This window comes from Procambarus clarkii, chromosome 50 (genome assembly GCF_040958095.1).
Source record: "Procambarus clarkii isolate CNS0578487 chromosome 50, FALCON_Pclarkii_2.0, whole genome shotgun sequence".
Lineage (NCBI taxonomy): Eukaryota > Metazoa > Arthropoda > Malacostraca > Decapoda > Cambaridae > Procambarus > Procambarus clarkii.
The window spans coordinates 18,381,892-18,510,318 of record NC_091199.1 but is presented as its reverse complement, the minus strand read 5'-3'; the positions used below and the strand labels follow the sequence as shown (position 1 = coordinate 18,510,318).

At 44.3% G+C, this 128,427-nt stretch overlaps 1 protein-coding gene and 32 non-coding genes across 34 annotated transcripts; 25 read left to right on the top strand and 8 right to left on the bottom strand.

Moving 5' to 3' along the window:
• Positions 1 to 11,454: 11,454 nt before the first annotated feature.
• Positions 11,455 to 11,527, bottom strand: TRNAA-AGC (transfer RNA alanine (anticodon AGC)). The gene has a single exon. It is a non-coding gene; the product is annotated as a tRNA-Ala (tRNA).
• A 7-nt stretch (positions 11,528 to 11,534) lies between these two features.
• Positions 11,535 to 11,606, bottom strand: TRNAA-UGC (transfer RNA alanine (anticodon UGC)). Its single transcript has one exon. It is a non-coding gene; the product is annotated as a tRNA-Ala (tRNA).
• Positions 11,607 to 14,538: 2,932 nt separating this feature from the next.
• Positions 14,539 to 14,611, bottom strand: TRNAA-AGC (transfer RNA alanine (anticodon AGC)). Its single transcript has one exon. It is a non-coding gene; the product is annotated as a tRNA-Ala (tRNA).
• Positions 14,612 to 14,618: 7 nt separating this feature from the next.
• Positions 14,619 to 14,690, bottom strand: TRNAA-UGC (transfer RNA alanine (anticodon UGC)). Its single transcript has one exon. It is a non-coding gene; the product is annotated as a tRNA-Ala (tRNA).
• Positions 14,691 to 17,622: 2,932 nt separating this feature from the next.
• TRNAA-AGC (transfer RNA alanine (anticodon AGC)) lies at positions 17,623 to 17,695 on the bottom strand. Its single transcript has one exon. It is a non-coding gene; the product is annotated as a tRNA-Ala (tRNA).
• A 7-nt stretch (positions 17,696 to 17,702) lies between these two features.
• TRNAA-UGC (transfer RNA alanine (anticodon UGC)) lies at positions 17,703 to 17,774 on the bottom strand. Its single transcript has one exon. It is a non-coding gene; the product is annotated as a tRNA-Ala (tRNA).
• Positions 17,775 to 20,410: 2,636 nt separating this feature from the next.
• TRNAA-AGC (transfer RNA alanine (anticodon AGC)) lies at positions 20,411 to 20,483 on the bottom strand. Its single transcript has one exon. It is a non-coding gene; the product is annotated as a tRNA-Ala (tRNA).
• Positions 20,484 to 20,490: 7 nt separating this feature from the next.
• Positions 20,491 to 20,562, bottom strand: TRNAA-UGC (transfer RNA alanine (anticodon UGC)). Its single transcript has one exon. It is a non-coding gene; the product is annotated as a tRNA-Ala (tRNA).
• Positions 20,563 to 28,628: 8,066 nt separating this feature from the next.
• Positions 28,629 to 28,700, top strand: TRNAA-UGC (transfer RNA alanine (anticodon UGC)). Its single transcript has one exon. It is a non-coding gene; the product is annotated as a tRNA-Ala (tRNA).
• Positions 28,701 to 31,263: 2,563 nt separating this feature from the next.
• Positions 31,264 to 31,335, top strand: TRNAA-UGC (transfer RNA alanine (anticodon UGC)). The gene has a single exon. It is a non-coding gene; the product is annotated as a tRNA-Ala (tRNA).
• Positions 31,336 to 31,342: 7 nt separating this feature from the next.
• Positions 31,343 to 31,415, top strand: TRNAA-AGC (transfer RNA alanine (anticodon AGC)). Its single transcript has one exon. It is a non-coding gene; the product is annotated as a tRNA-Ala (tRNA).
• An 11,939-nt stretch (positions 31,416 to 43,354) lies between these two features.
• TRNAA-UGC (transfer RNA alanine (anticodon UGC)) lies at positions 43,355 to 43,426 on the top strand. The gene has a single exon. It is a non-coding gene; the product is annotated as a tRNA-Ala (tRNA).
• A 7-nt stretch (positions 43,427 to 43,433) lies between these two features.
• On the top strand, positions 43,434 to 43,506 carry TRNAA-AGC (transfer RNA alanine (anticodon AGC)). The gene has a single exon. It is a non-coding gene; the product is annotated as a tRNA-Ala (tRNA).
• A 12,805-nt stretch (positions 43,507 to 56,311) lies between these two features.
• On the top strand, positions 56,312 to 56,383 carry TRNAA-UGC (transfer RNA alanine (anticodon UGC)). The gene has a single exon. It is a non-coding gene; the product is annotated as a tRNA-Ala (tRNA).
• Positions 56,384 to 59,109: 2,726 nt separating this feature from the next.
• On the top strand, positions 59,110 to 59,181 carry TRNAA-UGC (transfer RNA alanine (anticodon UGC)). Its single transcript has one exon. It is a non-coding gene; the product is annotated as a tRNA-Ala (tRNA).
• Positions 59,182 to 59,187: 6 nt separating this feature from the next.
• On the top strand, positions 59,188 to 59,260 carry TRNAA-AGC (transfer RNA alanine (anticodon AGC)). Its single transcript has one exon. It is a non-coding gene; the product is annotated as a tRNA-Ala (tRNA).
• Positions 59,261 to 62,539: 3,279 nt separating this feature from the next.
• On the top strand, positions 62,540 to 62,611 carry TRNAA-UGC (transfer RNA alanine (anticodon UGC)). The gene has a single exon. It is a non-coding gene; the product is annotated as a tRNA-Ala (tRNA).
• A 3,024-nt stretch (positions 62,612 to 65,635) lies between these two features.
• Positions 65,636 to 65,708, top strand: TRNAA-UGC (transfer RNA alanine (anticodon UGC)). Its single transcript has one exon. It is a non-coding gene; the product is annotated as a tRNA-Ala (tRNA).
• Positions 65,709 to 65,715: 7 nt separating this feature from the next.
• On the top strand, positions 65,716 to 65,788 carry TRNAA-AGC (transfer RNA alanine (anticodon AGC)). The gene has a single exon. It is a non-coding gene; the product is annotated as a tRNA-Ala (tRNA).
• Positions 65,789 to 68,720: 2,932 nt separating this feature from the next.
• TRNAA-UGC (transfer RNA alanine (anticodon UGC)) lies at positions 68,721 to 68,792 on the top strand. Its single transcript has one exon. It is a non-coding gene; the product is annotated as a tRNA-Ala (tRNA).
• Positions 68,793 to 68,799: 7 nt separating this feature from the next.
• TRNAA-AGC (transfer RNA alanine (anticodon AGC)) lies at positions 68,800 to 68,872 on the top strand. The gene has a single exon. It is a non-coding gene; the product is annotated as a tRNA-Ala (tRNA).
• A 2,863-nt stretch (positions 68,873 to 71,735) lies between these two features.
• TRNAA-UGC (transfer RNA alanine (anticodon UGC)) lies at positions 71,736 to 71,807 on the top strand. The gene has a single exon. It is a non-coding gene; the product is annotated as a tRNA-Ala (tRNA).
• Positions 71,808 to 71,814: 7 nt separating this feature from the next.
• TRNAA-AGC (transfer RNA alanine (anticodon AGC)) lies at positions 71,815 to 71,887 on the top strand. Its single transcript has one exon. It is a non-coding gene; the product is annotated as a tRNA-Ala (tRNA).
• Positions 71,888 to 74,820: 2,933 nt separating this feature from the next.
• TRNAA-UGC (transfer RNA alanine (anticodon UGC)) lies at positions 74,821 to 74,892 on the top strand. Its single transcript has one exon. It is a non-coding gene; the product is annotated as a tRNA-Ala (tRNA).
• A 7-nt stretch (positions 74,893 to 74,899) lies between these two features.
• Positions 74,900 to 74,972, top strand: TRNAA-AGC (transfer RNA alanine (anticodon AGC)). Its single transcript has one exon. It is a non-coding gene; the product is annotated as a tRNA-Ala (tRNA).
• Positions 74,973 to 77,905: 2,933 nt separating this feature from the next.
• Positions 77,906 to 77,977, top strand: TRNAA-UGC (transfer RNA alanine (anticodon UGC)). The gene has a single exon. It is a non-coding gene; the product is annotated as a tRNA-Ala (tRNA).
• Positions 77,978 to 77,984: 7 nt separating this feature from the next.
• TRNAA-AGC (transfer RNA alanine (anticodon AGC)) lies at positions 77,985 to 78,057 on the top strand. The gene has a single exon. It is a non-coding gene; the product is annotated as a tRNA-Ala (tRNA).
• Positions 78,058 to 80,991: 2,934 nt separating this feature from the next.
• On the top strand, positions 80,992 to 81,063 carry TRNAA-UGC (transfer RNA alanine (anticodon UGC)). Its single transcript has one exon. It is a non-coding gene; the product is annotated as a tRNA-Ala (tRNA).
• Positions 81,064 to 81,070: 7 nt separating this feature from the next.
• TRNAA-AGC (transfer RNA alanine (anticodon AGC)) lies at positions 81,071 to 81,143 on the top strand. Its single transcript has one exon. It is a non-coding gene; the product is annotated as a tRNA-Ala (tRNA).
• Positions 81,144 to 84,012: 2,869 nt separating this feature from the next.
• On the top strand, positions 84,013 to 84,084 carry TRNAA-UGC (transfer RNA alanine (anticodon UGC)). Its single transcript has one exon. It is a non-coding gene; the product is annotated as a tRNA-Ala (tRNA).
• A 7-nt stretch (positions 84,085 to 84,091) lies between these two features.
• TRNAA-AGC (transfer RNA alanine (anticodon AGC)) lies at positions 84,092 to 84,164 on the top strand. The gene has a single exon. It is a non-coding gene; the product is annotated as a tRNA-Ala (tRNA).
• A 4,137-nt stretch (positions 84,165 to 88,301) lies between these two features.
• On the top strand, positions 88,302 to 88,373 carry TRNAA-UGC (transfer RNA alanine (anticodon UGC)). The gene has a single exon. It is a non-coding gene; the product is annotated as a tRNA-Ala (tRNA).
• A 6,655-nt stretch (positions 88,374 to 95,028) lies between these two features.
• LOC138351518 (uncharacterized) lies at positions 95,029 to 98,094 on the top strand. 2 transcript variants are annotated; one of them, XM_069303329.1, is made up of 5 exons: positions 95,029 to 95,143; positions 96,009 to 96,050; positions 97,366 to 97,449; positions 97,529 to 97,822; positions 97,900 to 98,094. In XM_069303329.1, exons 2-5 carry the CDS (start codon positions 96,009 to 96,011, stop codon positions 98,011 to 98,013), a joined length of 534 nt encoding a protein of 177 aa, XP_069159430.1. In that variant the 5' UTR covers positions 95,029 to 95,143; the 3' UTR covers positions 98,014 to 98,094. The 2 variants fall into 2 exon arrangements, with proteins under 2 accessions (XP_069159430.1, XP_069159431.1); XM_069303330.1 differs by lacking the exon at positions 97,366 to 97,449 and having other exon boundaries at positions 95,047 to 95,143.
• Positions 98,095 to 128,427: the final 30,333 nt, after the last annotated feature.

Genomic DNA, 128,427 nt, shown 5'->3' with positions numbered 1-128,427 from the left:
CGCTCATGGATGGATAATGTGGTCAAGATTTTAGAGAAAATGGACATGAAATGGACCATTAAAAACAAAGGGGAAGATAGACCATATCAACTCTTTCGACAGCCTCCTCCATGGGAAGAATCGAATCTAAAGATAATCATTGAAAGATTACCAGTTAAAAAATCAGCATGTGACCCACAGAGGCTCAAGGAAGTAATAGAGCAACAAATGGAAACTATCTCTAGACCCACAACGACTCACATCTTCACAGACGGATCAGTTGATCAAGAAAAAGGTTCTGCTGGGGCAGCAGTTTACACTACCAACCATGAAGCTTACTGGAGCATGAATAGTGGGTGCTCAACATTGTAAACAGAATTATATGCCCTGAAGGAGGCAATAAACTATACAATTGAGAATAATTTACATGATGTCATCATTCATACAGACTCTAAATCTTCGCTCCAGGCATTGTTATCCAGTCAGCACAGAGATAATATACCTCTCCTCACAGAAATTCAACATATAGGAAAAGATGCCCATAATCGAGGGCTGTCAATCACCCAAAATTGGATACCAAGTCACATTGGCATAGATGGTAATGAAAAGGCAGACTCACTAGCAAAAACTGCCACTGCTCTACCTGTTGTACAGATTCAAATACCTCCAAGTTTCTCACAGATAAAGGAGCAAGTCAAGAAGAAAATATTCGCAACTATCAAAAGTCGCCACAGAGCCAAAGTAGCGGAAGGAAGATCCACTGCGATACGGTACGAACAAGCCACTGGTTACTCCTCTTTCAAGCCTGGCAAAAAGTTTTCCAGAGACATTGCAGTAACCATACACAGACTCAGACTTGGTTACAAGTGATGCTGGGAGGTAATGAACCCAATAGTTAAAGAGTGTCACATCTGGGGACCAGAAGCAGAGGCGCCACTATTGCACTCCTTACTGGAATGTGAAGCTACTGAAGCCCTGCGCATCAAACTCAACATTAATCCAACGACAGCAGCTGCATTAGATGCACATTCCACCGCGACTACAATGATTAGAAAAGCTGTTGAGGAATGGGACTCATTAGTGAGCATTCTGCATCTACATCCGCCACCAAGATAATGTTAATAAAACAAGATTAAAACCAGTGCACTAAAACAGAAGCGATAAATAAGCAAGGAAAAAGGAGAAGTCCTCTCCTACATTTTAACTTAGACCCAAATATCACAGGAAAAAGGTTATCATGTATAACCAAACTCAATTACGGGCTCACCATAGCCCGTGCTACATGGACACTTCGTCCTGAGTAGCTAAATCTTTAACAACAACAACTTAAGCTCTAGACAGGACGGGAGAGACATCTACCGCCAACACACCACAAGGAGCAGTGTGGTCACAATGCGACCCAAACGTCTTAAGGTCAGAGCTACTCCACTTGACGGTCATGCTATCGGAAGAAGCAATACTTTAAAGGTCCTGAAGGACGTAACTGGCCTCAAACCCGCTGACATTAGTCAGGAAGGTGAAGATATCGTGCTCTACTTTTCATGTGACAAGGAGCTAGAAAAACTCCTCACTAACGATGCCTTTCTTCGCAAAGAGTACTACCTACATCCTCACTCCCCACGTCAGTTCCTGGCCGGAAGAACTGTTTTTACCAGCAGGACTAGCCGGTGGATCGCTGAGCGACCTCAACATCATATCATAAACAATATCGAGGACGAAAATCCAAACCTGTCGGTATTCAACCTAGAGTTCTGCAACATCGACAAAACATCAATGAAGATTACGTTCACCACCATAGCTGCGGCCACCCAGGCTGCCACACAAGGATTCTACTGCTTCGGCCTAAAAATACCACCCCACCAAATAAAAAAGGAACGATACCAAGATATCCAGCAGTGCTTTAAGTGCTACGAGCTCTCCCACCCGACCAACAAGTGTCAGCACCCTGTCCAGAGGTGCAGCCTGTGCGCACTGGACCATCACTACTCCATATGCAAGGCAACAGTCCATCACTGCTTGCTCTGTGATGGCAATCACCCCGCAATTTCCTACCGCTGCCCCCGCAGACAGGAAAGCATCAAGGCCCAGGTTGAAGCCAAAAGAAACAACTCATCTACCTCCTCGACCAGAGCCCCAAGCGTTCAACTCATCACCACTAGTCGACCAGAAGAATTTCCGGTCCTACCAACATGTGGCTCCTCCCAGCAGGCGACACAGCCTTCTCATTGTGGACCCAAGGTCCCACAGGCTCCTTCACAGCTCCTTGCATCACGTGCAGGCATTATCCCTGGTCTTCTTAAACTAGCGGAAAGGCTTGCAGGACCAGACAACCAGCGCTTTGTCAGTGAACTAAACGCATTATACATAGACAATGGCCTGGCTCCCATCATAGCCACTAGCGTAAATCTCACTGCCTCCTCTACCACTCCGGAGACTACCACCAGGACGACCAGGTGGTCAACTTCAACACCGACTCCAGAACCGCCCATGAACCGGGCGACACAAACAGAGGTAATTCCTTCTCCAGCTCCCAACACTCCTACCATCACTATCTCAGCAGCCGCGCTAGCAGACGTGCTGTCTACAAACGATAACAGCACCACCAGCGCTCCTGAAATAGCTACAGCCACCAATCAACGACACCTAAACCTACCTAAGGCTGCGAGCGAAAGACAAAAACGCCCACTACGGAGGTTACGGACTCCTCAGACGAGGAAATTATAGTAGGAGCTCCACCCTCGCATCGCAAATACGACACCTACACGGTTCAAGACTTCCTCATGGAGGCCACGTCACCAAACTCTAACGGCAGCACTGCTCAGCCAAAGTCGCAGGCAAAGAAAAAACCGAAAACCTAGAGGTCTACACTAACCCCACCAGCTCCATAACTGGTATAGCCAGCCCTCCAGGCTGAAAACCATCATGAAGACCCCCATCCATCGCCACATCTCTAGTATCAGCCACTGATACAGATAATGGCTCCAAAGAGCCTCCACTTACGGGCTCATCATAGCCCGTGCTACTGGAACTTATCGTTCTGAGTAGCGAATCTTAAACAACAACAACAACATTAAGCTCTATTCAGTTATAGTTGTGTGTGTGTGTGTAAACTAAAGTCTTTGAATATATATATATATATATATATATATATATATATATATATATATATATATATATATATATATATATATATATATATATATATATATATATATATATATATATATATATTTCTGATAGGCATTTCTGTTCAGTATGAGTTCTTTGCTTTGCTATTTATTTTATTGTAACGTCTCTTTCTTTTAGATCTTACGATGAATAAAGTGGTATTCGAAACGTCATTGTTTTTACTTAAAAGTAAAGAGCTTTTACAAGATGTTTGTTTTATCTCTGGTTTTCCTTTTTATTTAGAAAATAAGATTCCCGAAGGAAACATCTATCATAAATATTGATATATTTATATTTACACAAGAAGGTACATTGGTTTGTGGGAGTAAATAACATTGATTTTATACATTCTTGTAAAGCCACTAACACGCATAGCGTTTCGGGCAAGTCCTTAACCTAACAGATAATTATACGTAGGTAATTTATAGGAAAATTTGAATAATAATAATGGGTACATTGTGGTAAAATTGGAAAAATATTAATAAGTACATTGTAGGAAAATTTGAAGAATAGTAATAGGTACATTGTGGCATAATATAAATAGTACGTACATTGTAGCAAAATTTGCATTCGACATAACATCTATGATATACGTTGATAGCAGCGATTACAATGGTGAAGTTGTATGTCTTAGGCACATATATTGGGGTATTGGGTAGCACATGATACAGTGCGAGCTTGAAACATTAGTTAGGAAACCGAGGATAAAATTAAGTAGTGTTTTGGTTTTACTTTTGAAATTCCATAGAATAGGTCTCCTTATTTGCATAAGAACATAAGAACAAATGCAACTGCAGAAGGCCTATTGGCCCATACGAGGCAGCTCCTATTTATAACCACCCAATCCCACTCATATACTTGTCCAACCCGCGCTTGAAACAATCGAGGGACCCCACCTCCAGCACGTTACGCGGTAATTGGTTCCACAAATCAACAACCCTGTTACTGAACCAGTATTTACCCAAGTCTTTCCTAAATCTAAACTTATCCAATTTATACCCATTGTTTCGTGTTCTGTCTTGTGTTGATACTTTTAATACCCTATTAATATCCCCTTTGTTATGTCCATTCACCCACTTGTAAACCTCTATCATGTCACCCCTAACTCTTCGCCTTTCCAGTGAATGCAACTTAAGCTTTGTTAATCTTTCTTCATATGAAAGATTTCTAATTTGGGGAATTAACTTAGTCATCCTACGCTGGACACGTTCAAGTGAATTTATATCCATTTTATAATATGGCGACCAAAACTGAACTGCATAATCTAAATGGGGCCTAACTAGAGCAAGATATAGCTTGAGAACCACACCAGGTGTCTTGTTACTAACGCTGCGATTAATAAATCCAAGTGTCCGATTTGCCTTATTACGAACATTTATGCATTGATCCTTTTGTTTTAAATTCTTACTAATCATAACTCCCAGATCCCTTTCGCAATCCGACTTCGCAATCTCAACACCACCATAGTGTTCGCACAGGTTTAGTTTGACTCGCCGGATATCAAAGATATATTTATTCCTGGTTTGGTGATCATGGGTTCTGTAACATCTGTCCTGGAAGTGTTTCAGATCAGGATTAGCAACTAGGAACTAGGTTTTGAACATGTAAACAGCACAAGAGAATGTGTGGAATGAGTTTCTGTTTAGCATGTTTAGGGATTTAATCAGGAGGGGGGGGGGGGGGGGCATGTGTGTTGTTTGAAGACAGAGTTTGTTATTCTTCTGATAGCATATTCATGCTGAGTGATGACGGGCTAAATGTAATTTCCAGTTGTTAAACCCCATTCACAGATACCGTATGCAAGATAAAGATAGATTAGAGCGTAGTATAATGAGAGGAGATCAAAGTTAGGAATATAATATCTGGTTTTAGAAAGTAAACGTACCGTTGTCAACAATGGTAAAGTTGAAAATGGTGGTGGAGGCAGCAATGGTAACGTTGAAAATGGGGATAAAGGTAGCAATGGTAACGTTGCTAATGGGGGTAAAGGCAGCAATGGTAACGTTTTAAAAAGGGTAAAGGCAGCGATGGTAACGTTAATAATGGGGTATAGACAGCGATGGTAACGTTGATAATGGGGGGTAGAGGCAGCAATGGAAACATTGATAATGGTGATAGAGGCAACAAGGTAACGTTGATAATGGTGGTGGAGGCAGCAATGGTAACGTTAAAAAGAGGGTAGAGGCAGCAATGGTAACGTTGATAATGGGGGTAGAGACGTTATATCTAATGACGTATAATGGGTTATAATTCCCCAAATTAGAAATCTTTCATATGAAGAAAGATTAACAAAGCTTAAGTTGCATTCACTGGAAAGGCGAAGAGTTAGGGGTGACATGATAGAGGTTTACAAGTGGGTGAATGGACATAACAAAGGGGATATTAATAGGGTATTAAAAGTATCAACACAAGACAGAACACGAAACAATGGGTATAAATTTGATAAGTTTAGATTTAGGAAAGACTTGGGTAAATACTGGTTCAGTAACAGGGTTGTTGATTTGTGGAACCAATTGCCGCGTAACATTGTGGAGGTGGGGTCCCTCGATTGTTTCAAGCATGGGTTGGACATGTATATGAGTGGGATTGGGTGGTTATAAATAGGAGCTGCCTCGTATGGGCCAATAGGCCTTCTGCAGTTGCCTTTGTTCTTATGTTCTTATGTAGAAACATCGACGATAACGTTGATAATGGGGGTAGAGGCAGGAATGGTAACATTGATAATAGGGGTTGAAGCAGCAATAGTAACGTTGATAATGAGGGTAGAGGCAACATTTATAACGATAATAGGGGTAGAGGCAGCACTGGTAACGTTGATAATGGGGGGTAAAGGCAACAATGGTAACGTTGATAAGGTGGGGTAGAGGCAGCAATGTAACGATGATAATGGAGGTAGTGCTGATAATGGTGACAAACAATTTAGATAATGGTGTTTATGAGATCAATTATAATAATTGGAATCTATCGTATGTTGGAGAGATTGATGGTGGGTTATTGAAAAGTGTTGATGAACACAAAAAAGCAACAACACAATTTAATAGTAATAACGCCATTGCTAACCATTGTTGGGATTTTAACCATCGGATGGATTTTAATAATAGTAGAATTGAATACAACTGCTCAAAAATTAAAAAAGAGGCGTTTAATAGGAGGAGTTATTACAGATTATGTAGAGACAGTATAAGGCAATAAATCTTTTAACAAAGTAAATTCAACTAACCGTAAAATTATTTTTAAGGAAGCAAAACTAACTAATCTCTTTAATCCGCATTACCACAGACTAACTTGTGATGTCCTGAGTAGGGATAATGATTCTGCGGACCCCTGCCAACACTTCCGGAAATCAGGATAATTGAGCATTTTTGCGAAACTTCGATGTCCTTTGGTAGCATAATGAGTGTCTTGGGAGCTTAGTTAAACCCTTTGGAGCATAATGAGTCTCTGGGGAGCATAATGAGTCGCTGGGAGCATAATGAGTCTCTGGGGAGCATAACGAGTCGCTGGGAGCATAATGAGTCTCAGGGGAGCATAATGAGTCGCTGGGGAGCATAATGAGTCTCTGGGGAGCATAATGAGTCTCTGGGGAGCATAATAAGTCGCTGGGGAGCATAATGAGTCCCTGGGGAGCATAATGAGTCCCCTGTGGATCTCATTTCCCATATAATGAGTGCCTGGGAAGCATAATCACAACGACGTCTGGTGATGGAAGCCAAGTGAGGCGCTCTGTCCAATACAAACGCCAGCTCCAATTATGAGATACGCTCGGTCTATTCGTGCCCTAATTAACTCTTGGGTTTCTTGATCTTCATCAATCGATCAACTTGGTACACATTTAAGAATCATGATAGGCCATGCTACTTGGAACTTTTTGTTCTGTGTAGCTGAATCTAAAACATCTTGTTCATTACAGGTTATTCGTGACTGTGCCACCTCTTGCGTGGCTTAATCTCTATCACTCAATCAGTCTTGTTCAGAACACTGTATACAGCACCTTGAGAAAAGATGTAGGGTTCATGCGAAAATTATTTTTTTAATACATTTATTGTAATGTTAATGTAGCTCTTAAAATATATTTGAGCATCATAATCATTAGTTGTTCAGGAGATAGGTCACTCAGGATTTTTCATATTTCATTAATTCTCTCATCAGTTTCCACTGATGAAGAATTAGCTAAGACCTACAATGACCCATAAAAGACTAAGCGATTTGAGCCAACTGGACGTCGACAATAGTCTTCTCAAATTCATACACTTTGATGAGTTGGTTTTACAGATGCTAAGAGTAGAAAATAAGACTTTCTGTAGATATTGTAGTGCACTCCATGCCTACATGTAGTCAAGTTATTGTAGTGCGCTCCATGCCTGCATGTAGTCAAGTTATTGTAGTGCACTCCATGCCTGCATGTAGTCAAGTTATTGTAGTGCGCTCCATGCCTGCATGTAGTCAAGTTATTGTAGTGCGCTCCATGCCTGCATGTAGTCAAGTTATTGTAGTGCACTCCATGCCTGCATGTAGTCAAGTTATTGTAGTGCGCTCCATGCCTACATGTAGTCAAGTTATTGTAGTGCGCTCCATGCCTGCATGTAGTCAAGTTATTGTAGTGCACTCCATGCCTGCATGTAGTCAAGTTATTGTAGTGCACTTCATGCCTGCATGTAGTCAAGTTATTGTAGTGCGCTCCATGCCTGCATGTAGTCAAGTTATACTTAGTCAATAAAACCAAGAACAATAAAATCAGGCAGTTGGCTTCTTCAATACATAAGGATTTTTCTCGAGCACATGCGGTTTATAAACATTGTAGTTTACTTCTTGTATCTGTCATGTAATTTAATTTCTATGTTGAGAGCCCCGAATTTCAAGTACTTCAGTGGCCCCCCTAACGTCTAAAGCCAACGCAATCATATCGTGCTAACTCCAACCTAACCTACTCGGCCCTGAGACAAAGGGGGACAGGGGACTCTAGAGAGTGTGGTGCTCTGAAACAGAGGTGGAGTCTACAGAGCGTTTTAATGAGGGGTAGAGGCAGCAATTGTAATGTTGATAATAGGGGTAGAGGCACCACCGGTAGCGTTACTAATGGGGTATAGGCTGCAATAGTAACGTTGATAATGGGGTTAGAGGCAGTAGTGGGAGCGTTGATAATGGAGGTAGAGTCAGGAACGGTAACGTTTATAATAGGAGTAGAGGCACCAATGGAAGCGTTAATAATGGGGTAGTGGCAGCAATGGTAACGTTAATAATGGGGGGTAGAGGCAGCTGTGGTAGCGTTGATAATGGGGTAGAGGCAGCTGTGGTAGCGTTGATAATGGGGGGTATTGGCAGCAATGGTAACGTTTATAATGGGGGTAGAGGCAGCAATGTAACTTTGATAATGGCAACAATAATAATAACAATATAGATAATGGTGTTTATGAGATCAGTTATAATAATTGGAATCTATCGTATGTTGGAGAGATTGGTGGTGGGTTATTGAAAAGTGTTGATGAAAACAAAAAAGCAACAACACATTTAAATAGTAATAACGCCATTGCTAACCATTGTTGGGATTTTAACCATCGGATGGATTTTAATAATAGTAGAATTGTATACAACTGCTCAAATATCATAGAGAGGCGCCCAATAGGAGGAGTTATTACAGATTATGTAGAGACAGTATAAGGCAATATTCTTTTAACAAAGTAAATTCGACTAACTGTAAAATTATTTTTAAGGAAGCAAAACTAACTAATCTCTTTAATCCGCATTAGCACAGACTAATTTGTGGTGTCCTGAGTAGGGATAATGATTCCGCGGACCCCTGCCCACACTTCCCGGAAATCAGGATAATTGAGCATTTTTGCGAAACTTCGATGTCCCCTGGTAGCATAATGAGTGTCTGGGGAGCTTAGTGAATCCCTTGGGAGCATAATGAGTCGCTGGGGAGCATAATGAATGTCTGGGGAGGTTAGTGAATCCCTTGGGAGCATAATGAGTCGCTGGGGAGCATAATGAGTGTCTGGGGAGCTTAGTGAATCCCTTGGGAGCATAGCGAGTCGCTGGGGAGTATAATAAGTTCCTGGGGAGCATAATGAGTCCCTGGGGAGTATAATGAGTTTCTGGGTAGCATAATGAGTCCCTGGGGAGTATAATGAGTTCCTGGGAAGCATGCAGACTACAAACCTCCATGTAGTCAAGTTATTGTAGAGCTCTCCATGCCTGTATGTAGTCAAGATATTGTAGAGCTCTCCATGTCTGCATGTAGTCAAGTTATTGTAGAGCTCTCCATGCCTGTATGTAGTCAAGATATTGTAGAGCTCTCCATGCCTGTATGTAGTCAAGATATTGTAGAGCTCTCCATGCCTGTATGTAGTCAAGATATTGTAGAGCTCTCCATGCCTGTATGTAGTCAAGATATTGTAGAGCTCTCCATGCCTGTATGTAGTCAAGATATTGTAGAGCTCTCCATGCCTGTATGTAGTCAAGATATTGTAGAGCTCTCCATGCCTGTATGTAGTCAAGATATTGTAGTGCTCTCTATGCCTGCATGTAGTCAAGTTATTGTAGTGCTTTCTATGCTTGCATGTTCTCAAGTTATTGTAGTGCTCTCCATGCCTGTATGTAGTCAAGATATACTACGTCAATACAACCGGGAACACAAAAATCAGGCAATTGGCTTCTTCAATACATAACGTATTTTTTCTTCGACATATTCCGTTTATAAAGATTGAAACTTACGTTTTGTATATGTCATGTAATTTAAATTCTGTGTATGAGAGCCCCGAATTTGAAGTACTCCAGGGTCCTCTAACGTCTAAAGCCAGCCCAACCAGCTCGGGCTTGCTCCAACCTTCTCTGCACTGTGACAGAGGTGGACTCTACAGTGTGTGGTGCTCTGAAGACAGAGGTGGACTCTAAGAGTGTGGTGCTCTGAGGACAGAGCAAACCCGGTTAGGCTGTCAGGGACTAGACTTGGCGAGCTCTAATTGGCTGCTGAAGCTGTTTATGTGACGAAGGTCTTGCTTAGTTGATCTTAGACGGGGTATTTGTGACCGGTAGGGGCTACAGTATTCTAGTATTGCTTGACTGGCATCTGGTACCTGGAACCTACTGGGACAGTTTGGGTGACTTACTGGTGCAAGCTACGACCTGCTGGAGTCTGCTGAAGTAGTGGTCTGGTTACCAGGACGACGTGAAGACGACTGCGCTCACCTTCCTCCAGACCTGTTGTTTTGGGTCCCAATGTGGGTCTCTGCGCAGGGAAAGTGCGCCAAGTTGCTGGTCACATGTGAATGGCTGAAGAGGACCACGTCACTGAGATATGCAAGATGATTGGCTCTTGGTGACCAACATGCAAGGTGATTGGTTGGAGGGGAGAAACGTCATAGGCATGGACTAATGTGATTGGCTGAGGAAATGGAATCAGGGTGCCTAGAGTGCGGTTTTTATTTCATTTGAAGTTTGCACTTTTCACATTATTAGTCTTTTTTCTAAATTTACCCTTTACATCGTGTTTTATTTTTTATGATTCCATATATTTTGCTATGTTTTTGTTCTCATGTTTTTGCTGCCTTTGTTATTCTTCTACCCATTATTGTTGTAGTAGTTTGTGTTCTCCTGCCGAGTCTTTCTTTTATTTTGTCCTTATTGATTTCCGTATGATTTTTCTGATTCATTATTCTTGTTCCTGCTCTCAAAATTTAGTTGGAAGATAAGAAGAGTTTAAGACAGACACTAAGAGAGATAGAATGAGAGAGAGAGAGAGAGAGAGAGAGAGAGAGAGAGAGAGAGAGAGAGAGAGAGAGAGAGAGAGAGAGAGAGAGAGAGAGAGAGAGAGAGAGAGAGAGAGAAGAGAGAAGGGGAGAGAAAGCAATGAGAGGAGTTTAAGAGAAGAGAAAGTCAAAGAGGAGTCAAAGAGAAAAAGAGCAGACAAAAGAAAGAAAGAAAAACAGACAGACAGACAGACATATATAAAACACTTTAGAAAAACAAATAAAATTCGATGTATTATTCCTTATACTTACACAATCACAAAATATTTACAAACAACTTGTAGATTACGAGTTAAACACGAGTTAGGATGAGAGCTCGACCCTCCATTGTGTGAGCATTGCAGCACTCAACATTACGGCACTGTAGTTAATGTTTGAGTGGTCATGAAGTAAATAACAATGTTGCAAGCATTGCAAGATCATCCTGCAGACAAAATATGCACTATATACAGTCAACAGTTTGATTAAAGATGTTTTGTGATCTCTGACGTGATCCCTGGGCAAGAAAAACCAAGGTAATATCTAGCTATAATTAGTTATAAGTTAATATATAAAACCCTGGAGATGCGGGGTATCGATCCCCGTACCTCTCACATGCTAAGCGAGCGCTCTACCACTTGAGCTACATCCCCAAAGGGCTGGAGGTGCCGGGGATCGAACCCGGGGCCTTTCACATGCAAAGCGAACGCTCTACCACTGAGCTACACCCCCTTATGTTCTGCTAAGTTACACATCAAGAATTTATCCTTCGTCAGGAACATTTCTAAATACAATTGTCCTTGATGTTTAGATCCTTGGTTCCGCCTGTTACGCTTATGAAGTTCAACTGCAAGCTTCCCCAGACTTTAAGCTCTGGATTTAATCTGTCTCCTTAATATGAAGTCACTACATGTGACTTTTTGGGATAATTTAAAAGTAAGTTGGGCTATTAATGTTAAGAAAATAATGATTATTTATGTTTTTATAATGTAATGTGTACAAATGAAAGCTGCGTCCGTCAGCCTGATTGACTAGACCACTTACCACAGGAGGCTTGGTCGGATACAGGCCTCCTGGGGACGGTGATCCCAGGAACCTTCGAAAGAAAAAGTAATCGCTAGGCAAGGTAATCCTCCCAAGGGGCCATAGTTTTCCCCACCTAATTGTCATTAATACGTCATATCGAAAGCAACAGCTTGTTCCACAAATCATCAATAACTGGAGAAGGTTATTTAGAAAATTACGTATTGATAAATGATGATTAAAAACCCCTTACAGTTAATACCTTTGTCAGGAACACGATGGTTGGCAAGGAGCGGTAGTGTACACTCGCATAAAAAGCTATGACTTGTTTAGATCTGAAACCTACATTTATGGGCTGCATAAAACGTCCACCAGACTGTGCGACACAGTGGTTGCAAGGATCAGGTTGGGTTACCGATATCTGTAGCAGGTGACTACAGGTGACGGATCTTCCAATCCTGAGCACTTTAGGTGCAAACTCTGTGAGCAGGAACTGCGGCCAGATCTCCCGCACTACATCACCCAATACCCAGTTAATAGACCTATCAGACCCGTGAGCATGAGGTACCTAGAGCTTTGCAATTACTTTATTCACTCTCGTGTTCGTGAAGATATCCTCATATTGCACCCAAAATTTAACAGTGCAGGCTACTAAACATATGGCCCTATGACTGACCATCCTGCGAAATGAGGGACCTTTATTATCAGTGCTACCTTATTCACTCCTATGTTGATGATATCCTCGTAATGCACCCGGAGTCTGTTAGTGAAGACTGCTTATCACGTGCCTCTGTATGACTAACCATCCTGTGTGATGGGGATTTTTTAGCATCACGTAGCTAGGTTTATGACACATTCTACTCCCCTTCATATAGTTTAGGGTTGCTGCACAAATGCAGATGTATCTAATATTTTAATTAAAAAAAGTGGAAAGCAATTGTTAAATAAAGAGGATTCTTTAACAACTCCATACCATATCGCTTCTTGTTGTGATAAATATGTTTCATGACAAGTATTTTCAATGTGCTCTGATCCCAACAATAAGCTATATTTCACATTTTTCAAACCAATCCTAAATGATTTTGAGAGCACGAATTTACTTCGTCAGAAAGATGAAGCAAGTTAGTTTAGCCTTCACACTGACTTAGAAAACGTCCCTCTTGGAATGCTCAGAAGAATCGTGCATCTTCATCATGCAAAGCTTCATGTTAATTTGGACTACAATTCCAAATATCTGCACCTGGAGAAAGTTGACTTTTGTTACGAATTTTCAATACTTCTGGCAATTAACCGACAAAACAATTTTATAACCCAGAAAAAGTTTAAAAATATTCAAGAAGAATGCCATAATTTTTTAATGGACGCTTGCAAAGAGCTTCTTTCTTGTATTTTAAGTAAACCTGAAACTTTCAAAAAGGTGGAAAATCTATCACCAAGCATATGCATTAGCCACTCACGGCCACCATTTCAGAACTTCCAATAGTACTAGCTGACCAATCTAAGGTTGATCATTGACTGGTCCAACATGTATTAGGGACAAATTTAGTGGCCCAGGAGCTGAACACTGACCACACAACACCATGTACACCAACACAAATCCATGGGGTTACGGAATACAGTGGCCCAGGAGCTGAACATTGACATACACCAACCATGTACACTAACACCCATCCATGGGGTTACGGGTTACTTGGGCCCAGGACCTGAAACCTGACCACACCCACCATGTACACCAACACCCATCGATGGAGTAATAGGTTACTGTGGCCCAGGAACTGAATACTGACAACACCCACCATGTACACCAGCACCCTTCCATGGGGTTACAGATTTCATTGGCCCAGGAGCTGAACACTGACAACACCCACCATGTACACCAACAATCTTCCATGAGGTTACAGATTACAGCGGCCCAGGAGCTGAACACTGACCACACCCACCATGTACACTAACACGCTTCCATGGGGTGACAGGTTATAGAGGCCCAGGAGCTGAACTCTGACCACATCCACCATGTACACCAACACCCTTCCATGAGGTTACAGGTTACAGTGGCCCAGGAGCTGAACACTGACCACACCCACCATGTACACCAACACCATTCCATGGGATTACAGGTTACAGTGGCCAAGGAGCTGAACACTGACCACACCCACCATGTACACCAACACTCATCCATGGAGTTGCAGGTTACAGTCGCCCCAGGAGCTGAAAAAGCAATGCTGTTAACAAGCTACAGCATTGATGAATTAGTTGCAAAGTTTGTTAAGATATACAGGAACACAATGGACTCGGGCACTTAAACTCTAGATCGTTTGCTAAATACATTTCTGATAAGATTGGTGACTTATCACAATGTCTTACACTTATCAGTCACTGGTAAGTCTAGGATGAGAGCTCGACCCTCCATTGTGTGAGCATTACAGCACTGAACATTACAGCACTGTAGTTAATGTTTGAGTGGTCATGAAGTAAATAACAATGTTGCAAGCAGTGCAAGATCATCCTGCAGACAAAATATGCACTATATACAGTCAACAGTTTGTTTAAAGATGTTTTGTAATCTCTGACGTGATCCCTGGGCAAGAAAAACCAAGGTAATATCTAGCTAAAATTAGTTATAACTTAATATATAAAACCCTGGAGATGCGGGGTATCGATCCCCGTACCTCTCACATGCTAAGCGAGCGCTCTACCACTTGAGCTACATCCCCAAAGGGCTGGAGGTGCCGGGGATCGAACCCGGGGCCTCTCACATGCAAAGCAAACGCTCTACCACTGAGCTACACCCCCTTATGGTCTGCTAAGTTACACATCAAGAATTTATCCTTCGTCAGGAACATTTCTAAATACAATTGTCCTTGATGTTTAGATCCTTGGTTCCGCCTGTTACGCTTATGAAGTTCAACTGCAAGCTTCCCCAGACTTTAAGCTCTGGATTTAATCTCTCTCCTTAATGAAAAGTCACTACATGCGTCTTTTTGGGATAATTTAAAAGTAAGTTGGGCTATTAATGTTAAGAAAATAATGATTATTTATGTTTTTATAATGTAATGTGTACAAATGAAAGCTGCATCCGTCAGCCTGATTGACTAGACCACTTACCACAGGAGGCTTGGTCGGATACAGGCCTCCTGGGGACGGTGATCCCAGGAACCTTCGAAAGAAAAAGTAATCGCAAGGCAAGGTAATCCTCCCAAGGGGCCATAGTTTTCCCCACCTAATTGTCATTAATACGTCATATCGAAAGCAACACCTTGTTCCACAAATCATCAATAACTGGAGAAGATTTTTTAGAAAATTACGTATTGATAAATGACGATTAAAAACCCCTTACAGATAATACCTTTGTCAGGAACACGATGGTTGGCAAGGAGCGGTAGTGTACACTTGCATAAAAAGCTTTGATTTGTTTAGATCTGAAACCTACATTTATGGGCTGCATAAAACGTCCACCAGACTGTGCGACACAGTGGTTGCAAGGATCAGGTTGGGTTACCGATATCTGTTGCAGGTGACTACAGGTGACGGATCTTCCAATCCTGAGCACTTTAGGTGCAAACTCTGTGAGCAGGAACTGCGGCCAGATCCCCCACACTACATCACCCAATGCCCAGTTAATAGACCTATCAGACCCGTGGGCATGAGGTACCTAGAGCTTTGCAATTACTTTATTCACTCTCGTGTTCGTGAAGATATCCTCATATTGCACCCAAAATTTAACAGTGCAGGCTACTAAACATATGTCCCTATGACTAACTATCCTGCGAAATGAGGGACCTTTAGTATCAGTGCTACCTTATTCACTCCTATGTTGATGATATCCTCATAATGCACCCGGAGTCTGTTAGTGAAGACTGCTTATCACGTGCCTCTGTATGACTAACCATCCTGTGTGATGGGGATCTTTTAGCATCACGTAGCTAGGTTTATGACACATTCTACTCCCCTTCATATGGTTTAGGGTTGCTGCACAAATGCAGATGCATCTAATATTTTAATTAAAAAAAGTGGAAAGCAATTGTTAAATAAAGAGGTTTCTTTAACAACTCCATACCATATCGCTTCTTCTTGTGATAAATATGTTGCATGACAAGTATTTTCAATGTGCTCTGATCCCAACAATAAGTTATATTTCACATTTTTCAAACCAATCCTAAATGATTTTGTGAGCATGAATTTACTTCGTCAGAAAGATGAAGCAAGTTAGTTTAGCCTTCACACTGACTTAAAAAACGTCCCTCTTGGAATGCTCAGAAGAATCGTGCATCTTCATCATGCAAAGCTTCATATTAATTTGGATTACAATTCCATATATCTGCACCTGGAGAAAGTTGACTTTTGTTACGAATTTTCAATACTTCTGGCAATTAACCGACAAAACAATTTTATAACCAAGAAAAAGTTTAAAAATATTCAAGAAGGATGTCATAATTTTTTAATGGACGCTTGCAAAGAGCTTCTTTCTTGTATTTTAAGTAAACCTGAAACTTTCAAAAAGGTGGAAAATCTATCACCAAGCATATGCATTAGCCACTCACGGCCACCATTTCAGAACTTCCAATAGTATTAGCTGACCAATCTAAGGTTGATCATTGAATGGTCTAACATGTATTAGGGACAAATTCAGTGACCCAGGAGCTGAACACTGACCACACAACACCATGTACACCAACACAAATCCATGGGATTACGGGTTACAGTGGCCCAGGAGCTGAACATTGACATACACAAACCATGTACACTAACACCCATCCATGGGGTTACGGGTTACTTGGGCCCAGGACCTGAAACCTGACCACACCCACCATGTACACCAACACCCATCGATGAAGTTATAGGTTACTGTGGCCCAGGAACTGAATACTGACAACACCCACCATGTACACCAGCACCCTTCCATGGGGTTACAGATTTCAGTGGCCCAGGAGCTGAACACTGACAACACCCACCATGTACACCAACAATCTTCCATGGGGTTACAGATTACAGCGGCCCAGGAGCTGAACACTGACCACACCCACAATGTACACTAACACGCTTCCATGGGGTGACAGGTTATAGAGGCCCAGGAGCTGAACACTGACCACATCCACCATGTACACCAACACCCTTCCATGAGGTTACAGGTTGCAGTGACCCAGGAGCTGAACACTGACCTCACCCACCATGTACACCAACACCATTCCATGGGATTACAGGTTACAGTGGCCAAGGAGCTGAACACTGACCACACCCACCATGTACACCAACACTCATCCATGGAGTTGCAGGTTACAGTCGCCCCAGGAGCTGAAAAAGCAATGCTGTTAACAAGCTACAGCATTGATGAATTAGTTGCAAAGTTTGTTAAGATATACAGGAACACAATGGACTCGGGCACTTAAACTCTAGATCGTTTGCTAAATACATTTCTGATAAGATTGGTGACTTATCACAATGTCTTACACTTATCAGTCACTGGTAAGTCTAGGATGAGAGCTCGACCCTCCATTGTGTGAGCATTACAGCACTGAACATTACAGCACTGTAGTTAATGTTTGAGTGGTCATGAAGTAAATAACAATGTTGCAAGCAGTGCAAGATCATCCTGCAGACAAAATATGCACTATATACAGTCAACAGTTTGATTAAAGATGTTTTGTGATCTCTGACGTGATCCCTGGGCAAGAAAAAACAAGGTAATATCTAGCTATAATTAGTTATAAGTTAATATATAAAACCCTGGAGATGCGGGGTATCGATCCCCGTACCTCTCACATGCTAAGCGAGCGCTCTACCAATTGAGCTACATCCCCAAAGGGCTGGAGGTGCCGGGGATCGAACCAGGGGCCTTTCACATGCAAAGCGAATGCTCTACCACTGAGCTACACCCCCTTATGGTCTGCTAAGTTACACATCAAGAATTTATCCTTCATCTGGAACATTTCTAAATACAATTGTCCTTGATGTTTAGATCCTTGGTTCCGCCTGTTACAAATATGAAGTTCAACTGCAAGCTTCCCCAGACTTTAAGCTCTGGATTTAATCTCTCTCCTTAATGAAAAGTCACTACATGCGACTTTTTGGGATAATTTAGAAGTAAGTTGGGCTATTAATGTTAAGAAAATAATGATTATTTATGTTTTTATAATGTAATGGGTACAAATGAAAGCTGCGTCCGTCAGCCTGATTGACTAGACCACTTACCACTGGAGGCTTGGTCGGATACAGGCCTTCTGGGGACGGTGATCCCAGGAACATTCGAAAGAAAAAGTAATCGCAAGGCAAGGTAATCCTCCCAAGGGGCCATAGTTTTCCCCACCTAATTGTCATTAATACGTCATATCGAAAGCAAAGGTTTGTTCCACAAATCATCAATAACTGGAGAAGGTTATTTAGAAAATTACGTATTGATAAATGACGATTAAAAACCCCTTACAGTTAATACCTTTGTCAGGAACACGATGGTTGGCAAGGAGCGGTAGTGTACACTAGCATAAAAAGCTATGATTTGTTTAGATCTGAAACCTACATTTATGGGCTGCATAAAACGTCCACCAGACTGTGCGGCACAGTGGTTGCAAGGATCAGGTTGGGTTACCGTTATCTGTGGCAGGTGACGGATCTTCCAATCCTGAGTACTTTAGGTGCAAACTCTGTGAGCAGGAACTGCGGCCAGATCTCCCACACTACATCACCCAATGCCCAGTTAATAGACCTATCAGACCCGTGGGCATGAGGTACCTAGAGCGTTGTACCTACTTTATTCACTCTCGCGTTCGTGAAGATATCCTCATATTGCACCCAAAATTTAACAGTGCAAGCTACTAAACATATGACCCTATGACTAACCATCCTGCGAAATGAGGGACCTTTAGTATCAGTGCTACCTTATTCACTCCTATGTTGATGATATCCTCATAATGCACCCGGAGTCTGTTAGTGAAGACTGCTTATCACGTGCCTCTTTATGACTAACCATCCTGTGTGATGGGAATTTTTTAGCATCACGTAGCTAGCTTTGTGACACATTCTACTCCCCTTCATATAGTTTAGGGTTGCTGCACAAATGCAGATTTACCTAATATTTTAATTAAAAAAAGTGTAAAGCGATTGTTAAATCAATGGGATTCCTTAACAACTCCATACCATATCGCTTCTTCTTCTTGTGATAAATATGTTGCATGACAAGTATTTTCAATGTGCTCTGATCCCAACAATAAGCTATATTTCACATTTTTCAAACCAATCCTAAATGATTTTGAAAGCATGAATTTACTTCGTTAGAAAGATGAAGCAATTTAGTTTAGCCTTCACACTGACTTAGAAAACTTCCCTTGTGGAATGCTCAGAAGAATCGTGCATCTTCATCATGCAAAGCTTCATGTTAATTTGGACCACAATTCCAAATATCTGCACCTGGAGAAAGTTGACTTTTGTTACGAATTTTCAATACTTCTGGCAATTAACCGACAAAACAATTTTATAACCCAGAAAAAGTTTCAAAATATTCAAGAAGGATGCCATAATTTTTTAATGGACGCTTGCAAAGAGCTTCTTTCTTGTATTTTAAGTAAACCTGAAACTTTCAAAAAGGTGGAAAATCTGTCACCTAGCATATGCATTAGCCACTCACGGCCACCATTTCAGAACTTCCAATAGTACTAGCTGACCAATCTAAGGTTGATCACTGACTGGTTCAACATGTATTAGAGACAAATTCAGTGGCCCAGGAGCTGAACACTGACCACACAACACCATGTACACCAACACGCTTCCATGGGGTGACAGGTTATAGAGGCCCAGGAGCTGAACACTGACCACACCCACCATGTACACCAACACCCATCAATGGAGTAACAGGTTACAGTGGCCCAGGAACTGAATACTGACCACACCCACCATGTACACCGACACCCTTCCATGAGGTTACAGGTTACAGTGGCCAAGGAGCTGAACACTGACCACACCCACCATGTACACCAACACCATTCCATGGGATTACAGGTTACAGTGGCTAAGGAGCTGAACACTGACCACACCCACCATGTACACCAACACCCATCCATGGAGTTGCGGGTTACAGTCGCCCCAGAAGCTGAAAAACCAATGCTGTTAACAAGCTACAGCATCGATGAATTAGTTGCAAAGTTTGTTAAGATATACAGGAACACAATGGACTCGGGCACTTAAACTCTAGATCGTTTGCTAAATACATTTCTGATAAGATTGGTGACTTATCACAATGTCTTACACTTATCAGTCACTTGTAAGTCTAGGATGAGAGCTTGACCCTCCATTGTGTGAGTATTACAGCACTGAACATTACAGCACTGTAGTTAATGTTTGAGTGGTCATGAAGTAAATAACAATGTTACAAGCAGTGCAAGATCATCCTGCAGACAAAATATGCACTATATACAGTGAACAGTTTGGTTAAAGATGTTTTGTGATCTCTGACGTGATCCCTGGGCAAGAAAAACCAAGGTAATATCTAGCTATAATTAGTTATAAGTTAATATATAAAACCCTGGAGATGCGGGGTATCGATCCCCGTACCTCTCACATGCTAAGCGAGCGCTCTACCACTTGAGCTACATCCCCAAAGGGCTGGAGGTGCCGGGGATCGAACCCGGGGCCTTTCACATGCAAAGCGAACACTCTACCACTGAGCTACACCCCCTTATGGTCTGTTAAGTTTCACATCAAGAATTTATCCTTCGTCAGGAACATTTCTAAATACAATTGTCCTTGATGTTTAGATCCTTGGTTCCGCCTGTTACAAATATGAAGTTCAACTGCAAGCTTCCTTAGACTTTAAGCTCTGGATTTAATCTCTCTCCTTAATGAAAAGTCACTACATGCGACTTTTTGGGATAATTTAAAAGTAAGTTGGACTATTAATGTTAAGAAAATAATGATTATTTATGTTTTTATAATGTAATGTGTACAAATGAAAGCTGCGTCCGTCAGCCTGATTGACTAGACCACTTACCACAGGAGGCTTGGTCGGATACAGGCCTCCTGGGGACGGTGATCCCAGGAACCTTCGAAAGAAAAATTAATCGCAAGGCAAGGTAATCCTCCCAAGGGGCCATAGTTTTTTCCACCTAATTGTCATTAATACGTCATATCGAATGCAACAGCTTGTTCCACAAATCATCAATAACTGGAGAAGGTTATTTAGAAAATTACGTATTGATAAATGACGATTAAAAACCCCTTACAGTTAATACCTTTGTCAGGAACACGATGGTTGGCAAGGAGCGGTAGTGTACACTAGCATAAAAAGCTATGATTTGTTTAGATCTGAAACCTACATTTATGGGCTGCATAAAACGTCCACCAGACTGTGCGGCACAGTGGTTGCAAGGATCAGGTTGGGTTACCGTTATCTGTGGCAGGTGACGGATCTTCCAATCCTGAGTACTTTAGGTGCAAACTCTGTGAGCAGGAACTGCGGCCAGATCTCCCACACTTCATCACCCAATGCCCAGTTAATAGACCTATCAGACCCGTGGGCATGAGGTACCTAGAGTGTTACGGACCCGAGCCCAACGTCCGAGCACGGAGCAGTGACGACCGCGCCATCTGTGGGTCAGCTCCTGAAACCCCCTCCAAATGGACGGCGCCATCAAGTGAGGACAGGAAATACCAGCCACAAGGGCTAGTTTCCCGTCCTGATCAGCCCATAACACAGCCGCTGCTGACCTCTGGTGAGGTGGAGCTTAGACAGCAACGCCATCTAGGGAGTGGATAGGTGGGCGTTTGGGTCTGAGCCGGTAAGTGACGTGCCCTAGTGTGTCTCTATTATTGATGACGTGTCTGATTACAGAGTCGACCTGGAACTGCTGTAATGGAAGTTGGATCAGTCTACCCAAGGCAGTCGTCTTGTCTCTAAGCGTTTGCTGCAGCAGCTGTGAGTCGTCCCCCGGATGAACACTGTGGTGTTACCCTGCCTGTGAAGTGGCAGTTGAGGGATTGTAGTACCCGGGACTGACTGGTGGAGACGCTTAACCACTGGGGTGTTGTGGCGAGGAGAGTGGTCTGTGGGATCACACGAGGCTCCTGACTAGGGTTCGCGACCTTAGTATCGATCGTGGAGTGGCCTAACCAGCGTCGCTGATTGGAACCTGCCAGCTACCAGCTGGACTTGTGGTTGAAGGCCTCCACGACGGTGCCCCCAGTGGAACTGTGATTTGGCTGGCCGGTGGCCAGGGTAGACTCAAGAGGATCGAAGGATTCATAGTGAGGCAACCAGAGCACCAAGAGCTTAGCATCGTGAGCACCGTGAACGTCTAGAGTCTTCAGAAGAAGACATTGTTGTACATTCTAGTGTTTATACCCCTCCCCCCGTGTAATCTTTTATATAGTATTGATGGTGATGGTGATAAATACATTATTAAGTTTTTGCCTTTATTTCCCTTCCCCTTTAATTTACTTGCGTTACGGATCACATCCCTTGAAAGCCACTACTAGCTTGGGGCCGGATACCCAAACTCTACTTACATCAGAGAAAGAACCCGGTTGCGACCCGAGAGGTCCGTAACATAATTGGCTTCCCCAGCGGGATCCGACCCCTTGTCAAGTATGTTTGACAGGGGTGGTGAAGTGGCGTAATCCCTGTAAATAATTCCCCCTGTGTGTGACTATTAGGACGTTATACGTCCTGTGCGGTGCTCGGAGTGACTAAGTGCAATATTGTGTAGTGCGGTGTTCAGTGATTCAGTGCAATATTGTAGAGCGAAGTGCTCGCTACGATTAAGTGCAATATTGTGTAGTGCGGTGTTCAGTGATTCAGTGCAATATTGTAGAGCGAAGTGCTCGCTGTGATTAAGTGCAATATTGTGTAGTGCGGTGCTCAGTGATTCAGTGCAATATTGTAGAGCGAGGTGCTCGCTGTGATTAAGTGCAATATTGTGTAGCGCGGTGCCCGGTGTAATTACGTGCAATATTGGCAAGTGAGGTGCTAGGTGCGATAAAGTGCAATATTGACGTAGAACAGTGCTCGGTGCATAAAGTGCTAGCGTGAAAGCGGTGTGTTAAGTGCTAAGTGTTCCATCTGTGACAATGGCAGAAAAAGCGACCATCGACGATCTGGACGATGTTCAGGCTTTTCTGAACAGGGAGGATTGTCTTGCCAGATTGAAATATCTGGGCAAACAGGAACTCGTACTGGTGAGTGCCTACCTGGAGATCAAGATCCGTGCCAGTGATTCCCATGTGGAGATCTTGTCCAAGGTTCACCGGTATTTGATGGCCGAAGAAAAACAGGAAGGCGAGACACATAGTATAAAAGGTGACGAGATAGCTTCCACTGAAAGGGAAGGTAAGAGCAGTGACGTCGAAAGTGATGAAAGTGAACTAAATATAAGTTTACTTACTGTGAAAATGTGTGAACTAGAGATCCATCGTGAAATAGAATGGAAAAAGCTAGAAATCGCTACAGAGAGAGAGGAGAAAGCTAGAGAGAGAGAAGATAAGAAATTAGAAATGGAAAGAGAGAGACAAGAAATGGAAAGAGCGAGACAAGAAATGGAAAGAGAGAGATTAGGAAAAGAATTAGAGATGAGGCGTTTAGAATTAGAACGAGAAGAAAGAAGAGAAGAGCAGAGAAACGAGAGAGAGAAGAACGAGAAAGAGAAAGAGAAGAGCGAGAAAGAGAAGAGAAAAGAGAGAGAGAAGAACGAGAAAGAGAAAGAGAAGAACGAGAAAAAGAACGAGACAGGCAAGAACGACGGGACAGAGAGGAAAGAGAGAGACAACATGAGCTAGAAGTATTGCGGTTAGGCGGTGGTCGGAGGCAAACGACGGACACAAGTATTTTCGATCCGGTGAGGAACATCAAAATGGTCCCAAAAATCAATGAGAAAGAAGTGTCGAAGTTCTTCGCAGCCTTCGAGAAAGTCGCTGCCTCTTTGGAGTGGCCAAGGGAGAATTGGGCCATCATGATACAGTCAGTCTTGCCTGGGAAGGCCCAAATCGCCTACTCCACGTTGTCCCTTGACGACTCTGGCGATTATGACCAGGTGAAGAAGGTCGTGCTCATGGCGTACCAATTGGTACCTGAGGCGTACAGGCAAAAGTTCAGGAACCTGAAAAAGACCTCAGAGCACACTTTCACCGAATTCGCCGCAATCAAGGAGCTACTTTTCCAGGAATGGTGTACCTCTCGGAAGGTGGAGACCAAAGAAGACCTCGAGCAGCTCGTACTGTTAGAGGACTTCAAGGATTGTTTGTCTGGAGACCTGAAGACGTACTTAGAGGAACAGCAGGTGGAGACCTTAAGTGCGGCAGCCACCATGGCTGAGGAATACATCCTGACGCATAGGCCTTCTGCTAAGTACGTCTCGAGGAATTACCCACGCCGGTTTGACAAACCTCATCAGGAAGAGGAGAGACCCGTCCCACGAAGCGCTGAGAAGACGCCTCCAAGCAGCCCTCGAAGGACTAGTCCTAACAGTCCGAAACACCGGAGTCCGAGGAGGAATATGGTGTGCTGGACTTGTGGGCAGAAAGGGCATGTAGCTGCTATGTGCCGAGGCAGAAGAGGTAGCGGCCCACGTAGGGAGGTGATGTTAGTGAGCTGTGTGACGCCACCAGAGGGAACCCCGTCCCTGATGACTAGTCAGGAAGAATCCAGATTGTTTTCCCCTCACACTTCAAGCGGGTATGTATCGAGTGGTCATACTGGTAGATCTGTTGGAGTGCTCAGAGACAGTGGAGCAGCCCAGTCCCTGATCGTGAGTAGCTTGTTACCCGAGGGAGTGAGTGTGGATAGGAGACAAAAGGTTGTCCTAGTCGGGTTTCCTAGGACGCAGTACATCGCCCCCTTAATGCCGGTACATCTCGACTCGCCTTACTTCAGTGGCACATGTGCGTTGGCAGTAGTCGATACCCTACCTCTAGCTGGGATTGACGTGATACTAGCCAACGACCTGGTAACCGATTGGAGCAGCAATCATCCCAAGATTGTGGACGAGTCAGCTGGAACAGCAAGGTCTGAAGTAACAACAGGCGTTGGTAATGTCCAGGTACAGACAGACCCGGAACTAAATAATATGTTTAATTTCTCCTCTACCCGACAGATCGAGAGCATTCTAGCAGAGTCTCCTGAACCGTTTCCCGACAAGAAGCATGAGGTTATGATGGCAGAAGCGACTGAGTGAGAAGAGAGGTCTCGTGTACAAGCACCCTCGGATATCAACGAGTCTGGAGCCAAGGCAGATGAGTACTTGCGGTATGGCAAGGCACAGCGTTCTTTGAACCGGCCAGAGATTCCCCAGACGTCGGATGTATGTGAGGTATGTGCGAAGGTTTTAGTGCCCTCTTTGGTCCAAACCAGGCTAATGGATGTAGCTGGCTATGGATATTACAGGCTCAGGAAGCTTACACCTCGGTTGACCGTATGTTTCTTAGCGGTAGTTTGTTTTATTCTCGTGTGTGCTCTCAGTAAGGACCAGTGGACTACCCGACAGATGATGGCTCCCTTGAACATCGTGAAAAGACCCCAGGGATTGGAGACGCGCACTATGAGTAGTGCAGTCGAAGAAGGGACCTGGAAGGTGATGGTTGATACAGGAGGTACGAGATGTGATATTATGAGTGATTGTTTCTGACAGATTGACACCCCCCGCGTGACGGCTGAGCCTGGGTTCAGCGTTATGCGGAACGTTGGTCGACCTGACGGTGGCAGAGCGAATGCCATCCTCGATGTACGAACAGCCCTGTTGGGACTAGGTGTGAACCTAGTAGAGGCATATGCAGTAAGTATTGACTTGCCCACTGTCGCTGTCGCTCTAAATTATCAGACCCCTGTATTCCAGGTTCCCGTCTCCCTGAAGGACTACCGGACCGGTACTAGAAATGCCGTCTGTAACCAGCCATCAACGGTGCCACGACACAGGGAGGTGTCGATTCACCCCAGATCGTGTCTACACCAATCCTTACTCGAGAGAGGTGAGATTATGCTCCGGATTAACATCTCGGTAGAGATGTGGAAAAGTACATCAGGCAGGTCATTGCCTTACATCTGCAAGTTTCCTTTGTGCGAGAGTTCCCCAGTAGGACCGTTCTGTGGACAAGACCGCCTCGCCACTCCAGTTTATAGTGTACGTGAGTCCATTTGGAGTTGAATCCGCGTACTAATTTGGTTTGTGTTTTTCTATATAGAAACCCAAACCAAATTCTTTTTGGTGGGGAGGTGTTACGGACCCGAGCCCAACGTCCGAGCACGGAGCAGTGACGACCGCGCCATCTGTGGGTCAGCTCCCGAAACCCCCTCCAAATGGACGGCACCATCAAGTGAGGACAGGAAATACCAGCCACAAAGGCTAGTTTCCCGTCCTGATCAGCCCATAACACAGCCGCTGCTGACCTCTGGTGAGGTGGAGCTTAGACAGCAACGCCATCTAGGGAGTGGATAGGTGGGCGTTTGGGTCTGAGCCGGTAAGTGATAACTACAGTGCTGTAATGTTCAGTGCTGTAATGCTCACACAATGGAGGGTCAAGCTCTCATCCTAGACTTACCAGTGACTGATAAGTGTAAGACATTGTGATAAGTCACCAATCTTATCAGAAATGTATTTAGCAAACGATCTAGAGTTTAAGTGCCCGAGTCCATTGTGTTCCTGTATATCTTAACAAACTTTGCAACTAATTCATCAATGCTGTAGCTTGTTAACAGCATTGCTTTTTCAGCTCCTGGGGCGACTGTAACCTACAACTCCATGGATGGGTGTTGGTGTACATGGTGGGTGTGGTCAATGTTCAGCTCCTTGGCCACTGTAACCTGTAATCCCATGGAATGGTGTTGGTGTACATGGTGGGTGTGGTCAGTGTTCAGCTCCTTGGCCACTGTAACCTGTAACCTCATGGAAGGGTGTTGGTGTACATGGTGGGTGTGGTCAGTATTCAGTTCCTGGGCCACTGTAACCTGTTACTCCATCGATGGGTGTTGGTGTACATGGTGGTCAGCTAGTACTATTGGAAGTTCTGAAATGGTGGCCGTGAGTGGCTAATGCATATGCTAGGTGACAGATTTTCCACCTTTTTGAAAGTTTCAGGTTTACTTAAAATACAAGAAAGAAGCTCTTTGCAAGCGTCTATTAAAAAATTATGGCATCCTTCTTGAATATTTTGAAACTTTTTCTGGGTTATAAAATTGTTTTGTCGGTTAATTGCCAGAAGTATTGAAAATTCGTAACAAAAGTCAACTTTCTCCAGGTGCAGATATTTGGAATTGTAGTCCAAATTAACATGAAGCTTTGCATGATGAAGATGCACGATTCTTCTGAGCATTCCACAAGGGAAGTTTTCTAAGTCAGTTTGAAGGCTAAACTAACTTGCTTCATCTTTCTGACGAAGTAAATTCATGCTTTCAAAATCATTTAGGATTGGTTTGAAAAATGTGAAATATAGCTTATTGTTGGGATCAGAGCACATTGAAAATACTTGTCATGCAACATATTTATCACAAGAAGAAGAAGCGATATGGTATGGAGTTGTTAAGGAATCCCACTGATTTAACAATCGCTTTACACTTTTTTTAATTAAAATATTAGGTACATCTGCATTTGTGCAGCAACTCTAAACTATATGAAGGGGAGTAGAATGTGTCATAAAGCTAGCTACGTGATGCTAAAAAATTCCCATCACACAGGATGGTTAGTCATAAAGAGGCACGTGATAAGCAGTCTTCACTAACAGACTCCGGGTGCATTATGAGGATATCATCAACATAGGAGTGAATAAGGTAGCACTGATACTAAAAGTCCCTCATTTCGCAGGATGGTTAGTCATAGGGTCATATGTTTAGTAGCTTGCACTGTTAAATTTTGGGTGCAATATGAGGATATCTTCATGAACACGAGAGTGAATAAAGTAATTGCAAAGCTCTAGGTACCTCATGCCCACGGGTCTGATAGGTCTATTAACTGGGCATTGGGTGATGTAGTGTGGGAGATCTAGCCGCAGTTCCTGCTCACAGAGTTTGCACCTAAAGTACTCAGGATTGGAAGATCCGTCACCTGCCACAGATAACGGTAACCCAACCTGATCCTTGCAACCACTGTGCCGCACAGTCTGGTGGACGTTTTATGCAGCCCATAAATGTAGGTTTCAGATCTAAACAAATCATAGCTTTTTATACTAGTGTACACTACCGCTCCTTGCCAACCATCGTGTTCCTGACAAAGGTATTAACTGTAAGGGGTTTTTAATCGTCATTTATCAATACGTAATTTTCTAAATAACCTTCTCCAGTTATTGATGATTTGTGGAACAAGCTGTTGCTTTCGATATGACGTATTAATGACAATTAGGTGGGGAAAACTATGGCCCCTTGGGAGGATTACCTTGCCTTGCGATTACTTTTTCTTTCGAAGGTTCCTGGGATCACCGTCCCCAGGAGGCCTGTATCCGACCAAGCCTCCTGTGGTAAGTGGTCTACTCAATCAGTCTGACGGACGCAGCTTTCATTTGTACACATTACATTATAAAAACATAAATAATCATTATTTTCTTAACATTAATAGCCCAACTTACTTTTAAATTATCCCAAAAAGTCGCATGTAGTGACTTTTCATTAAGGAGAGAGATTAAATCCAGAGCTTAAAGTCTGGGGAAGCTTGCAGTTGAACTTCATATTTGTAACAGGCGGAACCAAGGATCTAAACATCAAGGACAATTGTATTTAGAAATGTTCCTGACGAAGGATAAATTCTTGATGTGTAACTTAGCAGACTATAAGGGGGTGTAGCTCAGTGGTAGAGCGTTCGCTTTGCATGTGAAAGGCCCCGGGTTCGATCCCTGGCACCTCCAGCCCTTTGGGGATGTAGCTCAAGTGGTAGACCGCTCGCTTAGCATGTGAGAGGTACGGGGATCGATACCCCGCATCTCCAGGGTTTTATATATTAACTTATAACTAATTATAGCTAGATATTACCTTGGTTTTTCTTGCCCAGGGATCACGTCAGAGATCACAAAACATCTTTAATCAAACTGTTCACTGTATATAGTGCATATTTTGTCTGCAGGATGATCTTGCACTGCTTGCAACATTGTTATTTACTTCATGACCACTCAAACATTAACTACAGTGCTGTAATGTTCAGTGCTGTAATGCTCACACAATGGAGGGTCAAGCTCTCATCCTAGACTTACCAGTGACTGATAAGAGTAAGACATTGTGATAAGTCACCAATCTTATCAGAAATGTATTTAGCAAACGATCTAGAGTTTAAGTGCCCGAGTCCATTGTGTTCCTGTATATCTTAACAAACTTTGCAACTAATTCATCAATGCTGTAGCTTGTTAACAGCATTGCTTTTTCAGCTCCTGGGGCGACTGTAACCTGCAACTCCATGGATGGGTGTTGGTGTACATGGTGGGTGTGGTCAGTGTTCAGCTCCTTGGCCACTGTAACCTGTAATCCCATGGAATGGTGTTGGTGTACATGGTGGGTGTGGTCAGTGTTCAGCTCCTTGGCCACTGTAACCTGTAACCTCATGGAAGGGTGTTGGTGTACATGGTGGGTGTGGTCAGTATTCAGTTCCTGGGCCACTGTAACCTGTTACTCCATCGATGGGTGTTGGTGTACATGGTGGTCAGCTAGTACTATTGGAAGTTCTGAAATGGTGGCCGTGAGTGGCTAATGCATATGCTAGGTGACAGATTTTCCACCTTTTTGAAAGTTTCAGGTTTACTTAAAATACAAGAAAGAAGCTCTTTGCAAGCGTCTATTAAAAAATTATGGCATCCTTCTTGAATATTTTTAAACTTTTTCTGGGTTATAAAATTGTTTTGTCGGTTAATTGCTAGAAGTATTGAAAATTCGTAACAAAAGTCAACTTTCTCCAGGTGCAGATATTTGGAATTGTAGTCCAAATTAACATGAAGCTTTGCATGATGAAGGTGCACGATTCTTCTGAGCATTCCACAAGGGAAGTTTTCTAAATCAGTGTGAAGGCTAAACTAACTTGCTTCATCTTTCTGACGAAGTAAATTCATGATTTCAAAATCATTTAGGATTGGTTTGAAAAATGTGAAATATAGCTTATTGTTGGGATCAGAGCACATTGAAAATACTTGTCATGCAACATATTTATCACAAGAAGAAGAAGCGATATGGTATGGAGTTGTTAAGGAATCCCACTGATTTAACAATCGCTTTACACTTTTTTTAATTAAAATATTAGGTACATCTGCATTTGTGCAGCAACCCTAAACTATATGAAGGGGAGTAGAATGTGTCACAAAGCTAGCTACGTGATGCTAAAAAATTCCCATCACACAGGATGGTTAGTCATAAAGTGGCACGTGATAAGCAGTCTTCACTAACAGACTCCGGGTGCATTATGAGGATATCATCAACATAGGAGTGAATAAGGTAGCACTGATACTAAAGGTCCCTCATTTCGCAGGATGGTTAGTCATAGGGTCATATGTTTAGTAGCTTGCACTGTTAAATTTTGTGTGCAATATGAGGATATCTTCATGAACACGAGAGTGAATAAAGTAATTGCAAAGCTCTAGGTACCTCATGCCCACGGGTCTGATAGGTCTATTAACTGGGCATTGGGTGATGTAGTGTGGGAGATCTGGCCGCAGTTCCTGCTCACAGAGTTTGCACCTAAAGTACTCAGGATTGGAAGATCCGTCACCTGCCACAGATAACGGTAACCCAACCTGATCCTTGCAACCACTGTGCCGCACAGTCTAGTGGACGTTTTATGCAGCCCATAAATGTAGGTTTCAGATCTAAACAAATCATAGCTTTTTATACTAGTGTACACTACCGCTCCTTGCCAACCATCGTGTTCCTGACAAAGGTATTAACTGTAAGGGGTTTTTAATCGTCATTTATCAATACGTAATTTTCTAAATAACCTTCTCCAGTTATTGATGATATGTGGAACAAGCTGTTGCTTTCGATATGACGTATTAATGACAATTAGGTGGGGGAAAACTATGGCCCCTTGGGAGGATTACCTTGCCTTGCGATTACTTTTTCTTTCGAAGGTTCCTGGGATCACCGTCCCCAGGAGGCCTGTATCCGACCAAGCCTCCTGTGGTAAGTGGTCTACTCAATCAGTCTGACGGACGCAGCTTTCATTTGTACACATTACATTATAAAAACATAAATAATCATTATTTTCTTAACATTAATAGCCCAACTTACTTTTAAATTATCCCAAAAAGTCGCATGTAGTGCCTTTTCATTAAGGAGAGAGATTAAATCCAGAGCTTAAAGTCTGGGGAAGCTTGCAGTTGAACTTCATATTTGCAACAGGCGGAACCAAGGATCTAAACATCAAGGACAATTGTATTTAGAAATGTTCCTGACGAAGGATAAATTCTTGATGTGTAACTTAGCAGACTATAAGGGGGTGTAGCTCAGTGGTAGAGCGTTCGCTTTGCATGTGAAAGGCCCCGGGTTCGATCCCCGGCACCTCCAGCCCTTTGGGGATGTAGCTCAAGTGGTAGAGCGCTCGCTTAGCATGTGAGAGGTACGGGGATCGATACCCCGCATCTCCAGGGTTTTATATATTAACTTATAACTAATTATAGCTAGATATTACCTTGGTTTTTCTTGCCCAGGGATCACGTCAGAGATCACAAAACATCTTTAATCAAACTGTTCACTGTATATAGTGCATATTTTGTCTGCAGGATGATCTTGCACTGCTTGCAACATTGTTATTTACTTCATGACCACTCAAACATTAACTACAGTGCTGTAATGTTCAGTGCTGTAATGCTCACACTGTGGGAAATTTTTACCCACCATATCTAATAATCATCTAAGAAATGTATAATTTCTATATCATATCTAAATCATATCAAAATCATATCTAAATCGTATCAAATCATATTTGAATCATTAAAGATTCATTATAGCTTGATCCTGGATGACAATGGCACCATGAACACGTACGCAACAGGGGCCCTTTTGATGCCTACGTGACTTTGTACATGATTTCTCAAGGATCCAGAAGCTTCTAGAAGGACTTCTTAATTAAAAAACTATTGGAACATTGATTCAACATCCGGTAGGATTAAAAATCAAATCCTTAATAAGAATCAGTGGTACTTACAAATACTACTTATAATCTTTAAATCTTATATCTAATTATATTATAATCACATCTTATCTTAATCATAAGTCTAGACTGTAAAAATAATCAATCAATATTCATTGAAAGTTACCTCTCAAGGGAGAGGGAGGAGCATGGCAGGGCGATGGGGGGAGTGAAGGGCCCACCAACAAAGCCCAGCGGCACTCCGCGTTTGTTTACGAATGAGTGAACAAGTGACTGATCCTTAGCAAACATTACCAGCTCAAGGACACCTTATCTAATATTTTTTATCGCCAGTGAATACTCTCTAGAACTGGGGGAGTACCTGGACAATATCTACAAGGAAAATCCGTGAACATTCACATAAAATAGAGTGTATAGTGGAGATCAGTGACACGGTTTCCTCCACCTTCATTCATAAACTTTTATCTCGAATCATTCTTCTGCAACTGCAGGATAATCACGTAGCAACGCTACCAGATCATCATACAGCAACGCTGTAGCAAAATATCGTGCCTAAACTCAACAAGAGAGAGTTAATCAGTCTGGCAAACTTGTCAGACAGGCACCCCGACTGGCAGAGAAGTATATTGAGGGTTATTTGGTGTATGATTGGCCAATTGTATGCTTGTGTAACTTTAATATCCTATAAATCTGTCTGTTGGTTAAAAAGCGAGGCTAAGCCTCACATTTCAGTAAGTTTATTAAAATTGTAGTGTAGCTGTGAATCTTATCCAAGCACTGAACCTCATGAGTGTCCATTCTGTCAGAAAAGAATTCAGCCTCAATAAGTAAAAACCTCACAAGTGTCCACAGTCTTGGAAGAGATTCAGTCAAGCTAACTGTATAAAGTGAATATGTCTGCATATATATTTGAATATATAAATTAAGTTATCAATTGCTTGCTTAGTTATTTTTAAGTTATCATATAAGTTCATTTAATTGAATATAATTTCTAGTACTAAGTTAATAGTATTAAGACTACATTTAAGGTCATTTATTTATACTTTTACAATTTAATTTGTTGTTTATAGTATAAGTACATATTGGCTGTTAAGTTATGGTACTAGGTTAGACTATGTATGTTTAAATCTCTGATTTAAACAGAGCCAGTGTTCAGTCAGATAACTGAATTTATTAAATCTTATCCTTGTATAAAATACAAGCTGATGTGAGATCCCTGTCTACAGGTGGATTGGAACTTCTATCAACAAGTCATTCACTCCACCTGTCCCTTACAGCCCACAATCTGTCATTAGGAAAAGAGGAATTAGGATTTACAACCCTAGCTAGAGATTTTAGTTGAATTAATTTGCAGACAGTTAATTTTTAATTTAGTTCAGTACAAGTCCCTGGTAGTCTCCTCTTATATCAATCCCAGCAGGTTTTTCCCACATTAATGGTCCTTCGAACCTAGATAATAATGGTCCTTTATACCTAGATATTTATGATCATTCGTTTACCGAATATTTCAATGCCAAATACATAAGAAACTTCTTGATTTTGCATTGGAATAATTCTTACATATTCTAGCCTAACCTAGCTATCAGCCAATATTTATCATAGCTATATATCTAAGTATACAAATAGTTTGCAGTGGCTTAAGCCACCATATCCATTAACTAGTAAGCATTCATAACAAACTGATACTGTTTTGTGTTAAGAAACAACAGTAATTAAGTATATCAGTGTCACAGACACAACTGCATCTTAATCATAAATACCAATTACCTACCTCATTGTGGTAACATTACATGTATATTTAAGTGTATTATCTAGCATTATCTCTAATCTACTGATTTTCAGAGCAGCTCATTACATAATATTCTTTAAAAAAGTGTTATCATCACTGTAAGAGCATATCATTACAATCTAACTATAATCAACTGCATCAAACCCTATTCCAGGTAAAACCAGTAGACATTCTACTGTATTTTATCTAACAATTATTATGGTAACAGATTTTGTAATAACTTTGCAAAAATAGTGCCATTTACTATTTTTAAAAAATTATTACAAGATTTACCAACTTGGTGCATTCGTGCATTCGGGTCACAAATCAAATTATTACAGTACTTTTGATAATGAACACCTGCTACAACCAGATTCCAGGGAGGAAATGAAGGACGATCTTTGGAATCATTACCTAAGTAGACAGGAAAGCTCATTTATCAAAATACATTAACATCATACATATTTATCAGAAAAAAGAGAAAAATCTCGGAATCTCCAAAACTCGGAAAAGGTCAAAATGGCTGACAGCGTTCCACCAGCAGCTGAAACAGAAAAGAAAAGGACACAAAGTGTCTAAAAACTCACTTGAATCTACAGCCTAAAGACCATTTAAATCAGGTGATAGACAAATGTCATCATCACTTGGCTACAATAGTCTACAATTGGGGATTAAGACCAATCTTAATCTCACATCACAATCTGAAAGGCTAACAGCCCATTGACAATGTCAATACAAATATTATCATCCATCTAAGATAACTATCTTAATCCAAGAAGAAAGTCTTGATCACTTAATTTCATGCTTTCACTGGAGTGAAAGCAGCCTCAGAAAATCTGAAGTTAATCAAGCATCTCAAAGAGACTTACTTAATAGAAAAGGCAAAGCCGAGAAAAAAGAAAAAGCAAAATGCTTCATCACATCATGAATAATGTAGATACACATTATTACAGATACAATTCATCCTTTAAGGAAATCCTTGGAGGAGTACAAGTGTTACATGCTTGTATGACCTACTTGCATGTAATTACTTACCTACAAGTTTTACATACTTGTAACAATATCTTATCACAAAGCCAAATCATTGATGGACTTCGAGCTTACGTACAAAGATTACGAAGCCGAGGAAAACTTAGATCTCAAGAAAAAATCCCCAAAAGTGAATCCACGGACAAAAATAAAAATGTACAAAATGGCAGTCAAAAATCAAGGCAACAAAACTCCTCTTCTGCAAAGTGGAAACAGAATAATGTTGGCTCTTATGCTATATCCCCCACAGTTAACAGAACTGTAGGAAACCAAGCTCCTAAGACAGATAAGACAAAAGGAGCTACAAGTGCCCCAAAATGTTTATTCTGTCAAGAAGCACATACCATTTATCAATGCACAGTTTATGAAGGCCGTGCCAGTCGAATCGATCGACTGAAATCTCTGAACAGGTGCATCCGTTGTCTACGGAAGCACGATACAAGTGAGTGTATCACTCAATTGCAGAACTGCCAATATTGTCATAAAAGTGTACATCACACAGCACTCTGTGGTGATATTAACACTCAATCCAGATCACAGACTTCCAATAATCAACCTGCATCTCAGGCAAAGCCCAAAGATGATAATACCACAACAGCCGTACAATTCTGTACAGTAATGAGCAATGTCAACGACTTGGATACAGAAATTGTTACAGCAGCCATATTGCCTACTGCACAGCTAGAACTATGCAATCAAGGAATTTGTATTCCAACTAGAGGCTTTTTTGATCAAGGGTCACAGAAAACCTTTATCAGTAAAAAGATGGCAGAAGATTTACAACTTAAATCTTCAAAGCAAGTATCTACATCCATATCAGGGTTTTTTACTAATTCTGGTCGTAGAACCTTTCCAGTAGTAAAACTCAATGTCTGTCTAGGTACATCCCAAAGGACAGTAGAAGCCATAGTAGTTGATAAAATTCCTACTGAAATGGAAGTGACTGGTCTGACAGCAACTATTAAATTCCTAAAAGAAGAAGGAATCCAATTAGCAGATCCTCTACTCGATTCTGACTACATAGGGGATATCGGAATCCTGATTGGAGCTGACTACTATCATCGATTCATTCTGGGATCAGAAGAATCTATGGGTATGAATATACTCAAATCAGCAGGAGGCATATTGATGACAGGACCTATACTAGATCTTGAACCTTCAACTCCTGAAAAATCACATCATACAGAAACTGTAATAGTGGCATGACTAGGCAAAGAACAGTCACCACTTAAAAACCCCCACATGATTGATGATGGATTAGAATCTGTACCTCAATTGTGGGAACTTGATGCCATAGGAATAATTCCTGAACAACCAAGTCCTGATGATGTCTGTGCATATAATCAATACTTAGAAACTGTACAGTACTATGATGGACAGTACTGGGTAAGGCTACCATGGAAAATCAACCATAAAACCTTACCTACCAATTATCACATGGCTTATAGTCAATTTAAATCTCAACTAGCAAAGCTAAGAAAAAGGCCTGAGCATTTAAAACTCTATCATGAGATTATTGCTCAACAATTAAAGAGTAACTTCATCGAAGTCGTGAAACATGACAATAAGCAAACAGGCCATTTTTTACCACACATGGCTGTAATGAGAGAATCAAAAACAACTCCTTTACGGATAGTTTTTAATTGTAGCTCTAAATCTGGACCCCAAGGAACCAGTCTAAATGATTGTTTGCAAACAGGTCCAAGTCTAACTCAGAAATTGTATGACATACTGTTGAAGTTTAGACTTAACAAATATGCGTATTCAGCAGATATAAGTAAGGCCTTTCTAAGAGTTGGCTTACAGGAAGAAGATAGAGACTTCACTAAGTTTCTATGGGTAGAGAACCCAGAAGATGTCAATAGTCCTGTAGTGACTTTCAGATTCTCTTCAGTTCTTTTCGGCGCGACAAGCAGTCCATTTCTGTTGCAAGCAACTCTAGATACTCATCTGAAGAAATCATCAAGTCCCTGTAAGACTGAAATCAGTCAAAATCTATATGTAGATAATTTTCAAGGGACAGTTAACAGTACTACTGAACTGTTACAATTATATCAAGAGGCCAACAAGGAGCTACAAGGTGCAAACATGCCACTACAATCTTGGGCCTCTAATAATGCAACATTGAATAATCAAATAGCAAGAGATTACCCTGAATATCACGTACCAGAATCACAAAAGGTGTTAGGTATGGATTGGGATTTAATCTCGGACACAATATCGATCAAATCTGTGCCAGTAAATTACAACATCACTACAAAAAGGGATTTGCTTTCACAAGTTAGCAAAGTATTCGACCCACTTGGTCTACTAAATCCTTTGACTATCAAGTGGCGTTTATTGGTGCAACAAGCATGGAAGGCTAAGGTTGGTTGGGATGATCCACTACCAATCCAGTTACAAAAAGCTTGGATGGAAGTGGCTCAAGAACAAACTTTAGTTGAAAAGATAATCTTTCCGAGACACATAGTCGAGGAAAATGAAGAAGTATCACTACATGTATTCGCAGACTCGTCAGCCAAAGCTTTTGGAGCTTGTGCTTACTTAGTGACTTCTAATCAATCATATCTTATCACCTCTAAGGCCAGAGTCGCTCCATTAAAAAAGAGGACTTTGCCTCAGATGGAACTAACAGCACTGCTAACTGGTACACGCTTAGCTGTGCATATCAAACAAGTCTTGTCTACCATGAACATCAAAGATGTCATTATATGGTCTGACAATGAAGCTGTCTTACAATGGGTACGAAACGACAACTGTCCAACTCCATATGTAAAAAATCGCGTCTCGGAAATTAAAGAAATTTCCGCAGGCTTTCAATTGTTGCATGTACCAACAAAGGATAATCCAGCTGATCTCTTATCAAGAGGTATGACATTTAAACAGTTTGCAAAGGCAGATATTTGGTTTCATGGGCCTCGATGGTTAGTGAATGGTAGTTGGCCTGAACAAAAGCCACACGTCATTACGACACAAACCATAACTACCACCAGGCAGCAAGCTCAAATATCAGTCTTGGATTGTACTCGTTACTCCTCGCTCATCAAATTAATCAATGTAACACAGAACGTGTTTCATTATCTCAGGAAAAAAGGTATAAAATACACTTTTCCTGATGCACTTATCTATTGGGTAAGACAAGCCCAGAGAGAAACTTATGGGAATAACTATGAAAATCTTCCTCATAAGTTAAAACACAATCTCGGTCTGTGGATAGACCAAGAAAAGCACAACATTCTGCGTTGTGGAGGGAGACTTAAACACGCAGATATCAATCTAGATACCGTGCATCCATGGCTTTTACCAAAAAATCATTGGATCACAAGGTTGATTGTGTTGCATACACATCAACAAATCATCAAACATGGAGGAGTGTTAGACACACTCACACAAATCAGACAGCAGTACTGGATTCCTCAGGGAAGACAGTCAGTCAAATCAATCTTGAAGAATTGCATGATATGCCGAAGGTACGATGCAAGAACTTGCTCTTATCCAGGGCCACCACCCCTGCCAAAGGAACGAGTGGTCCATCTACAACCTTTCGAAACGACAGGAGTAGATTATACAGGAGCAATATATCTAACAGGGACTGCAGATAAGCAACCTATCAAGGCATACATCTGTCTGTTCACCTGTGCTACCACCAGGGCAGTACATCTAGAGGTAACACCCGATATGACTGCTCAATCATTTATTCAAGCTTTCCGCAGATTCGCAGCACGCCGATCATGCCCTAAGCTGATGATTTCAGATAACGGAGCAAACTTGGTAGCTGGAGAAGCATGTCTACGGGAAATCTGTTCCCATCCTGCAGTTACTTCCACACTGGAACAGCGTCATTGCAGATGGAAATTTATCCCTCCGAGAGCCCCATGGCACGGAGGATTTTATGAACGGTTAATAGGAACTGTAAAAAGATCCTTGAGAAAATCTCTACACCGTCAGAAAATCAATCTTCAAGAACTCCAGACAGTAATCACGGAAATAGAATCAAGGGTGAATAACCGGCCGTTGACTTACTTGTCTGAGGATCCTACTCAACATGAGCCATTAAGTCCTGCCCACCTAATGTATGGAAGACTTCTAACTCCAGTACCATCTCTAGTGGATGATGAGATCAGAGATCCCTCATATGTGGGTCAGAGCGAGTTGGTTCAGGGGTATAAGCATCTGTCCAGCATAATCCAAAAATGGAATGATGTTTGGACAAGAGAATATCTTACATCTCTACGAGAACATCACTATGGGGCCAACGTCCCACATAATATAGCTAATCTCCAACCTGGCGATATTGTCTTGGTAGACAGTGATGGCCCTAGGGCTGACTGGCCATTAGGTAAAGTTGTCTCAGTCCATCCAGATAGTCAGGGGATTTTGAGAATAGTCAAAATCCTGTCTAAAGGAACAACTTCCCTGAAGACATTGGACAAACTCATCCACATGGAATCAGTGAGCCAGCTGCAGTTAGATCCTGAGAGACCTCAAGACACTCTAACTCCACAAGACCCACAGACTCCTAACAGACACAATCGTCCACAACGGACAGCAGCAGAAAAGTGCAAGCAAAATTTGCACTTGTATTATCAATCCAATGGAGAGTAAATAAATACATATGGTTACTATTGTCCTAAGTATTGGACTCTGTGCCAGTTCTCTCCCTCTGGAAGATGTGGGAAATTTTTACCCACCATATCTAATAATCATCTAAGAAATGTATAATTTCTATATCATATCTAAATCATATCAAAATCATATCTAAATCGTATCAAATCATATTTGAATCATTAAAGATTCATTATAGCTTGATCCTGGATGACAATGGCACCATGAACACGTACGCAACAGGGGCCCTTTTGATGCCTACGTGACTTTGTACATGATTTCTCAAGGATCCAGAAGCTTCTAGAAGGACTTCTTAATTAAAAAACTATTGGAACATTGATTCAACATCCGGTAGGATTAAAAATCAAATCCTTAATAAGAATCAGTGGTACTTACAAATACTACTTATAATCTTTAAATCTTATATCTAATTATATTATAATCACATCTTATCTTAATCATAAGTCTAGACTGTAAAAATAATCAATCAATATTCATTGAAAGTTACCTCTCAAGGGAGAGGGAGGAGCATGGCAGGGCGATGGGGGGAGTGAAGGGCCCACCAACAAAGCCCAGCGGCACTCCGCGTTTGTTTACGAATGAGTGAACAAGTGACTGATCCTTAGCAAACATTACCAGCTCAAGGACACCTTATCTAATATTTTTTATCGCCAGTGAATACTCTCTAGAACTGGGGGAGTACCTGGACAATATCTACAAGGAAAATCCGTGAACATTCACATAAAATAGAGTGTATAGTGGAGATCAGTGACACGGTTTCCTCCACCTTCATTCATAAACTTTTATCTCGAATCATTCTTCTGCAACTGCAGGATAATCACGTAGCAACGCTACCAGATCATCATACAGCAACGCTGTAGCAAAATATCGTGCCTAAACTCAACAAGAGAGAGTTAATCAGTCTGGCAAACTTGTCAGACAGGCACCCCGACTGGCAGAGAAGTATATTGAGGGTTATTTGGTGTATGATTGGCCAATTGTATGCTTGTGTAACTTTAATATCCTATAAATCTGTCTGTTGGTTAAAAAGCGAGGCTAAGCCTCACATTTCAGTAAGTTTATTAAAATTGTAGTGTAGCTGTGAATCTTATCCAAGCACTGAACCTCATGAGTGTCCATTCTGTCAGAAAAGAATTCAGCCTCAATAAGTAAAAACCTCACAAGTGTCCACAGTCTTGGAAGAGATTCAGTCAAGCTAACTGTATAAAGTGAATATGTCTGCATATATATTTGAATATATAAATTAAGTTATCAATTGCTTGCTTAGTTATTTTTAAGTTATCATATAAGTTCATTTAATTGAATATAATTTCTAGTACTAAGTTAATAGTATTAAGACTACATTTAAGGTCATTTATTTATACTTTTACAATTTAATTTGTTGTTTATAGTATAAGTACATATTGGCTGTTAAGTTATGGTACTAGGTTAGACTATGTATGTTTAAATCTCTGATTTAAACAGAGCCAGTGTTCAGTCAGATAACTGAATTTATTAAATCTTATCCTTGTATAAAATACAAGCTGATGTGAGATCCCTGTCTACAGGTGGATTGGAACTTCTATCAACAAGTCATTCACTCCACCTGTCCCTTACAGCCCACAATCTGTCATTAGGAAAAGAGGAATTAGGATTTACAACCCTAGCTAGAGATTTTAGTTGAATTAATTTGCAGACAGTTAATTTTTAATTTAGTTCAGTACAAGTCCCTGGTAGTCTCCTCTTATATCAATCCCAGCAGGTTTTTCCCACACACACAATGGAGGGTCAAGCTCTCATCCTAGACTTACCAGTGACTGATAAGAGTAAGACATTGTGATAAGTCACCAATCTTATCAGAAATGTATTTAGCAAACGATCTAGAGTTTAAGTGCCCGAGTCCATTGTGTTCCTGTATATCTTAACAAACTTTGCAACTAATTCATCAATGCTGTAGCTTGTTAACAGCATTGCTTTTTCAGCTCCTGGGGCGACTGTAACCTGCAACTCCATGGATGGGTGTTGGTGTACATGGTGGGTGTGGTCAGTGTTCAGCTCCTTGGCCACTGTAACCTGTAATCCCATGGAATGGTGTTGGTGTACATGGTGGGTGTGGTCAGTGTTCAGCTCCTTGGCCACTGTAACCTGTAACCTCATGGAAGGGTGTTGGTGTACATGGTGGGTGTGGTCAGTATTCAGTTCCTGGGCCACTGTAACCTGTTACTCCATCGATGGGTGTTGGTGTACATGGTGGTCAGCTAGTACTATTGGAAGTTCTGAAATGGTGGCCGTGAGTGGCTAATGCATATGCTAGGTGACAGATTTTCCACCTTTTTGAAAGTTTCAGGTTTACTTAAAATACAAGAAAGAAGCTCTTTGCAAGCGTCTATTAAAAAATTATGGCATCCTTCTTGAATATTTTGAAACTTTTTCTGGGTTATAAAATTGTTTTGTCGGTTAATTGCCAGAAGTATTGAAAATTCGTAACAAAAGTCAACTTTCTCCAGGTGCAGATATTTGGAATTGTAGTCCAAATTAACATGAAGCTTTGCATGATGAAGATGCACGATTCTTCTGAGCATTCCACAAGGGAAGTTTTCTAAGTCAGTTTGAAGGCTAAACTAACTTGCTTCATCTTTCTGACGAAGTAAATTCATGCTTTCAAAATCATTTAGGATTGGTTTGAAAAATGTGAAATATAGCTTATTGTTGGGATCAGAGCACATTGAAAATACTTGTCATGCAACATATTTATCACAAGAAGAAGAAGCGATATGGTATGGAGTTGTTAAGGAATCCCACTGATTTAACAATCGCTTTACACTTTTTTTAATTAAAATATTAGGTACATCTGCATTTGTGCAGCAACTCTAAACTATATGAAGGGGAGTAGAATGTGTCACAAAGCTAGCTACGTGATGCTAAAAAATTCCCATCACACAGGATGGTTAGTCATAAAGAGGCACGTGATAAGCAGTCTTCACTAACAGACTCCGGGTGCATTATGAGGATATCATCAACATAGGAGTGAATAAGGTAGCACTGATACTAAAGGTCCCTCATTTCGCAGGATGGTTAGTCATAGGGTCATATGTTTAGTAGCTTGCACTGTTAAATTTTGGGTGCAATATGAGGATATCTTCATGAACACGAGAGTGAATAAAGTAATTGCAAAGCTCTAGGTACCTCATGCCCACGGGTCTGATAGGTCTATTAACTGGGCATTGGGTGATGTAGTGTGGGAGATCTGGCCGCAGTTCCTGCTCACAGAGTTTGCACCTAAAGTACTCAGGATTGGAAGATCCGTCACCTGCCACAGATAACGGTAACCCAACCTGATCCTTGCAACCACTGTGCCGCACAGTCTGGTGGACGTTTTATGCAGCCCATAAATGTAGGTTTCAGATCTAAACAAATCATAGCTTTTTATACTAGAGTACACTACCGCTCCTTGCCAACCATCGTGTTCCTGACAAAGGTATTAACTGTAAGGGGTTTTTAATCGTCATTTATCAATACGTAATTTTCTAAATAACCTTCTCCAGTTATTGATGATTTGTGGAACAAGCTGTTGCTTTCGATATGACGTATTAATGACAATTAGGTGGGGAAAACTATGGCCCCTTGGGAGGATTACCTTGCCTTGCGATTACTTTTTCTTTCGAAGGTTCCTGGGATCACCGTCCCCAGGAGGCCTGTATCCGACCAAGCCTCCTGTGGTAAGTGGTCTACTCAATCAGTCTGACGGACGCAGCTTTCATTTGTACACATTACATTATAAAAACATAAATAATCATTATTTTCTTAACATTAATAGCCCAACTTACTTTTAAATTATCCCAAAAAGTCGCATGTAGTGCCTTTTCATTAAGGAGAGAGATTAAATCCAGAGCTTAAAGTCTGGGGAAGCTTGCAGTTGAACTTCATATTTGCAACAGGCGGAACCAAGGATCTAAACATCAAGGACAATTGTATTTAGAAATGTTCCTGACGAAGGATAAATTCTTGATGTGTAACTTAGCAGACTATAAGGGGGTGTAGCTCAGTGGTAGAGCGTTCGCTTTGCATGTGAAAGGCCCCGGGTTCGATCCCCGGCACCTCCAGCCCTTTGGGGATGTAGCTCAAGTGGTAGAGCGCTCGCTTAGCATGTGAGAGGTACGGGGATCGATACCCCGCATCTCCAGGGTTTTATATATTAACTTATAACTAATTATAGCTAGATATTACCTTGGTTTTTCTTGCCCAGGGATCACGTCAGAGATCACAAAACATCTTTAATCAAACTGTTCACTGTATATAGTGCATATTTTGTCTGCAGGATGATCTTGCACTGCTTGCAACATTGTTATTTACTTCATGACCACTCAAACATTAACTACAGTGCTGTAATGTTCAGTGCTGTAATGCTCACACAATGGAGGGTCAAGCTCTCATCCTAGACTTACCAGTGACTGATAAGAGTAAGACATTGTGATAAGTCACCAATCTTATCAGAAATGTATTTAGCAAACGATCTAGAGTTTAAGTGCCCGAGTCCATTGTGTTCCTGTATATCTTAACAAACTTTGCAACTAATTCATCAATGCTGTAGCTTGTTAACAGCATTGCTTTTTCAGCTCCTGGGGCGACTGTAACCTGCAACTCCATGGATGGGTGTTGGTGTACATGGTGGGTGTGGTCAGTGTTCAGCTCCTTGGCCACTGTAACCTGTAATCCCATGGAATGGTGTTGGTGTACATGGTGGGTGTGGTCAGTGTTCAGCTCCTTGGCCACTGTAACCTGTAACCTCATGGAAGGGTGTTGGTGTACATGGTGGGTGTGGTCAGTATTCAGTTCCTGGGCCACTGTAACCTGTTACTCCATCGATGGGTGTTGGTGTACATGTTGGTGTACATGGTGTTGTGTGGTCAGTGTTAAGCTCCTGAGCCACTGAATTTGTCCCTAATACATGTTGGACCAGTCAATGATCAACCTTAGATTGGTCAGCTAGTACTATTGGAAGTTCTGAAATGGTGGCCGTGAGTGGCTAATGCATATGCTAGGTGACAGATTTTCCACCTTTTTGAAAGTTTCAGGTTTACTTAAAATACAAGAAAGAAGCTCTTTGCAAGCATCCATTAAAAAATTATGGCATCCTTCTTGAATATTTTGAAACTTTTTCCGGGTTATAAAATTGTTTTGTCGGTTAATTGCCAGAAGTATTGAAAATTCGTAACAAAAGTCAACTTTCTCCAGGTGCAGATATTTGGAATTGTAGTCCAAATTAACATGAAGCTTTGCATGATGAAGATGCACGATTCTTCTGAGCATTCCACAAGGGAAGTTTTCTAAGTCAGTGTGAAGGCTAAACTAACTTGCTTCATCTTTCTGACGAAGTAAATTCATGCTTTCAAAATCATTTAGGATTGGTTTGAAAAATGTGAAATATAGCTTAGTGTAGGGATCAGAGCACATTGAAAATACTTGTCATGCAACATATTTATCACAAGAAGAAGAAGCGATATGGTATGGAGTTGTTAAGGAATCCCACTGATTTAACAATCGCTTTACACTTTTTTTAATTAAAATATTAGGTACATCTGCATTTGTGCAGCAACCCTAAACTATATGAAGGGGAGTAGAATGTGTCACAAAGCTAGCTACGTGATGCTAAAAAATTCCCATCACACAGGATGGTTAGTCATAAAGAGGCACGTGATAAGCAGTCTTCACTAACAGACTCCGGGTGCATTATGAGGATATCATCAACATAGGAGTGAATAAGGTAGCACTGATACTAAAGGTCCCTCATTTCGCAGGATGGTTAGTCATAGGGTCATATGTTTAGTAGCTTGCACTGTTAAATTTTGGGTGCAATATGAGGATATCTTCACGAACACGAGAGTGAATAAAGTAATTGCAAAGCTCTATGTTACGGCCCTCTCGGGTCGCAACTGGGTTTTTTCTCTGATGTAAGTAGAGTTTGGTTATCCGGCCCCAAGCTAGTAGTGGCTTTCAAGGGATGTGATCCATAATGCAAGTAAATTAAAGGGGAAGTGAAATAAAGGCAACAACTTAATAATGTAATTATCACCAACACCATTAATACTATATAAAAGATTACACGGGGGGGGGGGGGGTATAAACACTAGAATGTACAACAATGTCTTCTTCTGAAGACTCTAGACGTTCACGGTGCTCACGATGCTAAGCTCTTGGTGCTCTGGTGGCCTCACTATGAATCTTTCGATCCTCTTGAGTCTACCCTGGCCACCGGCCAGCCAAATCACAGTTCCACTGGGGGCACCGTCGTGGAGGCCTTCAACCACAGGACCAGCCGGTAGCTGGCAGGTTCCAATCAGCGACGCTGGTTAGGCCACTCCACGATCGATACTAAGGTCGTGAACCCTAGTCAGGAGCCTTGTGTGATCCCACAGACCACTCTCCTCGCCACAACACCCCAGTGGTTAAGCGTCTCCACCAGTCTGTCCCGGGTACTACAATCCCTCAACTGCCACTTCACAGGCAGGGTAACACCACAGTGTTCATCCGGGGGACGACTCACAGCTGCTGCAGCAAACGCTTGGAGACAAGACGACTGCCTTGGGTAGACTGATCCAACTTCCATTACAGCAGTTCCAGGTCGACTCTGTAATCAGACACGTCATCAATAATAGAGACACACTAGGGCACGTCACTTACTGGCTCAGACCCAAACGCCCACCTATCCACTCCCTAGATGGCGTTGCTGTCTAAGCTCCACCTCACCAGAGGTCAGCAGCGGCTGTGTTATGGGCTGATCAGGACGGGAAACTAGCCCTTGTGGCTGGTATTTCCTGTCCTCAATTGATGGTGCCGTCCATTTGGAGGGGGTTTCGGGAGCTGACCCACAGATGGCGCGGTCGTCACTGCTCCGTGCTCGGACGTTGGGCTCGGGTCCGTAACACCTCCCCACCAAAAAGAATTTGGTTTGGGTTTCTATAAAGAAAAACACAAACCAAATTAGTACGCGGATACAACTCCAAATGGACTCACGTACACTATAAACTGGAGTGGCGAGGCTGTCTTGTCCACAGAACGGTCCTACTGGGGAACTCTCGCACAAAGGAAACTTGCAGATGTAAGGCAATGACCTGCCTGATGTACTTTTCCACATCTCCACCGAGATGTTAATCCGGAGCATAATCTCACCACTCTCGAGTAAGGATTGGTGTAGACACGATCTGGGGTGAATCGACACCTCCCTGTGTCGTGGCACCGTTGATGGCTGGTTACAGACGGCATTTCTAGTACCGGTCCGGTAGTCCTTCAGGGAGACGGGAACCTGGAATACAGGGGTCTGATAATTTAGAGCGACAGCGACAGTGGGCAAGTCAATACTTACTGCATATGCCTCTACTAGGTTCACACCTAGTCCCAACAGGGCTGTTCGTACATCGAGGATGGGATTCGCTCTGCCACCGTCAGGTCGACCAACGTTCCGCATAACGCTGAACCCAGGCTCAGCCATCACGCGGGGCGTGTCAACCTGTCGGAAACAATCACTCATAATATCACATCTCGTACCTCCTGTATCAACCATCATCTTCCAGGTCCCTTCTTCGACTGCACTACTCATAGTGCACGTCTCCAATCCCTGGGGTCTTTTCACGATGTTCAAGGGAGCCATCATCTGTCGGGTCGTCCACTGGTCCTTACTGAGAGCACACACGAGAATAAAACAAACTACCGCTAAGAAACATACGGTCAACCGAGGTATAAGCTTCCTGAGCCTGTAATATCCATAGCCGGCTACATCCATTAGCCTGGTTTGGACCAAAGAGGGCACTAAAACCTTCGCACATACCTCACATACCTCCGACGTCTGGGGAATCTCTGGCCGGTTCAAAGAACGCTGTGCCTTGCCATACCGCAAGTACTCATCTGCGTTGGCTCCAGACTCGTTGGTATCCGAGGGTGCTTGTACACGAGACCTCTCTTCTCGCTCAGTCGCTTCTGCCATCATAACCTCATGCTTCTTGTCGGGAAACGGTTCAGGAGACTCTGCTAGAATGCTCTCGATCTGTCGGGTAGAGGAGAAATTAAACATATTATTTAGTTCCGGGTCTGTCTGTACCTGGACATTACCAACGCCTGTTGTTACTTCAGACCTTGCTGTTCCAGCTGACTCGTCCACAATCTTGGGATGATTGCTGCTCCAATCGGTTACCAGGTCGTTGGCTAGTATCACGTCAATCCCAGCTAGAGGTAGGGTATCGACTACTGCCAACGCACATGTGCCACTGAAGTAAGGCGAGTCGAGATGTACCGGCATTAACGGGGCGATGTACTGCGTCCTAGGAAACCCGACTAGGACAACCTTTTGTCTCCTATCCACACTCACTCCCTCGGGTAACGAGCTACTCACGATCAGGGACTGGGCTGCTCCACTGTCTCTGAGCACTACAACAGATCTACCAGTATGACCACTCGATACATATCCGCTTAAAGTGTGAGGGGAAAACAATCTGGATTCTTCCTGACTAGTCATCAGGGACGGGGTTCCCTCTGGTGGCGTCACACAGCTCACTAACATCACCTCCCTACGTGGGCCGCTACCTCTTCTGCCTCGGTACATAGCAGCTACATGCCCTTTCTGCCCACAAGTCCAGCACACCATATTCCTCCTCGGACTCCGGTGTTTCGGACTGTTAGGACTAGTCCTTCAAGGGCTGCTTGGAGGCGTCTTCTCAGCGCTTCGTGGGACGGGTCTCTCCTCTTCCTGATGAGGTTTGTCAAACCGGCGTGGGTAATTCCTCGAGACGTACTTAGCAGAAGGCCTATGCGTCAGGATGTATTCCTCAGCCATGGTGGCTGCCGCACTTAAGGTCTCCACCTGCTGTTCCTCTAAGTACGTCTTCAGGTCTCCAGACAAACAATCCTTGAAGTCCTCTAACAGTACGAGCTGCTCGAGGTCTTCTTTGGTCTCCACCTTCCGAGAGGTACACCATTCCTGGAATAGTCGCTCCTTGACTGCGGCGAATTCGGTGAAAGTGTGCTCTGAGGTCTTTTTCAGGTTCCTGAACTTTTACCTGTACTCCTCAGGTACCAATTGGTACGCCATGAGCACGACCTTCTTTCACCTGGTCATAATCCCCAGAGTCGTCAAGGGACAACGTGGAGTAGGCGATTTGGGCCTTCCCAGTCAAGACTGACTGTATCATGATGGCCCAATTCTCCCTTGGTTACTCCAAAGAGGCAGCGACTTTCTCGAAGGCCGCGAAGAACTTCGACACTTCCTTGTCATTGAATTTTGGGACCATTTTGATGTTCCTCACCGGATCGAAAATACTTGTGTCCGTCGTTTGCCTCCGACCACCGCCTAACCGCAATACTTCTAGCTCATGTTGTCTCTCTCTTTCCTCTCTGTCCCGTCGTTCTTGCCTGTCTCGTTCTTTTTCTCGTTCTTCTCTTTCTCTTTCTCGTTCTTCTCTCTCTCTTTTCTCTTCTCTTTCTCGCTCTTCTCTTTCTCTTTCTCGTTCTTCTCTCTCTCGTTTCTCTGCTCTTCTCTTCTTTCTTCTCGTTCTAATTCTAAACGCCTCATCTCTAATTCTTTTCCTAATCTCTCTCTTTCCATTTCTTGTCTCGCTCTTTCCATTTCTTGTCTCTCTCTTTCCATTTCTAATTTCTTATCTTCTCTCTCTCTAGCTTTCTCCTCTCTCTCTGTAGCGATTTCTAGCTTTTTCCATTCTATTTCACGATGGATCTCTAGTTCACGCATTTTCACAGTAAGTAAACTTATATTTAGTTCACTTTCATCACTTTCGACGTCACTGCTCTTACCTTCCCTTTCAGTGGAAGCTATCTCGTCACCTTTTATACTATGTGTCTCGCCTTCCTTTTTTTCTTTGGCCTTCAAATGCCGGTGAACCTTGGACAAGATCTCCACACGGGAATCACTGGCACGGATCTTGATCTCCAGGTAGGCACTCACCAGTACGAGTTCCTGTTTGCCCAGATATTTCAATCTGGCAAGACAATCCTCCCTGTTCAGAAAAGCCTGAACATCGTCCAGATCGTCAATGGTCGCTTTTTCTGCCATTGTCACAGATGGAACACTTAGCACTTAACACACCGCTTTCACGCTAGCACTTTATGCACCGAGCACTGTTCTACGTCAATATTGCACTTTATCGCACCTAGCACCTCACTTGCCAATATTGCACGTAATTACACCGGGCACCGCGCTACACAATATTGCACTTAATCACAGCGAGCACCTCGCTCTACAATATTGCACTGAATCACTGAGCACCGCACTACACAATATTGCACTTAATCGTAGCGAGCACTTCGCTCTACAATATTGCACTGAATCACTGAGCACCGCACTACACAATATTGCACTTAGTCACTCTGAGCACCGCACAGGACGCATAACGTCCTAATAGTCACACACAGGGGGAATTATTTACAGGGATTACGCCACTTCACCACCCCTGTCAAACATACTTGACAAGGGGTCGGATCCCGCTGGGGATGCCAATTATGTTACGGCCCTCTCGGGTCGCAACCGGGTTCTTTCTCTGATGTAAGTAGAGTTTGGGTATCCGGCCCCAAGCTAGTAGTGGCTTTCAAGGGATGTGATCCGTAACGCAAGTAAATTAAAGGGGAAGGGAAATAAAGGCAAAAACTTAATAATGTAATTATCACCATCACCATAAATACTATATAAAAGATTACACGGGGGGGGGGGGGGGTATAAACACTAGAATGTACAACAATGTCTTCTTCTGAAGACTCTAGACGTTCAAGGTGCTCACGATGCTAAGCTCTTGGTGCTCTGGTGGCCTCACTATGAATCCTTCGATCCTCTTGAGTCTATCCTGGCCACCGGCCAGCCAAATCACAGTTCCACTGGGGGCACCGTCGTGGAGACCTTCAACCACAAGTCCAGCCGGTAGCTGGCAGGTTCCAATCAGCGACGCTGGTTAGGCCACTCCACGATCGATACTAAGGTCGCGAACCCTAGTCAGGTGCCTCGTGTGATCCCACAGATCACTCCCCTCGCCACAACATCCCAGTGGTTAAGCGTCTCCACCAGTCAGTCCCGGGTACTACAATCCCTCAACTGCCACTTCACAGGCAGTTTAACACCACAGTGTTCATCCGGGGGACGACTCACAGCTGCTGCAGCAAACGCTTGGAGACAAGACGACTGCCTTGGGTAGACTGATCCAACTTCCATTACAGCAGTTCCAGGTCGACTCTGTAATCAGACATGTCATCAATAATAGAGACACACTTGGGCACGTCACTTACCGGCTCAGACCCAAACGCCCACCTATCCACTCCCTAGATGGCGTTGCTGTCTAAGCTCCACCTCAAAAGAGGTCAGCAGTGGCTGTGTTATGGGCTGATCAGGACGGGAAACTAGCCCTTGTGGCTGGTATTTCCTGTCCTCACTTGATGGCGCCGTCCATTTGGAGGGGGTTTCAGGAGCTGACCCACAGATGGCGCGGTCGTCACTGCTCCGTGCTCGGACGTTGGGCTCGGGTCCGTAATACCTCCCCACCAAAAAGAATTTGGTTTGGGTTTCTATAAAGAAAAACACAAACCAAATTAGTACGCGGATGCAACTTCAAATGGACTCACATACACTATAAACTGGAGTGGCGAGGCTGTCTTGTCCACAGAACGGTCCTACTGGGGAACTCTCGCACAAAGAAAACTTGCAGATGTAAGGCAATGACCTGCCTGATGTACTTTTCCACATCTCCACCGAGATGTTAATCCGGAGCATAATCTCACCTCTCTCGAGTAAGGATTGGTGTAGACACGATCTGGGGTGAATCGACACCTCCCTGTGTCGTGGCACCGTTGATGGCTGGTTACAGACGGCATTTCTAGTACCGGTCCGGTAGTCCTTCAGGGAGACGGGAACCTGGAATACAGGGGTCTGATAATTTAGAGCGACAGCGACAGTGGGCAAGTCAATACTTACTGCATATGCCTCTACTAGGTTCACACCTAGTCCCAACAGGGCTGTTCGTACATCGAGGATGGCATTCGCTCTGCCTGTCAGGTCGACCAACGTTCCGCATAACGCTGAACCCAGGCTCAGCCATCACGCGGGGGGTGTCAATCTGTCGGAAACAATCACTCATAATATCACATCTCGTACCTCCTGTATCAACCATCACCTTCCAGGTCCCTTCTTCGACTGCACTACTCATAGTGCACGTCTCCAATCCTTGGGGTCTTTTCACGATGTTCAAGGGAGCCATCATCTGTCGGGTCGTCCACTGGTCCCTACTGAGAGCACACACGAGAATAAAACAAACTACCGCTAAGAAACATACGGTCAACCGAGGTATAAGCTTCCTGAGCCTGTAATATCCATAGCCGGCTACATCCATTAGCCTGGTTTGGACCAAAGAGGGCACTAAAACCTTCGCACATGCCTCACATACCTCCGACGTCTGGGGAATCTCAGGCCGGTTCAAAGAACGCTGTGCCTTGCCATACCGCAAGTACTCATCTGCGTTGGCTCCAGACCCGTTGGTATCCGAGGGTGCTTGTACACGAGACCTCTCTTCTCGCTCAGTCGCTTCTGCCATCATAACCTCATGCTTCTTGTCGGGAAACGGTTCAGGAGACTCTGCTAGAATGCTCTCGATCTGTCGGGTAGAGGAGAAATTAAACATATTATTTAGTTCCGGGTCTGTCTGTACCTGGACATTACCAACGCCTGTTGTTACTTCAGACCTTGCTGTTCCAGCTGACTCGTCCACAATCTTGGGATGATTGCTGCTCCAATCGGTTACCAGGTCGTTGGCTAGTATCACGTCAATCCCAGCTAGAGGTAGGGTATTGACTACTGCCAACGCACATGTGCCACTGAAGTAAGGCAAGTCGAGAGGTACCGGCATTAAGGGGGCGATGTACTGCGTCCTAGGAAACCCGACTAGGACAACTTTTTGTCTCCTATCCACACTCACTCCCTCGGGTAACGAGCTACTCACGATCAGGGACTGGGCTGCTCCACTGTCTCTGAGCACTACAACAGATCTACCAGTATGACCACTCGATACATACCCGCTTGAAGTGTGAGGGGAAAACAATCTGGATTCTTCCTGACTAGTCATCAGGGACGGGGTTCCCTCTGGTGGCGTCACACAGCTCACTAACATCACCTCCCTACGTGGGCCGCTACCTCTTCTGCTTCGGTACATAGCAGCTACATGCCCTTTCTGCCCACAAGTCCAGCACACCATATTCCTCCTCGGACTCCGGTGTTTCGGACTGTTAGGACTAGTCCTTCGAGGGCTACTTGGGGGCATCTTCTCAGCGCTTCGTGGGACGGGTCTCTCCTCTTCCTGATGAGGTTTGTCAAACCGGCGTGGGTAATTCCTCGAGACGTACTTAGCAGAAGGCCTATGCGTCAGGATGTATTCCTCAGCCATGGTGGCTGCCGCACTTAAGGTCTCCACCTGCTGTTCCTCTAAGTACGTCTTCAGGTCTCCAGACAAACAATCCTTGAAGTCCTCTAACAGTAGGAGCTGCTCGAGGTCTTCTTTGGTCTCTACCTTCCGAGAGGTACACCATTCCTGGAAAAGTCGCTCCTTGATTGCGGCGAATTCGGTGAAAGTGTGCTCTGAGGTCTTTTTCAGGTTCCAGAACTTTTGCCTGTACGCCTCAGGTACCAATTGGTACGCCATGAGCACGACCTTCTTCACCTGGTCATAATCGCCAGAGTCGTCAAGGGACAACGTGGAGTAGGCGATTTGGGCCTTCCCAGTCAAGACTGACTGTATCATGATGGCCCAATTCTCCCTTGGCCACTCCAAAGAGGCAGCGACTTTCTCGAAGGCCGCGAAGAACTTCGACACTTCCTTCTCATTGAATTTTGGGACCATTTTGATGTTCCTCACCGGATCGAAAATACTTGTGTCCGTTGTTTGCCTCCGACCACCGCCTAACCGCAATACTTCTAGCTCATGTTGTCTCTCTCTTTCCTCTCTGTCCTGTCGTTCTTGCCTGTCTCGTTCTTTTTCTCGTTCTTCTCTTTCTCTTTCTCGTTCTTCTCTCTCTCTTTTCTCTTCTCTTTCTCGCTCTTCTCTTTCTCTTTCTCGTTCTTCTCTCTCTCGTTTCTCTGCTCTTTCTCGCTCTTCTCTTCTTTCTTCTCATTCTAATTCTAAACGCCTCATCTCTAATTCTTTTCCTAATCTCTCTCTTTCCATTTCTTGTCTCGCTCTTTCCATTTCTTGTCTCTCTCTTTCCATTTCTAATTTCTTATCTTCTCTCTCTCTAGCTTTCTCCTCTCTCTCTTTAGCGATTTCTAGCTTTTTCCATTCTATTTCACGATGGATCTCTATAGTTCACGCATTTTCACAGTAAGTAAACTTATATTTAGTTCACTTTCATCACTTTCGACGTCACTGCTCTTACCTTCCCTTTCAGTGGAAGCTATCTCGTCACCTTTTATACTATGTGTCTCGCCTTCCTTTTTTTCTTCGGCCTTCAAATGCCGGTGAACCTTGGACAAGATCTCCACACGGGAATCACTGGCACGGATCTTGATCTCCAGGTAGGCACTCACCAGTACGAGTTCCTGTTTGCCCAGATATTTCAATCTGGCAAGACAATCCTCCCTGTTCAGAAAAGCCTGAACATCGTCCAGATCGTCGATGGTCGCTTTTTCTGCCATTGTTACAGATGGAACACTTAGCACTTAACACACCGCTTTCACGCTAGCACTTTATGCACCGAGCACTGTTCTACGTCAATATTGCACTTTATCGCACCTAGCACCTCACTTGCCAATATTGCACGTAATTACACCGGGCACCGCGCTACACAATATTGCACTTAATCACAGCGAGCACCTCGCTCTACAATATTGCACTGAATCACTGAGCACCGCACTACACAATATTGCACTTAATCGTAGCGAGCACTTCGCTCTACAATATTGCACTGAATCACTGAGCACCGCACTACACAATATTGCACTTAGTCACTCTGAGCACCGCACAGGACGCATAACGTCCTAATAGTCACACACAGGGGGAATTATTTACAGGGATTACGCCACTTCACCACCCCTGTCAAACATACTTGACAAGGGGTCGGATCCCGCTGGGGATGCCAATTATGTTACGGCCCTCTCGGGTCGCAACCGGGTTCTTTCTCTGATGTAAGTAGAGTTTGGGTATCCGGCCCCAAGCTAGTAGTGGCTTTCAAGGGATGTGATCCGTAACGCAAGTAAATTAAAGGGGAAGGGAAATAAAGGCAAAAACTTAATAATGTAATTATCACCATCACCATAAATACTATATAAAAGATTACACGGGGGGGGGGGGGGGTATAAACACTAGAATGTACAACAATGTCTTCTTCTGAAGACTCTAGACGTTCAAGGTGCTCACGATGCTAAGCTCTTGGTGCTCTGGTGGCCTCACTATGAATCCTTCGATCCTCTTGAGTCTACCCTGGCCACCGGCCAGCCAAATCACAGTTCCACTGGGGGCACCGTCGTGGAGGCCTTCAACCACAAGTCCAGCCGGTAGCTGGCAGGTTCCAATCAGCGACGCTGGTTAGGCCACTCCACGATCGATACTAAGGTCGCGAACCCTAGTCAGGTGCCTCGTGTGATCCCACAGATCACTCCCCTCGCCACAACATCCCAGTGGTTAAGCGTCTCCACTAGTCAGTCCCGGGTACTACAATCCCTCAACTGCCACTTCACAGGCAGTTTAACACCACAGTGTTCATCCGGGGGACGACTCACAGCTGCTGCAGCAAACGCTTGGAGACAAGACGACTGCCTTGGGTAGACTGATCCAACTTCCATTACAGCAGTTCCAGGTCGACTCTGTAATCAGACATGTCATCAATAATAGAGACACACTTGGGCACGTCACTTACCGGCTCAGACCCAAACGCCCACCTATCCACTCCCTAGATGGCGTTGCTGTCTAAGCTCCACCTCAAAAGAGGTCAGCAGTGGCTGTGTTATGGGCTGATCAGGACGGGAAACTAGCCCTTGTGGCTGGTATTTCCTGTCCTCACTTGATGGCGCCGTCCATTTGGAGGGGGTTTCAGGAGCTGACCCACAGATGGCGCGGTCGTCACTGCTCCGTGCTCGGACGTTGGGCTCGGGTCCGTAACACTCTAGGTACCTCATGCCCACGGGTCTGATAGGTCTATTAACTGGGCATTGGGTGATGTAGTGTGGGAGATCTGGCCGCAGTTCCTGCTCACAGAGTTTGCACCTAAAGTTCTCAGGATTGGAAGATCCGTCACCTGCCACAAATAACGGTAACCCAACCTGATCCTTGCAACCACTGTGCCGCACAGTCTGGTGGACGTTTTATGCAGCCCATAAATGTAGGTTTCAGATCTAAACAAATCATAGCTTTTTATGCTAGTGTACACTACCGCTCCTTGCCAACCATCGTGTTCCTGACAAAGGTATTAACTGTAAGGGGTTTTTAATCGTCATTTATCAACACGTAATTTTCTAAATAACCTTCTCCAGTTTTTGATGATTTGTGGAACAAGCTGTTGCTTTCGATATGACGTATTAATGACAATCAGGTGGGGAAAACTATGGCCCCTTGGGAGGATTACCTTGCCTTGCGATTACTTTTTCTTTCGAAGGTTCCTGGGATCACCGTCCCCAGGAGGCCTGTATCCGACCAAGCCTCCTGTGGTAAGTGGTCTAGTCAATCAGGCTGACGGACGCAGCTTTCATTTGTACAAATTTCATTATAAAAAAATAAATAATCATTATTTTCTTAACATTAATAGCCCAACTTACGTTTAAATTATCCCAAAAAAGTCGCATGTAGTGACTTTTCATTAAGGAGAGAGATTAAATCCAGAGCTTAAAGTCTGGGAAAGCTTGCAGTTGAACTTCATATTTGTAACAGGCGGAACCAAGGATCTAAACATCAAGGACAATTGTATTTAGAAATGTTCCAGACGAAGGATAAATTCTTGATGTGTAACTTAGCAGACCATAAGGGGGTGTAGCTCAGTGGTAGAGCGTTCGCTTTGCATGTGAAAGGCCCCGGGTTCGATCCCCGGCACCTCCAGCCCTTTGGGGATGTAGCTCAAGTGGTAGAGCGCTTGCTTAGCATGTGAGAGGTACGGGGATCGATACCCCGCATCTCCAGGGTTTTATATATTAACTTATAACTAATTATAGCTAGATATTACCTTGTTTTTTCTTGCCCAGGGATCACGTCAGAGATCACAAAACATCTTTAATAAAACTGTTCACTGTATATAGTGCATATTTTGTCTGCAGGATGATCTTGCACTGCTTGCAACATTGTTATTTACTTCATGACCACTCAAACATTAACTACAGTGCTGTAATGTTCAGAGCTGTAATGCTCACACAATGGAGGGTCACGCTCTCATCCTAGACTTACCAGTGACTGATAAGTGTAAGACATTCTGATAAGTCACCAATCTTATCAGAAATGTATTTAGCAAACGATCTAGAGTTTAAGTGCCCGAGTCCATTGTGTTCCTGTATATCTTAACAAACTTTGCAACTAATTCATCAATGCTGTAGCTTGTTAACAGCATTGCTTTTTCAGCTCCTGGGGCGACTGTAACCTGCAACCCAATGGATGGGTGTTGGTGTACATGGTGGGTGTGGTCAGTGTTCAGCTCCTGGGCCACTGTAACCTGTTACTCCATCGATGGGTGTTGGTGTACATGGTGGGTGTGGTCAGTATTCAGTTCCTGGGCCACTGTAACCTGTTACTCCATCGATGGGTGTTGGTGTACATGGTGGGTGTGGTCAGTGTTCAGCTCCTGGGCCTCTATAACCTGTCACCCCATGGAAACGTGTTAGTGTACATGGTTGATTTTTGTCAGTGTTCAGCTCCTGGGCCACTGTAACCCGTAACCCATGGATTTTTGTTGGTGTACATGGTGTTGTGTGGTCAGTGTTCAGCTCCTGGGCCACTGAATTTGTCCCTAATACATGTTGGACCAGTCAATGATCAACCTTAGATTGGTCAGCTAGTACTATTGGAAGTTCTGAAATGGTGGCCGTGAGTGGCTAATGCATATGCTTGGTGATAGATTTTCCACCTTTTTGAAAGTTTCAGGTTTACTTAAAATACAAGAAAGAAGCTCCTTGTAAGCGTCCATTAAAAAATTATGGCATCCTTCTTGAATATTTTGAAACTTTTTCTGGGTTATAAAATTGTTTTGTCGGTTAATTGCCAGAAGAATTGAAAATTCGTAACAAAAGTCAACTTTCTCCAGGTGCAGATATTTGGAATTGTAGTTCAAATTAACATGAAGCTTTGCATGATGAAGATGCACGATTCTTCTGAGCATTCCAAGAGGGACGTTTTCTAAGTCGGTGTGATGGCTAAACTAACTTGCTTCATCTTTCTGACGAAGTTAATTCATGCTCTCAAAATCAATTAGGATTGGTTTGAGAAATGTGAAATATAGCTTATTGTTGGGATCAGAGCACATTGAAAATACTTGTCATGCAACATATTTATCACAAGAAGAAGAAGCGATATGGTATGGAGTTGTTAAAGAATCCCACTGATATAACAATTACTTTCCACTTTTTTTAATTAAAATATTAGGTACATCTGCATTTGTGCAGCAACCCTAAACTATATGAAGGGGAGTAGAATGTGTCATAAACCTAGCTACGTGATGCTAAAAAATCCCCATCACACAGGATGGTTAGTCATACAGAGGCACGTGATAAGCAGTCTTCACTAACAGACTCCGGGTGCATTATGAGGATATCATCAACATAGGAGAGAATAAGGTAGCACTGATACTAAAGGTCCCTCATTTCGCAGGATGGTTAGTCATAGGGCCATATGTTTAGTAGCCTGCACTGTTAAATTTTGGGTGCAATATGAGGATATCTTCACGAACACGAGAGTGAATAAAGTAATTGCAAAGCTCTAGGTACCTCATGCTCACGGGTCTGATAGGTCTATTAACTGGGCATTGGGTGATGTAGTGTGGGAGATCTGGCCGCAGTTCCTGCTCACAGAGTTTGCACCTAAAGTGCTCAGGATTGGAAGATCCGTCACCAGTAGTCACCTGCGACAGATAACGGTAACCCAACCTGATCCTTGCAACCACTGTGTCGCACAGTCTGGTGGACGTTTTATGCAGCCCATAAATGTAGGTTTCAGATCTAAACAAATCAAAGCTTTTTATGCTAGTGTACACTACCGCTCCTTGCCAACCATCGTGTTCCTGACAAAGGTATTAACTGTAAGGGGTTTTTAATCGTCATTTATCAATACGTAATTTTCTAAATAACCTTCTACAGTTATTGATGATTTGTGGAACAAGCTGTTGCTTTCGATATGACGTATTAATGACAATTAGGTGGGGAAAACTATGGCCCCTTGGGAGGATTACCTTGCCTTGCGATTACTTTTTCTTTCGAAGGTTCCTGGGATCACCGTCCCCAGGAGGCCTGAATCCGACCAAGCCTCCTGTGGTAAGTGGTCTAGTCAATCAGGCTGACGGATGCAGCTTTCGTTTGTACACATTACATTATAAAAACATAAATAATCATTATTTTCTTAACATTAATAGCCCAACTTACTTTTAAATTATCCCAAAAAGTCGCATGTAGTGACTTTTCATAAAGGAGAGAGATTAAATCCAGAGCTTAAAGTCTGGGGAAGCTTGCAGTTGAACTTCATATATGTAACAGGCGGAACCAAGGATCTAAACATCAAGCACAATTGTATTTAGAAATGTTCCTGACGAAGGATAATATTTTGATTTGTAACTTAGCAAACCATAAGGGGGTGTAGCTCAGTGGTAGAGCGTTCGCTTTGCATGTGAAAGGCCCCGGGTTCAATCCCCGGCACCTCCAGCCTTTGGGGATGTAGCTCATGTGGTAGAGCGCTCGCTTAGCATGTGAGAGGTACGGGGATCGATACCCCGCATCTCCAGGGTTTTATATATTAACTTATAACTAATTATAGCTAGATATTACCTTGGTTTTTCTTGCCCAGGGATCACGTCAGAGATCACAAAACATCTTTAATCAAACTGTTCACTGTATATAGTGCATATTTTGTCTGCAGGATGATCTTGCACTGCTTGCAACATTGTTATTTACTTCATGACCACTCAAACATTAACTACAGTGCTGTAATGTTCAGTGCTGTAATGCTCACACAATGGAGGGTCAAGCTCTCATCCTAGACTTACCAGTGACTGATAAGTGTAAGACATTGTGATAAGTCACCAATCTTATCAGAAATGTATTTAGCAAACGATCTAGAGTTTAAGTGCCCGAGTCCATTGTGTTCCTGTATATCTTAACAAACTTTGCAACTAATTCATCAATGCTGTAGCTTGTTAACAGCATTGCTTTTTCAGCTCCTGGGGCGACTGTAACCTGCAACTCCATGGATGGGTGTTGGTGTACATGGTGGGTGTGGTCAGTGTTCAGATCCTTGGCCACTGTAACCTGTAATCCCATGGAATGGTGTTGGTGTACATGGTGGGTGTGATCAGTGTTCAGCTCCTTGGCTACTGTAACCTGTAACCTCATGGAAGGGTGTTGGTGTACATGGTGGGTGTGGTCAGTATTCAGTTCCTGGGCCACTGTAACCTGTTACTCCATCGATGGGTGTTGGTGTACATGGTGGGTGTGGTCAGTGTTCAGCTCCTGGACCTCTATAACTGTCACCCCATGGAAGCGTGTTAATGTACATGGTTGGTGTATGTCAGTGTTCAGCTCCTGGGGCGACTGTAACCTACAAGTCCATGGATGAGTGTTGGTGTACATGGTGGGTGTGGTCAGTGTTCAGCTCCTTGGCCACTGTAACCTGTAATGCCATGGAATGGTGTTGGTGTGGTCAGTGTTCAGCTCCTGGGCCACTGTAACCTGTAACCTCATGGAAGGGTGTTGGTGTACATGGTGAATGTGGTCAGAGTTCAGCTCCTGGGCCTCTATAACCTGTCACCCCATGAAAGCGTGTTATTGTACATGGTGGGTGTGGTCAGTGTTCAGCTCCTGGGCCGCTGTTATCTGTAACCCCATGGAAGATTGTTGGTGTACATGGTGGGTGTTGTCAGTGTTCAGCTCCTGGGCCACTGAAATCTGTAACCCCATGGAAGGGTGTTGGCGTACATGGTGGGTGTTGTCAGTATTCAGTTCCTGGGCCACAGTAACCTATTACTCCATCGATGGGTGTTGGTGTACATGGTGGGTGTGGTCAGGTTTCAGGTCCTGGGCCCAAGTAACCCGTAACCCCATGGATGGGTGTTAGTGTACATGGTTGGTGTATGTCAATGTTCAGCTCCTGGGCCACTGTAATCCGTAACCCCCTGGATTTGTGTTGGTGTACATGGTGTGGTGTGGTCAGTGTTCAGCTCCTGCGTCACTGAATTTGTCCCTAATACATGTTGGACCAGTCAATGATCAACCTTAGATTGGTCAGCTAGTACTATTGGAAGTTCTGGAATGGTGGCCGTGAGTGGCTAATGCATATGCTTGGTGAGAGATTTTCCACCTTTTTGAAAGTTTCATGTTTACTTAAAATACAAGATAGAAGCTCTTTGCAAGCGTCCATTAAAAAATTATGGCATTCTTCTTGAATATTTTGAAACTTTTTCTGGGTAATAAAATTGTTTTGTCGGTTAATTGCCAGAAGTATTGAAAATTCGTAACAAAAGTCAACTTTCTCCAGGCCCAGATATTTGGAATTGTAGTCCAAATTAACCTGAAGCTTTGCATGATGAGCATGCACGATTCGTCTGAGCATTCCAAGAGGGAAGTTTTCTAAGTCAGTGTGAAGGCTAAACTAACTTGCTTCCTCTTTCTGACGAAGTAAATTCATGCCTTCAAAATCATTTAGGATTGGTTTGAAATATGTGAAATATAGCTTATTGTTGGGATCAGAGCACATTGAAAATAGTTGTCATGCAACATATTTATCACAAGAGGAAGAAGCGATTTGGTAATGAGTTGTTAAAGAATCCCACTGATTTAACAATCGCTTTACGCTTTTTTTAATTAAAATATTAGGTACATCTGCATTTGTGCAGCAACCCTAAACTATATAAAGGGGAGTAGAGTGTGTTAAAAAGCTAGCTACGTGATGCAAAAAAATCCCCAACACATAGGATGGTTACTCATACAGAGGCACGTGATAAGCAGTCTTCACTAGCAGACTCCGGGTGCATTATGAGGATATCATCAACACTAGAGTGAATAAGGTAGCACTGATACTAAAGATCCCCCATCTCGCAGGATGGTTAGTCATACAGGGCCGTATGTTTTGTAGCCTGCACTGGCAAATTTTGGGAGCAATATGAGGATATCTTCACGAACACGAGAGTGAATAAAGTAATTGCAAATCTCTAAGTACCTAATGCCTATGGGTCTGATAGGTCTATTATCTAGGCATCCGGTAATGTAGTGTGGGAGATTTGGCCGCAGTTCCTGCTCATACAGTTTGCACCTAAAGTGCTCAGGATTGGAAGATCCGTCACCTGTAGTCATCTGCGACAGATAACGGTAACCCAACCTGATCCTTGCAACCACTGTGTCGCACAGTCTGGTGGACGTTTTATGCAGCCCATAAATGTAGGTTTCAGATCTAAACAAATCATAGCTTTTTATGCTAGTGACACTACCGCTCCTTGCCAACCATCGTGTTCCTGACAAAGGTATTAATGTAAGGGGGTTTTACCCATCATTTATCAATACTTAAATTTCTAAATAACCTTTTCTAGTTATTGATTTGTGGAACAAGCTGTTGCTTTCGATATGACGTATTAATGACAATTAGGTGGGGAAAACTATGGCCCCTTGGGAAGATTACCTTGCCTTGCGATTACTTTTCTCTCGACGGTTCCTGGGATCACCGTCCCCAGGAGACCTGTATCCGACCAAGCCTCCTGTGGTAAGTGGTCAAGTCAATCAGGCTGACGGACGCAGCTTTCATTTGTACACATTACATTATAAAAATATAAATAATCATTATTTTCTTAACATTAATAGCCCAACTTACTTTTATATTATCCCAAAGAGTCGCGTGCAGCGACTTTTCATTAAGGAGAGAGATTAAATCCAGAGTTTAAAGTCTGGGGAAGCTTAGAGTTGTACGTCATATGCTTAACAGGCGGAACCAAGGATCTAAACATCGAGCACAATTGTTTTTAGAAATGTTCTTGACGAAGCATAAATTCTTGATGTGTTACTTACAAGACCTTAAGGGGGTGTAGCTCAGTGGTAGAGCGTTCGCTTTGCATGTGAAAGGCCCCGGGTTCGATCCGCGGCACCTCCAGCCCCTTGGGTATGTAGCTCATGTGGTAGAGCGCTCGCTTAGCATGTGAGAGGTACGGAGATCGATACCCCGCATATCCAGGCTTTATATATTAACCTTGTAACTGATTATAAGCTAGATATTACTTGGTTTTCTTGCCCAGGGATCACGTCAGAGATCACAAAACATCTTTAAACAAACTGTTGTGCTGTATATAGTGCATATTTTGTCTGCAGGATGATCTTGCAATGCTTGCAACATTGTTATTTACTTCATGACCACTCAAACACTAACTACAGTGCTGTAATGTTCAGTGCTGTAATGCTCACACAATGGAGGGTCGAGCTCTCATCCTAGACTTACCAGTGACTGATAAGTGTAAGGACATTGTGATAAGTCACCAATCTTATCAGAAATGTAGTTAGCAAAACGATCTAGATTTTAAGTTGCCCGAGTCCATTGTGTTCCTGTTATATCTTAACAAACTTTTGCAACTTAATTCATCAATGCTGTAGCTTGGTTAACAGCATTGCTTTTTCAGCTCCTGGCGGGCGACTGTAACCTGCAACTCCATGGATGAGTGTTGGTGTACATGGTGGGTGTGGTCAGTGTTCAGCTCCTTGGGCCACTGTAACCTGTAATGCCATTGGAATGGTGTTGGTGTACATGGTGGGTGAGGTCAGTGTTCAGCTCCTGGGCCACTGTAACCTGTAACCTCATGGAAGGGGTGTTGGTGTACATGGTGGATGTGGTCAGTGTTCAGCTCCTGGGCCTCTATAACCTGTCACCCCATGGAAGCGTGTTAGTGTACATGGTGGGTGTGGTCAGTGTTCAGCTCCTGGGCCGCTGTAATCTGTAACCCCATGGAAGATTGTTGGTGTACATGGTGGGTGTTGTCAGTGTTCAGCTCCTGGGCCACTGAAATCTGTAACCCCATAGAAGGGTGCTGGTGTACATGGTGGGTGTTGTCAGTATTCAGTTCCTGGGCCACAGTAACCTATTACTCCACCGATGGGTGTTGGTGTACATGGTGGGTGTGGTCAGGTTTCAGGTCCTGGGCCCAAGTAACCCGTAACCCCATGGATGGGTGTTAGTGTACATGGTTGGTGTATGTCAATGTTCAGCTCCTGGGCCACTGTAACCCGTAACCCCATGGATTTGTGTTGGTGTACATGGTGTTGTGTGGTCAGTGTTCAGCTCCTGGGTCACTGAATTTGTCCCTAATACATGTTGGACCAGTCAATGATCAACCTTAGATTGGTCAGCTAATACTATTGGAAGTTCTGAAATGGTGGCCGTGAGTGGCTAATGCATACGCTTGGTGATAGATTTTCCACCTTTTTGAAAGTTTCAGGTTTACTTAAAATCCAAGAAAGAAGCTCTTTGCAAGCGTCGATTAAAAATTATGGCATCCTTCTTGAATATTTTGAAACTTTTTCTGGGTTATAAAATTGTTTTGTCGGTTAATTGCCAGAAGTATTGAAAATTCGTAACAAAAGTCAACTTTCTCCAGGTGCAGATATTTGGAATTGTAGTCCAAATTAACATGAAGCTTTGCATGATGAAGATGCACGATTCTTCTGAGCATTCCAAGAGGGACGTTTTCTAAGTCAGTGTGAAGGCTAAACTAACTTGCTTCATCTCTCTGACGAAGTAAATTCATGCTCTCAAAATCATTTAGGATTGGTTTGAAAAATGTGAAATATAGCCTAGTGTTGGGATCAGAGCACATTGAAAATACTTGTCATGCCAACATATTTATCACAAGAAGAAGAAGCGATATGGTATGGAGTTGTTAAGGAATCCCACTGATTTAAACAATCTCTTTACACTTTTTTTAATTAAAATATTAGGTACATCTGCATTTGTTGCAGCAACCCTAAACTATATGAAGGGGAGTAGAATGTGTCACAAAGCTAGCTACGTGATGCTAAAAAATCCCCATCACACAGGATGGTTAGTCATACAGAGGCACGTGATAAGCAGTCTTCACTAACAGACTCCGGGTGCATTATGAGGATATCATCAACATAGGAGTGAATAAGGTTGCACTGATACTAAAGGTCCCTCATTTCGCAGGATGGTTAGTCATAGGGCCATATGTTTAGTAGCCTACACTGTTAAATTTTGGGTGCAATATGAGGATATCTTCACGAACACGAGAGTGAATAAAGTAATTGCAAAGCTCTAGGTACCTCATGCTCACGGGTCTGATAGGTCTATTAACTGGGCATTGGGTGATGTAGTGTGGGAGATCTGGCCGCAGTTCCTGCTCACAGAGTTTGCACCTAAAGTGCTCAGGATTGGAAGATCCGTCACCTGTAGTCACCTGCCACAGATAACGGTAACCCAACCTGATCCTTGCAACCACTGTGTCGCAGTCAGGTGGACGTTTTATGCAGCCCATAAATGTAGGTTTCAGATCTAAACAAGTCATAGCTTTTATGCTAGTGTACACTACCGCTCCTTGCCAACCATCGTGTTCCTGACAAAGGTATTAACTGTAAGGGATTTTTAATCATCATTTATCAATACGTAATTTTCTAAATACCCTTCTCCAGTTATTGATGATTTGTGGAACAAGCTGTTGCTTTCGATATGACGTATTATGACAATTAGGTGGGGAAAACTATGGCACCTTGGAGGATTACCTTGCCTTGCGATTACTTTTTCTTTCGAAGGTTCTTGGGATCACCGTCCCCAGGAGGCCTGTATCCGACCAAGCCTCCTGTGGTAAGTGGTCTAGTCAATCAGGCTGACGGATGCAGCTTTCATTTGTACACATTACATTATAAAAACATAAATAATCATTATTTTCTTAACATTAATAGCCCAACTTACTTTTAAATTATCCCAAAAAGTCGCTTGTAGTAACTTTTCATAAAGGAGAGAGATTAAATCCAGAGCTTAAAGTCTGGGGAAGCTTGCAGTTGAACTTCATATTTGTAACAGGCGGAACCAAGGATCTAAACATCAAGCACAATTGTATTTAGAAATGTTCCTGACGAAGGATAAATTCTTGATGTGTAACTTAGCAGACCATAAGGGGGTGTAGGCTCAGTGGTAGAGCGTTCGCTTTGCATGTGAAAGGCCCCGGGTTCGATCCCCGGCACCTCCAGCCCTTTGGGGATGTAGCTCAAGTGGTAGAGCGCTCGCTTAGCATGTGAGAGGTACGGGGATCGATACCCCGCATCTCCAGGGTTTTATATATTAACTTATAACTAATTATAGCTAGATATTACCTTGGTTTTTCTTGCCCAGGGATCACGTCAGAGATCACAAAACATCTTTAAACAAACTGTTGACTGTATATAGTGCATATTTTGTCTGCAGGATGATCTTGCAATGCTTGCAACATTGTTATTTACTTCATGACCACTCAAACACTAACTACAGTGCTGTAATGTTCAGTGCTGTAATGCTCACACAATGGAGGGTCGAGCTCTCATCCTAGACTTACCAGTGACTGATAAGTGTAAGACATTGTGATAAGTCACCAATCTTATCAGAAATGTATTTAGCAAACGATCTAGATTTTAAGTGCCCGAGTCCATTGTGTTCCTGTATATCTTAACAAACTTTGCAACTAATTCATCAATGCTGTAGCTTGTTAACAGCATTGCTTTTTCAGCTCCTGGGGCGACTGTAACCTGCAACTCCATGGATGAGTGTTGGTGTACATGGTGGGTTGTGGTCAGTGTTCAGCTCCTTGGCCACTGTAACCTGTAATGCCATGGAATGGTGTTGGTGTACATGGTGGGTGAGGTCAGTGTTCAGCTCCTGGGCCACTGTAACCTGTAACCTCATGGAAGGGTGTTGGTGTACATGGTGGATGTGGTCAGTGTTCAGCTCCTGGGCCTCTATAACCTGTCACCCCATGGAAGCGTGTTAGTGTACATGGTGGGTGTGGTCAGTGTTCAGCTCCTGGGCCGCTGTAATCTGTAACCCCATGGAAGATTGTTGGTGTACATGGTGGGTGTTGTCAGTGTTCAGCTCCTGGGCCACTGAAATCTGTAACCCCATAGAAGGGTGCTGGTGTACATGGTGGGTGTTGTCAGTATTCAGTTCCTGGGCCACAGTAACCTATTACTCCACCGATGGGTGTTGGTGTACATGGTGGGTGTGGTCAGGTTTTCAGGTCCTGGGCCCAAGTAACCCGTAACCCCATGGATGGTGTTAGTGTACATGGTTGGTGTATGTCAATGTTCAGCTCCTGGGCCACTGTAACCCGTAACCCCATGGATTTGTGTTGGTGTACATGGTGTTGTGTGGTCAGTGTTCAGCTCCTGGGTCACTGAATTTGTCCCTAATACATGTTGGACCAGTCAATGATCAACCTTAGATTGGTCAGCTAATACTATTGGAAGTTCTGAAATGGTGGCCGTGAGTGGCTAATGCATACGCTTGGTGATAGATTTTCCACCTTTTTGAAAGTTTCAGGTTTACTTAAAATCCAAGAAAGAAGCTCTTTGCAAGCGTCGATTAAAAATTATGGCATCCTTCTTGAATATTTTGAAACTTTTTCTGGGTTATAAAATTGTTTTGTCGGTTAATTGCCAGAAGTATTGAAAATTCGTAACAAAAGTCAACTTTCTCCAGGTGCAGATATTTGGAATTGTAGTCCAAATTAACATGAAGCTTTGCATGATGAAGATGCACGATTCTTCTGAGCATTCCAAGAGGGACGTTTTCTAAGTCAGTGTGAAGGCTAAACTAACTTGCTTCATCTCTCTGACGAAGTAAATTCATGCTCTCAAAATCATTTAGGATTGGTTTGAAAAATGTGAAATATAGCCTAGTGTTGGGATCAGAGCACATTGAAAATACTTGTCATGCAACATATTTATCACAAGAAGAAGAAGCGATATGGTATGGAGTTGTTAAGGAATCCCACTGATTTAACAATCTCTTTACACTTTTTTTAATTAAAATATTAGGTACATCTGCATTTGTGCAGCAACCCTAAACTATATGAAGGGGAGTAGAATGTGTCACAAAGCTAGCTACGTGATGCTAAAAAATCCCCATCACACAGGATGGTTAGTCATACAGAGGCACGTGATAAGCAGTCTTCACTAACAGACTCCGGGTGCATTATGAGGATATCATCAACATAGGAGTGAATAAGGTTGCACTGATACTAAAGGTCCCTCATTCGCAGGATGGTTAGTCATAGGGCCATATGTTTAGTAGCCTACACTGTTAAATTTTGGGTGCAATATGAGGATATCTTCACGAACACGAGAGTGAATAAAGTAATTGCAAAGCTCTAGGTACCTCATGCTCACGGGTCTGATAGGTCTATTAACTGGGCATTGGGTGATGTAGTGTGGGAGATCTGGCCGCAGTTCCTGCTCACAGAGTTTGCACCTAAAGTGCTCAGGATTGGAAGATCCGTCACCTGTAGTCACCTGCCACAGATAACGGTAACCCAACCTGATCCTTGCAACCACTGTGTCGCACAGTCTGGTGGACGTTTTATGCAGCCCATAAATGTACGTTTCAGATCTAAACAAGTCATAGCTTTTTATGCTAGTGTACACTACCGCTCCTTGCCAACCATCGTGTTCCTGACAAAGGTATTAACTGTAAGGGGGTTTTTAATCATCATTTATCAATACGTAATTTTCTAAATAACCTTCTCCAGTTATTGATGATTTGTGGAACAAGCTGTTGCTTTCGATATGACGTATTAATGACAATTAGGTGGGGAAAACTATGGCACCTTGGGAGGATTACCTTGCCTTGCGATTACTTTTTCTTTCGAAGGTTCTTGGGATCACCGTCCCCAGGAGGCCTGTATCCGACCAAGGCCTCCTGTGGTAAGTGGTCTAGTCAATCAGGCTGACGGATGCAGCTTTCATTTGTACACATTACATTATAAAAACATAAATAATCATTATTTTCTTAACATTAATAGCCCAACTTTTAAATTATCCCAAAAAGTAGCATGTAGTGACTTATCATAAAGGAGAGAGATTAAATCCAGAGCTTAAAGTCTGGGGAAGCTTGCAGTTGAACTTCATATTTGTAACAGGCGGAACCAAGGATCTAAACATCAAGCACAATTGTATTTAGAAATGTTCCTGACGAAGGATAAATTCTTGATGTGTAACTTAGCAGACCATAAGGGGGTGTAGCTCAGTGGTAGAGCGTTCGCTTTGCATGTGAAAGGCCCCGGGTTCGATCCCCGGCACCTCCAGCCCTTTGGGGATGTAGCTCAAGTGGTAGAGCGCTCGCTTAGCATGTGAGAGGTACGGGGATCGATACCCCGCATCTCCAGGGTTTTATATATTAACTTATAACTAATTATAGCTAGATATTACCTTGGTTTTTCTTGCCCAGGGATCACGTCAGAGATCACAAAACATCTTTAAACAAACTGTTGACTGTATATAGTGCATATTTTGTCTGCAGGATGATCTTGCAATGCTTGCAACATTGTTATTTACTTCATGACCACTCAAACATTAACTACAGTGCTGTAATGTTCAGTGCTGTAATGCTCACACAATGGAGGGTCGAGCTCTCATCCTAGACTTAACAGTGACTGATAAGTGTAAGACATTGTGATAAGTCACCAATCTTATCAGAAATGTATTTAGCAAACGATCTAGATTTTAAGTGCCCGAGTCCATTGTGTTCCTGTATATCTTAACAAACTTTGCAACTAATTCATCAATGCTGTAGCTTGTTAACAGCATTGCTTTTTCAGCTCCTGGGGCGACTGTAACCTGCAACTCCATGGATGAGTGTTGGTGTACATGGTGGGTGTGGTCAGTGTTCAGCTCCTTGGCCACTGTAACCTGTAATGCCATGGAATGGTGTTGGTGTACATGGTGGGTGAGGTCAAGTCTTCAGCTCCTGGGCCACTGTAACCTGTAACCTCATGGAAGGGTGTTGGTGTACATGGTGGATGTGGTCAGTGTTCAGCTCCTGGGCCTCTATAACCTGTCACCCCATGGAAGCGTGTTAGTGTACATGGTGGGTGTTGTCAGTGTTCAGCTCCTGGGCCACTGAAATCTGTAACCCCATAGAAGGGTGCTGGTGTACATGGTGGGTGTTGTCAGTATTCAGTTCCTGGGCCACAGTAACCTATTACTCCACCGATGGGTGTTGGTGTACATGGTGGGTGTGGTCAGGTTTCAGGTCCTGGGCCCAAGTAACCCGTAACCCCATGGATGGGTGTTAGTGTACATGGTTGGTGTATGTCAATGTTCAGCTCCTGGGCCACTGTAACCCGTAACCCCATGGATTTGTGTTGGTGTACATGGTGTTGTGTGGTCAGTGTTCAGCTCCTGGGTCACTGAATTTGTCCCTAATACATGTTGGACCAGTCAATGATCAACCTTAGATTGGTCAGCTAATACTATTGGAAGTTCTGAAATGGTGGCCGTGAGTGGCTAATGCATACGCTTGGTGATAGATTTTCCACCTTTTTGAAAGTTTCAGGTTTACTTAAAATCCAAGAAAGAAGCTCTTTGCAAGCGTCGATTAAAAATTATGGCATCCTTTTTGAATATTTTGAAACTTTTTCTGGGTTATAAAATTGTTTTGTCGGTTAATTGCCAGAAGTATTGAAAATTCGTAACAAAAGTCAACTTTCTCCAGGTGCAGATATTTGGAATTGTAGTCCAAATTAACATGAAGCTTTGCATGATGAAGATGCACGATTCTTCTGAGCATTCCAAGAGAGACATTTTCTAAGTCAGTGTGAAGGCTAAACTAACTTGCTTCATCTCTCTGACGAAGTAAATTCATGCTCTCAAAATCATTTAGGATTGGTTTGAAAAATGTGAAATATAGCCTAGTGTTGGGATCAGAGCACATTGAAAATACTTGTCATGCAACATATTTATCACAAGAAGAAGAAGCGATATGGTATGGAGTTGTTAAGGAATCCCACTGATTTAACAATAGCTTTACACTTTTTTTAATTAAAATATTAGGTACATCTGCATTTGTGCAGCAACCCTAAACTATATGAAGGGGAGTAGAATGTGTCACAAAGCTAGCTACGTGATGCTAAAAAATCCCCATCACACAGGATGGTTAGTCATACAGAGGCACGTGATAAGCAGTCTTCACTAACAGACTCCGGGTGCATTATGAGGATATCATCAACATAGGATTGAATAAGGTAGCACTGATACTAAAGGTCCCTCATTTCGCAGGATGGTTAGTCATAGGGCCATATGTTTAGTAGCCTACACTGTTAAATTTTGGGTGCAATATGAGGATATCTTCACGAACACGAGAGTGAATAAAGTAATTGCAAAGCTCTAGGTACCTCATGCTCACGGGTCTGATAGGTCTATTAACTGGGCATTGGGTGATGTAGTGTGGGAGATCTGGCCGCAGTTCCTGCTCACAGAGTTTGCACCTAAAGTGCTCAGGATTGGAAGATCCGTCACCTGTAGTCACCTGCCACAGATAACGGTAACCCAACCTGATCCTTGCAACCACTGTGTCGCACAGTCTGGTGGACGTTTTATGCAGCCCATAAATGTACGTTTCAGATCTAAACAAGTCATAGCTTTTTATGCTAGTGTACACTACCGCTCCTTGCCAACCATCGTGTTCCTGACAAAGGTATTAACTGTAAGCGGTTTTTAATCATCATTTATCAATACGTAATTTTCTAAATAACCTTCTCCAGTTATTGATGATTTGTGGAACAAGCTGTTGCTTTCGATATGACGTATTAATGACAATTAGGTGGGGAAAACTATGGCACCTTGGGAGGATTCCCTTGCCTTGCGATTACTTTTTCTTTCGAAGGTTCTTGGGATCACCGTCCCCAGGAGGCCTGTATCCGACCAAGCCTCCTGTGGTAAGTGGTCTAGTCAATCAGGCTGACGGATGCAGCTTTCATTTGTACACATTACATTATAAAAACATAAATAATCATTATTTTCTTAACATTAATAGCCCAACTTACTTTTAAATTATCCCAAAAAGTCGCATGTAGTGACTTTTCATAAAGGAGAGAGATTAAATCCAGAGCTTAAAGTCTGGGGAAGCTTGCAGTTGAACTTCATATTTGTAACAGGCGGAACCAAGGATCTAAACATCAAGCACAATTGTATTTAGAAATGTTCCTGACGAAGGATAAATTCTTGATGTGTAACTTAACAGACCATAAGGGGGTGTAGCTCAGTGGTAGAGCGTTCGCTTTGCATGTGAAAGGCCCCGGGTTCGATCCCCGGCACCTCCAGCCCTTTGGGGATGTAGCTCAAGTGGTAGAGCGCTCGCTTAGCATGTGAGAGGTACGGGGATCGATACCCCGCATCTCCAGGGTTTTATATATTAACTTATAACTAATTATAGCTAGATATTACCTTGGTTTTTCTTGCCAGGGATCACGTCAGAGATCACAAAACATCTTTAAACAAACTGTTGACTGTATATAGTGCATATTTTGTCTGCAGGATGATCTTGCAATGCTTGCAACATTGTTATTTACTTCATGACCACTCAAACACTAACTACAGTGCTGTAATGTTCAGTGCTGTAATGCTCACACAATGGAGGGTCGAGCTCTCATCCTAGACTTACCAGTGACTGATAAGTGTAAGACATTGTGATAAGTCACCAATCTTATCAGAAATGTATTTAGCAAACGATCTAGATTTTAAGTGCCCGAGTCCATTGTGTTCCTGTATATCTTAACAAACTTTGCAACTAATTCATCAATGCTGTAGCTTGTTAACAGCATTGCTTTTTCAGCTCCTGGGGCGACTGTAACCTGCAACTCCATGGATGAGTGTTGGTGTACATGGTGGGTGTGGTCAGTGTTCAGCTCCTTGGCCACTGTAACCTGTAATGCCATGGAATGGTGTTGGTGTACATGGTGGGTGAGGTCATTGTTCAGCTCCTGGGCCACTGTAACCTGTAACCTCATGGAAGGGTGTTGGTGTACATGGTGGATGTGGTCAGTGTTCAGCTCCTGGGCCTCTATAACCTGTCACCCCATGGAAGCGTGTTAGTGTACATGGTGGGTGTGGTCAGTGTTCAGCTCCTGGGCCGCTGTAATCTGTAACCCCATGGAAGATTGTTGGTGTACATGGTGGGTGTTGTCAGTGTTCAGCTCCTGGGCCACTGAAATCTGTAACCCCATAGAAGGGTGCTGGTGTACATGGTGGGTGTTGTCAGTATTCAGTTCCTGGGCCACAGTAAACTATTACTCCACCGATGGGTGTTGGTGTACATGGTGGGTGTGGTCAGGTTTCAGGTCCTGGGCCCAAGTAACCCGTAACCCCATGGATGGGTGTTAGTGTACATGGTTGGTGTATGTCAATGTTCAGCTCCTGGGCCACTGTAACCCGTAACCCCATGGATTTGTGTTGGTGTACATGGTGTTGTGTGGTCAGTGTTCAGCTCCTGGGTCACTGAATTTGTCCCTAATACATGTTGGACCAGTCAATGATCAACCTTAGATTGGTCAGCTAATACTATTGGAAGTTCTGAAATGGTGGCCGTGAGTGGCTAATGCATACGCTTGGTGATAGATTTTCCACCTTTTTGAAAGTTTCAGGTTTACTTAAAATCCAAGAAAGAAGCTCTTTGCAAGCGTCGATTAAAAATTATGGCATCCTTCTTGAATATTTTGAAACTTTTTCTGGGTTATAAAATTGTTTTGTCGGTTAATTGCCAGAAGTATTGAAAATTCGTAACAAAAGTCAACTTTCTCCAGGTGCAGATATTTGGAATTGTAGTCCAAATTAACATGAAGCTTTGCATGATGAAGATGCACGATTCTTCTGAGCATTCCAAGAGGGACGTTTTCTAAGTCAGTGTGAAGGCTAAACTAACTTGCTTCATCTCTCTGACGAAGTAAATTCATGCTCTCAAAATCATTTAGGATTGGTTTGAAAAATGTGAAATATAGCCTAGTGTTGGGATCAGAGCACATTGAAAATACTTGTCATGCAACATATTTATCACAAGAAGAAGAAGCGATATGGTATGGAGTTGTTAAGGAATCCCACTGATTTAACAATCTCTTTACACTTTTTTTAATTAAAATATTAGGTACATCTGCATTTGTGCAGCAACCCTAAACTATATGAAGGGGAGTAGAATGTGTCACAAAGCTAGCTACGTGATGCTAAAAAATCCCCATCACACAGGATGGTTAGTCATACAGAGGCACGTGATAAGCAGTCTTCACTAACAGACTCCGGGTGCATTATGAGGATATCATCAACATAGGAGTGAATAAGGTTGCACTGATACTAAAGGTCCCTCATTTCGCAGGATGGTTAGTCATAGGGCCATATGTTTAGTAGCCTACACTGTTAAATTTTGGGTGCAATATGAGGATATCTTCACGAACACGAGAGTGAATAAAGTAATTGCAAAGCTCTAGGTACCTCATGCTCACGGGTCTGATAGGTCTATTAACTGGGCATTGGGTGATGTAGTGTGGGAGATCTGGCCGCAGTTCCTGCTCACAGAGTTTGCACCTAAAGTGCTCAGGATTGGAAGATCCGTCACCTGTAGTCACCTGCCACAGATAACGGTAACCCAACCTGATCCTTGACACCACTGTGTCGCACAGTCTGGTGGACGTTTTATGCAGCCCATAAATGTACGTTTCAGATCTAAACAAGTCATAGCTTTTTATGCTAGTGTACACTACCGCTCCTTGCCAACCATCGTGTTCCTGACAAAGGTATTAACTGTAAGGGGGTTTTAATCATCATTTATCAATACGTAATTTTCTAAATAACCTTCTCCAGTTATTGATGATTTGTGGAACAAGCTGTTGCTTTCGATATGACGTATTAATGACAATTAGGTGGGGAAAACTATGGCACCTTGGGAGGATTACCTTGCCTTGCGATTACTTTTTCTTTCGAAGGTTCTTGGGATCACCGTCCCCAGGAGGCCTGTATCCGACCAAGCCTCCTGTGGTAAGTGGTCTAGTCAATCAGGCTGACGGATGCAGCTTTCATTTGTACACATTACATTATAAAAACATAAATAATCATTATTTTCTTAACATTAATAGCCCAACTTACTTTTAAATTATCCCAAAAAGTAGCATGTAGTGACTTATCATAAAGGAGAGAGATTAAATCCAGAGCTTAAAGTCTGGGGAAGCTTGCAGTTGAACTTCATATTTGTAACAGGCGGAACCAAGGATCTAAACATCAAGCACAATTGTATTTAGAAATGTTCCTGACGAAGGATAAATTCTTGATGTGTAACTTAGCAGACCATAAGGGGGTGTAGCTCAGTGGTAGAGCGTTCGCTTTGCATGTGAAAGGCCCCGGGTTCGATCCCCGGCACCTCCAGCCCTTTGGGGATGTAGCTCAAGTGGTAGAGCGCTCGCTTAGCATGTGAGAGGTACGGGGATCGATACCCCGCATCTCCAGGGTTTTATATACTAACTTATAACTAATTATAGCTAGATATTACCTTGGTTTTTCTTGCCCAGGGATCACATCAGAGATCACAAAACATCTTTAAACAAACTGTTGACTGTATATAGTGCATATTTTGTCTGCAGGATGATCTTGCAATGCTTGCAACATTGTTATTTACTTCATGACCACTCAAACATTAACTACAGTGCTGTAATGTTCAGTGCTGTAATGCTCACACAATGGAGGGTCGAGCTCTCATCCTAGACTTACCAGTGACTGATAAGTGTAAGACATTGTGATAAGTCACCAATCTTATCAGAAATGTATTTAGCAAACGATCTAGATTTTAAGTGCCCGAGTCCATTGTGTTCCTGTATATCTTAACAAACTTTGCAACTAATTCATCAATGCTGTAGCTTGTTAACAGCATTGCTTTTTCAGCTCCTGGGGCGACTGTAACCTGCAACTCCATGGATAAGTGTTGGTGTACATGGTGGGTGTGGTCAGTGTTCAGCTCCTTGGCCACTGTAACCTGTAATGCCATGGAATGGTGTTGGTGTACATGGTGGGTGAGGTCAGTGTTCAGCTCCTGGGCCACTGTAACCTGTAACCTCATGGAAGGGTGTTGGTGTACATGGTAGATGTGGTCAGTGTTCAGCTCCTGGGCCTCTATAACCTGTCACCCCATGGAAGCGTGTTAGTGTACATGGTGGGTGTGGTCAGTGTTCAGCTCCTGGGCCGCTGTAATCTGTAACCCCATGGAAGATTGTTGGTGTACATGGTGGGTGTTGTCAGTGTTCAGCTCCTGGGCCACTGAAATCTGTAACCCCATAGAAGGGTGCTGGTGTACATGGTGGGTGTTGTCAGTATTCAGTTCCTGGGCCACAGTAACCTATTACTCCACCGATGGGTGTTGGTGTACATGGTGGGTGTGGTCAGGTTTCAGGTCCTGGGCCCAAGTAACCCGTAACCCCATGGATGGGTGTTAGTGTACATGGTTTGTGTATGTCAATGTTCAGCTCCTGGGCCACTGTAACCCGTAACCCCATGGATTTGTGTTGGTGTACATGGTGTTGTGTGGTCAGTGTTCAGCTCCTGGGTCACTGAATTTGTCCCTAATACATGTTGGACCAGTCAATGATCAACCTTAGATTGGTCAGCTAATACTATTGGAAGTTCTGAAATGGTGGCCGTGAGTGGCTAATGCATACGCTTGGTGATAGATTTTCCACCTTTTTGAAAGTTTCAGGTTTACTTAAAATCCAAGAAAGAAGCTCTTTGCAAGCGTCGATTAAAAATTATGGCATCCTTCTTGAATATTTTGAAACTTTTTCTGGGTTATAAAATTGTTTTGTCGGTTAATTGCTAGAAGTATTGAAAATTCGTAACAAAAGTCAACTTTCTCCAGGTGCAGATATTTGGAATTGTAGTCCAAATTAACATGAAGCTTTGCATGATGAAGATGCACGATTCTTCTGAGCATTCCAAGAGGGACGTTTTCTAAGTCAGTGTGAAGGCTAAACTAACTTGCTTCATCTCTCTGACGAAGTAAATTCATGCTCTCAAAATCATTTAGGATTGGTTTGAAAAATGTGAAATATAGCCTAGTGTTGGGATCAGAGCACATTGAAAATACTTGTCATGCAACATATTTATCACAAGAAGAAGAAGCGATATGGTATGGAGTTGTTAAGGAATCCCACTGATTTAACAATCGCTTTACACTTTTTTAATTAAAATATTAGGTACATCTGCATTTGTGCAGCAACCCTAAACTATATGAAGGGGAGTAGAATGTGTCACAAAGCTAGCTACGTGATGCTAAAAAATCCCCATCACACAGGATGTTTAGTCATACAGAGGCACGTGATAAGCAGTCTTCACTAACAGACTCCGGGTGCATTATGAGGATATCATCAACATAGGAGTGAATAAGGTTGCACTGATACTAAAGGTCCCTCATTTCGCAGGATGGTTAGTCATAGGGCCATATGTTTAGTAGCCTACACTGTTAAATTTTGGGTGCAATATGAGGATATCTTCACGAACACGAGAGTGAATAAAGTAATTGCAAAGCTCTAGGTACCTCATGCTCACGGGTCTGATAGGTCTATTAACTGGGCATTGGGTGATGTAGTGTGGGAGATCTGGCCGCAGTTCCTGCTCACAGAGTTTGCACCTAAAGTGCTCAGGATTGGAAGATCCGTCACCTGTAGTCACCTGCCACAGATAACGGTAACCCAACCTGATCCTTGCAACCACTGTGTCGCACAGTCTGGTGGACGTTTTATGCAGCCCATAAATGTACGTTTCAGATCTAAACAAGTCATAGCTTTTTATGCTAGTGTACACTACCGCTCCTTGCCAACCATCGTGTTCCTGACAAAGGTATTAACTGTAAGGGGGTTTTAATCATCATTTATCAATACGTAATTTTCTAAATAACCTTCTCCAGTTATTGATGATTTGTGGAACAAGCTGTTGCTTTCGATATGACGTATTAATGACAATTTGGTGGGGAAAACTATGGCACCTTGGGAGGATTCCCTTGCCTTGCGATTACTTTTTCTTTCGAAGGTTCTTGGGATCACCGTCCCCAGGAGGCCTGTATCCGACCAAGCCTCCTGTGGTAAGTGGTCTAGTCAATCAGGCTGACGGATGCAGCTTTCATTTGTACACATTACATTATAAAAACATAAATAATCATTATTTTCTTAACATTAATAGCCCAACTTACTTTTAAATTATCCCAAAAAGTCGCATGTAGTAACTTTTCATAAAGGAGAGAGATTAAATCCAGAGCTTAAAGTCTGGGGAAGCTTGCAATTGAACTTCATATTTGTAACAGGCGGAATCAAGGATCTAAACATCAAGCACAATTGTATTTAGAAATGTTCCTGACGAAGGATAAATTCTTGATGTGTAACTTAGCAGACCATAAGGGGGTGTAGCTCAGTGGTAGAGCGTTCGCTTTGCATGTGAAAGGCCCCGGGTTCGATCCCCGGCACCTCCAGCCCTTTGGGGATGTAGCTCAAGTGGTAGAGCGCTCGCTTAGCATGTGAGAGGTACGGGGATCGATACCCCGCATCTCCAGGGTTTTATATATTAACTTATAACTAATTATAGCTAGATATTACCTTGGTTTTTCTTGCCCAGGGATCACGTCAGAGATCACAAAACATCTTTAAACAAACTGTTGACTGTATATAGTGCATATTTTGTCTGCAGGATGATCTTGCAATGCTTGCAACATTGTTATTTACTTCATGACCACTCAAACATTAACTATAGTGCTGTAATGTTCAGTGCTGTAATGCTCACACAATGGAGGGTCGAGCTCTCATCCTAGACTTAACAGTGACTGATAAGTGTAAGACATTGTGATAAGTCACCAATCTTATCAGAAATGTATTTAGCAAACGATCTAGATTTTAAGTGCCCGAGTCCATTGTGTTCCTGTATATCTTAACAAACTTTGCAACTAATTCATCAATGCTGTAGCTTGTTAACAGCATTGCTTTTTCAGCTCCTGGGGCGACTGTAACCTGCAACTCCATGGATGAGTGTTGGTGTACATGGTGGGTGTGGTCAGTGTTCAGCTCCTTGGCCACTGTAACCTGTAATGCCATGGAATGGTGTTGGTGTACATGGTGGGTGAGGTCAGTCTTCAGCTCCTGGGCCACTGTAACCTGTAACCTCATGGAAGGGTGTTGGTGTACATGGTGGATGTGGTCAGTGTTCAGCTCCTGGGCCTCTATAACCTGTCACCCCATGGAAGCGTGTTAGTGTACATGGTGGGTGTGGTCAGTGTTCAGCTCCTGGGCCGCTGTAATCTGTAACCCCATGGAAGATTGTTGGTGTACATGGTGGGTGTTGTCAGTGTTCAGCTCCTGGGCCACTGAAATCTGTAACCCCATAGAAGGGTGCTGGTGTACATGGTGGGTGTTGTCAGTATTCAGTTCCTGGGCCACAGTAACCTATTACTCCACCGATGGGTGTTGGTGTACATGGTGGGTGTGGTCAGGTTTCAGGTCCTGGGCCCAAGTAACCCGTAACCCCATGGATGGGTGTTAGTGTACATGGTTGGTGTATGTCAATGTTCAGCTCCTGGGCCACTGTAACCCGTAACCCCATGGATTTGTGTTGGTGTACATGGTGTTGTGTGGTCAGTGTTCAGCTCCTGGGTCACTGAATTTGTCCCTAATACATGTTGGACCAGTCAATGATCAACCATAGATTGGTCAGCTAATACTATTGGAAGTTCTGAAATGGTGGCCGTGAGTGGCTAATGCATACGCTTGGTGATAGATTTTCCACCTTTTTGAAAGTTTCAGGTTTACTTAAAATCCAAGAAAGAAGCTCTTTGCAAGCGTCGATTAAAAATTATGGCATCCTTTTTGAATATTTTGAAACTTTTTCTGGGTTATAAAATTGTTTTGTCGGTTAATTGCCAGAAGTATTGAAAATTCGTAACAAAAGTCAACTTTCTCCAGGTGCAGATATTTGGAATTGTAGTCCAAATTAACATGAAGCTTTGCATGATGAAGATGCACGATTCTTCTGAGCATTCCAAGAGAGACATTTTCTAAGTCAGTGTGAAGGCTAAACTAACTTGCTTCATCTCTCTGACGAAGTAAATTCATGCTCTCAAAATCATTTAGGATTGGTTTGAAAAATGTGAAATATAGCCTAGTGTTGGGATCAGAGCACATTGAAAATACTTGTCATGCAACATATTTATCACAAGAAGAAGAAGCGATATGGTATGGAGTTGTTAAGGAATCCCACTGATTTAACAATAGCTTTACACTTTTTTTAATTAAAATATTAGGTACATCTGCATTTGTGCAGCAACCCTAAACTATATGAAGGGGAGTAGAATGTGTCACAAAGCTAGCTACGTGATGCTAAAAAATCCCCATCACACAGGATGGTTAGTCATACAGAGGCACGTGATAAGCAGTCTTCACTAACAGACTCCGGGTGCATTATGAGGATATCATCAACATAGGATTGAATAAGGTAGCACTGATACTAAAGGTCCCTCATTTCGCAGGATGGTTAGTCATAGGGCCATATGTTTAGTAGCCTACACTGTTAAATTTTGGGTGCAATATGAGGATATCTTCACGAACACGAGAGTGAATAAAGTAATTGCAAAGCTCTAGGTACCTCATGCTCACGGGTCTGATAGGTCTATTAACTGGGCATTGGGTGATGTAGTGTGGGAGATCTGGCCGCAGTTCCTGCTCACAGAGTTTGCACCTAAAGTGCTCAGGATTGGAAGATCCGTCACCTGTAGTCACCTGCCACAGATAACGGTAACCCAACCTGATCCTTGCAACCACTGTGTCGCACAGTCTGGTGGACGTTTTATGCAGCCCATAAATGTACGTTTCAGATCTAAACAAGTCATAGCTTTTTATGCTAGTGTACACTACCGCTCCTTGCCAACCATCGTGTTCCTGACAAAGGTATTAACTGTAAGCGGTTTTTAATCATCATTTATCAATACGTAATTTTCTAAATAACCTTCTCCAGTTATTGATGATTTGTGGAACAAGCTGTTGCTTTCGATATGACGTATTAATGACAATTAGGTGGGGAAAACTATGGCACCTTGGGAGGATTCCCTTGCCTTGCGATTACTTTTTCTTTCGAAGGTTCTTGGGATCACCGTCCCCAGGAGGCCTGTATCCGACCAAGCCTCCTGTGGTAAGTGGTCTAGTCAATCAGGCTGACGGATGCAGCTTTCATTTGTACACATTACATTATAAAAACATAAATAATCATTATTTTCTTAACATTAATAGCCCAACTTACTTTTAAATTATCCCAAAAAGTCGCATGTAGTGACTTTTCATAAAGGAGAGAGATTAAATCCAGAGCTTAAAGTCTGGGGAAGCTTGCAGTTGAACTTCATATTTGTAACAGGCGGAACCAAGGATCTAAACATCAAGCACAATTGTATTTAGAAATGTTCCTGACGAAGGATAAATTCTTGATGTGTAACTTAGCAGACCATAAGGGAGTGTAGCTCAGTGGTAGAGCGTTCGCTTTGCATGTGAAAGGCCCCGGGTTCGATCCCCGGCACCTCCAGCCCTTTGGGGATGTAGCTCAAGTGGTAGAGCGCTCGCTTAGCATGTGAGAGGTACGGGGATCGATACCCCGCATCTCCAGGGTTTTATATACTAACTTATAACTAATTATAGCTAGATATTACCTTGGTTTTTCTTGCCCAGAGATCACATCAGAGATCACAAAACATCTTTAAACAAACTGTTGACTGTATATAGTGCATATTTTGTCTGCAGGATGATCTTGCAATGCTTGCAACATTGTTATTTACTTCATGACCACTCAAACATTAACTACAGTGCTGTAATGTTCAGTGCTGTAATGCTCACACAATGGAGGGTCGAGCTCTCATCCTAGACTTACCAGTGACTGATAAGTGTAAGACATTGTGATAAGTCACCAATCTTATCAGAAATGTATTTAGCAAACGATCTAGAGTTTAAGTGCCCGAGTCCATTGTGTTCCTGTATATCTTAACAAACTTTGCAACTAATTCATCAATGCTGTAGCTTGTTAACAGCATTGCTTTTTCAGCTCCTGGGGCGACTGTAACCTGCAACTCCCTGGATGAGTGTTGGTGTACATGGTGGGTGTGGGCAGTGTTCAGCTCCTTGGCCACTGTAACCTGTAATCCCATGGAATGGTGTTGGTGTACATGGTGGGTGTGGTCAGTGTTTAGCTCCTGGGCCACTGTAACCTGTAACCTCATGGAAGGGTGGTGGTGTACATGGTGGATGTGGTCAGTGTTCAGCTCCTGGGCCTCTATAACCTGTCACCCCATGGAAGCGTGTTAGTGTACATGGTGGGTGTTGTCAGTGTTCAGCTCCTGGGCCACTGAAATCTGTAACCCCATAGAAGGGTGCTGGTGTACATGGTGTGTGTTGTCAGTATTCAGTTCCTGGGCCACAGTAACCTATTACTCCATCGATGGGTGTTGGTGTACATGGTGGGTGTGGTCAGGTTTCAGGTCCTGGGCCCAAGTAACCCGTAACCCCATGGATGGGTGTTAGTGTACATGGTTGGTGTATGTCAATGTTCAGCTCCTGGGCCACTGTAACCCGTAACCCCATGGATTTGTGTTGGTGTACATGGTGTTGTGTGGTCAGTGTTCAGCTCCTGGGTCACTGAATTTGTCCCTAATACATGTTGGACCAGTCAATGATCAACATTAGATTGGTCAGCTAATACTATTGGAAGTTCTGAAATGGTGGCCGTGAGTGGCTAATGCATACGCTTGGTGATAGATTTTCCACCTTTTTGAAAGTTTCAGGTTTACTTAAAATACAAGAAAGAAGCTCTTTGGAAGCGTCCATTAAAAATTATGGCATCCTTCTTGAATATTTTGAAACTTTTTCTGGGTTATAAAATTGTTTTGTCGGTTAATTGCCAGAAGTATTGAAAATTCGTAACAAAAGTCAACTTTCTCCAGGTGCAGATATTTGGAATTGTAGTCCAAATTAACATGAAGCTTTGCATGATGAAGATGCACGATTCTTCTGAGCATTCCAAGAGGGACGTTTTCTAAGTCAGTGTGAAGGCTATACTAACTTGCTTCATCTTTCTGACGAAGTAAATTCATGCTCTCAAAATCATTTAGGATTGGTTTGAAAAATGTGAAATATAGCTTATTGTTGGGATCAGAGCACATTGAAAATACTTGTCATGCAACATATTTATCACAAGAAGAAGAAGCGATATGGTATGGAGTTGTTTAGGAATCCCACTGATTTAACAATCGCTTTACACTTTTTTTAATTAAAATATTAGGTACATCTGCATTTGTGCAGCAACCCTAAACTATATGAAGGGGAGTAGAATGTGTCACAAAGCTAGCTACGTGATGCTAAAAAATCCCCATCACACAGGATGGTTAGTCATACAGAGGCACGTGATAAGCAGTCTTCACTAACAGACTCCGGGTGCATTATGAGGATATCATCAACATAGGACTGAATAAGGTAGCACTGATACTAAAGGTCCCTCATTTCGCAGGATGGTTAGTCATAGGGCCATATGTTTAGTAGCCTACACTGTTAAATTTTGGGTGCAATATGAGGATATCTTCACGAACACGAGAGTGAATAAAGTAATTGCAAAGCTCTAGGTACCTCATGCTCACGGGTCTGATAGGTCTATTAACTGGGCATTGGATGGTGTAGTGTGGGAGATCTGGCCGCAGTTCCTGCTCACAGAGTTTGCACCTAAAGTGCTCAGGATTGGAAGATCCGTCACCTGTAGTCACCTGCCACAGATAACGGTAACCCAACCTGATCCTTGCAACCACTGTGTCGCACAGTCTGGTGGACGTTTTATGCAGCCCATAAATGTAGGTTTCAGATCTAAACAAGTCATAGCTTTTTATGCTAGTGTACACTACCGCTCCTTGCCAACCATCGTGTTCCTGACAAAGGACAAAGGTATTAACTGTAAGGGGTTTTTAATCATCATTTATCAATACGTAATTTTCTAAATAACCTTCTCCAGTTATTGATGATTTGTGGAACAAGCTGTTGCTTTCGATATGACGTATTAATGACAATTAGGTGGGGAAAACTATGGCACCTTGGGAGGATTACCTTGCCTTGCGATTACTTTTTCTTTCGAAGGTTCTTGGGATCACCGTCCCCAGGAGGCCTGTATCCGACCAAGCCTCCTGTGGTAAGTGGTCTAGTCAATCAGGCTGACGGATGCAGCTTTCATTTGTACACATTACATTATAAAAACATAAATAATCATTATTTTCTTAACATTAATAGCCCAACTTACTTTTAAATTATCCCAAAAAGTCGCATGTAGTGACTTTTCATAAAGGAGAGAGATTAAATCCAGAGCTTAAAGTCTGGGGAAGCTTGCAGTTGAACTTCATATTTGTAACAGGCGGAACCAAGGATCTAAACATCAAGCACAATTGTATTTAGAAATGTTCCTGACGAAGGATAAATTCTTGATGTGTAACTTAGCAGACCATAAGGGGGTGTAGCTCAGTGGTAGAGCGTTCGCTTTGCATGTGAAAGGCCCCGGGTTCGATCCCCGGCACCTCCAGCCCTTTGGGGATGTAGCTCAAGTGGTAGAGCGCTCGCTTAGCATGTGAGAGGTACGGGGATCGATACCCCGCATCTCCAGGGTTTTATATACTAACTTATAACTAATTATAGCTAGATATTACCTTGGTTTTTCTTGCCCAGGGATCACATCAGAGATCACAAAACATCTTTAAACAAACTGTTGACTGTATATAGTGCATATTTTGTCTGCAGGATGATCTTGCAATGCTTGCAACATTGTTATTTACTTCACGACCACTCAAACATTAACTACAGTGCTGTAATGTTCAGTGCTGTAATGCTCACACAATGGAGGGTCGAGCTCTCATCCTAGACTTACCAGTGACTGATAAGTGTAAGACATTGTGATAAGTCACCAGTCTTATCAGAAATGTATTTAGCAAACGATCTAGAGTTTAAGTGCCCGAGTCCATTGTGTTCCTGTATATCTTAACAAACTTTGCAACTAATTCATCAATGCTGTAGCTTGTTAACAGCATTGCTTTTTCAGCTCCTGGGGCGACTGTAACCTGCAACTCCATGGATGAGTGTTGGTGTACATTGTGGGTGTGGTCAGTGTTCAGCTCCTTGGCCACTGTAACCTGTAATCCCATGGAATGGTGTTGGTGTACATGGTGGGTGTGGTCAGTGTTTAGCTCCTGGACCACTGTAACCTGTAACCTCATGGAAGGGTGTTGGTGTACATGGTGAATGTGGTCAGAGTTCAGCTCCTGGGCCTCTATAACCTGACACCCCATGGAAGCGTGTTAGTGTACATGGTGGGTGTGGTCAGTGTTCAGCTCCTGGGCCGCTGTAATCTGTAACCCCATGGAAGATTGTTGGTGTACATGGTGGGTGTTGTCAGTGTTCAGCTCCTGGGCCACTGAAATCTGTAACCCCATGGAAGGGTGCTGGTGTACATGGTGGGTGTTGTCAGTATTCAGTTCCTGGGCCACAGTAACCTATTACTCCATCGATGGGTGTTGGTGTACATGGTGGGTGTGATCAGGTTTCAGGTCCTGGGCCCAAGTAACCAGTAACCCCATGGATGGGTGTTAATGTACATGGTTGGTGTATGTCAGTGTTCAGCTCCTGGGCCACTGTAATCCGTAACCCCCTGGATTTGTGTTGGTGTACATGGTGTGGTGTGGTCAGTGTTCAGCTCCTGCGTCACTGAATTTGTCCCTAATACATGTTGGACCAGTCAATGATCAACCTTAGATTGGTCAGCTAGTACTATTGGAAGTTCTGGAATGGTGGCCGTGAGTGGCTAATGCATATGCTTGGTGAGAGATTTTCCACCTTTTTGAAAGTTTCATGTTTACTTAAAATACAAGATAGAAGCTCTTTGCAAGCGTCCATTAAAAAATTATGGCATTCTTCTTGAATATTTTGAAACTTTTTCTGGGTAATAAAATTGTTTTGTCGGTTAATTGCCAGAAGTATTGAAAATTCGTAACAAAAGTCAACTTTCTCCAGGCCCAGATATTTGGAATTGTAGTCCAAATTAACCTGAAGCTTTGCATGATGAGCATGCACGATTGCCTCCCAACACCTCAACACCTCAAACCAATTGCCTCCCAACACCTCAAACCAATTCTATTTGCTGACGACACAACCTTCATTTACTCCAGTCCTGACCCTCTTGCTCTAAATGCCACAGTAAATACTGAGCTAAATAAAGTCCATCTTTGGCTAACTGCCAACAAACTCACCCTTAACATTGACAAAACCTTCTATATTCTGTTTGGCAATAAATCCTCTAGTCTTATAAATCTCAAAATAAACAATACCCAAATTTGTAACAAATTAGATGGCAAATTCCTTGGCATTCTCATTGACCACAAGCTGAATTTCCAGGGACACATTCTAAATATATCAAAAAAAGTTTCAAAAACTGTGGGCATTCTTTCTAAGATCAGATATTATGTACCACGCCCTGCTCTGGTGACTCTCTATTACTCCCTTATCTATCCTTATCTCAACTATGGTATTTGTGCTTGGGGTTCTACTACCCAAAATCACTTACGTCCTCTAATTACCCAACACAAAGCCGCTATTAGAACAATATCCAACTCTGGCCCCAGACATCACTCGGTACCCCTACTCAAATCTCTTAATATGTTAGATATTAAGTCACTGCACATTCTCTCATGTGTATTATACATATTTAAAACGCTAAACTATAATGCCAATCCTGATCTTAAAAGCTTCATAGAAGGTTGTAACAGAACCCATGAGCACCACACCAGAAATAAATACAGTTTTGATATTCCTAGAGTACGTCTTAATCAAACTAGAAATGCTCTGCAAATCAAGGGGCCCAGAATGTGGAATGACCTTCCCAACCATGTTAAAGACTGTACCTCTCTCAACCAGTTTAAGATAAAAACTAAACACTACCTAATAAATTCCCTGTAATCTACCTCACTCCTCTATTGTCAACCCATGTCTGTTATTTTCTTTTTTTTTTTTTTTTTTTCTTTTTTTTAATCAACACTGTTTGTCAACCTATTGTATTTGTGCTGCTTTTTCAGTCATGTTCCCCCTTTTTTTTATCTTTATTTGTATTTGTTCTCAACATCTTTTATTCTTTATGCTCAATTAGTATTAAGTTCTAGATATTAATGTTTTTTCTTGCCCGAAACGCATTGCGTAATAGTGGCTTTAGGCATTGTATGTACTAGCTCTATCTATATATCAATCCTTTAATGTAACATCACTTGTATGTATATACCTTACCTGAATAAACATCATCTGAAGTTTTCTAAGTCAGTGTGAAGGCTAAACTAACTTGCTTCCTCTTTCTGACGAAGTAAATTCATGCCTTCAAAATCATTTAGGATTGGTTTGAAATATGTGAAATATAGCTTATTGTTGGGATCAGAGCACATTGAAAATAGTTGTCATGCAACATATTTATCACAAGAGGAAGAAGCGATTTGGTAATGAGTTGTTAAAGAATCCCACTGATTTAACAATCGCTTTACGCTTTTTTTAATTAAATTTAATTAAAATATTAGGTACATCTGCATTTGTGCAGCAACCCTAAACTATATAAAGGGGAGTAGAGTGTGTTAAAAAGCTAGCTACGTGATGCAAAAAAATCCCCAACACATAGGATGGTTACTCATACAGAGGCACGTGATAAGCAGTCTTCACTAGCAGACTCCGGGTGCATTATGAGGATATCATCAACACTAGAGTGAATAAGGTAGCACTGATACTAAAGATCCCCCATCTCGCAGGATGGTTAGTCATACAGGGCCGTATGTTTTGTAGCCTGCACTGGCAAATTTTGGGAGCAATATGAGGATATCTTCACGAACACGAGAGTGAATAAAGTAATTGCAAATCTCTAAGTACCTAATGCCTATGGGTCTGATAGGTCTATTATCTAGGCATCCGGTAATGTAGTGTGGGAGATTTGGCCGCAGTTCCTGCTCATACAGTTTGCACCTAAAGTGCTCAGGATTGGAAGATCCGTCACCTGTAGTCATCTGCGACAGATAACGGTAACCCAACCTGATCCTTGCAACCACTGTGTCGAACAGTCTGGTGGACGTTTTATGCAGCCCATAAATGTAGGTTTCAGATCTAAACAAATCATAGCTTTTTATGCTAGTGACACTACCGCTCCTTGCCAACCATCGTGTTCCTGACAAAGGTATTAATGTAAGGGGGTTTTACCCATCATTTATCAATACTTAAATTTCTAAATAACCTTTTCTAGTTATTGATTTGTGGAACAAGCTGTTGCTTTCGATATGACGTATTAATGACAATTAGGTGGGGAAAACTATGGCCCCTTGGGAAGATTACCTTGCCTTGCGATTACTTTTCTCTCGACGGTTCCTGGGATCACCGTCCCCAGGAGACCTGTATCCGACCAAGCCTCCTGTGGTAAGTGGTCAAGTCAATCAGGCTGACGGACGCAGCTTTCATTTGTACACATTACATTATAAAAATATAAATAATCATTATTTTCTTAACATTAATAGCCCAACTTACTTTTATATTATCCCAAAGAGTCGCGTGCAGCGACTTTTCATTAAGGAGAGAGATTAAATCCAGAGTTTAAAGTCTGGGGAAGCTTAGAGTTGTACTTCATATGCTTAACAGGCGGAACCAAGGATCTAAACATCGAGCACAATTGTTTTTAGAAATGTTCTTGACGAAGCATAAATTCTTGATGTGTTACTTACAAGACCTTAAGGGGGTGTAGCTCAGTGGTAGAGCGTTCGCTTTGCATGTGAAAGGCCCCGGGTTCGATCCGCGGCACCTCCAGCCCCTTGGGTATGTAGCTCATGTGGTAGAGCGCTCGCTTAGCATGTGAGAGGTACGGAGATCGATACCCCGCATATCCAGGCTTTATATATATTACCTTGTAACTGATTATAACTAGTAATTATCTCGGTTTTAAATTTTGTTTCCCTTATAACATTATTTTACCTGGGGGTTATTGTTGCTACGGACCTCGAGGAGGAAAGTAAGCCAGCGGGTTATCAGAGATTCCCCAATTTGTCCTTTTGATTTTAACTGTTTGGATCTTAAATTGCAGCAGTATTTTGGATTTCACGGTTCCGAAGGTTTGTGGTTTCATGGGCTTATAACTCTGTGGGTGAAAAAGTGTCTCTCGTTGTAAGTCCAACATTATTGCTTGTTGAACTGGGCCACTGTAACCCGTAACCCCAGCGTAAACACGCTGGCAGAGGTCTCCAGAAACACGGTGGCAAGGGTCTGCTGCAATACTCTGGCAGGGGTCTCCAGCAACACTCTAGCAAGGGTCTTCAGTAACACGCTGGCACAGGTCTCCAGCAACACGCATAACACACGGATCCTGATATAATTGAGGCTTCCACATAAGCTTCAGTTATATCAATCCTTAACAAATGGACATTAATTCCGTCTCGTAACGCAACTTGGCCACCCCGGTATACACGTCGGTCCAATACTTCACTAAGAATGACAGACAAATCAAAGTGTACACTGACTCAGCCACTTGTTCCCACTGGAACACGTCTTGAGTTCAGAACTACCCTTGGTGAACTGAGTCCTGTCGACCAGAGTACCACCCACATCTCTTCTGCGGAGTAAAAGATGAATAGTAAGAAGGAAACTACACAGGGGTTCATAAGATCACAGTCAAGGAACAGAAAATGGGACGGGTACACTCATCAAATGGCGTTGACATCGTAACAGTAGCTTGTTGAGCTTGAAACCATTGCTCTTTGTTTGTGTTACGTTCGACCTTTTGAAGAAATTATCCAGATCAACATCCAACATCTTTCTGCCGCCGCCGCCCCCACCATAACACACATGAGGTGGTGGATGTGGGTCTCACAGCGGGAGTCCACTAGGCCTTTAACATACACTCTGAGAAGGGTCGTTAGTTTGTGTCATGCAGAGTCCTTGAGTAAAGGTATAACCGGTGACTCCGCTTCGCTGCTTCTGAGAGGCACATGAGGAATCTACAATATTTTTAAACAATGCCATCTCACTCCCCCCTCCCCCCTTCCCCGTACACCATCTATGGAATTCCACATACCCGCCACATGCCACATACCACATGCCGTATGGCTAGGAGAGTGGGTAATATGGTAATATGATGTAAGGTAATAGGAGGTCGTGGGAGTCATCTGTTCGTCACTGCCTCAGCTTTCTTAGTTGTGTATTTCCTTGTCATAGACGTGACTTGCGCCCTCCCTCCCTCCCCCCACACACACACATAACACACAAGGGGTAAGGTAGCTCTCACAATGACCTAAGAGGCAACATTAGTCCATGTCAAAAATCGGAGGAGAGAGGATCGGTCGACCCTCTTTGATGATTTGAGTGGTAATGTGGAACATGAGCAGGAGGGGGGAGTATTTGTCAACAATACCCCCCCCCCCACCCACTTCCCTTTACGCGCTCCTCCATCACCTACCACTCATCGGTGAGTGTGTGAGTGTTTCGTAACATTGTCTAGAGTAAGGAAGGCCCACACAAATTCTGTTTATTCTGCGTTAGTTTAAAAAAATATAGGTTGATGGGAATGCTGTTCCATATTAATGTTGATTGTTTTTTTGCAGTACAGAAAGAGGTGTGTATCTGTTCGTCGGTTGCAACCCGTTCTCGCAAATTCGTAAAGTCAATATTGACTTATTAACTCCGTGCATAGGTGATATACTAAACATAATAGATACCCTTAAAAAAATTCATAGAAAACACCGACCTTACCTAACCTTATTAGTATCTTAAGATAAGCATCTTATTGCTTCGTAATTACAATTATTACTTAACCTATACCTATTATAGGTTAGGTAATAATTGTAATTACGAAACTATAAGATGCTTATCTTAAGATACTAACAAGGTTAGGTAAGGTCGGTGTTTTCTATGAATCTTTTTAAGGGTATCTATTATGTTAAGTATGTCACCTATGCACATATTTAATAAGTCAATATTGACTTATTAAATTTGCAGGAACGGGTTGGTTCGTCTCCACCTTAGGAATAAGAGTTTAACACCTGGTGGGTGCCAGCAGCGGGTCTCACATCTGGATTATGCTACCTCTACCATACTCGAAACGGGACTCTCGGATGTTTACGTCAAGGATGTGTGTATTACCACTGCGGGCGCTCCTGCCCACTCCCTCCTCCCTCCTACACTTAGCACTCACCATTCACTTGACATCCCTCAGGGTAACAGCCGACATGCATTTCTCTGTATTCAGAATAATAAATAGTTAGGGAAGTAAACCCATTTACATATTTAATTTTATTATTTTATTAATCACTTAAGACATTTACAACAACAATAATAATAATAATATTAAATAATAAAATAATATTAAATTACGTTAAGTTAGTAAGGATACAGTAGGTTAAGTTAGGTTATATAAGTTAGGTTAGGTTAGTTAAGTTAGGGTAGGTTATGTAAGTTAGGTTAGGTAAGTTACGTTAAGTTAGGTTAGGTAAATTACGTTAAGTTAGTAGGGTTAGGTTAGTTATGTAAGTCAGGTTAGGTTAGGTAAGTTATATTAGATTAGGTTAGGTAAGTTACGTTAAGTTAGGTTAGGTTAAGTAAGTTAGGTTAGGTTAGGTAAGTTAGGATTGTTTAGGTAAGGTAAGGTAGGGTAAGGTTAGGTAATGTTAGGTTAGATAAGTTTGATTAGGTAAGATACATCTTGTAGGGAAAGAATTGGTTAGAATTTGTTTGGATAGGTTAGGTAAGTTACATCAGGGAGCAGGTCGGCCGAGCGGACAGCACCCTGCACACGTGATCCTGTGGTTCCGGGTTCGATCCCGGGCGCCGGCGAGATACAATGGACAGAGTTTCTTTCAACCTATGCCCCTGTTACCTAGCTGTAAATAGGTACCTGGGAGGTAGTCAGCTGTCACGGGCTGCTTCCTGGTGTTGGAGGCCTGGTCGAGGACCGGACCGCGGGGACACTAAAGCCCCGAAATCATCTCAAGATAACCACAAGAAGGGGAGGAATAGGTTAGAATAGGTTTGGTTAGGTTAAATAGGATGATGCATTGTTGTTCAGAGAACAGTTTTAAAATACAGTGACTAAGAAAATTTATTTAACAGAATTGTAAGTTTGATATGTAAATCTTAACTAGTTACATTTGGGAGTGTTATTTATTGCCGGAAGTTATCTTGGAGAACAACTTTGATGAACAACAGAGAGTTAGAGAACAACTTTGATGAACGACAGAGAGTTAGACAACAACTTTGATGAACGACAGAGAGTTAGAGAACAACTTTGATGAACAACAGAGAGCTAGAGAACCACTTTGATGAACGAAGGTGAGTTAGAGAATGGCTTTTATGAATGAAGGTAACTTAGAGAATAACTTTGGTGACTGATGTTAACTTTTAATATCTCTGAGAATAACTTTTTATATCATAGATAATAACTTTTTTTTGGACATGGGTAGTATTTGATGCCTTTGACCGTGTTATTGACTTCTAAGAGTGTGTTATTGACATCTTTGAGTGCGTTAATGATGTCTTTGAGTGTATGCTTGACGTCTTTGAGTGCGTTATTGATGTGTTTGAGCGTGTCTTTGTTGCCTTTGAGAGCATTAATGATGTGTTTGAGTGTTGCATTGATGACTCGAAGAGTATCTTTGATGTATCGAAGAGTGTCTATGAATATATTTTTCACTCCATGAAGTATACTGTTAGTTACGAAAGTGTTGAAAGAAGTTACAATTGACTATTTTTAGTTGAGGGTAAGATTAATTTTAGTTAAGAACAGTGTTGAACGAAGTTACACTTGACTATTTTCAACTAACAGAAGTGTTATTTTAGTTAAGAAACGACCAGAAAACAAGATGAACGTGGCTGTTTTCAGTTGATCGGCGAATAAGTTTAGTTAAGAAATAAGGAAAGTGACTATTTTTTAGTTGATTGGCGCAAGATTTTAGATAAGGAACGTTAGGAAAAGAATGTCTTGGTACATTTGATTTTAAAGAACATGTAAGAGAATGCGGTGTACACAGTGAACATATGGAGAATATAACAAAGAACATAGAGAACATATAAGAGAAGGTGATTAACCCAGTGAACTTTGAGAACATGATAAAGATCATAGAAAACACGTAAGAGAAACTGATGAACACAGTGAACATGCGGAGGAATATGAACTTGCAGAGAACATGAACACATGACAAAGAAACGAGAATATGAAGAATGAATTTGTGAAGAATATGCTACTAACATTGAGAGCATGACAAAGAACATGGCGAACATGACAAAGAACAGAGAATATAAAGAATGAACAATGAACTTTTGAAAAATGTGACAAAGAACATGGAGAATATAACAAAGAAAACATGGAAGAGAAAACAAAGGACACAGTGAACTGCGGGTAACATGAGATAATGAGTATAAAGAGTTGTACAGAAAACATGAGATGAACATGAACACATGACACAAAACACAGTGAACGTGGAAGAGAGGTGAAAAATATGAACGGAATATGCTAAGAACATTATGAGAAAATGGAAAACATGGAGAAACAGGTGAAAATATGATTTGAATGAGCAGAAAACATGAATAGTGAGTATAAAAGTTGTGCAGAGAACATGCGATGCGATGAACATTTGCAGAACATGGAGTGAACACAGAAAACGTGGAAGAGAATGCACAGAACACAGTAAATATGGTGAGAATATACAAATACAGTAGGATTATTGAAGGTTTGGATAAGTTTTAGAATGGGTGAGATGAAAGGGGAGTAGGGGTTAAGGGCGAGGTGAAAGGCGAAAGGGAGTTGGTGGGGGTAAGGTGGGGGAGGTAAGGGGTGGGAAGGTAAGGGGGCGAAGGTCTAATTTAGCAGAAACTTAATACAGAAGAGGAATGCCATAGAGCGACAAAGGGGGATGAAGAATGACCTGCTTCTGAGTAAAATTCATAGAACAATTCTTCTTTGTATAGAACCTGAAGCCATGATTGGTGGTCCAGGACGACACGGCATCAATCGCAAATTGAAGTTGTCGTTGGAGGAAAGGTGAGTCAAGTGTGGCAGTGGGTCCTCTGCCAGGGGGCAGGGGGAGACTGGAGTCATGTGTGACTCCGGGAGAGAAAAAAGGTCAGATGTGTGCAAAAATCTAAGGGACAAGATTCAAGAAGGGGATTACGAGTAAGAAGAAGAGGGAGGAAGATAAGAACCGGAGCTAACAGTCTAAAAGTGTGAACCCAGTTCAGATGCGACCGACACCGGATCCGCCACAACAGAAACACGGAATAATATAGCAACCCATCTTATTACCAAGGATAAAATACCTGAAATCCTTGCACTGTATCCATATTTCGCTTCCAGTAGATAAACGACATATGAGATTAAGAAACAAGTAGTGTATTGTGAGGACTAATAATAAACAGAAGCTCCCCTATGACTCTGTAATATCTCCAATGGCCAAACCATTATGTATTAGTGATAAGACCTACCATTAATATATAATGACTTACTGTAAATATATAGCTCTTGAAATAGAACATTCTCTGTAACTAGCTGACATGTAATTATAAGGTATGAAGGATAGATGAAATTGTTTATGTAATAATCTAAGATGAGGTCTGATAAAGACCTTTTGTGCCCTCTGTAATGCTTTTTGCACTACCGCTCACAGGATAAGTATGGGGTGCACAATAAACTAGCTGCATCCGGCTGCAACAATAAAAAATCAAAGGAACATGGAGGTAAAGGAAGACATAGCCTAAGTAACTCTAGATATATTTTATTGTCCCAATAAACGTACTTGAACTTGACTGGCGAGATATCTGGAACTAACATACCCACTATCTTGGGGATTTTCTTCCAGGTCTGAGGGAGAGGAGTGTCAACTGTAATAGTGGAGACAAGTAGGCAGACGGTTATCTGCCGTCTGGCTATTTGTCTGCCGTCAAATATAAGCTTTGAGACTGCAGTGTTATTTCTCAATATGTGAGTGTAGACCTAGGGTGTTGAATATGTGAATTTAAGCCCACAGTGTTATTTCTCAATATGGGAGTGTAGACCTAGGGTGTTGAATATGTGAATTTAAGCCCACAGTGTTATTTCTCAATATGGGAGTGTTGGCCTTGGGTGGTAAATATATACATTTTGGATTACGGTGCTAGAATTACTCATAATTAAGTATTCTAAGACTAAAGAAAATATTATAAGCAAAACGTTTATTTTTTGCTAATAATCGCAATAGAAAGGCCTCTGCGATTTGCTAATAATCGAAATAGGATAAGAATCGCTGCAAATAAAATTAATATTTTAATATTAATTTTAATAAAATAGAAACGTAAATATTTATTTGAAATGTTAAAAATAAATACATATTGAAGCTCTGTGAGTCTTCACACCAGTTTGTTCCACAAGGAGCGTAGCTGACGGTTCAGTCAATAGATGGCGCTGTTATGGTGGTCTTGGCAGCTTTTGTGGGAAACTTTCTACCTTTCCCCTAAAATGTTGGTGTTGAGTCAACGAGGTGCCCGGCTCGCCTTCACTCCTCAGTCTGTCCTCTGTTGTGTCTGTGGGACCTTCTCTCATACTTTACCTGTTGTTAAAGGTTAGTTGTTATATGTTGCTGCCAAATATTCATGATTTCTAGTGGATTTAATGTGTTTTCTTTATACAGTTTCTGCCTTATATACTGAAATTATTTGCTCTTTTATTAATTAAATATGTGTTCTTACATTTGCTGATACTGTTTAATTTAGTTGTCTATAACCTCCGCTGAGGACCTGCTAAGAAATTACTATTTTTAAAAATGGCTTCTAAATTACGCTTAATTGGTTGTTTCTTTAGATTGGTCATGTTCTCAACAAATCTACCGTTGAGCGAAATGTGAAGACCCCGAGCACATAATATTGGCTTTTAAGTATTGTATTTTAAATAGAACTGGTTTATCGCCTTAGGGTAGTAATAAACGAAGAATTTTTTACCGGTTTTAATAAGCCTTTTAAACAATCGATTGCATAATGAGCTGTTGTATTCTTTCAATGCTCTTTCACTTAAATGTAAATCTTGCTAGATACCAATAACTATATAATGAAATTGCCGGACATATTTAATTGAAGTTGCTACACTATCGGTTAATAACAAATGATCATATTTCTTGGGACATGGTTAAGCTTGAAACTACTGTGGGGATCCCCTAACCACTTTTTTTTTTTTTTTTTTTTTTTTTTTCCCTCACTATGTTCAACACTTAAATATATTGAGCGGCTTAAAGTAATTTACATTAAATTAATCGTACCTTAACTTTTAAAAATGGCTTTATTAGTCTTGCATTCATTGTCTGAGCCGGTTTATGTAATTAACAATCTGTATTATCTGTTTATTTTACTTTTTAAACTTAAATCAAAGTTCTATAATCAGGGTAGTTAATAACGTATGACGTCTAATTACAAACTGCATTTGCCTCCATACAGATGGCGGTACTTGCTCTACTCTTCCTCGGTTGTATCGCCCAGGTAATTTAATATTTTTACACTGTACTTTCGGAAATCTATATAAATGTTGGTTTATTCAAAATCGCTAATCGTAGAATCTCTGTACCAATTGCTTTGAAATTTTGACAACAGCTGCATTCGAATAGGTGCTTCTTTTTATATACCTACTATATAGATGCCAACCCTGTGACGGGTAAAAAAAAAAGTTTTAGAAAACGGCACCATCTGTTACAAAAGCAACCCGTTTTCGAACTTGCTTAGTCAATATTGGCTTATTTAGTAAGTGCATGTGACATAACTGAATATTTTAGTTTACCTTCTATAAAGCTTCATAGAAAACACCGACCTTACCTAACCTTAGTATGTTAAGATAAGCATCTTATTGTTTCTTGTTTACAATTATTACTTGACCTATCAACGGTATAGGTTAAGTAATAATTGTAATTAAGAAGCAATAATATGCTTATCTTAACATACTAAGGTGGTTAGGTGAGGTCGGTGTTTTCTAATGAAGCTTTACAAAGTAAACTAAAATATTCACAATTATTGTCACATATGCACTTATTTAATAAGCCAATATCAACTGTAATAAAGTGCGAAAACGGGTGGCACAAAAGACCGACTCGTGCTATACTAAAGATTTCATTTCAATGTTTCAGATTTCTTCCATAAATTGATTTTTCATAAATTTAGATTTTAACTTTTATTTTGACTTTGCCTTGGAATTGAGCTGTGTTTACCATAACGTTCATTTCTAAAGTTAAAGGTTAGTTATTCCACACCTGTGACTGGTAAAACCTCTTAAGAAACGGAGCTATCTGTTGCACTTAAGAGCAACTTGCATCAAATACACCAGCTTGATCCTTGCATCAAACGTGGTGCTATACTAAATAGGTTAAGATTCATTGCAATGTTTCTTATAGCATTGACAAATTTAGTTTACAGATTTTGATTTATATTGTGACATAGCGTTGGAATAAAGCCGTGTTTACCATACCGTACATCTCAAGTGTACTTTATTTTTTTTTTACTGTTTTATTTTTATACTTCAGTGATGAGAACATCAGATCATTTGGGAATGCATCGGACAAGGGAGTAGAAAATGGAGGACGAGTGGACAAGAGTTGGGGCTGGTGGGATAGATGAAGGGCAAGGGTTATGGGGTGGGGGGGATGAATTGTAGGGGGGCACGAGGGGAGTGAAAAATGGAAGCACGAGGGGAAGGGTGGGAGGGAGTGGAGGACTGAGAGCAGGGGAAAGGTTGCAGAGCCACAGCACCGCGTGGCCAGGTACAGCTAGTATTAATTTTTTTTTAGACAAAGTTGCTCCTCGACAGATCCAGGGTCAGGCATACCAACCTTACGGCACCCACGCGCCCCTGCCAGTCGTCACTCCTACAACCTCCACCGTCACTACTGAGGTTGGTAACATGACATTTAACTTAATTTTACCAACATGTTAATTTACTTTAACATTGTTAATGTTGTATAATATTGCAGACTACCCTGACCCACACTCTGCGGGAGACTACCACCTCTGACGTCTGGGTTACTGAGCAGACAGCGATCACCCTGACGGTCACCCAGACAACCACACAATGGGAGTTTGTTCCCCAGCAGCCACAGACGGTGACCTCTGTGATAAGGGTCACCTCCACACCGGTAGTGTTTGTGACGGCTACGGTGGGGGTCTACCCAGTGAGCACAATGGTCTCTGCCTACAGTCAGTTCGTCACCACAACAGATACGGTTAAATACTGGCAGACCATCACCCACGTAGCTGTCTCTCACGAGGTAACTATGTAGTCTTGAACTTGGTGAGTGTTCATTAACTTTTATTACACACAATTCAATAATGTTCATATTTGCAGATCCAGACGGTCCCTGTGGTAACTACACAAGAACTCGTCCAGGAAATAGTAACTACTATCACTCAAATAGTAACCACTACAATTACTTCCACCACCGCCAGATATTATGCTTAATTTATTGTATGTCTTGACTGATATTAAATCGCATTAATGTACTAAAACTTTAAATTGTTAAAATAAAAGTATTATACAATTTTTTAACTTTTAAATCTAACTTGTTATGCAACGATAACTTCAGGTGTCTTGAGCAGCACATATCATAGTTAAGCAAGACTAGGTACAAAATACTTGAGGGTTTACATTGGTCTTTACACATGCAGGCACTCACTATGGTAAAGACACTTAAAGCTTGAATAAAGTTACGTCAACCAACGACTTTTGAAAAATAACTCCACCTAGCAAAAGTTTTAAGATTGCATAAAAAAATCACTCCTCCTATTTGTCTTTTTTTTTTTTTTTTTTTTTTTTTTTCTTTCTACCTGTAAACATTTTGGTCAAATCGCTAAGAGATTTGCTGGACGAACGTGGTTGGGCATATTAGTTGTGGTTAATGGGTTTTTTTTTTTTTTTTAATCCATGGGTAGCCTCGATGCACAAAGGGGTTTATATTTTATAAGAATACCAGCTCTCAGCATCATAATGACCTCACAGACCAATTAACGTGTATTTAAAGTTGAACTGGACCTGGGTATCTCCTGAATATTGTAAATACCACACTGGTCAGAATATTCAGTTAGAATAAATTAAGAGGCCTTAATACCTTTTATGAAAGGTAGTTCCGAACTGGAGCAAATCTTGATGGGCGGCATATAACGTCCATCATAAGTCTTTGCCAAGATAAGGTTGGGGTACTGTTACTTGTAACAAGTGACTGATCTCCCTATCCTGAGCACTTGAGCGGGAAATACAGAGTAGGACCTGGGTAATGATCTCAACATATCAATGATTGCTTAGTTATTAGAGAATTGACACCTGTTGGCACGAGGAACCTGGAGCTTCTTGGTTTATAAACATAAATATTTTAGAAATAATAAATGCAGCCAGAGCAAGTATTATGGGTACTTTATGCTAAGAATCTCGCATCTTTAACCAGCCCGTTGTCGTGAGAGGGCTTGATAAAAGATTATCAGGGTGTGATGCTCTGGGACGATCCTTTCCTTATGAAGCCTTGTGCTGCAGTTTTTCCACTAATTCTGATCACTTCCCCCACCCCTTCTTCCCCCTCGCCTCATTCTTTCCCACCATTCTCTTGCTATTCATGGTTCTTGCCATTCTTTTAGGACATCTGTTTTGAAGCCTGGGTGTTTACGACGGCACTCGCCCATAGGACTGTTGCCAGACATTGAGGGGCCGTTTTTGTCGATCCTTACATTGCTGAACCCGATCTCGGACTAACGATTCTTAAGGTAGCGATTGCGGAGCGTATACTCTGCATGCACCCTTGGGGGTGTGGGGCAGCCTGTTTCTTGTTAGGTGTCCTATTCTAATTGTGGCTCCATGGTGGGTATCTGGGCCCATTGGTGAATGAAATTACGTAGTTTCTATGCTGCTGAATGATCCCCTTGAAGCATCCCCCCCCCCCCCTCGCTGTTCAGCCCATTGACGCCGTGAGGGGGGGGGGGCTTAGTGGGCGGCTCTCGTTCGGCTTCTCCGGTTGAGACACTGGAACCCGTTGCCCGGTACGTAGTTGCTGGGACACCGGTCTCTTTAAGTCAGAAGCGTAAGCCTGGCTCCTCTCCTTCCTCTTCCCCGGCGGGTAAGAAGGCTTCGCTTTCTTCCTCAGCTCCTCCTCCTGGCTCTGTTGCTCCTTCCCCTCCCGTTTCAGTGCTTGTGCCCCCTGTTCCTGCTATGGAGGTTTCTTTGGACCCTGCTTCCCTTTCGGTTGCTGCTTTTGCTGGGGTGCGCTCCCCTCTTTCTACTCCCCCTCCTCATGCTGCTGTCCTTGACGGATCCTCTTCGTTGTCTCCTCCTCTTCCTCCTCCTCCTCCTCCGGACCCTGCCCGCCCGCCTCTGATCTGTTCTCCCGTTTCCTTCCCTCCGTCTTTGCTCAGTTTACCCATGCCCCCTAACCCTGACTTTGATGACCCTGATCCCGACCCTGATATTCTTTAACGTGCTCTGTTGCTCTTTCGCCTTTGTTTCTTCCTTGTTCTCTGTTTTTGTCCTTTCTCTTCTCGTCGTTGTCCATTCTTCAATGGAACGTTCGAGGTTATTACGCCAATTTCCTCGAACTCCAACTTCTGGTTTCGCGGTTTTCGCCCCTTTGTGTCTGTCTCCAGGAGCCAATGCTTGGTGCTCGTCCTAGTCGTTTTCGTGGCTATTCCTTTCTCTCCCCCCCCCCCCCCAGCTATTGCTGGGGCTTCTAATTCTTCTGCTCTCTTGATTCGGGCTGATGTTCCCTTTGTTCCTTTACTTTTTCCTTCGCCTCACCATTGTTCTGCTGCTCGTATCTTTGTGGGGAAATGGTACAGTTTGTTCCATTTATCTCCCCCCGAGTGTCCCGCTCTCTCTTCCTGATTTGAAACACCTAGACTCCTTGCCGGAGCCTGTGCTCCTGCTGGGTGACTTCAAGTGTCGTCATTCTCTTTGGGGTGACGTTCTGACGAATACCCGGGGTCGCCTCCTTGAGCCGTTTCTCCTCTCTTCTTCCCTGTCTCTTCTGAATTCTGGTGAGCCCACTCATTTGGACTCTCGAACTCGCACCCTTTCTTGTCTTGATCTTTCTCTCTGCTCTTCTTCTCTTTACTTAGATTTCACGTGGCAGGTTCTTGATGACCTCCATGGAAGTGATCATTTCCCCATCCTTGTTTCCTTTTTCTCTTTTCGCCCTTCCCTCTCTTTCCCTAGGTGGCCCCCTCCCCGCTCAGCTCGTTGTCGCCGTCTGGGGGCTTAGTGGGCGGCTGTCGGAGTGTGATGCTCCTTGGGACAGTCCTCTGTCCTTTTCTAGCCTTGTGCTCCTGCTGCCGTCCTCTCCAATTCTGCTGGGCATCTTTTCCTTTTCCTTCTGTTTCGTTTTTCCCCCCCCTCTTCTCCTATCTGCTTGCCGTTTCCTGCCGACCTTTTGCTCGTTCTGGTTCTTCCCTTGGACTTCTTCTACTTTGACGCCCGGGTGCTTGAGGAGGCATACTCTTGCACCCGTAGAACTGCAGTACCCGACGTCGAGAGCAAGGGGAACCTTTTATTGTCAATCCCCACTTCGTCACTGAACCCGATCTCGACGGACTGTCGGTTTCTTAAGGTGGCGTTTGTGGGGCGTATACTCACGACGCACCCCTAGGAGGCCCCGACAAGATCGGCGATAGCTTCTTGTTGGGTGTCCTGCCTCTAATTGTGGCTCCATGGTGGGTGTGGGGGCACATTCGTGAGTGAATTCGTAATTTCGTCAAGATGATAACCCCTGTTTCGGCTGCTTCTGGCTTACCTTTTCAGGCTCGTGGGGTGGGCGACCAAGCCCCCGAGTCGGTCCGTATTGGAAGACCGGGCTCTGTAGCCTCCGCTGCATTGGGCCCCGACCTTGCTCCTCCTTTGGCCTCTCTGACTCCTTCCCCTGGCTCCCCTCCCTCCTCTGTGGTTGGGTCGAGCCCCAGGCCCCCAGTGGTGACTACCTCGTCCCCTGGCGCGGCTCCTTCTCTAGTTGTAACTACTGCGCCTTTTAACCCCTCTCTCTCTGGGGGTTCTCACCGCCGTTCTCGTCACGGCCGCCCTCGCTCGATTCCTTCCAGTTCTGCTACCTATCAAGCCTTGTTTGGTCCCGCTTCGTGGGCCAAATATTTTGATCTCCTGCCTCCTGACGATTTCTCCCTTCATCGACATCTCATTGATTCCGTGGATGCCTCCATTACTTTTAACCCCACTCGTCTCGGTACGCGTGTCGTTGCTGCTCCTTCTCAGGATGCTGCTTCCCGCCTGGCTGCCTTATCCTGCCTTGGCGAGACCCCCGTTCGGGTCTCGAAGAACGTTCAGTTGAAAGCCAGTGTTGGCACTATTTTGCTCCCGCCCCATGTTGCGACCGGTGTTCGGGACCTACGCGACTGCCACGACGATATTCGACATATCCTCGCTGCCCAGGGCCATTCTATTCTCCAGGTGGACACGTTTACTCGTCCCCCTCGTGGTAGTCGCCGTCAACCCCTCCGGGTTGTGAAGATTACCTTTGATGGTAGGACCCTTCCACCCTCTGTCATTCTTGCTGGTGCCAGGTGCTCTGTCCAGGAGTACATTCCTTCTCCTCGGCTCTGCAACAAGTGCTGGAGGTTTGGGCATGGTGCCCTCCGCTGCTCCGGGACTGTCTCTCTCTGTCCTTTGTGTGGTGGCGAAGGTCACTCTAAGTCAGAGTGCACTTCTCCCCAGGCTCGTTGCCTCAACTGCGGTGAGGCCCACCCTACCTTCTCCCGTGCGTGTGTCCATTACAAGCTTGAGGCAGCCGTCCTAGACTTGAAGCACCGGGAGCGTTTATCTTTTCCTCAGGCGAGGCGCCAGGTTCGCCGGCTCCCGCCTTATTCTAATATCTCTTATGCTCGCGTGTTGCGCTCTTCCTCTCCTCGTCCTTCCCGCCTTCCTCAGACTCACAACCGTTTCCAGGCCTTGGACCCTGATGCGCCCACTGCCCCCTCCTCTGTCCCTTTGGGTTCTCTCCCGAAGGATCCTCCTCCTGGTCCTCTGTCTGGGGTTCCCCTTCCTTCTACCCGGTCTGTCGTGTCTTCTGTGTCTCCTTCCTCGTCCCCCTCTGATCCTCCTTCCCATCTTCTTCCTCCATCTATCGGCTCTCCCCGCCGCCTGTCGGTGCGGGCGGATGTCCATCGCTCTCCTAACGGCCGTCGTGTGTGCTCTCGTTCGGCTTCTCCTGTTGAGACACTGGAATCCGTTGCCCGGTACGTAGTTGCTGGGACACCGGTCTCTTTAAGTCAGAAGCGTAAGCCTGGCTCCTCTCCTTCCTCTTCCCCGGCGGGTAAGAAGGCTTCGCTTTCTTCCTCAGCTCCTCCTTCTGGCTCTGTTGCTCCTTCCACTCCCGTTTCAGTGCTTGCGCCCCCTGTTCCCGCTATGGAGGTTTCTTTGGCCCCTGCTTCCCTTTCGGTTGCTGCTCTTGCTGGGGTGCGCTCCTCTCTTTCTACTCCCCCTCTTCCTGCTGCTGTCCTTGACTGCTCCTCTCCGTTGTCTCCTCCTCCTCCTCCTCCTCCTCCTCCTCCGGACCCTGCCCGCCCACCTCTGATCTGTTCTCCCGTTTCCTTCCCTCCGTCTTTGCTCAGTTTACCCATGCCCCCTAACCCTGACTTTGCTGACCCTGATCCCGACCCTGATATTCTTTAACGTGCTCTGTTGGTCTTTCGCCTTTGTTTCTTCCTTGTTCTCTGTTTTTGTCCTTTCTCTTCTCGTCGTTGTCCATTCTTCAATGGAACGTTCGAGGTTATTACGCCAATTTCCTCGAACTCCAACTTCTGGTTTCGCGGTTTTCGCCCCTTTGTGTCTGTCTCCAGGAGCCGATGCTTGGTGCTCGTCCTGGTCGTTTTCGTGGCTATTCCTTTCTCTCCCCCCCCCCCCCAGCCATTGCTGGGGCTTCTAATTCTTCTGCTCTCTTGATTCGGGCTGATGTTCCCTTTGTTCCTTTACTTTTTCCTTCGCCTCTCCATTGTTCTGCTGCTCGTATCTTTGTGGGGAAATGGTACACAGTTTGTTCCATTTATCTCCCCCCGAGTGTCCCGCTCTCTCTTCCTGATTTGAAACACCTCCTAGACTCCTTGCCGGAGCCTGTGCTCCTGCTGGGTGACTTCAATTGTCGTCATTCTCTTTGGGGTGACGTTCTGACGAATACCCGGGGTCGCCTCCTTGAGCCGTTTCTCCTCTCTTCTTCCCTGTCTCTTCTGAATTCTGGTGAGCCCACTCATTTGGACTCTCGAACTCGTACCCTTTCTTGTCTTGATCTTTCTCTCTGCTCTTCTTCTCTTTACTTAGATTTCACATGGCAGGTTCTTGATGACCTCCATGGAAGTGATCATTTCCCCATCCTTGTTTCCTTTTTCTCTTTTCGCCCTTCCCTCTCTTTCCCTAGGTGGCAGTTTGCTAAGGCGGACTGGACCCTATTTTCCCTCAGTGCTACTCTCTCTGACCTCTCCCTTCTGCCCCTCTCTCGCGCTCTCCTCCTTTTTCATGACACTGTCTTCGACGCTGCCCTCCGCTCTATTCCTCGCTCTTCCTCTCGGGGTCCACGGAAGTGCGTTCCCTGGTGGAATGCGGACTGTGCTCGGGCTGTCCGCTGTAAGCGTGCAGCCTGGAAGAAGCACCGCCGTAGGCAGACGACCGATTCTTTTCTTTTCTTTCGGAAAGCGAGTGCGGTGGCCCGTAGGGCCATCCGTACGGCTAAACGTGAATGTTGGGCATCTTATGTCTCGACAATTACGTCCGAAACCCCTCTGGCCCAGATCTGGAAGCGTATCCGCAAGATAGCGGGTAAGTTCGTTCCCGATGTTTCACCGGTCCTTCACCTCCATGATACTCTTGTGGCGGACCCGTTGCAGGTCGCTTCCGAACTGGGTTCCCACTTTTCTTCTGTTAGCTCTGGTCTTCATCTTCCCCAATCTTTCCTTCTTCGTAAACCTGTCCTTGAGTCTCGTCCTTTAGATTTCTGCACTCATCTTCAGCTTCCCTATAATGATCCCTTCTCTCTCTCTGAACTTCGTTCTGCCCTGGCCCTCTGCGGTTCTACGGCAGCGGGCTCCGATGGTATTCATTATGAGATGCTTCGCCATCTCCCTCCGAGCACGTCTCAGTATTTACTGAGTCTGTATAATCGGATCTGGGAGTCGTCGTCAGTCCCTGAGGACTGGCTCGATGCCGTTGTCCTCCCTGTTCGCAAACCGGGGTCTCTGGGTACTTCCCCTAAGGACTTTCGCCCTATTGCTCTCACAAGTTGTGTCTGCAAACTCTTTGAACGTATGGTTAACGTTCGTCTGATGTGGTTCCTGGAACACCATCACCTCCTCTCCCCTTCTCAATTTGGTTTCCGCAAGTGCCGCAGCACGACAGATGTCCTGGTGAACTTGGAGGTCTATATACGTACTGCTTTTGCTGCGAAGACCTCCGTTGTTGCCGTCCTTTTTGACCTAGAAAAGGCTTACGACACCACTTGGCGTTATCATATCCTATCTCAACTTCATTCTTTTGGCCTTCGTGGTCATCTCCCTCTCTTTCTCCGCAGCTTCCTCTCTCGTCGTTCCTTTCGGGTGCGCCTTGGTACCGCTCTCTCTCCCTCTTTTCAGCAATACGAAGGTGTGCCCCAGGGTAGTGTTCTGAGCACTACTCTTTTTCTGGTTGCCCTCAATGGTCTTCTTTCCTCTCTTCCTTCTGGTGTCTTCTCCGCTCTCTATGTCGATGATCTTACCCTTTGTTGTCAGGGTGATGATTCGCCTCTCCTTCAACGCCGGCTTCAACTTGCGATTGATGCCGTGTCGTCTTGGGCCACAGGTCATGGCTTCAAGTTCTCTACTTCTAAGACTTGTGCCATGACTTTTACGCGGAAACGGGTTGTTCTTCGTCCCTCTTTGTCACTTTATGGTCATCCCCTTGAATACAAAGATTCCGCGAAGCTTTTGGGGTTATTCCTTGACACTCGTTTGTCTTGGTCTCCCCATATCTCTTACCTCCGTGTTGAGTGCTTCAAGTCCCTTACCCTCCTTCGGGTCTTGTCCCATACTTCTTGGGGGGCAGATAGGCGCACTCTCCTTGCTTTACATTCCTCTCTCGTCCTGTCTAAGCTCGATTATGGTTGCCCTGCTTACTCGTCTGCTTCTCCTTCTACTCTTCGCCGTCTTGATGCTTTGCACCATACTGGGTTGCGCCTCAGTTCTGGTGCCTTTCGTTCGACTCCCGTCCTTAGCTTGTATGTTGACACTGGCTTCCTGTCTCTCCAGGACCGCCGTGATCGCTACTGTCTTCGCTATCTTGCGCGGTCCTTGCAACATCCTTCCTCTCGTCTCTGTCGTGCTTTAACTTTTACCCCTCCTGCGGTTCCTGTTCCTCTTCACCACCTCCCTCTTTCTGTCCGGTTATCTCGCCTGCAGGATTCTCTTTCCGTTCGTATTTCTGATGTTTCTCCTCGTGTTGTTCCTTCTTTGCCCCCGTGGAGGGTCCCTCTTCCGCGGTTTTGTACATCCTTGACTCGTATCACTAAAGCTTTTACCCCTCCTACAGTTCTAAAACGCCTTTTCCTCGAGCACTTTTCTTCTCACTCCCGCTCCGTTTCTGTCTTCACCGATGGGTCTAAGTCAGCGGACGGTGTTGGCTACTCTGTTGTTTTTCCTGATCGCACTTATATGTGTCGCTTGCCTCCGGAGACTAGCATCTTTACAGCGGAACTTTATGCTATTCTCTATGCTCTTCGTCTCCTGCTTTCTCGTTGTCAGTCTTCCTTTGTGGTTGTTGTTGACTCTCGTAGTGCCCTCATGGCTCTCGGGTGCTTTAATCCAGTTCATCCGGTAGTTGTCGAGATCCAGCATTGGCTGTTTCTCGTTCACAGTAAATTTAAGTCGGTTGAGTTTTGTTGGGTTCCCAGCCATATTGGCGTGTCTTTAAATGAGCGTGCGGATGCTGCCGCTAAGGAAGCTGTCCGCTCTTGTCCCATCTCTCGTAAAGGCATTCCGTATTCCGACTTTTACCCGGTTATCCATTCCTCAGTCCTTACCCGTTGGCAGGCTTCTTGGTTGTCTGTTACTGGTAACAAGCTACGTACTCTTAAATGTTGTGTTTCCTCGTGGCCGTCCTCCTTCCACCGTAACCGGCGGTGGGAAACAGCTCTAGCGAGGTTGCGTATTGGCCATACTCGCTTAACCCATGGTCACTTGATGGAGCGCCGCCCTGCTCCTTATTGTCCTAGTTGCATTGTCCCTCTTACGGTCGTGCATGTCCTTCTTGAATGTCCTGACTTCCAGGACGAGCGTGTGTCTTGCTTTCCGACCGCCCCTCGCGGTCACCTGTCCCTCGATAGAATTCTTGGTGACTCGGATACTTTTGATATCGTTCGCCTTATGCGTTTTTGTTCTCGTATTGGCATCCTTGGTGATATTTAGCGCCCTCTGATTATTTTGCGTATTTGATGGTGCTACATAGCCTTCCCGGTTTGGTGCCTTCTTTTGATAATTACTTACTTACTTTCCCTAGGTGGCAGTTTGCTAAGGCGGACTGGACCCTATTTTCCCTCAGTGCTACTCTCTCTGCCCTCTCCCTTCTGCCCCTCTCTCGCGCTCTCCTCCTTTTTCATGACACTGTCTTCGACGCTGCCCTCCGCTCTATTCCTCGCTCTTCCTCTCGGGGTCCACGGAAGTGCGTTCCCTGGTGGAATGCGGACTGTGCTCGGGCTGTCCGCTGTAAGCGTGCAGCCTGGAAGAAGCACCGCCGTAGGCAGACGACCGATTCTTTTCTTTTCTTTCGGAAAGCAAGTGCGGTGGCCCGTAGGGCCATCCGTATGGCTAAACGTGAATGTTGGGCATCTTATGTCTCGACAATTACGTCCGAAACCCCTCTGGCCCAGTTCTGGAAGCGTATCCGCAAGATAGCGGGTAAGTTCGTTCCCGATGTTTCACCGGTCCTTCACCTCCATGATACTCTTGTGGCGGACCCGTTGCAGGTCGCTTCCGAACTGGGTTCCCACTTTTCTTCTGTTAGCTCTGGTCTTCATCTTCCCCAATCTTTCCTTCTTCGTAAACCTGTCCTTGAGTCTCGTCCTTTAGATTTCTGCACTCATCTTCAGCTTCCCTATAATGATCCCTTCTCTCTCTCTGAACTTCGTTCTGCCCTGGCCCTCTGCGGTTCTACGGCGGCGGACCCCGATGGTATTCATTATGAGATGCTTCGCCATCTCCCTCCGTGCATGTCTCGGTATTTACTGAGTCTGTATAATCGGATCTGGGAGTCGTCGTCAGTCCCTCAGGACTGGCTCGATGCCGTTGTCCTCCCTGTTCGCAAACCGGGGTCTCTGGGTACTTCCCCTAAGGACTTTCGCCCTATTGCCCTCACAAGTTGTGTCTGCAAACTCTTTGAACGTATGGTTAACGTTCGTCTGATGTGGTTCCTGGAACACCATCACCTCCTCTCCCCTTCTCAATTTGGTTTCCGCAAGTGCCGCAGCACGACAGATGTCCTGGTGAACTTGGAGGTCTATATTCGTACTGCTTTTGCTGCGAAGACCTCCGTTGTTGCCGTCCTTTTTGACCTAGAAAAGGCTTACGACACCACTTGGCGTTATCATATCCTATCTCAACTTCATTCTTTTGGCCTTCGTGGTCATCTCCCTCTCTTTCTCTGCAGCTTCCTCTCTCGTCGTTCCTTTCGGGTGCGCCTTGGTACCGCTCTGTCTCCCTCTTTTCGGCAATACGAAGGTATGCCCCAGGGTAGTGTTCTGAGCACTACTCTTTTTCTGGTTGCCCTGAATGGTCTTCTTTCCTCTCTTCCTTCTGGTGTCTTCTCCGCTCTCTATGTCGATGATCTTACCCTTTGTTGTCAGGGTGATGATTCGCCTCTCCTTCAACGCCGGCTTCAACTTGCAATTGATGCCGTGTCGTCTTGGGCCACAGGTCATGGCTTCAAGTTCTCTACTTCTAAGACTTGTGCCATGACTTTTACGCGGAAACGGGTTGTTCTTCGTCCCTCTTTGTCACTTTATGGTCATCCCCTTGAATACAAAGATTCCGCGAAGCTTTTGGGGTTATTCCTTGACACTCGTTTGTCTTGGTCTCCCCATATCTCTTACCTCCGTGTTGAGTGCTCTAAGGCCCTTACCCTCCTTCGGGTCTTGTCCCATACTTCTTGGGGGGCAGATAGGCGCACTCTCCTTGCTTTACATTCCTCTCTCGTCCTGTCTAAGCTCGATTATGGTTGCCCTGCTTACTCGTCTGCTTCTCCTTCTACTCTTCGCCGTCTTGATGCTTTGCACCATACTGGGTTGCGCCTCAGTTCTGGTGCCTTTCGTTCGACTCCCGTCCTTAGCTTGTATGTTGACACTGGCTTCCTGTCTCTCCAGGACCGCCGTGATCGCTACTGTCTTCGCTATCTTGCGCGGTCCTTGCAACATCCTTCCTCTCGCCTCTGTCGTGCTTTAACTTTTACCCCTCCTGCGGTTCCTGTTCCTCTTCACCACCTCCCTCTTTCTGTCCGGTTATCTCGCCTACAGGATTCTCTTTCCGTTCGTATTTCTGGTGTTTCTCCTCGTGTTATTCCTTCTTTGCCCCCGTGAAGGGTCCCTCTTCCGCGGTTTTGTACATCCTTGACTCGTATCACTAAAGCTTTTACCCCTCCTACGGTTCTAAAACGCCTTTTCCTTGAGCACTTTTCTTCTCACTCCCGCTCCGTTTCTGTCTTCACCGATGGGTCTAAGTCAGCGGACGGTGTTGGCTACTCTGTTGTTTTTCCTGATCGCACTTATATGTGTCGCTTGCCTCCGGAGACTAGCATCTTTACAGCAGAACTTTATGCTATTCTCTATGCTCTTCGTCTCCTGCTTTCTCGTTGTCAGTCTTCCTTTGTGGTTGTTGTTGACTCTCGTAGTGCCCTCATGGCTCTCGGGTGCTTTAATCCAGTTCATCCAGTAGTTGTCGAGATCCAGCATTGGCTGTTTCTCGTTCACAGTAAATTTAAGTCGGTTGAGTTTTGTTGGGTTCCCAGCCATATTGGCGTGTCTTTAAATGAGCGTGCGGATGCTGCCGCTAAGGAAGCTGTCCGCTCTTGTCCCATCTCTCGTAAAGGCATTCCGTATTCCGACTTTTACCCGGTTATCCATTCCTCAGTCCTTACCCGTTGGCAGGCTTCTTGGTTGTCTGTTACTGGTAACAAGCTACGTACTCTTAAATGTTGTGTTTCCTCGTGGCCGTCCTCCTTCCACCGTAACCGGCGGTGGGAAACAGCTCTGGCGAGGTTGCGTATTGGCCATACTCGCTTAACCCATGGTCACTTGATGGAGCGCCGCCCTGCTCCTTATTGTCCTAGTTGCGTTGTCCCTCTTACGGTCGTGCATGTCCTTCTTGAATGTCCTGACTTCCAGGACGAGCGTGTGTCTTGCTTTCCGACCGCCCCTCGCGGTCACCTGTCCCTCGATAGAATTCTTGGTGACTCGGATACTTTTGATATCGTTCGCCTTATGCGTTTTTGTTCTCGTATTGGCATCCTCGGTGATATTTAGCGCCCTCTGATTATTTTGCGTATTTGATGGTGCTACATAGCCTTCCCGGTTTGGTGCCTTCTTTTGATAATTACTTACTTACTTAGTGGGCGGCTGCCGGAGTGTGATGCTCCTTGGGACAGTCCTCTATCCTTTTCTAGCCTTGTGCTCTTGCTGCCGTCCTCTCCAATTGTGCTGAGCATCTTTTCCTTTTCTTTCGTTTTTCTCCCCCTTCTCCGATCTGCTTGTAGTTTCCTGCTGACCTTTTGCTTGTTTAGGTTATTCCTTTGGACTACTTCTATTTTGACGCCCGGGTGCTTGAGGAGGCATACTCTTGCACCCGTAGAACTGTAGTACCCGACATAGAGTGAGGGGAACCTTTTATTGTCAATCCCCCTTTCGTCACTGAACTCGATCTCGACACTGTCGGTTCTTAAGGTGGCGTTTGTGGGGCGTATACTCACGACGCACCCCTATGAGGCCCCGGCATGATCGGCGATAGCTTCTTGTTGGGTGTCCTGCCTCGAATTGTGGCTCCATGGTGGGTGGGGGCACATTAGTGAATGAATGTTGATTTTTCGTAGCAATGATATCTGTTTCTGCTGTTATTCCTTTACCTTCTCGGGCTCGTGGGGTGGGCGACCAAGCCCCCTAAGTCGGTCCGTGTTGGAAGACCGGGCTCTGTAGCCTCCGCTGCATTGGGCCCCGACCTTGCTCCTCCTCTGGCCCCTCTGACTCCCTCCTCTGTGGTTGGGTCGAGCCCCAAGCCCACAGTGGTGACTACCTCATCCCCTGCTGCGGCTCCATCTCTAGTTGTAACTACTGCGCTTTTTAACCCCTCTCTGGGGCTTCAAACCGCCGTCTTCGTCACGGCCGCCCTCGCTAGATTCCTTCCCGTACCCATCAAGCTTTGTTTGGTCCTGCTTCGTGGGCCAAATATTTTGATCTCCTCCCTCTTGATTCTGCGCCTCCTGACGATTTCTCCCTCCATCGATATCTCGTTGATTCCGTGGATGCGTCTGTTACTTTCAGCCTCACTCGTCTCGGTACACGTGTCGTTGCTGCTCCTTCTCAGGATGCTGCTTCCCGCTTGGCTGCCTTATCCTGTGTTACAAATAACAGATGTGGGGGCTATGGGGTACTGGTAATATTAAGGGGTAAGGGTAGTTAGAAGACAAGAGTATCAAATATGGGAGAGCTAAAAGGCCCGGCCCCCAAAATAAACTATCCACAGTAGTAATAACTTGCTACAAGACCATATATGTTAGTCTAAGGGTTGATCAATGCGCTCCCACACTGGAAGAAGAGATACTCTGTAATTCATGTACTTATTTATTAACCCCTTAACAACCCCCCATATACACTCACACCAATAACAATAGTAATAATAACTTTACCACACTATCTTACGTTAAAAGCCTTGGTCCACATAGGCAGGATACAAGGTTACACTAATAACAAGCTAGGGTAAAGTACTACTGGATAAGCACTGAAGCTGGATGCAGCTTAGGGTAGTGAGACCATGTGGTACCCTAATACAAAACACAACACTTAGGGGTAAAAAAAACACTGGCAAATACTAACCCCAGGTCTCACCAATATTTACTACCAGAGTAGGTACACTTAATAATGCCCCGTACTTAACTTAAGGATACAGGAACTTCAGGTAAGGGAAATAAGTAAGAGGAGAAGGGAGAAGAGTAGGGGTGCAGCCACAGAGTAGGTCTTATCCGCACGACACCAGCCAGAGAAGAGAGAGAGCTCCTCGCGACCACCTCGCCTCCCTCATGTCGTGGTGCCGGAAGGAGCCTAATTGATCGTGCAGCTAAGCACATTAAAGATCTTCCCCTATGCAATGTATTGTTACTTTACAAATGATTAGAAAGTATTAGTAAGCAAAGTTGGTGCCTATGTTATTATTTAATAATCAACCCCCAGCTCAGTCTTTAAATGCTCTTTGAGAAACAATAATAGTCTTACGTCTGGCAGGGAAGATACAAACAATTGCCATTCGAGATGCACCTAACTGTACTACTAGGAAGTTTAATAGCTCAATTTTGACCTCTGGTTTCCACTGGAGAACCCAGGGTCGTAACATCCTGCCTTGGCGAGACCCCTGTTCGGATCTCGAAGAACATTCAGTTGAACGCTAGTGTTGGCACTATTCTAATCCCGTCTCATGTTGCGAGACTGCCACGACGATATTCGACATATCCTTGATGCCCAGGGCCATTCTATTCTCCAGATGGACACGTTTACTCCTCCACCTCGTGGTAGTCGCCGTCAACCCCTTCGGGTTGTGAAGATTACCTTTGATGGTCGGACCCTTCCACCCTCTGTCATTCTTGCTGGTGCCAGGTGCTCTGTCCAGGAGTACATTCCTTCTCCTAGGCTCTGTAACAAATGCTGGAGGTTTGAGCATGGTGCCCTCCACTGCTCTGTGACTGTCTCTGTCCATTGTGTAGGGGGTGAAGGTCACTAAGTCGGAGTGCACTTCTCCCCGAGCTCGTTGCCTCAACTGCGGTGAGGTCCATCCTACCTTCTCCCGTGCGTGTGTCCATTACAAGCTTGAGGCAGCCGTCCTCAACTTGAACCACCGGGAGCGTTTATCTTTTCGTGAGGCGAGGCACCAGGTTCGCCGGCTCCCGCCTTATGCTAATCTCTTATGCTCGCGTGTTGCGCTCTTCCTTTCCTCATTCTTCCCACCTTCCTCACTCACAACCGTTTCTGGGCCTTGGACCCTGATACGCCCACTGCCCCCTTCTGTTCCTTTGAGTTCTGTCCCGAAGGATCCACCTCCTGCTCCTCTGTCCTGGGTTCCCCTCCTTTCTACCCGGTCTGTCTTGTCTCCTGTGTCTTCTTCCTCGTCGCCCTCCGTTCCTCCTTCCCATCCTTCCCCTCTGTCTCGACTCTCCCCACCGCCTGTCGGTGCGGGCTGATGTCCATCGCTCTCCAAACAGCCGTCGCGTGTGCTCTCGTTCGGCTTCTGTTGAGACGTTAGAATTCGTTGCCCAGTACGTGGTTGCTGGGACACCTGTCTCTCTACGTCAGAAGCGTAAGCCTGGCTCCTCTCCTTCCTCCTCCCCGGCGGGTAAGAAGGTTTCGCTTTCTTCCTCGGCCCCTACTTCTGCCTCTATCGCTCCTTCCCCTCTCATTTCGGTGGTTGCGCCCCCTGTTCCTGCTATGGTGGTTTCTTTGGCCCCCGCTTCCCTCTCGGTTCCTGCCCTTGCTGAGGTGCGCTCCCCTCTTTCTACTCCCCCTCTTCCTGCTGCTGTCCTTGACTACTACTCTCCGTTGTCTCCTCTTCCTCCTCCTCCTCCTCCTCCTCCGGACCTCGCCCGCCCTTCTCTGGTCTGTTCTCCCACTTCCTTCCCTCCGTCTTTGCTCTGTTTACCCATGCCCCATAACCCTGACTTTGCTGACCCTGATCCCGACCCTGATATTCTTTAACGTGCTATATTGCTCTTTCGCCTTTGTTTCTTCTTGTTCTCTGTTGTCCTTTCTCCTCTCGTCGATGTCCATTCTTCAATGGAACGTTCGAGGTTATTACGCCAATTTCCTCGAACTCCAACTTCTTATTTCGCGGTTTTCGCCCCTTTGTGTCTGTCTCCAGAAGCCGATGCTTGGTGCTCGTCCTGGTCGTTTTCGTGGCTATTCCTTTCTCCCCCCCCCCCCACCAGCTGTTGCTGGGGCTCCTAATTCTTCTGCTCTCTTGATTCGCACTGATGTTCCCTTTGTCCCCTTACTTTTTCCTTCGCCTCTCCATTGTTCTGCTGCTCGTATCTTTGTCGGGAAATGGTACACAGTTTGTTCCATTTTTCTCCCCCGAGCGTCCCGCTTTCCCTTCCTGATTTGAAACACCACCTGGACTCCTTGCCGGAGCCTGTGCTCCAGCTGGGTAATTTCAATTGTCGTCATTCTCTTTGGGGTGATGTTCTGACGAATACCCGAGGTCGCCTTCTTGAGCCGTTTATCCTCTCTTCTTCCCTGTCTCTTCTGAATTCTGGTGAGCCCACTCATTTGGACTCTCGGACTCGTACCCTTTCCTGTCTTGATCGTTCTCTCTGCTCTTCTTCTCTTTACTTAGATTTCACGTGGCAGGTTCTTGATGACCTCCATGGCAGTGACCATTTGCCCATCCTTGTTTCCTTTTTCTCTTTTCGCCCTTCCCTCTCCTTCCCTAGGTGGCAGTTTGGTAAGGCGGACTGGAACCTATTTACCCTCAGTGCTGTTCTCTCTGACCTCTCCCGTCTGCCTCTCCCTCGTGCTCTCCTCCTTTTTTCATGACACTGTCTTTGACGCTGCCCTCCGCTATATTCCTCGCTCTTCCTCTCGGGGTCCACGGAAGTGCGTTCCCTGGTGGAATGCGAACTGTGCTCAGGCTGTCCGCTGTAAGCGTGCAGCCTTGAAGAGGCACCGCCGTTGGCAGACAGCCGATTGTTTTCTTTTCTTTCGGAAAGCGAGTGCGGTGGCCCGTAGGGCCATCTGTATGGCTAAACGTGAATGTTGGACTTATGTCTCCACAATTACGTCCGAAACTCCCCTGCCACAGATCTGGAAGCGTATCCGCAAGATTGCAGGTAAGTTCGTTCCCGATGTTTCCCCTTTCCTTCACCTCCGTCTTACTCTTGTGGCGGACCCGTTGCAGGTCGCTACCGAACTGGGTTCTCACTTTTCTTCTGTTAGCTCTGGTCTTCATCTTCCCTAATCTTTCCTTCTTCGTAAACCTGTCCTTGAGTCTCGTCCTTTAGGTTTCTGCACTCGTCTTCGACTTAACTATAATGATCCCTTCTCTCTCTCAACTTCGTTCTGCCCTGGCCCTCTGCGGTTCTACGGCGGCGGCCTCCGATGGTATTCATTGAGATGCTTCGCCATGTCCCTCCGTGCACGTCTCAGTATTTACTGAGTCTGTATAATCGGATCTGGGAGTCGTCGTCAGTCCCTGAGGACTGGCTCGATGCCATTGTCCTCCCTGTTCGCAAACCAGGGTCTCTGGGAACTTCCCCTAAGGACTTTCGCCCTATTGCCCTCACAAGTTGTCTGCAAACTCTTTGAATGTATGGTTAACGTTCGTCTGATGTGGTTCCTGGAACACCATCACCTCCTCTCCCCTTCTCAGTTTGGTTTCCGCAAGTGCCGCAGCACGACAGATGTCCTGGTGAACTTGGAGGTCTATATTCGTACTGCTTTTGCTGCGAAGACCTCCGTTGTTGCCGTCCTTTTTGACCTGGAAAAGGCTTACGACACCACTTGGCGTTATCTTATCCTATCTCAACTTCATTCTTTTGGCCTTCGTGGTCATCTCCCTCTTTCTCCGCAGCTTCCTCTCTCGTCGTTCCTTTCGGGTGTGCCTTGGTACCGCTCTCTCTCCCTCTTTTCAGGTGTGCCCCAGGCTAGTGTTCTGAGCACTACTTTTTTTCTGGTTGCCCTCAATGGTCTTCTTTCCTCTCTTCCTTCTGGTGTCTTCTCCGCTCTCTATGTCGATGATCTTACCCTTTGTTGTCAGGGTGATGATTCGCCTCTCCTTCAACGCCGGCTTCAACTTGCAATTGATGCCGTGTCGTCTTGGGCCACAGATCATGGCTTCAAGTTCTCTACTTCTAAGACTTGTGCCATGACTTTTACGCGGAAACGGGTTGTTCTTCGTCCCTCTTTGTCACTTTATGGTCATCCCCTTGAATACAAAGATTCCGCGAAGCTTTTGGGGTTATTCCTTGACACTCGTTTGTCTTGGTCTCCCCATATCTCTTACCTCCGTGTTGAGTGCTCTAAGGCCCTTACCCTCCTTCGGGTCTTGTCCCATACTTCTTGGGGGGGCAGATAGGCGCACTCTCCTTGCTTTACATTCCTCTCTCGTCCTGTCTAAGCTCGATTATGGTTGCCCTGCTTACTCGTCTGCTTCTCCTTCTACTCTTCGCGGTCATGATGCTTTGCACCATACTGGGTTGCGCCTCAGTTCTGGTGCCTTTCGTTCGACTCCCATCCTTAGCTTGTATGTTGACACTGGCTTCCTCTCTCTCCAGGACCGCCGTGATCGCTACTGTCTTCGCTATCTTGCGCGGTCCTTACAACATCCTTCCTCTCGACTCTGTCGTGTTTTAACTTTTCCCACTCCTGCGGTTCCTGTTCCTCTTCACCACCTCCCTCTTTCTGTCCGGTTATCTCGCCTACAGGATTCTCTTTCCGTTCGTATTTCTGATGTTTCTCCTCGTGTTGTTCCTTCTTTGCCCCCGTGGAGGGTCCCTCTTCCGCGGTTTTGTACATCCTTGACCCGTATCACTAAAGCTTTTACCCCTCCTACGGTTCTAAAACGCCTTTTCCTCGAGCACTTTTCTACTCACTCCCGCTTCGTTTCTGTCTTCACCGATGGGTCTAAGTCAGCGGACGGTGTTGGCTACTCTGTTGTTTTTCCTGATCGCACTTATATGTGTCACTTACCTCCGGAGACTAGCATCTTTACAGCGGAACTTTATGCTATTCTCTATGCTTTTCGTCTCCTGCTTTCTCGTTGTCAGTCTTCCTTTGTAATTGTTGTTGACTCTCGTAGTGCCCTCATGGCTCTCGGGTCCTTTAATCCGGTTCATCCAGTAGTTGTCGAGATCCAGCATTGGCTGTTTCTTGTTAACAGTAAATTTAAGTCGGTTGAGTTTTGTTGGGTTCCCAGCCATATTGGTGTGTCTTTAAATGAGCGTGCGGATGCTGCCGCCAAGGAAGCTGTCCGCTCTTGTCCCATCTCTCGTAAAGGCATTCCGTATTCCGACTTTTACCCGGTTATCCATTCCTCAATCCTTACCCGTTGGCAGGCTTCTTGGTTGTCTGTTACTGGTAACAAGCTCCGTACTCTTAAATGTTGTGTTTCCTCGTGGCCGTCCTCCTTCCACCGTAACCGGCGGTGGGAAACAGCTCTGGCGAGGTTGCGTATTGGCCATACTCGCTTAACCCATGGTCACTTGATGGAGCGCCGCCCTGCTCCTTATTGTCCTAGTTGCATTGTCCCTCTTACGGTCGTGCATGTCCTTCTTGAATGTCCTGACTTCCAGGACGAGCGTGTATCTTGCTTTCCGACCGCCCGTCGCGGTCACCTGTCCCTCAATAGAATTGTTGGTGACTCTGATACTTTTGATATCGTTCGCCTTATGCGTTTTTGTTCTCGTATTGGCATCCTTGGTGATATTTAGCGCCCTCTGATTATTTTGCGTATTTGATGGTGCTACATAGCCTTCCCGGTTTGGTGCCTTCTTTTGATAATTACTTACTTACTTGGGCCACCGATCATGGCTTCAAGTTCTCTACTTCTAAGACTTGTGCCATGACTTCTACGCGGAAACGGGTCGTTCTTCGTCCCACTTTGTCACTTTATGGTCATCCCTTGAGTACAAAGATTCAGCGAAGCTTTTGGGGTTATTCCTTGACACTCGTTTGTCTTGGTCTCCCCATATCTCTTACCTCCGTGTTGAGTGCTCTAAGGCCCTTACCCTCCTTCGGGTATTGTCCCATACTTCTTGGGGGGCAGATAGGCGCGCACTCCTTGCTTTACATTCCTCTCTCGTCATGTCTAAGCTCGATTATGGTTGCCCTGGTTACTCGTCTGCTTCTCCTTTTACTCTTCGCCGTCTTGATGCTTTGCACCATACTGGGTTGCGCCTCAGTTCTGGTGCCTTTCGTTCAACTCCCGTCCGTAGCTTGTATGTTGACACTGGCTTTGTCTCTCCAGGACTGCAGTGATCGCTACTGTCTTCACTATCTTGCGCGGTCCTTACAACATCCTTCCTCTCGCCTCTGTCGTGCTTTAACTTTTACCCCTCCTGCGGTTCCTGTTCCTCTTCACCACCTCCCATTTTTTGTCCGGTTATCTCGCTTACAGGATTCTCTTTCCGTTCGTATATCTGATGTTTCTCCTCGTGTTGTTCCTTCTTTGCCCCCGTGGAAGTCCCCCTTCCGAGGTTTTGTACATCCTTGACCCGCATCTCTGAAGCTTTTATCCCTCCTTCGGTTCTAAAACGCCTTTTCCTTGAGCACTTTTCTTCTCACTCCCGCTCCATTTCTGTCTTCACCGATGGGTGAAGACAGAAATGGACATTCTTACGTCTGCGGACGGTGTTGGCTACTCTGATGTTTTTCCTGATCGCACTTATATGTGTCGCTTACCTCCGGAGACTAGCATCTTTACAGAGGAGCTTTATGCTATTCTCTATGCTCTTCGTCTCCTGCTTTCTCGTTTTCAGTCTTCCTTTGTAGTTGTTGTTGACTCTCGTAGTGCCCTCATGGCTCTCGGGTCCTTTAACCCGGTTCATCTAGTAGTTGTTGAGATCCAGCATTAGCTGTTTCTTGTTCACAGTAAATTTAAGTCGGTTGAGTTTTGTTGGGTTCCCAGCCATATTGGTGTGTCTTTAAATGAGCGTGCGGATGCTGCCACCAAGGAAGCTGTCCACTCTTGTCCCATCTCTTGTAAAGGTATTCCATATTCCGACTTTTACCCGGTTATCCATTCCTCCGTCCTTACCCGTTGGCAGGCTTCTTGGTTGTCTGTTACTGGTAACAAACTATGTACTCTTAAGTGTTGTATTTCCTCGTGGCCGTCCTCCTACCACCGTAACCGGCGATTGGAAACAGTTCTGGCGAGGTTGCATATTGGCCATACTCGCTTAACCCATGGGCACTTGATGTCCTTGCTCCTTATTGTCCTAGTTGCGTTGTCCCTCTTACGGTCGTGCATGTCCTTCTTGAATGTCCTGACTTCCAGGACGAGCGTGTATCTTGCTTTCCGACCGCCCCTCGCGGTCACCTGTTCCCTCAATAGAATTGTTGGTGACTCTGATACTTTTGATATCGTTCGCCTTATGCGTTTTTGTTCTCGTATTGGCATCCTTGGTGATATTTAGCGCCCTCTGATTATTCTGCACATTTGATGGTGCTACATAGCCTTCCCGGTTTGGTGCCTTCTTTTCATAATTACTTACAACTTCCCAGGCTCGTGGGGTCTTGGTCGCCCACCATGAGTTGGATTGTTGGAAGGCCGGGCTCTGTAGTCCCCACTACATCGTGCCCAGACCAAGCCACTCCTTTGACGCAACTACCTCCTTCAGCTTTCCTTCCTCTGTGGTAGGATTGAGCCCCAAGCCCCTAGTGGTGACTACCTAATCACCTGAAGTGGCTACTTCTGAAGCCGCTCTGGCTACAACTGCACCTTTTAAACTGGGGGTGCTCAGCTGAGACTTTCCCGCTGACGCCCTCTCACGATACCTTCCAGTGTTAATATTTTAAACGCGTTGTTTAGTCCTGCTATATGATCTAAATACTTTGATCCCAACCATCTGGACTCTACACATCCTGACGATTTCTTAAATCTTGCACACCTTTGTTGATTCGGAGGATGTCACTTTTAACCCCATCAGTTTTAATACATGTGTCGTTGCTGCTGCTCCTCGGGATCCAGCTTCCTGCATTATCCAACACTGGGGAAATCCCTGTTCGGGTCTCCAAACATCCCTGGCTAAATGCCAGTATTAACACCTAGTCTCGTACCAGGTTGCAACTAGTGTTAGGGTCATGATAGGCTGCAACGAGAATATTAAACATTTAAACATTCTTGAAACCCAAGGCTATTCTGTCTTCCAGGTTGATACATTCACCTCAACCCCCCCCCCCCTTCCCAAGTGGTCATCTGCCTCTTTGCATTGTGAAGATCTCTTTTTGATAAGAGACCCTTGTCTTCTCTAATTCTTGCTGGCGACCGATGCTCCATCCAGGAGTACATTCCCCCTCCTAGACTTCGCAAAAAGTACTGGAAATTTGGGTATGGTACTCTCAAATGCCCAAGTGTAGTGATTGTGCCCAATGTGTGGGGACTCGGGTCATTTGGAGCATTCGTCTCGCCAGGCCCTTGGCTCAACTGCGGTGACGCCCACCCTACTTTCAACCACGCGTATATTTGAGAAATTTCTCTACAAATTTGAGAAAGCCATCCTAAATTTGAAGCACCACGATCATTTGCCTTTTTCTGGGGCGAGATGCCAAGTTCGCAGTCTCTTCCCTTTTGCTAACATATCTTGTTCTAGTGTTAGGGTCTACCCCTAATCGCCCTTCCCTCCTGTCTCACACTGTTTCCAGGCCTTGGACCCAGACTCGCCCACCGACTCCTCCTCTGCTCCTTAACGTTCTGAGGCAAACCCTCCTGGTTCTCCATCTGGTGTCTCCTTCCTTCCTTCCCAGTCTGCCGTGTTCCCTGTCTTTCCCGTCTCCTCCCGATGATTCTTCCCAGCCTTCCCCGCTGTCTCTTCGCCCTCCACACCGCCTGTGTCCAGGGTGTTGTCCATCCTCCTCCCACCAATCTTCATGTTGATCGCTCCTATTTATCTCTTGTTGAGACATTAGGCACTCACCCAGTACGATGCTGCTGCCACATCCGTGTCTGTCAGAAACGTAAGCCTGGCTCCTCTCCTTCCTCCTCGGCTGGAAAGGAGGCATCGCTTTCTTCCCCACCCTCTGACTTCATTACTGCGTCCTCCTCATATTTCGGTGGTCGAACCCCCCTCCCCCCCCTGTCCCAGCTTTAGAAGTTCCATTACCCCTCGATTCTCTGATGCTGCCCTTGCTGAGGTGGCTCCGCTGTTTCTGCCCCCTCTCTCCCCTTCTTCCCATTACCGCTCCTCTCCATTGCCCTTTCCCCGCTCCAGACCCCTGTCCAACCACTCCCTTAAATCAATCGTCCTTGCTCGATTTACCTATGCAACCCTAACCCTGATTTTACTGATCCTGGACCTGATCCTCTTCTTTAGTATGCTGTGTTCTTTGTTGCCTTTGTTTCTTCATTGTTCTGTTTGTTCTCTCTCCTTGTGACAATGTTTATTCTTCAATGGAATATTCATAGATTTAATGCTAACTTTCATGAATTCCACTAAGTTTTCACCGCCTTGTGTATGTCAACAGGAGCCGAAGCTAGGTGCTCGTCCTGGTCACTTTCGTGGTTATTCCTTTCTCTCCCCAACCCATCCCCCAGCATCTGCTGGGGCCCATAACTACTGCTATCTTGATAGCCAATATCTTAGTGAGTACCGTATAATGGTATGTGATCTGTTACAATTATCTTCACTTGCAATGTCCCACTTTCTCTTTCTAAGCTTAAGCACCTATTTGAATCCTTACCATCGCCTGTGCCCCTGTTGGGTGATTTCAACTGTCGGCATACCAACTAGGGTGATGCTCTGAATAACACCCGGGCTGCCTTCTAGAACCGTTTGTCCTCTCTCCTTCCTTGTCTCTTCTAAATTCTGGTGCACCCACTCATAAGGACTCTCGCACTCTCTCCTGTCTTGATCTCACTCTCTGCTTATCGACTCTTACCTCAGATTTCACAAAGCAGGTTCTTGATGACCTCCATAACAATGACCTTCCTCCATCCATGTCACCGTTTTATTTTTTCATCCTCCACTAAGTTTGCCAGGGCAGACTGAAGCCTCCCCACTCTGCCTCTCCTCCCAGTCGTCATCCTCTTTCACGACGCCATATTCGACGCTGCCCTCCGCTTTATTCCTCGCTCTACCTCCAGGGGCATGCGGAAGTGCGTTCCCTAGTGGAATGCAGACTGTGCTCGGGCTGTCTGCTGTAAGTGGGGAGCCTGGAAAAAACACCAACGCCGGCAGGTGGCCGCTGCTTTTATTTTCTCTCGGAAGGCGAGTGCTTTGGTCCTATACTCTTTTGCTCAAGATCTGGAAGAAAATCCACAAGATAGCGAGTAAGTTTGCTCCAGTTGTCTCGCCAGGCCTTCACCTCCATTGCACAATTGTGGCTGATCTGATGGCGGTGGTGACTGGACTTGGTTCACACTTTTAGACTGTTAGCTCCGGTTCTCATGATGGTAAGGTAATTATCAAAAGAAGGCACCAAACTGGGAAGGCTATGTAGCACCATCAAGGTGCGAAATAATCAGAGGGCGCTAAATATCACCAAGAATACCAATACGAGAACAAAAACGCATAAGGCGAACGATATCAAAAGTATCCGATTCACCTAGAATTCTATCGAGGGACAAGTGACTGCGAGGGACGGTCGGAAAGGAAGACAGACGCTCGTCCTGGAAGTCAGGACATTCAACAAGGATATGCACAACTATAGGAGGGATAACGCAGTGTGGACAATAAGGAGCAGGGCGGTGCTCCATTAAGTGGCAGTAGGTTAAGCGAGTATGGCTAACACGTAGCCTTGCCAAAGCAGTTCCCCACCGCCGGTTACGGTGGTAGGAGGAATGCCACGGGATACACTACGTTTGAGAGTACTGCAGCTTGTTACTAACTACAGAGGACCAACAACCCTGCCAAAGGGCAAGGATGGAGAAATGAATAACAGGATAAAAGTAAGAATAAGGAATACCTTTATGGGAGATGGGCCAAGAATGGATAGCTTCCTTAGTGGCAGCATCCGCATGCTCATTGAAAGAAACACCAATATGGCTGGGAACCCAGCAAAACTCTACCGATTTAAACTTACTAGAAATAAGAAACAGCCAATGTTGAATCTGGATGACCACTGGATGGACAGGATTAAAGGACCCTAGAGCCATGAGGGCACTAAGAGTCGACTACAACCACAAAGGAGGAATGGGAATGAGAAAGTAAGAGACGGTGAGCATAGAGAATAGCATAAAGTTCAGCTATAAAGATGCTAGCCTCCGAAGGCAGGCAACACATTAAGTGTGGTCAGGAAAAACAACAGAGTAGCCCACACCGTCCGCAGACTTAGACCCATCGGTGAAGATGGAAATAGAGTGGGAGTGCGAAGAAAAGTGCTCAAGGAAGAGGCTTTTCAGAATCGTAGGAGGGGGTAAAGGCTTTAGTAATACTAGTCAAGGACGTACAAAACTTGGGAAGGGGAACTCTCCACTGAGGCAAGGAAGGAACAATATGAGGAGAAGCATTAGAATTTGAACAGAAAGAGGGAGACGAGGAAGAGGAACAGGAGCAACAGAAGGAGTAAAAGTTAAAGCACGACAGAGGCAAAAGGAAGGATTTTGTAAGGACCACGCAAGATAGCGAAGACAGTAGCAATCACGGCGGTCCTGGAGAGAGAGAAAGCCAGTGTCAACATACAAACTTAGGGTGGGAGTCGAACGAAAGGCACCAGAGCTGAGACACAACCCAGTATGGTGCAAAGCGTCAAGATGGCGAAGAGTACAAGGATAAGCAGAAGAGTATGCAGGGCAATCATAATCGAGTTCAGACAGGACGAGAGAGGAATACAAATAGAGGAGCGTTCGCCTATCTGCTCCCCAAGAAGTATGGGACAAAACCTTAAGTAGGTAAAGGGCCTTAGAGCATTCAACTCGGAGGTAAGAGATATGGGCTGACCAAAACAAACGAGTGTCAAAGACTAACCCCAAAAGCTTAGCGGTATCCTTGTACACAAGGGGATGACCGTAAAGCGACAAAGAGGGACGAAGAACTACATGCTTCTGAGTAAAAGTCATAGCACAAGTCTTAAACGCAGAGAACTTCAAGCTATGATCGGTGGCCCAAGACGGTATGGCATCAATCGCAAGTTGAAGCCACCGTTGAAGGAGAAGCGAATCATCACTCTGACAGCAAAGGGTAAGATCAGCATAGAGAGCGGAGAAGACGCCAGAAGGAAGAGAGGAAAGAAGACCGTTGAGGGCAACTAGAAAAAGAGTAATGCTCAGAACACTACCCTGGGGTACACCCTTATACTGCCGAAAAGGGGCAGAGAGAGAGGTACCAAGCCGCACACGAAAGGATCGACGAGACAGGAAGCTCTGGAGGAAGACAGGGAGATTCCCACGAAAGCCAAAAGAATGAAGTTGAAACAGAATATGATACTGCCAGGTAGAGTCGTAAGCCTTTTCCAGGTTAAAAAGGACGGCAACAACGGAGGTCTTCTCAGGAAAAGCAGTACGAATATAGACCTCCAAGTTCACCAGGACATCCGTTGTGCTTCGGCACTTGCGAAAACCAAATTGAGAAGGGGAGAGGTGGTGATAGTGTTCTAAGAACCACATCAAACGAACGTTAACCATACGTTAAAAGAGCTTGCAGATACACCTCGTGAGGGCAATAGGGCGGAAGTCCTTGGGGAATGACCCGAGAGACCCCTGGTTTCCGAACAGGGAGGACAACAGCATCGAGCCAGTCTTCAGGGACTGACGACGACTCCCAGACCCGATTGTACAGACTCAGTAAATACTGAGACGTGCACGGAGGGAGAGGGCGAGCCCAAATGAGTGGGCTCACCAGAATTCAGAAGAGACAGGGAACGGACAGGGAAGAAGAAAGGATGAAAGGTTCAAGGAGGCGACCCCGGGTGTTTGTCAGCACATCACCCCAAAGGGCATGACGACAATTGAAATCACCCAGCAGTAGCACAGGCTCCGGCAAGGAGTCTAGGAGGTGTTTAAGATCGGGAAGAGAAAGTGGGACAGCAGGGGGGGGGGGGGGAGGGGGGGGAGATAAATGGAACAAATCGTGTACCATCTATGCACAAAGACACGGGCAGCAGAACAGTGGAGAGGCGAATAAAAAAAGTAAGGGGACAAAGGGAACATCGGAGCGAATCAAGAGAGCAGAAGAATTATGGGCCCCAGCAACAGCTGTGGGGGGGGGGGGCGGGTTGGAAATGAGAAGTTGGAGGTCAAGGAAATTGGCGTAATATCCACGGATGTTCCATTGAAGAATAGATATCGGCAGAGAGAGGGGAGCAACAGAGAGCAAAGAAGAAACAAAGGTGAAGAAGGAACATAGCACGTTAGAAAAGCACAGTGTCAGGATCAGGGCCAGCGAAGTCAGGGTTAGGGGGCATGGCTAAACTGAGTAAAGAAGGAGGGCAAGAAGCGGGAGGACGGACCAGAGGTGGACGATCAGGGTCTAGAGGAGAAGGAGGGGGAGGGGCAGAAAGAGGCGAGCGCACCTCAGCAAGGGCAATAACCGAGATAGAACCAGGGGCTAAAGAAACCCCCACAGTAGGAACAGGGGGGCCCCACCACCGAAGCAGGAGGGGAAGGAACGATAGAATCAGAGATTGGGGGTGAAGAAGAAAGCGAAGCATTCTTACCGACCTGGGAGGAGGAAGGAGAGAAGCCAGGTTTCCACTTCTGACTGAAAGAGGCAGGCGTCTCAGCAGCAATGTACTGGGCAACAGACTCCAGCGTCTTGATAGGAGAAGAAGAGCGAGAGCGAACAACACGACCACCAGGAGAGCAATGGACATCGGCCCGCACAGTCAGGCGGCATGGAGAGCCAAGAGACGGAGGAAAATGACGGGAAGGAGGACTAGAGGGAGAGGAGAAAGAAGACACAGGAGACGTGACAGACTGGGTAGAAAGAAGGGGAATCCTAGACATAGAACCAGGAGAGGGACCCTCCGGGACAGAATGGAGGAAAACAGAGGTGGTGGTGGTGGTGGTGGTGGTGGTGGTGGTGGTGGGCGTGTCTGGGTCTACGGCTTGGAAACGGTTGTGAGACTGAGGAAGGTGGGAAGGACGAGGAGAGGAAGAGTGCACCACGCGAGCATAGGAGACGCCAGCAAAAGAGGGGAGACGATGAACTTGGCGCCGAGCCTCAGGAAAAGACAAACGGTCCTGGTGCTTCAAGTTGAGGACAGCCGCCTCAAGTTTGTAATGAATACACGTGCGGGAGAAGGTAGGGTGGGCCTCACCGTAATTCAGGCAGCAGGCCTGGGAAGAAGTGCACTCCAACTTAGAGTTACCCTCGCCTCCACACAAGGGACAGAGAGAGAGACAGAATTAGAGCATTTGAGAGCACCATGCCCAAACCTCCAGTACTTACTGCAGAGCTGAGGAGATGGAATATACTCCTGAATGGAGCATCTGGCACCAGCAAGAATGACAGAGGGCGGAAGGTTTCTACCATCAAAGGTAACCTTCAAACCCCGAAGGGGCAGACGGCGATGACCACGAGGATGGACGAGAAAATGTATCCACCTGGAGGATAGAATGACCTTGGGCCTCGAGGATATGCTTGATATCCTTGTGGCAGTTCTTGAGATTCCTAACACCGGTCGCAACATGGTGCGGGAGGAGAACAGTGCCAACACTGGCATTCAACCGAGCGTTCTTCGAGACCCGAACAGGGATCTCGCCAAGGCAGGATAAGGCGGCTAAGCGAGTGGCCGCATCCTGAGAAGGAGCAGCAACGACACGGGTACCAAGACGGGTGGGGCTGAAGGTGAGAGAGGCATCTACGGAATCGACAAGATGCCTATGAAGGTAAAAATCGTCAAGAGGAGTGGAGTCCAAAGGATGGAGGTCAAAGTACTTAGTCCACGTAGCAGGACCAAACAAAGCATGGAACGAATTAGTATGGGAAGGGAGCATATGAGAGCGGCCGTGGTGGGGACGGCGATGAGAACCTTTAGAGAGAGACGGGTCAAAAGGTGCAGTAGTCACAAGAAGAGATGGAGCCGTGCAAGGGGACGAGACGGTCACCACAGCAGGCTTGGGGCTCGACCCAACCACAGAGGCGAGAGGGGAGCTGGGAGGAAGAGTCCAGTCTGGGCCTAAACCGGGTCCTGTAGTGGGGGCTACAGATCCCGGTCTTCCAGGACGGTCCGACTCAGGGGCCTGGTCGCCCACCCCATGAGCCTGGGTAAGAGAAGTCAAGTCATCATCCATGCAGCAAGTAAGTAAGTAATTATCAAAAGAAGGCACCAAACCGGGAATCCATGCAGCAAACCAATATCTAAAGAATGGGACCTGGAACCAAGGGATGCCACCTACCAGAGCAGCCAGGGAGGCCGAGCATGGGCCAGTGCAGGAAGGGTGCGTCTTCCCCAGCGGTGCTCCCCCTTTTCAACATGGGAGTCCTACTACTTCGTCCATTCTTCCACACTGGTGCTAAAACCCCAGTCCTCCTATTGCCCCAGCCTGGACCTAGATTCACGATGCTCCATGTATTTCTTCGTAAGTAGGTTTGCTACGAAGGTTCCTAAGTATGCCCTAAGAAGATACTTATGTGCAATTCACGTAGGTCCACTTAGGAAGATATATGTTGGTTCACCTGTGTGCCGATAGAGGTCACTACTGTATTTCGTTTAGCCAATCAGAGAGCAGGCAACATTCTTCATATTGAAGATATAGCGCTGGCTTATCGGAGCTCTGCTGCCTCCTATTTATGTCGAATTTTCTTTATAAAATTTGTATATTTCGAAGTAAAACTATGTTTTTTCAACTTCTACAGCCAGCACCGACATTGTAGTAAACAAATATGTTACATTTGTTGTTTACCTACGTAATTCTAAGAAATACTGTGTAGCTGTCCTTGTTGCTCGGAAGATGCGCTGACAATTATTGTATATATTTTTTCTGAAGTTACCCAAGGGCTATCTAACTATCTAGTGGCCTCGAAGAGGGCAGAAAGCCGGCGGCTTGTTAAAGGGCCCGCCAATTGCCTTAATGATTTTTTTTTGCTGGAATTTGGCATTTACTGCTCCAGCGAGTAGGCGGTTCCATTAGTTTATAACCCTCTTGGTGGAAAAAACATCTGTTTTCAGTCCTACTTGAGAGAACATACTCTCCAACACTATCTGTGATTGCCCTGTTATCAGTGACTTCATACCAAATGGTATGAGGTACTTTGAGCTCTGTAATTACTTCATACACACAGGAATATTGGAAGATATTCTTGTGCTGCACCCAGATTTTGCCAGTGGAGGCTAATAGATCAGCCTTAAGTATTTTGTTCTCTTGATTCCATGTATGACTGGCCATCCTGTGAGGTGAGGATGTTGGATGAGCTTGTAGCTGGTTTTTGATCTACACTGTGTGGTCCTTCATACAGAATAGGGAAGCAGCACATTGCTGTGTATACCTAATCTTGATAAAAATCAGTAATAAAGATTTTAAATTATAGTTTGTATTATTACAAGTACTGTATTATCCTTATTAAATCATGTTAACCATGGATCATTAAGATCTCATTTTGATATTGTGATGGGAAAGTGTAGGAGTGTAGATGTTCGGCAGTCCTCCTAATGGCTGGTGTCAATGCCTAGTCACACAAAAAAGATAAACTTCTTGGCTGTTTGTCTGTGGTAAAGTAAGGGAAGACACGCAAAACACATAGTATGAACAATGAAACTTTAATTAAACCACGAGCATGTTAAGGGTTAACGAGTTGCAGTAGCCGCAACCATATGTGGGCAGTGCATTTGTGATGTTGCATGCCATTGTAGTGTGACCTATGTAACGCTGGGGTTACTTTGTTTCTTTAAGTTGTGTTGAGGACTTAAGGATTCAGTGAGTTAATTAATTGGGGAATTAACTGGATAAGGCGTGCACACTTAGTATTGTGGAGTGAGTGAGGGCTGTTATGGGAGAACAGTGATGAGCTTGAGTGAGATACGTCTCGGGAGCAATTAATTGT

Bases quoted from the DNA above. Each gene is read 5' to 3' on its own strand.
- LOC138351518 (XM_069303329.1), top strand. From the start codon at position 96,009: ATGGCGGTACTTGCTCTACTCTTCCTCGGTTGTATCGCCCAG. The intron at 96,051-97,365 runs GTAATTTAATAT...GCTCCTCGACAG, and splicing joins TCCTCGGTTGTATCGCCCAG to ATCCAGGGTCAGGCATACCA. The intron at 97,823-97,899 runs GTAACTATGTAG...TCATATTTGCAG, and splicing joins ACGTAGCTGTCTCTCACGAG to ATCCAGACGGTCCCTGTGGT.